We start from the raw sequence: 107,977 nt of genomic DNA, 5'->3' as shown, positions 1-107,977 counted from the left end.
CGAGCAGCAAGAGCTGTCTGTCCATCTGCATGGCCCAGCCTGGAGCCTCTCTGCCCGACCCAGTGCCTCTGGTGGAACCTGCTGCAGCCCTGCACCACCGGCTCTGGCAGTTGTCGCTCTGAACACCAGCTTTCCAGCCGGTTTGTTGAGACTCCAGAATACTGGCTTTGGTACTGTGTGCAAGACTAGCCATCAGACATGGCCCTGAGCACTGCTGGATCCATCACAGAGGATGCTGGAGCCTTTACTCAGCAAAACCTGTGGCACAGGATTGGAGCGTGCTTGCAGCCCTGTGTGGCAGCACCAGCCTGGTGCTGCACCAGAAGCCCCCACCATTGCCACGTCCTGGGAGACCACAGAGCTGCTCCCACAGGGCTTGCAGCTGTGGAACTTCGCCAGTAACCACAAACACCTCTCACAGGAAAGCCACCACCTCCTGCCACCAAAAGCTGTTCTGGTTTTGGTTGGGGACCAAGCAGCCTCAGAGGAAGTGGTAGCCTATTCAACACTCTCTAGGAAGGAAGTTTTACTTCTACCTGCAAGCTCAGGGCAAGCAAAGCAGCTGATAAGAGAAAGGGTCTCTGTCCCACACACACTAGCAGACTTTGTTCTCCCACTGATACCGAGCCACCTGACCCCAGCTTCAGGGAATTGTTTCTCTTTCCCCAGGAGGGAAAGTGAGCTAAGCACTGCTGATCCAGGTATCATGACTTGTCTGAGGAGCATTTGCCACATCAGTGCTGCAGGCTGTGACTGCATCTCCTGGGTCTGTAATGCCTTTAGTGCCCCAGGAACAAGAGCTGTATCACAAGGTAGCCAGGAAACCACTGTCTGCCCTTGCTGTGCTTACCCAGACTCTGCCTCAGGCTCCCTTGCAGGGAAGGGTGTATCATGCTCAGCCCCACTCTTCCCACAGCCACAGGCTGGGCATCCACACTCCCCACAGCCTGAGGGGACAGTAAGCAGCATCTGACTGGAGAGAGGAGTGGCAGAAGCCACCTGTGCTGCTGGGCAGGGAGACCACAGAGGGAGCCAGGCCTTCCAGCCACTCCTACCCCCCAGCTGCAGTATAGGGACAAAGGGCCAGAGCTGGAGTTTGTGCAACAGTGGCAGGCAGCAAGGCATACAGCATGAGAAAATTCATTGGGAACTGCATCAGAAGCAGTTAAAAGTCTCTCCACACCAAGCCTGTTGAGCACATTCCTGCAGTTCCTGCAGCCAACCAGCATGACATGCAGTTGCATTTGAATTCTCACCCTCAAAGGTCAGGTGCCCATGAGGAGTACAGCCACAGGATCCAACTTCTGCACCAGGGAAAAATGAGGCAGACCCCATCCAACAGACAAACCACCTTACCTGCAGGGAGGAGAGTGTGCCCACAGTTCCTGCAGCAGCAACAGAAGCAGCCTGTGCAGTAATGCAGAGGGAGAGCTTGGCTCAACAGGAAGCTGTAACCTGGGCTAATTCGAGCCACAGCTTTGCAGTCTGGAGCATCTCCAGGAAGGAGACAGCAAGGCTCTTCCCAAGCCAACCCAGCCACCCCCCATCCACACCATCAGTGATCTGTAACTGCAGTGGTTTGAGCTGGGTTTATTTACTGTTGGCACTGCCAGCTTCCCCCAGGAAAGCATGATGGCATGCATGGATGTGAAACTCACTAATCAATGCACAACACAACACACGGTGGTGCCGGTCCTGCTCTCCCTGGACCTACCCCTCTCAGCTCACAGCAGGTCTGCAAACAGCACCCACAAGAGATGGACAAAGGCTGCCAGCGCCCTAGTCCTGGCTGAGGAATGGTGAGTGACAGCCAGGGAGGCACCCAACAGTCCAAAGAGAACCAGCCCAGCAGGAAACATTCAGGATTCACACCTGAATTCAAGCCCTTTTCCCCTCTGAACGCAAATGTCTCTGTAGCAGCATTTCAGTGGCTCTGTTCAGGACAGGCAGCCATTCTCACAGGAAGCAGGCCAGAGGCCACACTGAGCCCCACATATTGTACACAGTCATTCACCTTCTAGACACCATCACCTTGTGATGCTGCCCACCACTGGACCCACCCTGGCCCAGCTCTGCAAGCCCAGTGCAGGTCAGGCCAGCACATCACACAGGTCCACACGGTTACTGCCTTCATGAGCCCCCACCACGTGCTGCCCATCAAGAGCTTGCTCTAGAGGTCATCTTTGGTGCCAGCTCCAGCCTCAGCTGTGGGGCAGGCGAAGCGCAGGCCAGGCAGGATTTCCCCTGGCAGGACCCTTGCAGGGCAGGCTGGAAAGCCACCCCACAGTCTCTCAGTCTCTCATGGTGTGGCTGAATGGCGGGTGGGGATGTGCTCCATCTCCTTTGGGTCAGAAGTGCCATCTCCAGCGGGTGTGGCGGTGGAGGGGCCTCACTCGGGCTGGCAGATGAACCAGATCTCGTTGCGGCGCTGAGGGATGCTGGGGTTTTCGTAGGAAGCCACGATGTAGGTTCCCCGCAGCACCGCCTCCCTGGGGCCCAGGAGCTCCCAGAAGACATTGATCTCCCTCAGAATCGTCTCCTCAGTGGTCATCCCATAGAAAACCCTGCAACAGCAGCAAAGGGAACAGTGTAAACAACAAAGCCAGCACATTGGCACAGCCAGAGCTCCCATCCCTCTGCCTAACGAACCACAGCAGCCATGCAGGGAGTTTGTACATCTCTGCTGAGCTGAGAAAACACCTCTGATGCTGGGGTCACCTGGTTATAACCCGGAGCGGTGCCCTCTCGGTGATGTGGATGTCGGGGTCCGTGGGAACAGGGGGGTTTTGCTGGAACTCTCCTGGGAGATAATAGGCAGTTAGGACCTCACGCTCCAGCTCGGTGCCCTCTTTGGTCAGGTGGATTTCGTTGAGTACTGGGACTGTCATGCCCAGATGGCAACCTGGAAAGAGGTAGGCAGGCAGTGAGACAGGTGTGTTGTTAGCAGCAGCAGCAGCCCTCCTCCCCACTCCAGATGGACAATGGCAAAGCCCTTCCCTCTGTGCACTCTGCCAGCCCCTCCAGCCCCTGCCTGCACACACCTACAGAGTTCTCCTTGCAGATGTAGCGCATGAGCTTCATGAAGCTCAGGGAGATGCTCTGCTCATACATGGGCTCCCCCATGGTGACACAGGCCCACTTCCCCGCTGGGTACCGCCGCTCCTCGTAGGCCGCCTCTTCGCACTGCAACAGGCCACAGACAAGCCAGGTCAGGGTGGAGCACGCTGACAACACTGCAGCAGCTGGCTGGGAAACCAACACTGACAGGCAAGAAGCGGGGAAACACGAGCCTGCCAAAAGGGGAACCCCTGCTAGGCAGTGGTTGGCAGAGCAGGACAAAGAAGGTGAGGGGAGCTGGCATCACACGCGCCTCAGACAAGGGTACTTATGGGCACTGGGCAAAGGTCAGCAGAAGTCAGCAAAAGGGAAGGCACAGACAAGGGACAGGGTGCAAGGGGGTCTGGAGGCTCCTGGCATGCACAAGGAATGCAGCACATCCTCAGCAAGGGGCACAGGTCTTTCAGTTCCTCTTCGGTCCGGCCTACTCACAAGGATGTTCCTGATTCCAGGCACCCAAAGGCCTCCAGTAAGGCTGATGGTGTTCTCAGGCCTTTTCCCTGGAACACTGCATGCACAGAGGATAACAGAAACATCCCTACCCAGTAGAAGGGAAAATCTGGCAGAAGAGCTCTAGCATCCAGAAGAGTTATGAAGACTGGAATAAAACTCCTCAGATCCTTCTCCCATACTAAGAAGTGACAGGAGGAAGAAGAGACATGAACCCAATTCCAGCTGTGGAATTTTGTGGCATGAATCAAAACCTCTATTGTCCAGTACTCTGAACAAACCTGACACAGAAGGGGGGCAATGGGAAATTGCATCTGGGTATGTTCATAGTTCAGCTCCTGGCATGTCTGTGGCCACAGGTAACATAAACAGGCACTGGGAAGTTGTAGCCAGCACCTCTCTTCCTACTCTCAGCTTGTTCTTCATCCAGATCAAAGTGGTCATGAAACAACCTTGTTCCACGGAGCTCAAGGCATCTTCCCAAACTTCTTGCTTCCATAGCTGTGATGGCAGTGATGGAGACAGGAAGCTGTGACAAGACCCAGCACTGGGTGCAGCCTCCCTGTGCCTCCACCCAAATCAGGTGTCTACCCTGAAAGCCAAAGCAAAGTCAGAAGGAAGGCAGCAGGCCTGCTTGTGTGCATCAGTGGGATGCCAGTAAGAAGAGCACCCCAAAATACTGTGGGCATTCCCCCTCTAGCTGGGGCCACGCCTGCCATTGTCCCACCAAGCAAAGCAGAGCAGAGCAAGAGCGTTTTCCAAGCAAGGAAATCACCAATCCCTCTACTTCATCTGCCATACCACCTGCAATAAACTAATCAACCCAGGGAAGTCACAGCACCTGGTTGTGCCACAGCCTGATCCTTCCACTAAGCACCACCACTCTGGATGACACTTGTCCAAAAGAAATAAGGAAGATGCTTCATGCAGACACAGCAGCAACAGGTCCCTGCAATGTGAGCTGGGGAACTGAGCCCTGACTGAGCTGGGGGCTGAGTGCTGACAGGGCACAATGATGTAGGTGGCATAATAATTCACTTGCCTCCAAGAGGATGAGGGCTTGTAGCACTGATAGGAAAAGCAACTGAATCCTACTGATCTGCCTGAGCCTGGCAAACGTGTCCCTAAGAGCCCCAGCTCCAAAGTCCCCTCAGTGCTGATGTCAGGCAGTGGTTCTTCTCACTCAGCCTCACACGCCAAAAATCCTCCTCAGGCACAGATAGGATGCCAACAACAACAGAAGCTCTTCAGTTCCCACAAAGTCTTGGGGCCCCATTCCTGCCTGGGACTGGCACAGGCGGAGAAAAGGCCAGATTAAATCCCTGGGACCCAGAACACGGAAAGAGGGAGTGTGGTGAAGCCCCAGTTCCAAGCTGCACAAGCCACATGCTCAGACATGTTTTACAGGGCGTGCTGGATCTCAGCCCAGAAGAAATTGGTTAACCACTACTCATATAGAGGACAATTGACAGATGTCTTCTTGGTAGAAAGCCCAGCTAGGCCTGCAGAGACACAAGAACCAGTCTGACAAGCAGTTATTTCTCAAAGCACAGAAGCACCCTTATGTGCAAGAGATGAAAGTAAGTGTGCAACATAGCCAGCACAAAGAGAAATCTTCAGGCAGAAGACACCATGTTTGGATTGGTGGTTGAGATAAATAACTACATACGCTCTCATCTGACAGCCAGGGTCACAGGCCCTGTGTTCCCCACAGACACATCTTTATCTTGTGCCAGCTGAATTCTCCAGCTCAGCCAGCCAACATAACCAGCACAAACACAAAGCCAGCAGGACTTCGAGCTATGCAACAAGGTGTGTGGAGAACGGCAGGGAGCAGGCTCTGAACTGAAAGTTCACTTTCTTAGATGTGCCCACCCCAGCAAGAGGACAGGCTGGTAAAGGAGGCAGACGGAAGTCAGAGGACCAGAGAAAGCAGCACGACTTGTCCAATTTTACAATAAAGGCCGGGAAGCTGAGCATTGCCATTACTCTACGCTGGAGGAGGTGCAGAAATGCCGGAATACTGCACCGATCCAGAGGTGCCATCCCGGCCGCGGTGCTGCAGAAGCCCCGGCGAGGCTGGTGCGCGCCCGCCGACACGAGGCCCTTTCCCGCCGGGGAGAGGCTCCTCCATGGCCCCGGGCCGGCGGCAGCCCCGAGGCGGCCCCACCGCGGGCGGGCAGCGCTGTGCGGAGAGGGTCGGGCCTCACCTTCCCGTGCTGCGATAGGGACACGTACGGCACGGGCTCGCGAGCGTGCCTGTGCCGGGCCATCTGGGCGATCGGGCCTGCCATGTCTGCAAGGCAAAGCACACGAGAGACGAGGCTCGCCCCGGCCGCGGCGCAGAAGGGGTCCCGGTCCGTGCCGTGACAGCCCCGGCAGGCCCGGCGCTCACCTCGGGGCAGGCTCACTCTGTGCGTGCTGGCCACGGCCTCCCAGTGGGCGAACAGCCGTCCCTCCCCCTCCGCGCCGTCCTCGTTGTCGCTGCCGTCTCCGTCGGGCTCCTCGCCCAGCCGCTCCAGGTCCTCCAGCGTGATCCGCGCCATCGCGTCCGCCGGGAACGGGCCGGGGACCGCCCCGGGGCGGCACAGCGCGGCCCGGCGCGGCGGAGAGCGCCCCCTGGCGCTCCGGCGGACCGAGTCCGCGCTGTCCCCCCGGCAGGCGGCGCACGCCCCCGCCCCGCCCGCCCCGTCCCCCTCAGGCCGAGCCGCGGTCGCTTCTAGGGTCGGTTTTATTTAATAAAATAAAGTACAGCGATCATCCGGCGGGGAACCGGCGTGCCGGGGGCATGGGGCACTCCCGCCGCTGCCCCGGCCTGGGGGGTAGCCCCGGGCTGGCGATTCTACCTGGTGAGCGTGTGTGTGACCGGTACCGAGCATGCGGCCACCAGAGCTGCGGCCCCGGTGAGCAGCAGAGGAGCATGCGGGCGGGCTGCGGTGCCCGAACTAGCTAGGGACCCCCGGGGAGGCCGGGCTGGGCAGGCAGACGGTGGCACGAGAACCGGTGATGGGGAGAACAGAGTAAGGTGGTGTGGGGAGGTGCCGGGCGCTGCCCCGTGCAGCGCGAAGCCAGGGTGCCCAGCGGCGGAGCAGCCAGCTCAGTTGGAGGAGAGCAGGGAGCTGCGGGAGGACAGGTCCATGCTGCTGGCGCTCAGGCCTCTGCTCTCCGCACGGAAGCCTTGGGTGCCCTGGAAAAAACACAGTGCCCATGAGGTACCTGCAATCCAGCCCCATGCCCCAAAGCTGCCACTCCAACTCCTGTGCCCCTTGCCCTGCAAGCCAGGCCGGCCCTGCTGCTGCTGTCACACACACGTGGCTGCTGCCTGTGCTCCCAGTCTATGGCTGAGCTTTGTGGGGAGGAAGGTGGGTCCTTGGAAGCAACACCTTCAGATTTGGAGCTCTGACCTCAGACGAGGGGTGACAAGCTCAGGGGTTCTCAGCACTGCACCTGGGGCTCACTAATACGCCCCTCAGCCCCTGCACCGCTGGCCACACAGCCCCCAGCCCCACATGCAGTCCTGCACCAGCCCCACCACTCACACTGTGCTTACCTCAAACGAAGCATCACTAGACTTGTGCAGGTAATTTAAGGATGCAGCTCGTTTCATGCTATAAGAAAGCAGAGGAGAGCAGATGTGACTGTGCTGTGAGTGGGCAGACCCAGACACACAAGGTGGCAGGGCCCTGTACACAGCCTGACCCTCACACGTACCTGGTGTTCCTGGGCTCCAGGGGACCATTGCCCTGCAGTTTCTTGACCAACATCTCACTGCTCCTCCGTATCACATCCCGGATTTTTCCCAGGGAGCTGCTGCGCTGGAGAGTGCCACTGCCATCCTGGACACAGAGACACAAGCCAGGGTGATGGCTGAGTGGCACTGATCAGGCTTTGGCATGATGCTGATGAGTGGCTGGAACTGGCTCCAAACATCCTCTTGCCCACTTGCACTGAGGGTTTAGCCCTGGCCCAAATCAGGCTTACTGCTCACTACATGGCTTCCCTCACCCAATTCTCCACAGGACATGGTAACTGTGGAGTCAGCTGCTATTGTCTGGCTCATCCAGCCTGATACTCCTTCCTGCCCAGGGCAAGCTCAACACCCACGCAGGCTCCTGGCTTGCCCCCAGCACAAATGGCACTGGCATCTGCACAGTCCTGCTCGAAGAGGACACAGCTCCATCACCTGCAACAGCTCAGGAAGAAACTACCAAGGAGGTCTCAGTGGCCAAAGAGGCAATAAGCCATGTTGGGAGTCCCAAGATTAGGGATACTTTTGTCAGGCCAGGACAGGCTGCTGGAGCTTTCATTTCAAGGACTCTCTCCTCATTTGCTGCTGGCTGGAGACCATCCTCATCCTCTCCCTCCCCTTTTCTCCACCACACCATCAGCATTCCTCCTCTCTGTCCAGCACTCATACAGATGCACACCTGGTCCTGCAGGCTCACTCACATCACACAAGACCATTTCACACTGCACACACAGCCTTGTCCCATCCCTAACACCTCCAAGACAATTAGCTTTGAGCCTTTGGAGCAATTCAGGCAGCTCCACTGGGGATGGATTCATTTGGCTGCACCAGCACTGTGCTGCCAAGCAGGCACCATCACTCCTAGGCCCCCCAGCTTTAGCTGCATGCAGTTACACTAGCTGCCCCAGGGGGTGGCACTTTGCAGAGGGCTTTTTGTGTCTATCTGCTTTTTCTGAAGACCAAAACCAGCCTGAAATCTTGTTCCTGAGCCTGTTTCCTCCCACATGCCTCCAAAAGTCCCCAGTACTCAGTGAGGCACTCTCAGGCCTTGACAGGCTCCAGTCCTCCTGCACCTCCTCCTCCACCTCCTGCACTCTGCTCCACATGCATCCACAGGTTGCCAGCATGGCACCATACCATGCCACCATGTCATCATGCCACCAAGCTCTTCCCCTGTGGCCTGGCCTGCTTGTTACATAAGGTTGTGACACCACTGCTGATGTGGAATTACTTTTGCTCTGATGGCTGGATAACAGCAGTCTTCCCTGCTCCTGCTGTGAATGGCCCCTGGAACACTGGGGCAGGAGAAAAGGAGGTGAAGTGATGGCAAAAGCCCTTTTACTCCTTAGGAAGATGTGAGGGAGCCCCTTTGAAGCACTCCAAATGACCCAAATGCCTTGTGGCTCAGGCTAGCAGCAGCAATTACCTCAGCACTGCCCAAGCAGCTCTGCAGGTGGGCAGGGTCTCTGCCTTAGGCCAGTCACCCCCTTGTGCTGGCCATTACAGATTGTGGCCCTTGGGGAAGGCTTTTCCAGCCCTCCTCTGCTCTGATTACCAAAGCTGAGCCAGCCCTAGACTGTTCTCTAACAGCTCACCAGGACTTCTCCTACCAGCAAACCTTTTTCTCCTGGTATTCCTCTCATCCCTTCTTGGATAAAACAAGTGAATTGAACCTCTTCACATTCTCATTGGGCTGAGGGTTTTCCAAGTTGAGAGCCATGTGTTGCTGCTGCAAAGGGACCCAGTCACCAGAAATGCAGAGAGCACCCAAAGCAGCAAAGTAAACAATTCAATTCCTGCACGAGGCAACCCGGGCAGGTTTTGGATGAGCTGAATATCAGTGTGCAGCATTAACAAAGATGGGGAGGTGTCTTTTGCCTACCCACCAGACTTACACTGGGTCACCATTCTCCCTGCAGGGTACTGCTATGCCAGGCACTGTTGCTCTTCCCAGGGCACGCAAGCCAGGGGTGGAAGAGGGAACACAGCTGGGACAGGGGAGCAGGACCATGGTACAAGGGCAGCAGGATCAGGTCAGAAGTATGCTCTTGTATCAGAGCTGGAGGATGGAGCCACATTTCCCCAGCTGCAGCGATGCAGACTGACTGCAGACCAACACCAGAACCAAATGCTGCTGCATGCTGGGTTAAAAATAGCCTCTCTTCTCCCCCCACTCCCTTTTCTGACGGGTTATTTTTAACCCAGAACATTTATGGGTTTGGTTTGCCGCAGAGCCCCCACCCCATTGCACCCACCAGGATGAGAGCATTCAAAAAAAATAAGCAGCTCCACCACTGAGCTCCTCTCCCCACTGCATGCTCCAACCCTGCCTAATGCATGGAGGCAGAGGACTTGGGCAGGATTTGGCAGCACGTAGAGCTCAGCACTGAGGGACACAATGGGGTATTTCTTTGGCTAAATAGAAATGCCTGTAGGGGAAGGTCCAAGCTCAGATGGCCCAGGGCAGCCCTGCCACACATGGTTACAGAGCTGAGTTTAGCAGCAATTCCAATTTGGAGGACAGGGAAAAGGCACAGTGGAGCTGGGTCCTTCATCTCCAATGCTCAGCCTGGGAGGGGAGCCCTGGGGGCAGGACATGCCCCTGTACAGACAGACAGACACCAAGCACCCCCAGACCTGCTCCAGCAGCATTTGCACCCACCACCCCAGGGCTGACCGACGCTGGCCTACAGAGCATGGAAAGAAGCACAGGGCAGCAATTTGGGTCAGTCTACCTTTAATTAGAGGTATGGTCGTTACAGCACCAGGTCCAGGACATGGCAAAGCACAGGGGCAGATGGCCCTGAGGTCCAAACACACCCTGCACTGGGAACTCCCCACTCTCCAGAAGCATGGAGCAGCACTGGGACAGAGAGGACAGCCCTGCAGCACTCAGCCCTGGGCTCCACAGCCCATGTCCTGAGGACAAGCTTCCTTTCAGTAAGCACAAACTCCAGGGGAGCAGCATGCATGCACCCCAAGGCCTCTGCACCACCACAGGAAAGCCAGGCCCAGACAGACACAAGCACATTTAGTATCACAACCTGCCAGATGACTAGCATAAAAAAGGGATCTAGCTAAATAAATAAGGAGTCCTGTGCTGGCCCCTGGGCTCTATCCTGCTGCCTACAGCCTCCCCAGCTTTCTTCCCAGATAGGAGAGCCAGGGAGGTTCCCTTCCTATAGGAGGTGGGATGACAGTGTACACTCAAGGATGTGAGACCCAAAACAGTGGAGGTCTGGCCCTGGAACACATTCTATACCCCAGTAATGACTAACAGCAGCAGACCCTGTGAAGGTCTGAAGCCATCACAGACACTTGGCCACCCCCACACCCCCTCAGGGTCAGCATGGTGACCCTACTGGTAACAGGGTTAAACATTTCCCACCCCTTGGCTAGGGACAGCCAGACTGCATTCAGCCCCACAGACCTGTGAGCAATCCAGCCCCGACCCCTGCAACAACCTCCCTCCAGCCATCCCATCTGCTCCCACCTGCTCAGAGCACCTCCAGCCCTAGCCCTCTCCTTCCTCACATCCATCTTTGCACCTTCTTTTTCTCCCAACCACTCTGCTCCAACCCAGGCCATTCCCCATCTCAGCCACCTCTAAAGGTCTGGGGTCTACCCCTTGCAAAAAAACCTCTCCTTTCCTCCTACCCCTCCTCTGCTTTCAAGGAACAGCAAACAACTTCACCCCCACTTCTCCCACCAGCCACACCTGAGAACCCTGTAGCAATGGGGGGTTGATTCAGCCCTTAATGCCAGATGAGGAACCTGGCTATAGCATCCAGTCAGGAAGTTACAACCAAACATGCTTGTGCTGGCCAGTTCCTGCACATAGTCCTTGGCTGTTGCCTCCCACCTCATCTTGGATGCACAGTAGCTCTATGGGCTGCCCTGCAGAGAGACCCACACACTGCTCCTGGTTACAGAGCTCAGCAGGGAGAAGAGCAGCAAGATGGGGACTGCCCTGTGCTGCAGGGAGAGCCCATCTCACTGGGAACCAGCACAGGTTTGCTACAAGGCACTAATATCAGCTAAGCCTACAGGGAGGAAAGCACATGGGCACATGACAGCCCTGCCTAGGCCAGGCCTCAGTGTCCCCATAACAGCCCCTCCATCTTCGAGCCTCCGTAGAGATGGAGGCAACAAGCCAGGAGGGCTGAGCATGTCTAGTGACAATGGAGTGAAGCCTGGAGTGAAGACAACGCCCCGCAGGCCTGGGCCCCAGGGACGTGCGAGGGCAGGCCAGGGGTGGGGACACGCGAGGGGACGGTGGTGGCCCGTCACCCTGGCCTGGGGGAGCTGGCAGCTCCTCGCAGCTTCTTCCTGCTCTTGCTGGCCCCGGGGCTGGAGCTGGGCCACGGGGCCGGGCGCTCCTCGGCAGGCGTCGCGGTGCCCTCGCGCGCCAGGAGGGTTGGGGGAGCGGCGTGGAGCTCTCGCCGAGGAAGGAGGGATGGTGTGGAGGAAAAGTCGGAAGATACAACACAAACATCCAGGTGACTGCGGTGGAGGGGAAAGAGGGAGTCTCGGGAGGCATTTAAGCCTAGTGCACAGAGAGGAGAGAGACACAATTTACAAGGCTGTGAGGTTGTAGGTCACCTAGGGAGCAGGTGGGACAAGGCCCAGGCTGCATGCAGAGACCACAGGCCGCATCTGGGCAGGGAGAGTCTTGGGAGGCTGAAACTGCAGCCTCACTTCTTTGCCAGTGGGCTTACTGGGTTGGCAGGAACAGCTGAGCTCAGGGAGGAACAGCCTGGGTCTCCTGCTCCGAGGGCTCCTGCTCCTGGGCCTTGGGTACCTGCCAAGGCCTCTGCAGCACGGAGCTGGTGCCATCCCCCTGCTCTCACATCCCAGTTACCTGGGCAGCAAGCAGCTGACCCGGGCCCTGGGATGCTTCCAGAGCTGCCTAGGGGCACAGGGCACCCTGGAGGCTCCCACAGCCCTGCCTGCAGCACATCTGAGGGCTCTGGACCAACACAGAAAACAACAGGCCGTGACAGACAGGAGCAGCAGGAGCTGCCTCAGCCTCCTTTTGCAGGGAGCTTCAGTACAGTGCAGGGCTGCTGGTTCAGAAGAGACGACTGGCTATGTGTGCAGCAGGCTGGGAAAGGAATCATGTGGCAGCAGCTGTGTCCCCCAGGGTGCTGGGCTAGCCCTCCAATCCTATATTTACAGCTGTCTGGGTCAGGGAAGCTCTGCTAAGACCCCTAGGGAAGGGTCATATGAGCAGGGACTATTTCATGGGACTGGCTGTGGCACAGAGTGGCACTGCCTACTTGCCTTAGGATGATCAGCTCAGAGGCTGTCAGGAAGGTCTCCCAGACCAGTGCAAAGAGATCACCCAACACCAAGCACAGCCAGGAGGAGCTGCAGAAAGACACCAGCCAGCATAGGGACCAGGTGATTCTAATCCAAACCTGCAGCCCTCCCTCTGTGCTTGTCTAGCCCCCTTACTAATGGTGAGTGCAGGGGCCTAGAGTTGGTGCCTTGCCAGAGCTAAGACCCTCTCTGGTCCTGATGCCAAGACCTGGGGCAAAGGACAGCCTTGCATCTGGTAAAGCTGCTGGGTCCACTTGAAGGTCTGTTTTCCAGATCCCCCTTCAGCCACCTCCTGTGTACAATCCACAATCAAGAGAGCCAGCAGGCTCCAGGCTTTGGGTGCTGAAGGGCTGTCATGGCAACAGGGAAGAAGAAAAAGAGGAAGGGAGGGATCTCATGCAGGTGGGGATAGAGCAGAGCCAGGTGGGGAAGGGTTAGTGACAGCAGATGTGAGGGGGCAGCAAAGGACTCTGTGTGCTCAGTGCTTTCCCTACGCCAGGATGCAACAAGCCCAGCTACTCTGTGCTCTCAGAGTTTGCAGAAGGAACATAAGCACTAACAGCTCTAGCAGCCCTTGAACCAAGCACCCACCAGCACCATGCTCACTTGTTGCCTCTTCTCCACCCTCCTGCTTGCAGGAGACAAAAGGCATCTGTCCCAGCCTTGGATCACTACCTTTCTCCAAACTCAGTGCTAGTGACCAAAGTCACCTACAGCCTCAGAGCGAGCCTAGAGAGGTTCAGGTTCACCTGTCTGTGCCTCAGCTAACATCAGTCTCCACTGGTCAGCTCAGCTTGCCATCCTGGCAAAGACCTGCCTTTTATCCCCTCTGCTCGGCCAGAACCTGCCTAGGGCACGAGACCAGGAGAGGGGGACAGCAAAGATGCTGGCTACAGACTATTCCTGTGCCCTGCAGTCAGTCAGTCAGTCAGTCAGTCACAGACACACCAGGCATATCACACACACACAACCCTACCCAGGCTCAGCATCGTCAGTGGCACAGTGCAGGACAGACAGCCAAATGGCTCTCACAGGCTGGGTGAGCCCGAGATAGGGCTGATGCTCTCAGCCAGGGCCTCCAGAGGGGAGCAGCAGGGAGAGATGTTAATAAGGTTACAAGCCTAAGATTAAGGGCAGACCAGGGCCAGTTCATGCTGTGCACTGCCAGGGCCTGGCAGCTCCCTGGAAGCAGGAGCCCTCAGCTGGCATTATCTGTTCTGTACACCAGAAGCCAGACCCAGACACGCACCTTTGCGGGCCGGCTGGCTCATGCCAAGAGAGGGGAAGGAAATGTGCAGGGGATGAATGGAGGCAGACAAGGATGCCACGACAGGCCACGCGGGGACAGCCCTCAGCCAGGCTGTCCCTTCCCTCTGGCAGCCGGCTGAGGCCATTCTTGATGGTGTCTTGTACTTACCCCGCTCCATTCCACGCCCATACTCACTTCCTCGCTACCGTCTGTGGCATTCTCGTACTTGACACTGCCCCCCAGGCTCCGGTGTCTCTCTGTGCCATCCCCCTCCTTCAGGATCTCCACCACCTTCGTCTGGTTGATTGGGTCAATGCCCTGCAAGGAGGAAAGGTTAAGGAAGAACCGTGTTTTGTCTTTACATGTTCCTTCCCTCTGGAGATCCACTGTGCTTGGTTCCTGTTCCCTCTCTTGGCCATTGCCCCATCCCAGCCAAAACTGCCCAGCACAACCAGGAGGGAGCCAAATGCCATTCTACACTTAGTCTCTGTTCAAACTCCCAGCTCGGTGAGTCCTCACAAGGCCATAACCAACCCTGTGGAACGAGAGCTTGCTACCCCAAAGCTGACAGCTTCTTTCCTTCGCATTTTGAAGTGTGAAGGATTCAACTGTCCTTCAGTCTTTTGTGCAAGGTGCTTACAGCTCCTGCTTTTTTATTTGAGGATTGAGAAGAGTTTAAGGCAAGAGGTACTCTAAGAAATTCTAGGTATTTTTTGCCTCTGGACAAAAAAAAATAGTATGAAGAAAACATCCTAGTAAGTGCAGCTCTCCCCAGTAGCTGACAAAGCCCAGGAACCTGCCTTAACCCCACTGCAGTATTTCTGCACTCAGTGAGCCATGCCTTCCCCACACATGGACATCTGCTCCATCCACGCACACATGCACCACCCCACACACGTGGATCTCTGCATCCCCAACCACCGAGGCCCTCTGGTGTCACGGCAACGCAAACCAAGAACATCAGAGAGGCCCAGGAGAGTCCCTCACCACACCCCACCCCAGGCAGTGCCATAAGGTGCCACCCCAAGCCCTGCAATGCCCCCACAGCAGGGAAGGTCCCCCTGGGGTTACCTGTCGCCGGGAGCGAACCGCGCACTCCTCCAAGGTCTCGGCTGCCTCCAGCTTGCCCTGGCGCCGGTACAGCGCACCCAGGTTCCTCAGGGTGGTGTTCACAGTTGGGCTGTGGTAACACAGGGGAGGTGAGCAGGAGCCCAGGGTCACCCCCCCAGAGTCCACAGCTGCCCACAAACCAGCTCTTACCTGCTAACCTTACAGGCCTTGTACCAGCCACCATACTCAGCATAGGGAGCGCTGTCTCTGTGCTTGCTCTGCAGGGTGAGGAGAGAAGAGAGCTGTTAGTCCCACACCTACTGCCCTTCTCTGGCCTGTGCTCTGCCACTAAATGCCAGGCTCAGACCCCAGGCTGCACCCCTGCACCAGCCCAGCCTTTGGAAACACACTATGCAAATGCAGTAATGAAGCCCAGCAGCTTCCATGTAGGAAAGTTAAAAACATGTTTGATGCAACAGATTTGGGCCACAAGCAAAAGAGATATCCTAGTTTCAGGAAGGAGCATAATCCCATCTCCTTATCCCCTCCCATGGTACCAAAGGCAGCAGGGACAGCACAGCCTATTCTCTAAAGGGTGTCTGAACCTAACAGGCAAGGTGTCAAATCCTCTGGGGCAGATAAAGCCAGCTGTGCCCAAGGCCCCAGTGATGGCATGAACTGGCCTCCCTCTGCTGCCAGGGAAGAGGGGCAAGGGACAAAAGTAGCCAAGCTCTGTCAGAAGAATTTCATACATTTTAACAGAAGATATGGAAACAGCACAAAACACAGCACATCAGCCCCAGCTCCTGGGCCAGGAGTACAAGCAGGTCTGTGACTACTGCTGCTGCCTGGACAGGAGTGCCAACCCTGCTTTGCCATGGGGCACAGACACAGCTGCCTTGGGGAGAGGAGCCCCAGAGTCAGGGAAAGAGGTTTAGCCCTTGCCTAAGATTCACATGTAAAATGAACCTCTTACTCCAACTGTGACTCCCTCAGCCTCCTCTCCTGCCCCATGGCAGAGCTTGCATTATCAGGAGCACAGCTTCATACTACAGCTACCTACATTTGACCCCTAAATTCTCCAAAGATACCACCAGAAGAGTCTCAGTCCCAGAGGGGGCAGTGGGAACCCGGGCTCTACTCCAGCCTGGATTTCTCCAGGATGGTGCTGCAGCAAGTGCAGATTCTTTGCAGCAAAGCCTTTGCAGTACAGCAAGCAGAGCAGTGTAAAGCTGAGCAGTGCCCTGCACTGGGAGCCATGCAGGGTGGCTCAATGGGAAGGCACAGGATGCTGTGGGAAGCACATGCCAGCGCCCTGCTTCTAGGGCTGACAGGATGGGACTCATCAGTCACTAAGTCAAGCCTGCCAGACTGCTGCCTGAACCCTGGAGGGCTGGGGCCTGCTCTGAGGGCAAAAAAAGGAGAGTCCCACTGCAGGTAGAGGACTAGATCAGAACCCCTCCTTCTGCTGCTTCACCTGCCTGCCAAAAAACAGATGGGGCCTTGCACTTGGCAAAAGCAAAGACAAAACTGCTGCATTTATTGACCACAGAGCAGGGCCTGGGCTGTAGGAGCAACAGCAGCTCTGCCTTTCAGCCTAGCCCAAGGCAAGCACAGTCCATTTCTATCCCCTTTCAGAGGCCAGCTAGGACCCACTCTGTGCAGAGACCCTTTTCAGCTACGGCTCCATTTCCTAAGGAAGATGACAGCAACAGTTTCTTCATGACCTCCATTTTTATCCTAGACAGCCTCAGAGCTGCTTTATAAGCCAGTTATGCTCTGGGTACTGGCAGCTCTTTGGAACAGAGTGCCAAGGCCTTGCAGCACAACCCTCTGCCATCTGCCATCTTCCATCATCTGCATGCCCAAGAGGGATCAATCACTAAAGCAGAGAGAGCATGCAGCCATGGCTGAGAGACTGAACAGCCCTGCCCAAGGAAAAACACCCTGCTCTCTGAGGGACCTTCTCTCCCTGCTGGCCCAGGGAGCAGCAGTGCTGTATCCCCCTTCTCCAGATGCCTCCTGGCCTTGATAGCTCTTCAGACTGCAGCTTCTCCAGGAAGGAGGAGATAAGAGATAGGCTGTGGTAAGAGATCAAACCCCCTGAGATCAGACTCACCTTGCTCATCTCCTCTCTTTCCTCTGCATGCATCCAGATTGGCTTGTGCTCATCTGTGTGGGGAGAATGCAAAACAGGTCCACTCACCACCCCACGCTGTTGTTTGCCTCCTGTACAGCCCAGCACTCTGTCCCCAGAGCTAGCACCTCATCAGAGGGAAGTGACACTCCAGATCCTCCCCCCAGTCCCTGGCCCAGAGTCCCAAGAGGACTCTCCTTGAACTCCTTCCCTTGAACTTCTCTCTTGGCCCAGAGTCCCAAGAAAGACAACAAACACTGCAAAGGCAGAATAAGGGAAGGAAAGAAGAAGTCCTCCCAGCAGAAGTACATGTGCCAGGTGCACAGGAGAAACTTCAGCCTATGCTTGAGCATGATTGTGCCATTTACGATACCCAACCCTGTAAAAAGACTGGGTTGAGACTCCTGAGAGAAGAGGGGGAACAGCATAACACACTAGAACAGCAGCATCTTAAGGGATGCCCAAAGCAGGGGCCCTGCAAGGCATCCCATCCCTCAGTCTGGGCAACACCAGAACCAGACAAGTCTAGGCTGAGAGCCAGGAGACCCTTCCCCTGCCCCAAGAGCTTCTGCTGTACAAACCATCCACAGAGCCAAACTCCTTCACGTGAGCACGGGTAAGGATCTCCTTATACAGCACCTCTGCATCTTTGTATTTGCCTTGCTTCAGATAACAGGAAGCCTGCAACCAAAACAAAACAGCTCCAGCCCCACTGGGAAACAGATTAACTCTGCCCACCTCTTGCAGCTATTGCTCTGTCTCTAAGCACCCCTCCCCAATATCACATCACCTCTCCCCAGTGCCTCACCAGGTTGTTCTTGGTCTTGGCCACATTGGGGTCGTCAGGACCCAGGCAGCTCTCGTAGATCTCCAGGGCCCTGCAGTAATAGTACTCCACCTCATCGTACTTGCCCTGGTTCTGGCACAACAGGGCTAGGTTGTTCAGCTGCTTGGCCACATCAGGATGGTCTTTGCCTAGAACCTGGGTGAACAAGAGAAGAGAAGACACAAAGATTGGAGAGGACTCCTGGAGTCAATAGATGCTGGAGTCCCCCCAGCACATGCCTATGTCAGACAAAAGCCAAGGTCTGGAGAGGAGGAGAAATTCCAGCTTCCACCTCCTGGCAGGCCTCCCTAGGGCTTCAAACACTGGAGAGACAGGAAAGGTGGTAGCAGAATCAGCAGCTGAACAGCCTAGATAGGCCCTGGATCTCCCACATGCCTTGAGGTAATGGGAGAAAGCCCACAGAGAGAGCTGAAAGGAGAAAGAGCACGGAAGAGCTCGTACCTTCTCACGGATCTCCAGGGCTCGCTTGCACAGTGGCTCTGCTTCTTTGTACTTCCCTCTCTTGCCATACAGAACAGCCAAATTGTTCAAAGTCGCTGCCACCTGCAGAGACAGAAACTTCTCCATGAAACAAAGCAAATTCCAGCCAGACCATACAAGGGGCACAAGCAACAGTAACAGTGACTGTCACATTTCCTCCATGCCTGCAGTACTGCTGCTTCTCAAGAGAAGAAGGTCCAGAGACAGAAGCCTGCCCTGCCTATATCACAAGATCCAAGAGAAGCCAACTCCTTACAGGCTGTACTGAACCAGCCAGCAGGAAATACTGAAGCAGTAAAACACTGCTGGAACAGTGCCCCAGCAGCACCCAAAGGTGAAGAAGTGGCTGGAAGAGGCTAGAGACACTCACCGCTGGGTGGTCTTTGCCTAGAGTCTTCTCACGGATGGAAAGAGCATCATTCAAGAGGTGTGCTGCTTCTTTGTATTTGTTCTGATCCCTGCAGTGCAAAGTCAACCAGTTATTTGGGATTTGGACATTACAGCCCAGAGCAGGCAGAGCTATGAACAGTGCTCCTTCCACACAGACCCAGCCTTCAGAGTCCTTTGTTTCCCCACTCCTCCCTGCTTTAGTCAGTCCCTAGTTATATCTGTGAGTTTGGCAAACCAAATACCATCTAGGCCAAAACCTTTCTGAAAGCCAAACCCCTGGAAGCTTGGGGAGCCCCAGGATGCGCTGTAAAGGGAAACAGGAGATGCAGAAAGCTGTCCTGGCCCAATCCTGCCCTTCCCACCATGCTCACCTGTACACTAGTGCTAGAATGTTGAGCATGGTAGCCACATCAGGGTGATCATGGCCTGATGTCTTCTCCAGGTCCTCCAGTGCCTGCTTGCAGAGAGGCACAGCCACCTCATAGCGTCCCTGGGAGGCGTACTGGATGACAAGGTTGTGCAGGGTGCGCAGGCGTGCAGGAATCTCATACCCTCCCTGCTGGGCAGCTGCCACAGCACTGCTGTGCTGGTGGGGCACTGTGGGCACAGAAATAGACAGGGCATAGTTGGCCCAGCAGGCTCCAACAGAGACAGGCAGCACCCATGCATGAGCAAACACTTACATCCAGGACCATGCTCCTCCTCCTCATTGGGGAATAGGTCATCCAGAGAGTCCTTGGTGGAGTCACCCTCCTTCTCCTCCTGAGAGGATGAGAATCACAAATACTGTTGGTTCTCAGCAGAGATAGCAGCAGCCGGGGCTGAGTCAGTTGCCAAACTCTCGCCATTCTGCAGCCCACCAACACACTCAATTTTCCTGCTGTCTCTGCCACCATCTCCCCCCACAATACAAAATCCAGAGACTCTGCCCCATGTAGGCCCCCTTTAGCTACAGGCATTGCTGTGCATGGGAAGGGGCAAAATCCAGGGCAAGGTTATCACATGATAACATGTGATAACATGTAAGCAGTTCTCCCAGACCCACAAAAGCAGCTGCTCAAAAGGACTGGGGCATACCGAAGGTGAGACATCCTCATCATACTTCTTCAGCTGGTTCATGAACTCAAGGTGTTTCTTCTCCTCCTCCAGCTGAGCCACGGTCTGCTCGCTCCGCTGCAGCTTCTGCTGGGTGTTGGCAAGCTCATCACGCAGCCACTGGTTCTCCTGGCACAGCCTCCGCACCTGAGCGCGCAACTTCTGCTTCTCTGACTCCACGGCGTTCAGATGGTTGGACAATGCCATCATCACCTTGTTAAGAGTCTCAGTCAGTAACAACCACAGCCTTGTCTCTCCCTCACATGCATGTTTAGGGTCCATCCATGCTAGCCTTCTACACTTAGCCCCTTCCCACCCCTGCAGTTTATGGGAAATGGCCACATGCCTACCCTTCCTCTGTCAATCCCAGATAACACCTCAGGGATCACCCCCCACTCTCACCTGAGCTTCTCCAAGCCCCAGTTCTATCATCTCCACTGACTTGCGGAGCAGGTTGGATTTCTCATGCACGAGATTGGCTTCTTCATCCTTCTTCAGGCACTTGATGGTCTCCAGCAAGCTGTGCAGGATGGAGTTGTGTTCATTCTTGAGTGCTTCCAGCCCTTGCATTACCAGCTTGGTATTGGAAATTATCTCCTCTTGGCTCAGCTTGTCCAGTTTCTCCTCCCTTGGGTACACCATGGTGGACATAGTCCTACTCCTGCAGCCCTGCACAGAGACCAAGACAAAACCTGAGTGTCCCAGCGCTGCTTCAGAGAGCCACCAGCAGACACAAGCACCACAACCTCCTTCAGAGACAGCATTTAACAGATTGCCTACTCTAAACCCTTCTCCTTCATCTTCCCCTCTCCCTCTGGCAGCAGGCAGCTGTCAGGGCATGTGCTTCTGCTTTTGTGGCCGGGAGTGCTGGCAACCAGCGCAGGTGGCCTGCGTGGACAGGAGACAAAAAGGCGACAACCAGTGACCTCCAACACCCCCACGCTCCCAGCAGGGGGAAGACTAATTTAGCTTCCTTTTAAGAGCAGAGATTTGTGGTTGGCAGCTGGGGTTGCAATCTATACACCTTCTGCCCACAGACCACTGATGCAGAGAGGCTGTCAGAGCTCAGCACCTCTTCTGACTGCAGAAGAAAGGGAACACAAAGTGGAGGGATGCCAGCTCAAAGCTTTCTGCTTCCTCAAAGGGAAATCTCCTAGAGGAGCATCTCAGACAGGAGGGCATCAGTGGTATTGCTGTGCCAAAATATTGCCAGATATTGTGCCAAAATAATGTACCGAAATATGACCAGAAGAGTACATCTTGAGGATTGCAGCCTCAGCACAGAACTGCCACTGTGGCACTGAGGGACATGCCACCAGCAGGACACACCACAGCCTGACTGGGGAAGCTCACATCCACCAACAGCTACAGTCACACTAACATAATCCTTGTGCAGGTGTTGACTTGGAACACCAACAGCTTTTCCATCTTCATTCACCCTGCTGCCACCCCAAGCACCCCCCAGGATGGCCTAAGAACTCTGTGCTCCTTCCCTGTCCTGTTTCCCCTAGACATACAATGGCAAAGTACCCAGCTACTGCCTTTGCACAGTGACACCAAGTGCTACAACCTACAATGTTAGTGTGGCTGCAAGATCCCTGCACACAAAGCCCAGGAGCTAGGGAAACACAACAGGCCAGAGGCTGAGAGACACAACAGGCAGGCAAGACCCCCAGGACAAAGACCCTGGCTGCTCCAGGACTCACTCCTTTAGCACAGTCCCAGCCTCTCCCACCAGCTGGGCCACCCCAGCAGCCTCCTCACATTACTCAACAGGAAAGCCACCTCCCACCTTGCTATCAGGTCACTCCAAAACCAGCCTCCTGCAATGCCCTGCGCAGGCAGCACCTGCCCAGCAGCACCTCCTTGCTACCTGGAGCTGGCAGAGGCCTCTGCAACCTGAGTGCCCAGGGCCCTGCTGCCAGGAGGCTGGGCAAACTGCCCAGCAGCTACACAGGAGGAGGTGAGGGAACTGCTGCCAGCAGATCTGCCTTTGACCTCCTGCTGGACCCACCTCTGCATGGTGTGAGCTCTTTGTTCAGCAGCTGCCTTGTGCTTGCTTTACTGAGAGAGCAGAAATACTGTCCCAGCTACAGGAACAGAGCAAGCACAGCTCCCCTTTCTGGCAGGCTCCTCTTCTCCTCACCTGTGCACTGTCCAAGTGCCAGGGAGATATTGGGGAATGGGCCCTGAGCAATAGAGAGGCCCAGCTTCCTCCTCACTGCAGCACTTAAAGTGAAGATGACAAACAGCACTGGGACAGTTGTTTTAAGTACACACATTTCATTATTAAACCCACTCATCTCCTCCTCTTTAGCCACACTCTTCCTCCAGTTGTTTTATAGGCGTGAACTCTCCTCTCAATTCTTCTTTGGTTTCTGTTCCCATGGTGTACATCCATCCCTCAGGAAGGGGGGGCAAACCCTCAACACACCGAGGAGACCTTACTGAACCCCTCAGCAGGGCAGAAACACCTCGTGTCTCTTGAAGACTGGGCTTCTGTTCACACCTCTGAACAAGAACTGAGTCATCCTCCCCCAAAGTCACAATGCTGACTTCATATTCACTTCATGATCTAGCATCAGCACCAATTCTGAGTCATCCTTCACGGTATCTTTCACTTTTGGGTATCTGTCATGCTCCACACGCAGTTAACCCTGCACATTTTATACCAAAACAGTCTCATCTGGACCATGACTTATGCCAGTTTCCTTTGCAGAAGATTCTATGACAAGAATAGCATGAAAAACCTCATTAAGGTCAAGATAGAGGACACAGCTGCTGTTTCAAAAGGAAAAATAGGCTTGCTGAGAGTTGGTTGCCACTCCTACCCCATCTTCCAAACTTGTTCTCCAGAAACTGGCAGGTAAGAATTCTGGACAACAGTTCCTCTGGTTATTCTTTTTCCCACCTTTCCAACACACCTGGAGTGTGATCAAGTGCTAAAGCAATAAGGAAATCCTTGCTTAATGCAGACTTCTTCAGGTGAGCACAACTCAGGAAGAAATGTGCAACTCCCAGCCCTGGAGAGAAGAGGCTGGCAGCCCAGTGGCCACGAACTCTGGTGCTCTGAAATAGGTCCAGACAGCTTCCCAGGAAGGTTCAGCAGGCACTCACCTCTTCCACAGAACCCAAGGTAGTAACTGCTAAAGGGTTAAATGGCCCCATCACTGCTTCCAGCTTGAAAGGAAACACACCCTGACTCACTTGCAAACAGGGAAACAGGTCTCTGGACCATAGGCAATGCTTGGGACACAAGAAGATAGCCAGGAACGGCCTCATACCCAAAAAACTACAACTCTGCTCTAAAACTCTCACAGCTGAGCAGCACAAGTCCCTGTGGGTACAGGGCCAGCTGTATGAAATGAAATACTGACAATTTCTGTGGCAGCACCACTTATGTCCATACAGAGATCTTGCTGCCATCTTTAAAAAGTGCAATACAAACACATTGGGAAGAGGAACATGTTACAGGATAAAAAGCCACCAGACCTCACACCTTGCTAGGTAACAGAGTCAGGCAGACAAGACCCAGATCCATAGAAATCAGCCTCATTAATTCCACAGTACACAGAACTACTCCTCAACTGTGAAACTGCTGTTTGTTAAACCATCAGCATCTCTATACAGCAACATTATTTCTTCAGCCCTTCTAGCAGAAAATGTTCACGCCTTTCACAGTCCTCACAATCAATTTGTTTTTTGAAGCTGCAAAGATTTCAATCTGAGAAGGAAAAATAAATCGAAACATCCTGATCCACAGCATATAAGACTCATCCTACCCTGCAACTACATCCTCAGATCCTTCAAGGGGCTTTTCTTCTCTCACAGGCTGTGCAAATATCTGTAACAACCTCAGCCTTTCTCCCCTGGGGTGACATCCTGGAAGCACAGCTCTGCTAGGTACCAACATGTTTCCATGCTCAGGAGTGGACAGAGGATTGTCCAGGCTGGACACAGGGTGCAAAACCTAAGAGCAACACACAGCTGCTCAACAAAAAAAAAAACAAAGAGGAGACTGCTGAGAAGCCTTTGACTGCTGCTACCTCTTATTTAGCAAAGAAAAGCAACCAACACCAGCAGGAGCTGACTTCACTTTCCAAAGCAGGAATTTCCCCACAAAGAGCTCATTTCTAGTTCTCCCCAGTGCTGGCAGGTCTAGTCTCAGTGCTCAGCCCTCCAAAGAGGAAACCCTTGCTATGGCAGCCAGTGCCAAGGTCAGGCAGGGTGAGGCTGCTGTGTATGCGCTCTTCCTCCTCCTTTCCATTCAGCAAGGGGCCCTGAGCGTCCTTTACTCAGGCAGAAAACACTCAGAGGTTTTCTGCAGAGAGGAGGGGACACATCATGGTTTGCCTTCAGCAGGGTGGGGCTCAGACTGGAACAGGAAGAATGCTTTTCCACTGAACTCCTTGAAAGATGCAGAGTCCTGCTCCCAGTTTCTCCTGCCGCAGTCCTCACGGACCTGCAGGTGTCCCAGCGCAGGTCTCCACCCGCCCCTTTCCGCTCTAGTTGGCACATCTTCCCTATTTACAGTGAGCTGCAGGAACAGCCTGCCTTCCCGACAGCACCCAGCTCATCTCCCCTCTTCTGCTCCCTTTGGAGGACAGGGCAGGAATGAGCAGCCACTGAGCTTTGTGGCAGCTGCAGCAATCAGCCAGGGATCCATCAGCAAGGACATCCTGCCAGGCAAAATCCTTCCTCCTGCATTCAAGTGCACAACCGCGGAATCGCTAAGCATCAGCAATTCCAGCAGCTCCTTCTTCTGCCTCTCCAAACTGCTCCCACGTGCGAGACCTTTGAGAGGAAAGAGCTGGAAGCTTCAGTGCTCCTATATTCAACCCACAACATCTACAAGGATGCCAGATTAAATGGGTCCAAGTCAATCTTAAAGCTTAGGTTTTGATGCCTAATGCTAGAAAAGACTATGGGAGTGGGGGAGGAGAAACACCGGGGAAATCAGGAGTCAGCTACAACAGGACAGAGATCTCAGGTCTACAAACAACTCAACTGATGCAGTTCACTGCCTCCCTGCATGCACAAGGCAATAACTGCAGCATCCTTCAAACTGCAGATGGTCTGCCAGCACTTTCTGTGAAGAAGTGAAACAGATTTTCAGCAAAATTTTCAGCAGCAAGTTCTTCCGTAGGAGAAGGTGATCCAAGGATATAAGTGATGTAAGGTAGTTGCAGAAAGACAGCTGAGTTCTGGAAAAAAGCTTCCTGTGGAAAAGAGTAAGTCTGACCCACAGCAAGAACAAGTGATCACATTTGGGACATAGATAGCAATGGTTTCCATTTAGAAATGCTTTGTCTTGCTTCATCATAATTGTCCCAGTCTCCTCCTGGGAGACATGATTTGCTACCTGGAGAAACAGCAAGGTTATACATTTGGGAAGCAAAACTACTTGATAAAAGCAGAGAGGGTTTTTGGTTTGTTTGTCTTTCCTTGGACCTCTGCCAGCTCATTACTGTTGAGCAACAAAGGGTCTCTGGAATGACTGGGTGACCCTCCAATGAAGCTAGAAGTGAGACTGCAAATGAGAGCAAGTCTTCACTCCTAAGGGACACTGCAACAAAACCTAGACCTAATATTTTGGATGCTGCAAAATAAAATAAAAGCAGTAAAAAGCAAACAGAGTGACAAAGTTGCAGCCATCACAGAGGCTGTGTGATGAGCACAAATTTTCTTATTTGGATACCAGTGTCAGAAAGCAAACAGATTGCAGGAGATTACAGTCAGCTGTGCAGGGCCTCAGAGGCTTCCACTGCACAGCCAGGACACAGTGGCACTGCCAGGAACACTGCACACTGACACACCACTGCTAGAAGAGCCACTGTGCTCAGGGTCACCGCCCCAGGCCACCTGGAGCAGAACCACAGAAAAGGGACAAACCAGTGCTGCTGAGCTCCACATCCAAGCTGGTATTTCCAGAGCTGCTCTAATCCTGGCAAAACAGGAAATGCTGGGGTTCACATGAGGCACAGAGCAGGAATGGTGCTCTGTGATGCTTGTTACTGTTGCCAGAAATGCCTAGATGCTCCCTTAGAGCCACTAAGAAGACACAAAGAGGACATCAGTCAGGAGTCAGCATCCTGGGAGGTCACACCCACCCTATCTCTGAGCTGCAATTGTAAAGTAAAAAGATGTCACTCAAATTCTAATGTCCATAATATTCACTGCCAACAGTGGTCCCATAAGTTTCTACATCCTACTGCCAAAAAAGGGGACACCTAGAGTCCCATCTTCCACCCAAAGTCCTTTCCCAAGGCCAGGCTCCAGCTCAGACCTTTCCTGCACTGCAGACAGTCCAGAGTTAAACCAACACACTGATGACTTCAAGTGCTATAGAGGGACTCTTGTGTTGTAACTTTTCCCTCAGTAAGGGTCTGGCTTGAGTATTACTTGAGGAGTATTACTTGGAATGAATGCTTAGAGGTCTTTGGTCCATTCCCTCACCCAAAGCAGGTATCTGTGTCTAACTAAAGGAGCATCTCCCAAAACAGAGATCCCACAAACTCTTCAGAGCCCTGTATCACAACTTAACCATCCTCTTGTGGGAGAAAAAAAGTAAGAAAAAAAATTCTTCATCTGAATTCCTGAGATAAACTCAAATGCATTTGCCTTTAGTGAACACCTCTTCAGGACAAAGGAGCGAGGCACCACAGCACTAGAAACTGATCCAAGGCTCAGAGAAAGGGAATGCAGTGCCTGCTTCCTTCCAACAAGGTCCCACAGGGATTTTTGGATTCCCAAAGCAATCCACTCACAGCAGGCAGTGAAGGCAAGAAGTGGTCTTATTTTTTACATTCTCCTATGCCCCAAAACCAGGACTCTCCTTGGCACCCAGACATCTCCCCACATGGCTTTGAAGCCAGTCTCCAAGCCCAGAAAGACTTCACCCAACCAGTTTCCCCAACCCTCAGAGTCAGGTATAACACAGTACAAGGTGACTGTGCTGTTGATATGCCTCGATCCCTGTTTGTCCAGGGATCATGGCCAGGACTGCTTCTTCCAGCAGCTGACACAAGCCAGCTCTGGGGATTTTCCCTAGATATTGGAAGACTTGTGCTGGGAATGTCTGTGCTAACCAGCAGGCTGCAAGAGGCCCAGGGGATGAGGACTAAGGAACCAGATTTGCAGCTCAAGTCAAAAGGAGACAGGAGCTGAAGGGAAGCCTCCCAACACCCCTCTCTGTCCCAGAAGCTTCAGCTCCCTACCACCCACAATCTCTAATAAAACACACAACGTCACATAACCTTCCTGAAACCCAGGGCAAGGTGGTGATAAGGTGACTTTACAAGGACTTGGCTGCAGTGACTCATGTTCACACCACTAAGAAAGAACACGGGAGCTTCCCATAGCCTTCCCACCTTCCAGGCCACATCTGGAAATGGACAAGACAAAGGGTACTGGTCTTTGTTCTGATCGACCAGAGCAAGCAATTCCTGTATTATCGAAGCATCATCAAGTCCAGAATGGATATGTACTCTGAGGAAGACAGAACGGGTAGCCTGGTTGGCTTTGTATCAGATCATTCCTTCCTTTCAAGACCAGAAAGGTTTCACTCCATTTGTTACTACCAAAGAATACAGATATTGGAAACCATCAAGGGTTAAAAAACCCCAACAAAACAAACAACAGCAAAACCAACCAACCAAACAAATAAAAGAAAAATAGCCCCAATTTTTGCCATTAGCAGAAAACTATTTTGCTCTGGTTGTACATCATATTTTTTACAACCCCAGCTGGCTGGGAAAACCTGCCCCTTCCAGCAGGCCATTGGAATGAGAGCAGCAGTCATCACCACTCCCACCAGCAAGCTTATGCTGGCACCTCCAGATCAGCTGATAAGACCTTGTTTTTAAACTTGTTCATGTCTGCAGCAGCTCACCAAATCCATTCTGCATCTGCTGCGCCTGGGACTACAGCGAAACACCATTAAAACACATTTCCAGGCTAGTGGAGAGACAAGAGCTAAGCAGCTGGAACAGAGCCAGGGCAAGCATCTCTTCCCAGCTTCAGAATCTGATTGGGAGTCTCGCACTATAAAAAACACAGCCAGAGCCATTACCTTGCCCTGACAGCATGAAGCAGTATTAAAGCAGGCAGAGCAATTCCCAGGAGCCAGTGCCTTTGCAGGCATCTGTCTAATGTGAGGGCTCTGCACTGGATGTGCCTGAGCCGGGTACAGGAGATAACCAAGATGCAGATGGGACCAGCAGGGGCTCTGGGGCCACTCTGTGTGCCCTGGAGGGCTCTGGTGTGCCTGCACTCCCTCCACGGTGTACCTGGGGCACCTGTAAAGAGCAGCTGACTGCAGGCTGCAAGACTGCGCTACTTTTCCCAGAAGCAAACAGCTTTTGTACAGCACAGCAAGGCAGGCAAAGTCACAGGGACAAACCTCTACCTGCAAAACAAGCAGAGGATCTGTTCTATCTCTGGCTCGAGCTCTTTGAGGAGCTATGTGGCTCTTTCCTAGCAAATTAAACATTTACCCAACAACTCTGCCAAGGTCAGTATCTTGCCTGTGTCCTTTGTGCCCCAAGAGCCATTTTGGTATTTGGGGTTAATGCTGTTGTTTCAACCTGGACATTCCTCCAAAACAGCAGATGAGAGAACACATGCTTCCTGCTCCTTCTGCCAATTACAGCAAAGCACAGCCATGTTTATTTACCCTGTGTCTAAGCTGGCCAGATCTTTGACCTGAACACCACCCTCTTTCCCCACAAGCACAGGCAGCTGTGAGTGTTTTCCACATCTCCAAGGCGGCACGGCAGAGAGGAGACCAAGGGCACTAGAGGAGAGTCGAGCATGGAACTGCAGCAGAGTGCCAGATGCCAGCTATGCAAGACGCAGGGAAGCCTGCTGTTCCTGGTAATGTGCTGCTGCTGCCTCCCACCATTGTGCAGATTTCTCCCGGCTGCCTGGCCAGAGCATTCTACCGCAGCACCATCCCCCAGCTCTTCTTCAGACACCTCCTCCCAGGCGCATCCTCTCCTTCGGAGAAGCTTACCCGCGATTCCCCCAGCCCACCACCTTTCGATGGGTTCACCTCCACTTCGGAAAAGCTTAGGAAGCAGTTAATTAATGAAAATACAGTTTGGGGCGAAACAAGGCTCTTTGAGAGCTGCTGCTGTATGACCTGCCTCCGTCATCGTTTCTCCGGCTTTGTCTGGCAGCAGGAGGCACGCCCGCTGCGTATCCTTGAAACAAACAAGCCAGAGAAACCCCTTCACCCCTCAGAACCACCACAGAGAAATCCTGCGCCCACCTGGCTACGTAAAACCTTCACAAGGCAAAAAAAAAGTTTTCATCAGCTCTGCCCGAAACTGCGCATCAAAGCGGTCCTTTGTTCCAGGACGGCTGGGCACCCTGCCCGTCTCAGTCACCGCACGGGAATGTCCCCCGCCCCACGGCGCACAGGAGCGGTACCTGGCTGCCTGCAGCGGCTTGTCCAGCGCCGGTGCTGGCGGAGGAGCGGCGGAGGAGCGGCGGAGGAGCGGCGGCCGCGGCGCTGCGCGGCTCCGTGTGCCGCGCTGCCCCGGGAGCGAGCGGCGGCGCAGGCACCCGGCGCTCGGCAGCCAACCACACTGCGGCAGGGGGAGGGGAGCGATGCGGACAGGCTCCGCGAACAGGACGCTCGGACGCTCTCCTGGGAGCGCAGAAAGCGCCACGCACGCCAAGCTCACGGCTCCTTCCTCAGGGATGCACCGGAGAGCCCAGGAGCACGGCCGAGCCCCCGCGGTGCCGCCAAATGCTGCCCGAGCAGCACCGGCCACCACCGGGCTCCTGCTCAGCCCGCCAAAGCCCTGCTCCATCCCACCCTCCATCCTGTGGCGGAAGGTTTTACATCCTCTTTGGTACCACCCTCGTCCGCGTTCCCACTGCTGACCCCACGCCAGCCCCCAAAGCCAAGCTGGGGTAGCTGCAGAGAGCCCTCCATCTGCGTGGCTGCCATCGCCATGGCCACAGCAATGGCCACATTCAGGAGATCTGGGAAGGCTGGAGCCCGCAGTGTGGGGCTGGGCCGGGTACTGTCGGGAAGCGCTCGTTCAGTCTCTGTTACACTTGTTACAGCCATCCCATGCACGGTAAAACGCAATTGTCACGGTGCTCCCTACCATGTCCCCAGCTACCTACACCTGCCTGAACCAGCACTGCACTGGTGTTCCTGTCCCTCCCCACGGATTCCCTCAGAAGGGAAAGGGCTTCAGGTGTCCCAGGAGGAACACAGCCCAGCCCAGCGCTGCTGACACGCAGGTTCTCTCTTGCCTCATCTCACAACACATACGTCTTTCCTCAAGCACTTTACTGTCCTCCATTCCCTAGCTCTGGAGGGCAAATCTGGCTGGCTGTGTGGGTACATACAGCCATGGCACGCTTACATATCATATAAGTTACACAGCAGAAGTGCAAACATACATTATTTGTGTTACAGTGAAAGCCATTTCTGGCAATGAAGACACAGACTAATTATAGAGCAGTGAATCCCGCAGTCTGTGCCCACAGCACCCTGGAAACAGCCGTGGCCGGATCTTAGGGCTGACCCAAAGTTGCCATGCACACACTCCGCTCTTCCCTCGGGGGCTCCCGGCCTCCGCCGGCCGTCCCTGCGTGGCACTCGGCCCTGCCCGCGGGGAGGCCGGGCGCACCGAGCCTGCGTACCGGGAGCTGCCCGAGCACAGCGGGCACCGGCACGGCTCCGGAGCCAGCGGCTCCCCCGGTGCTGAAGGGGTTGATCCCGCAGGGCGCGCCTCGCCGGCTCCAAAGTCCGCAGAGCCGGCAGCGCCCTTAGCGCCGACCCGCAGCGTTACGGCGGGCACGGCCCGAACGCTGCCCTCGCCCCCGCTCGTTCCGCTGCCCCAACGGCCAGGGCTCGCTGGGACGGTCCCCGAGCCACGCCAGCCCCAGCCCCAGCCCCAGCCCCATCTCAGGGGCCTCCCCAGCGCCCCGCGAGGGTCCCACCGCCCCCCGCGGCTGGCGGGGGAGCGTCGCCCCGGGAAGGCCGCCCCCGCTCCGGCCTGCGCCGCCGGGCTCCGTGTGTACTCCCCACGCCAGGGCCGCCGAGAAGAGCGACCGAGCCCTCGTAACCCCGCCAGTCCAACCTGCTGGGCGCAAGACCTCGATGGCGGCCCCGGTCGCTGTCCCGGTCCCGGCGGGGGCGGGGCGAGACCCGCAGCCGGCACCACCCGCCCTCTCAGCGGCGCAGCCCCTTTAAATCCAAAATGGCCGCCGCCTCGGCCCCGTCGGCGGCAGCGCGCCACCTGCCGGCGGCCCCAGCCCGGGCCCGCGGCGGCCCCGCCCCGTCCGGCGGCGCCTTCCCGCGGCCATGGCGGCGCTGGGGCTCTGCCGCGCCTTCGGTGCTCTCCTGCTGTCGGCGGGCCCCCGCCGGGCCCGGCCCCCGGCGCTGCCGCCCGGCCCCCAGCCCTGGCTGCCGGAGCCGCTGTCGGCGCCTGCCGCCTGCCGCGGGCTGAGCGGCTCGGCGCCGCGCTGCACCACCGACCCGCTGTGGAAGTGCCGGACCAAGTACACCGTGCGGCCCGTGGGCATGAAGAAGACGGGCGGCCGCGACCACACAGGTGGGCGGGCGGGAAGGTGGGCGCAGGCGGGCTGCCGGGGCCGGCTGGGCGCGGGGGGTCCCGCCTGCAGCCGCTCCCGTGTCCCGCAGGCCGCGTCCGCGTGCGGGGAATCGGTGGGGGACACAAGCGGCGCTACCGCATGATCGACTTCCAGCGCCTGCGCTACGAGGAGGGGGCCCCGCCGGAGCCCTTCACCGAGAAGGTCATCAGCGTCCGATACGACCCTTGCAGGCGAGTGCGGGGTGCGGGCTCGGCCCCGGGCCCGGGCAGTCGCGCCGGCCGTGGCCTCCCGCTCAGCCGCCGCGGGTTCTCCGTGCAGGTCGGCTGACATCGCCCTGGTGGCCGGCGGCAACCGCAAGCGCTGGATCATTGCCACGGAGAACATGCAGCCAGGGAACAACATCACGAACTCGCCACACATTAGCAGGATGGCAGGTGCACGCCAGGGCCAGGGGCGGCTGTGCCGGTCTTGCCAAGGGCTCGTCGGCTGCTCCTTGTCCAACTTGTCAGCTTCTGTCTTCCAGTGTCAGCCAGTGAAGGGGACGCATACCCACTGGGGGCTCTGCCTGTAGGCACACTGATCTGCAACCTGGAGAGCCACCCTGGGAAGGGAGCGCAGTACATCCGGGCAGCTGGTATGTCCCCACACTGGGAACCAGCTCTTTGGTTTGGAGTTTGGCTGAGCACAGATGGAGAGGAGGACAGGGGGCACTGCTCTGGGTGGCCAGTGACAGGGAGTTGCCATCTTCTTCTCATGTTAGAGTGTGACACATCCCTCCAGAAAAACAGGGGCAGCTCTGCCCTGTTAATTCCTCAAGGCTCTGTCTTCAGCGAGAAGTGCCACATTTAGTACAACAGTGCTTTGGGGATTTACCAGCGTGGCAATGTGCTTGTCACAGGATGGGATACTTTGTCCTGCTGCTCAATGCAGCTGCCTCCTCTCTTGCCTTCCGCAGGTACTTGTGGGGTGCTGCTGCGGAAGGTGAACGGGACAGCCATCGTGCAGCTGCCATCCAAAAGGCACATGCAGGTAAAGGAGCTGTGCTGTCCCTGGCGCGACTGCCTGGGCACGCAACCGTGTGCCCCCAGGGAGGGCTGCAGCTCTTCTCTGTCCCCCAGGTGCTGGAGACCTGCGTGGCCACGGTGGGCCGCGTGTCCAACGTGGATCACAACAAGCGGGTGATCGGGAAGGCGGGCCGGAACCGCTGGCTGGGCAAGCGCCCACACACGGGCTTGTGGCACCGCAAGGGTGGCTGGGCCGGCCGCAAGATCAAGCCTCTCCCTCCCATGAAAAGCTACGTCAACCTGCCACGGGTCAAAGCAGTGGAGTGATGCCCGGGGCAAATAAAGCGTTTTTCATGCTACCGCTGTCGCATTACTGATGTCTTTTATGCACAGGGCCTTTTCTCACTTTTGGACGGGTCAAGTTCTGCTGTGTTCAGTCTTTGGCAGGAGTGGGGTTGGTGGAAGAGATGAGTTTGGGGCTGTGGACTGCCTTGGCTAGAGTTTGAAGTTGGTGGGTGACCCGGTGCGGTCAATTGGCACAATCGTGTCAAACCTAGCTGTAGGACATCCGAGCTCTTCTCTTACCCTCAGCTTGTGGAGGAATTAAGGCAAGCGGATGGGAAGGTGGCTTCCAGCCAAGGTGACTGGGAAGCTGCGAATCACGGACACCAGCTCCTCCCAGCCCCGGTAGTGCCTCACTGCTCCCTTGCCCGCTGCTGCCTCCTTCCCTCGCCGCCCTCCCTGTCCCACCCTGCCCCGTCCCTCATGAAAAGCGCTCCAAGTGCCGCTCTGTGCCCCCTGTGCCTCATGGAGTCCCCGCCGCTGCCCCCGATCGGTCCCGCCGCCCCCGTCTGAGCTCCCCGCTGCCGCCCGCCCAGGCCCGGCCCTCACGGCCGCCGTCGGGCGGGCTCTGCGCAGGCGCCCGCGGCCGGAGCGGCGCGGGAGCGGTGCCGGAGGTAACGCGGCGGCCCCGGCGCGGCCCCGCGGCGGAGGGAGGGCGGCGGGCCGGGCACGGCCGGGCGTGGCCGGCGAGCGCCCCGAGCGGAGCCGACCCGGGACGGGCCCGGGCCGTTTAGGGGAGGTCTCGGTCGCGGCCTCGGGCCGGCCGGGCAAGGGGTGCGGCAGCCGAACCGGGCCGGGTCCGGTGCTCGGTGCCCGGAGAGCTCTCGCTTTGCCCGCGCCTGGAAGGAGCTTCGATGCTGCCGCTGGCGCGGCCGGCCCGTACGAGCCCTCTCCACGGGGATGGCAGTGCCGTGCCGCCCGCCTTTAGCATGTGTGCCCCGGGCACGGGCCTGTCCCTCGGCGTGTCCCGGTCCCGGCCCGGTGATGTGCACGGAGCCCTCCAGCGCAGACTTGCACTGGCCTCCTGATCCAGCGCGGGCAGCTCGCTCCATCAGCACACAGCCACGTGTTACAGCTGAGCTTCCTGGGGAAAGCTGCCCTGCCTGAGCGCTGCTGTCCGTATTCCTGCGGTGCCCACAGTCTGTATGGCAGTCCAGAAGTCACTGTGTTTTGCCCTATTACCTTGTAACTCCATACATGTGGCTTTCCAAGGAGTAAGTGAGCCATATCTCATACTTGCTATGTTAGGGTTGTACAGCACTGTTCTTGAGTACAGCCGGTACAAAAGCACATATTAATGGCTGCATTGCCATATCACCAGCGCTGTGACACACGGGAACACAGATCTCTAGCCACAGCATGCCTCAGCCACCTCTCCCCAGCTCCTGCTTCCCCTCTGTCTCTGCAGACACAGCTGCTGCCATGGTGAACGAGCAGCACACTGGCACCCTGCTGGTGCAGCTGGGGCCCAAGCTGCAGGCCCACCCGGAGAAGCTGCTGCGGCAGCGGCGAGGCCACGATGAGCGGCCGGAATACCTGGTCCAGTGGAGTGTTGTTAGCTCAGAAGAGAGAGCAGCGGGAGGCAGCGGTGCCTCCTCTGGAGACACCAAGGCAGAGAACATCTCCCTGTGGATGTCTGCGGAAGAGGTCTGCGCCAGCTGCCCGGCGCTGCTGGGCCAGACGAGGCCGTTGTCCGCGGACAAAGTGGCGCCGGACAAAGCGCCGCTGGACGAGGCCTCGCTGCTGGAGATGAAGGCCGACGTCAGGAGCCTGGTGCAGCGAGCCGGGCGCCAGGTGGCCGAGGCCGGGACCCCCGAGTGCTCCATCCTGAGCACGGTGCACGTGCTGGGCGCCTACGCCAGCATCGGCTCCCTGGCGGGCGCCTTCAGGGAGGCGGGAGCCCTGGAGCTACTGACGGCCATGCTGTGCCACAGGGAGCGGCGGATCCGCCGCGGCGCCGGCGAGATGTTGCGAGCTCTGGGGGCTCACGATGCAGGTGGGGGCTGCTCCTGCTCAGTGCCGCTGAGGAGGGCTGGCTGGGCAGCTGGGGGTGCCAGCCTTCGGGAGGGGTGAGGTGCCTGGGAAGCGGGCGTGTCTCGGGGCTTCTTGGCAAAAGGGGAAGAATCAGTTGGGATCTTTTGGACTTCCGTGGTTGCAGTTGTCTGGACTGCTCTTGGAGTTAGAAACTCTTTCCCATGCCAGGTTTCTGAGCTGGGATGCTGATTAACTGTTAGGAGTGTGAAGGAATGTAAAGGCTGGCTGTCTTCTCTAGCAACCCCAGCACCTATCCTGCTCCACTGCTGGAGCCCAGCCTGGGGAATCTGGAGTTTCTCAAGCTGAGGGATGCAGCTGCCACTTTCCCATTTGCAGGTTCATCCAGTAGCAAAGCTGATTGCCCATCCTGGAGCACAGACACGGGCAGGGCTCTGACAGCACACACTTACAGCACACACATAAACACAAGCCAGCCATGTCCCCTCCTGCTCTTTGTCTGGCAGAGACAGAAGGTCACTCCTGCCAGCACACACTGCATTTCCCAGGTTCACAAGTACACACACATTCATGGATCCCTTGGGTACCAGCATGCACCTGTGCCTGGATCCAAGCCCTTCTACTGGTCTCAGGGATCCCCCTGCTCATCAGTTTGTTAAGCCTGATGCTTGCTAGTAAACCTGTAGCACTTTTGTTCCACAGTCCACATTCACACATCCCTTGGGACTTCCAGCACCAGCCCCCACCCACCTCATACCCTGGTCTGGACCCAGGACCTCCTCCTTGCTATTCCAACATGAAGTGTTGCTAAGGAGTTACATGCACAGCAGGGTTGGGAAAGATGCAGACACTCACCCTTTCCCACTGACCCCAGGCACTGCAGTCCTGCTTCAGCTGCTGAACTCCTCACTTTTCTCCCTTCCAGCAGCTGTTCTTCAGAACACACACTGTTCTCTCCCCAGTGGCTGATGACCGAGGTTCCTGCCAACTCCAGGCACCAGCACTGGAGAGACCTTTGCACTTGCCCCAGTAGCTGGCACGGCAGGCCAGGGACTCCTACAGCCCTGGCAGAACTGAGTCATTTGATCTGGGTCAGCTGTACACCAGTCTTCCTGATAACTGGCATTACAAGCTCAAATGTGTGATTTGATCCAGAGAGTGATGGCACCTCCGACTGTCACTCAGTCCCCTGGCTGACTCCACAGGGCTCCCACAACCCCAATAAGGCTCCAGTTCGTGGTACCAAGTGCCACTCGTGCAGGTCTCACCAGCAGCTGGCACTTGGTCTTTGCAGCACACACAACAGGGTAGAGACAGACTTAGTAAAGATTCAATAAGAAAGTAGGACAAACACTGTCAATCAGGTACAGGACTGTCAGACAAACACACCGACCAGCTGTGCTTTAAACATGGCTGGCACCTTTTATAACCCTTTCTCTGCGCCCCCTTTTGTGTTCCTTGCCAATTCCAATTAATCAGATAATCTTACTGAAAAATAATCATTCTTACATGCCAGATGTCCTTACTAATTGTTGTCCAGATGTCCTTACTAATTGTTGTGACTGACCAGATTTGTTTCTCCTCACTGCATCCATTAGCATTTGTCAGTCAGGTTTGTGATTCTTTATGTTCTTGTTTATGGCTTCCTTCTTACTTTGACTTTTTACAGTGAAAAGGTCCTTGGCTGGATACACTTAGAGGATCAGACAATCTCCTTCCACATAGCCTTGCAATGAAGACCAGTGCCAAAGGGCTTGACACAACCCTGGTGGGGAGAGGCTGGTCCTCACCCAGTTCTCTCATTTAGGAGGAGCTGCCATGGCTTGGAAGTTCCTGATGAGGCTTGGGTGCAGCTGGAAGGTTGCTGGTTGTGGTGTATCCCACAGGAGATCCAGTTTTCCCTGTCCTAGTGCCTGAGTTCATGCAGCTCTGAAGTGGGGCAGATGAGGGGCTGATTCAGGTTAAAACTTGACTTCTTCCCTGGGACCCTGTTCTGGAATCAGTTATTTGGGGTTTGTGAGAATCTTTCAGCGTTAGGGGTAGAAAAAATAGACCATGGAGCAAAATGTTGCCACTGCAGAGGAAGGGACAGAGCGTGGATCAGGTGACAGGGAGCAGCAAAGCTGTTCCTTCCCTGCAGCTCTGTCTCTGGCAGGGAGGGTGGGGTGAGGGTTGTCTTTCTGGGGCCTGAAGAGTTTTTGTTGTTGTTGCAGGAATCTGGGCCCATGTCCTGCTGTCCCTGAGCCAGCAGGATGGCATTGAGCAGCACATGGACTTTGAGAGTCGCTGCACCTTGCTGGAGCTGTTTGCTGAGATCACATCCTCTGCAGAGCCCTGCATGTCCTTTGAGGGGATTCACCTCCCGCAGGTGGTGACAGAGCCGCCAGCAGCCCTGGGCCTGCGGGGCGTGAGGGGCCAGGAGGGGTGGGAGCGGGGGCCAGGACTGGCACCCTTATGTGGGACAAGAGGGGATTGAAGGTGGGCAGGGAAGCAGGACTGGCTGTAGGGAGAGCTGGGACAGGGCCTGGGGCCGGTGCAGAGGCACCTGGAGAGCCTGGTCTGCCAGCAGGGAGGGGAGGGTGGCTGAGAGGTCTCTGCTGCTGCCAGCTGGTCCGGAGCTCTCACGGGAGCCTGCCTGGGAATGAGCTGGTGGCTCAGGGAGAGCTGGGGGCTGGAGGTGTTCTGCAGGCTGAGCGTGAGCTGTGCTTGTTGCAGATCCCTGGGAAGCAGCTGTTTGTCCTGGTGAAGCGCTACCTGTGTGTGACTTCTCTCCTGGACAAGCTGAGCAGTGGCGTGGAGCAGGGAGAGGAGCAGCAGGGCTGTGCTGTGCCCAGCCCTGTCCCTGAGGAGAGGAGCCGTGTGAAGCAGGAGTTTGAGTTCAGCATGGCCATGGCCAACCTCATCTCGGAGCTGGTGCACGCCATGGGCTGGAGCCACAGGCACAGGCGGGACCTGCAGCCTCGCCCTGCCCGCTCCATCTTCCAGCACAAGCCCCCGGCCAGCACTGCTGCCCGAGCAGCCCCCACGTGCCCAGCAAAGGAGCCCGTGGCCTTCAGGACGCGCTCGGCGTTCCCGAGCCGCAGCAGCTACGTGGAGTACGTGCAGGCCACGCTGGTGAGCGGCATGAGGGTGCGCATGCTCGAGGACTACGAGGCGGTCAGCGCCGGCGACGAGGGCGACTTCCGCCGCAGCAACGACGGCGTGCCCCCGGTGCAGGTACTGCTCCAAGGGGCTTCTCTGCTCTCCTGTGCAGCCTTGCATGGGGACAGTGGGGTTGGGTTTGCCTTCTGCCAGCTGGGTGTGTGCTGGGTTTTCTTCTCCAGGTGTACTGGCAAGCTCTGGGCTATACCTACTGGGTTCACTGGCACATGGTCGAGATCATTGGCCCTTCAGAGCAAAAGGAGCTGGAGGGCCAGCAGAAGGTGAACACCCTGACACGAAACCACAGATTGAGAGCAGGTGAGCAGCCCCATCGGTCTCCTTCGAGCATGTTCCAACTCTCCCACTGCCCTCCTGTCACCTTCCTTTCTCCCAGCAAGCTATGGTATGGCGGGGACCTTTTCTGTCCAACATGAGGAATGAGGAGCATGCAGCAGAGGATGGGGGAGTTGGCAGAGCTGACAGTGCCCTTCCTTGCTCTGCTCCCCTGCAGTTCCACAGGCATTCCTGTGCAAGCCCTTGGGGGGGCTGTACTCCCTGCCTTACCTGGGGCAGCGGCTGCCCAAGGCTGCAGACACCCTGAGCCGTGCCGAGTGGTGGGAGCTGCTCTTCTTTGTGAGGAAGCTGGAAGCACAGGAGCAGAAAGAGATCACCTGTCTCATCCAGCAGCACCTGGGAGAGCAGGTAGGGACCAGTGCCTGCAGCAGGGAAATGGGAGGGAGGAGCAAAGGGAACGTGAGGGAAGGGAGCAGGCCCAGAGGAGATGGCAAGTGTGAGGTGTGCAGGGCCAGCCTGAGCGGGGCAGAAATGGGAGGGTGAGTTGGGCTGCAGAAAGCTTGGAGAGCTTGGCCCAGCAGAGCAGTGATGGAGATGAGAGGAAAGGCAGTGTCCCCTGACTGACTGAAGAGTGACTGTCCAGCAAGGTCTGGGCAGGCGAGGCAAGGCCGTGGGGTCACTCTGCCAGTTGCAGTGGGGTGCCGAGCACGGGTGGGAGCTGTGGGCTGGTGGGAGTCGGGCTGGGGACAGGCAGGGGAGGGTGGCAGTGGAGAGCGGCCCTGGGCACCTCTGGCGGTGCAGCCTTTCTGTCCGTGGTGCCAGTGGCCGCCACCAGGGGCGTGGGGTGCGTGGCGAGCCCGAGATTAACTTGTCCCCATGGGTGTGGCTGTCGGAGGTGGATGAAGAAGCCCTGGTGCAGCTGTCGGCACCTGCGGAGCTGGCCCAGAAGGTGCTGCAGGTCCTGGAGGAGCGGTGCCAGGGCAGCTCTCTGCGGGACCTGCGTGGCTCCCGTGCCTACGCCAGACACTTCCTCGGGAGGGGAGCGGAGCAGGATGGTGGAGGGAGCCCCGCAGTGTCCTCAGAGGGTGACAGGAGCAGCGGCCCTGAAGGCACGATGGCCAAGGCAGCGGAGGGAGACCTTTGTGCAGCCCCAGGGCCGCCCCAGGGCCGCGGTGAGGCAGCGAAGTCGGATTCCCAGCTGTTCAGCGAGCTCTTGGAGAGGGAAGGGCTGTTCTTGCCGGAGGTGACGGAGGAGCAGAGCCAAGGTAATGTCCTGCCACATGCTGGGGCACAGGCGCGGTGCTGGCAGCGGCACTGCTGCCTCCAGAGGGGAAGGCTCTGGGCAGGCACGGGGGCCATGCAGCCAGGGCTGCCTGAGGTGGGGGTGCCTGTGGGTGCTGGGTGTGTGGCTGTGTGGCACCCTGGGAGCTGCTGGAGGGGTCAGCGCTGCCCTGATGGCTCCGTCCCTCCGGCCAGCGCTGGGCAGCTCCAAGGGGCTGAGTGAGAGCGGCTCGCTGGCCAAGGTTGCGGCTGTGGTGGAGGTGATCCAGAGCAGCAGCTCAGCGGTGGGGCTGCGCTTAGCCGGGCTCAAGCACATCCTGGAGATGCTGGAGGAAGAGCCCAAGTCGGAGCAGCAAGCTGGCACAGCCCAGGGCGGGCTGGGCATCGGGAGTGCCGGGTGAGTGCTGGGGTGCTGCAGAGCCCTCCTGCTGCTGCCTGGGGAGGGCCCTGTGGGCAGGGTGGGGGCCGGTGCTGAGCTGGAGGAGCGGGAGGCGGCGGCGGGAGTTGGAGGGTGGTATGTGCGAGAGGAAAGGCGGATTTTGTGTCCCTTTGTCCCAGGCAGGCTGGTTGGCAGGGCTGTCCCAGCTGCAGCGCGGGCAGGAAGGAGGCGGCTGTCAGGGCCCGAGGAGGCCGTGCCTGAGGTGTGCTGTGCCGTGCAGGGAGAAGCTGGTGCAGGTGTCGGTGGAGCTGCTGAGCGCGGAGGCGGCGGAGAAGGCGCTGGTGGCAGTGACGCTGCGGCTGCTGGCCGTGCTGCTGGCCCGCTACGAGTGGCGCGTGCCCTTTGCCACGGAGGGCGGCGTGCGGGCCGTGCTGGCCCGCATGCAGCAGCACGGCTGCTCGGCCCTGGTGCAGCAGGCCGGGCTGGCGGTGAGTGAGCGCCCGGGGCACGCCGGGCCGGGCAGGGCAGCGCGGGCTGCCGGGCGGGGTGGAGGGGCCGCTGCCCCCTGCGCCGCTCTCGTCCTCGCAGGCCCTGAAGGTGCTGGTGGGAGCTGCGGACGCTGAGCCGGGAGGCGGCGGCGGGAAGGGCCTGCCCTGGAACCACGGCGACGCGCAGATGCTGCGGGAGATCTTCGCCAGCATCGGCTCTGCCTCCAGCAAGGGCTCTGCCAGCCTGCTGAGCAGCATCCCTGCTGCCCTGAGCACCATGCAGAGGGTCCCAGGGTAGGGGCAGCGCGTGGAGAGCGCTGAGGTCGGGGGGAATCTGCAGGGGGAAGGACGGGCAGGACGGGCAGGTGGCTTGTGGGCACAGGGGAGGCTCTGTGCCTGGGGCAGGAGAGTGGCACGGCTTTGTCCCTGCAGGGGCTCCTCAGGGGTGCAGAACGGGCTGCTGGTGGTGAACATGCTGATGGATGGGCACCGGGGCCTGGCGGAGCAGCTGGCGAGCTGCGATCTGCTGGCGGCGCTGCAGAGCTGCTGGAGGGCCGGGCAGAGCAGCGGCTGCCCCCAGGCAGTGCTGGCCCTCAGCGCCATCAATCGCCTGGCGGAGCACGGGCTGCCCCTGGGCCCGGAGGCAGCAGGTACCGCGCTGCCCACCCTGCCCGTGCCGCGGCCCCGCGGGTGCCACGGGCAGGGCTGCCTGGCCCCGCAGGGCAGAGCACCCTGAGGGGCTGCTGGCGCTCCGTGAGCGCCTGGGCTGGGCTCACGCGTCCCTGTCACGGCAGGCACGGAGCTCCTGCTGGACCCCAAGGGCGTGCAGATGCTGCTGGGTGGCCTGGACGATGGCAGCCTGTCCAAGGAGGTGGTGGTGGCCCTGGAGCGGCAGCTGTGCGGCCAAGGCCCTGTTCCCTCTGGCCAGGTGGCCCAGCTGCTGCAGGACCACAGCTGCTTCAGGCTGCTGCTGCGCAGCTTGGAGCTGCTGGGGACAGAGAAGGCCATGAGCCTGAGCATCCTCAGGTGGGTGCAGGGTGACTGAGGGGGGTCTGGGACCCCCTCATGAGGTGTGTGAGTGCTGGGGGTCATGGTGGGGAGAGCCAGTGCATGTTTGTGGGTCCTGGTGGGGCTGTTCTTCACTGGGGGCAGGCTCACCCCAGCACGTGGGCAGGTGCTGATTGGTGTGTCCTGGGGCACGGGGCCACGTGGGGCCACAGCAGCTGTGCCTGGTGCTGGTGGGGACATGCAGGGGCAGCAGAGGACATGCCTGGGTGCTGGTGGGGTGTGCAAGGTGCCAGGGAGCCTCAGTTCCCAGTCCCTGAGAGGTGCCTTCCAGGTGGGGCAGGGAAGCAGGGCTGCCTGTAGCACTGCTGTCCCTGTGCCCACACTGAGCAGGCCCCCTCTGTCACCCAGGATCCTGAACAAGTTCCTGGACAGTTACCAGGAGGATGTGCTGCCCTGGCACGAGTGTGTGGAGCCCTGTGTGTCCTTCCTGATCACCCACAGCAGCAGCTGGGAGGTGAGGGGGCCCTGGGGCTCGTGGCAGGCAGGGTGGCTGTGCTGGCTGTGCCTCAGCCGGGCTGGGCAAGCAGGGCCCCGCTGGTGGCCCCAGCCTGGCCTTGTGTCCGAGGCACTGGGAGAGGTGGGGAGGGGCTGTCCTGGCCGTGGCCGTGTCCTGGTGGCCCCGTGCCCAGTCTGGCTGTGCCTGGCCAGGCTCTGGTGGGTGCTGCTGGGTTGGGATGAGGGGAATGGAGCTGCAGCTCTGGCTGCTGGGGGCCCTGGGAGCTGCCAGCAGTGCCCCGTCTGCTGACGGCTGTGTCTCAGTAGGTGCTGCAGGAGGTCGTTGGCTTCCTGCACCGCCTGGGCAGTGCCAGCAGGGACTGTGTGGTGGTGATGTGCCACGTGGGCACCCACGAGGCTCTGTCCAAGGCCCTGGAAAAGCACAGCACGGTCCCGCCGTTGGCGCCGGCCCTGCTGGAGCTGGTGGCGGAGTGTGAGAAGTTCGCCAGGCTCTACAAGAAGCTGACGAGCAGCATCTTGGCTGGCTGCATCCAGGTGGGCTGGAGGCACAGCTGCCTGGGGATTTGGGTCTGGGGGCACCAGGGTGTCCCTGCTGCTGAGGGACGGCCTTGTGCTCTGTGCCTGGCACAGCCCTGCGGGGGCTGAGGGCAGGAGGACCCGGGCCCCTGGTAAGAGCCTTGCCCCGTCCCACAGCTGGTGCTGGGACAGATTGAGGAGCACCGCCGGAGCCAGCAGCCCATCAGCATCCCCTTCTTTGATGTCTTCCTGCACAACCTGTGCCAAGGTGAGTGCGGGCAGGGGGAGCTGACCCCAGGCTTGGTGGCTGGAAGCTCCATGTGCTCTGCCCACAGGCTCCAGCATGGAGGTGAAGGAGGACAAGTGTTGGGAGAAGGTGCAGGTCTCTTCCAACTCGCACCAGGCCAGCAAGCTCACGGACAGGAACCCCAAGACCTACTGGGAGTCGAACGGCAGCACCGGCTCCCACTTCATCACTGTGCACATGCAGTGTGGAGTGGTGATCAGGTGGGGCTGGGCTGGCAGGGCCGTGTGCAGGAGAGGGCTTTGGGGATCTGTGCCAGCCCTGCCCCAGTGGCTCTGTCCTGGGCCCAGCGGGCTGTGGCTGGCAGGGCGTGGTGCCGCCAGGGCTGGGGCAGGCAGGCGGAGATGGCTGGGCAGCCCCGTGGTGTTTGTGTGTGCAGGGAGCTGAGCATGCTGGTGGCCAGCGAGGACTCCAGCTACATGCCATCGAGGGTGGTGGTGCTGGGCGGGGACAGCGCTGCCACCATCAGGACGGAGCTGAACGCGGTGAGTGCCCGTGGGAGGGGCGGGGGCTGCTCCTTGCTGTGCCCCGAGCAGGTGTGGCTGTGGTGGGAGGCCCGGGGAGGTGGGAATGGCAGGGGCTGCGCTGTGGGAGCCTCCTTGGGCTGCCTGTCACGCTGAGGGCTCGGTGCCTCCCTGCAGGTGACCATCCTGCCCTCGGACAGCAGAGTGATCCTGCTGGAGAACATGACCCGCTTCTGGCCCGTCATCCAGATCCGGGTGAAGCGGTGCCAGCAGGTAGGGGGGAGCAGGGGCAGGGCCTGGGGCGGGCCCTGAGGGGCGTCGGGGCCGCAGGAACTGAGGGTCCCGCTGTCCCCTAGGGTGGCATTGACACACGTGTGCGTGGCATCGAGGTGCTGGGTCCCAAGCCCAGCTTCTGGCCCATCTTCAGGGAGCAGCTGTGCCGGCGGACGTTCCTCTCCTGCACTGCTCGGGCTCATGCCTGGAGCCAGGAGATCTGCCGAGACCGGGGGCAGCTTCTGCAGCTCTTTGGCAGGTGAGTCGTGTCCTGGCTGTTCCATTGCATCCCTGGTGTCCCAGGGCTCGAGGGGGACGTGGCTGGCAGCCTGGGAGGGGACTGCAGGGCTGGGAAAGGAGCAGCTGGTTGGGAGGGGCCCTTGCTCCTTCCTGGCCACCAGGAAGGCTAACCCCCCCTCTGGCTAACCCCCCAGAGCAGGATGCTGGTCCCCGCAGAGGCTGGCACATCCTGGCAGAGGTTGGCCGGGCACAGCAGGATCTCGTGGCCACAGGCACTGCACAGGCCCCATTTGGCGGGGGCTGTGAGGCCCCAAGGGCCCCTGGGGGCAGGCCCTGGGGACAGCAAGGGGCCCTCCCTGGCTGCTGGGGTCAGTGGGGCCAGGGAGCCATGGTGCCTTGGCAAAGGGCAGAGCATGGAGCCAGCACTGTGCTCTGCTTTGCCACGGGAGTTCTCCAGCCCTTGGCACCGAGCGCTGCCCGCTCGCTGTTGCAGACTGAACCGGGCGCTGCAGCACGAGCAGGGCTTTGCCAACCGCTTCCTTCCTGACGAGGAGGCAGCCCGGGCACTGGGCAGGACCTTCTGGGAGGCCCTGGTGACCCCCTTGGTGCAGAGCATCACCAGCCCAGGTAGCCTGCGCTCTCCGGGACCCGGCCGTGCCGCGCCCCGGGCAGAGGCGCCCGGCTCTGAGTCTGGTTGGTCTCGCAGGCCCTGATGGTGTCAGTGCCCTGGCCTGGCTGCTGAGTGAGTACCTGGAGAGCGTGGAGCTGCCCCGCCGTGCCCCGGGACGCAGGGCTGCCTTTGGTTCCTGCGTGCGGCGCCTGACCCAGCTCCTGGTGCACGTGGACCCCGGCGGCCCCGAGCCAGAGGAGACCAGAGCAGCTGGTGAGCCAGGGGCTGCCCTGCCCTGGGGCTGCTCCAGAGGGCCAGGCTGTGGCCATCGGGCTCCTCTGGGGAGCATCCCATGGCACGGAGGCTCCTGAGCCGGGGAAGGCTTGTGGTCATGCCCCAGCAGCGGCCGTGCCTCCCCAGCACCCCCTCAGCCCTGCTGTGGCGGGTCAGTGTGCGGGGCCTGCCCATGGAGCCACACTGAGCCTGAGGTTGACCCTTGGCAGGTGGGAAGGAGGGGAAGAACAAGGAGGTGTCGGCCAGGACTGCAAAGGTGGTGGTGGAGAAGTCGAGAGGCCTGTGGGGAATCTCGCAGTGCTGGCGTGGCGTGGTGCAGCAGCAGGTAGAGCTTGGAGGGCTGACTGGGAGGGCTGTGGGACCTTCCCTGGGTGCTTGGAGCAGGGAGTGGGGTCTGGAAGTGCCCATGGGGAAGGCACAGAGCTGTACCTGGCCCCCACAGAGCCTGGAGCAATGTGGGGACAGCTCTGCTGTGCTGCCACCCTGGCACGGCTCGAGTGTCAGCCAGGCCAGGAGACAGGTCCGGTGTTGGGCTGTAATTCCTGCTGGGCGCTGCTGCGTCTCCGTAGTGCCCCCAGAGCCCCTGGCTGCCCTTGGAGCTGCGCTCCCACCTTGGCAGCCCCGCAGCAGCAGCAGCAGCAGCAGCAGGGCCCCGAGTCCCGGGCAGCCAGCAGGCAGCTGGCGTGGGCAGGGCAGGGCTGGGCTGTTGCAGGGGCACATCCCGCTGGGCTCAGCCCATGCACTGCTCCCGCAGGTGCAGCGGTTCCTGGAGGCGGCGGGGCAGGCGCCGGACCTTGCGGAGCGCTACTGCCGGCTGTACCAGTGCCTGCGCGGGGCCACCGAGGAGCTCTTTGGGCAGCAGGCCGCCTTCGTGCTGGCCCTGGGCCAGGGCTTTGCCGAGGCTTTGCTGCAGCTCTCCTTCCTCACTGCCCTGCACGTGAGTCGGGGGAGCGCGGCCCCGGGGCCGTGCCCTGGGCAGGGGCTGGGGAGCTGCCCTGGCCCGCGGCCCTGGGGCAGGCTCTGGGTGGGTGGTGTCCTGTTCCCCCCTGAGCCACAGAGCCCTGCCCTGGCACCCCGGTGGTGCCCGGCTCAGGTGCGTGGCGCTGATCCCAGCGTGGGCCCGGCCCTGGCACACTCCGGCCTTGGGCTGGTGCTGGGCACCCTCGGGCCCTGCCCGGCAGTGCCAGAGTTTCCCGGCTGCTCCCTGCAGGGACATTCCCCCAGCCCAGCCCTGTGGGCACCTGGTGAGCCCTGTCTGCAGCCTGCCCTGTCCCTTGCAGGTGAGTGAGCAGTTTGCCCGCTACCTTGATGTGCAGATCCAGGAGCTCCGCAGGGCTGCGGGCAGCACGGGGCCTCTGGAGCGGCTGCAGCAGTTCCTGGAGCCCTTTGTGGTCTTCAGTGGCCTGGAGTTTGCCCACACCTTTGAACACTTCTACAGGTGAGGCTGCTGTGTCTGCCCAGAGCCAGGGGCCTGCTGCAGCGTGGCCTGGTGTGCTGGGGGAGCTTGGCCTGCTGTGGCAGCGGTGCTCCTGCTTTGCTTTTATGGGATCATGGAGCGTGGAGGGCCCGTGGGAGCTGCCAGTGTGTGGAATCACATTCCCTGCTGGGGACAGGGAGGGGACACGTGTGTGCTGCCAGGCCCATGTGCCGTGGGGTGAGGCCGGGCTCGGACCTGTGGCTGTCTCCTGGTGGGTGGCTGATGGGCACAGGGCTTGGGCCCAGCCTGACTGGAGCTGGTGGCCGTGGCAGGCACTACCTGGGGGACCGGCTCCTGACACAAGGGCCATCGTGGCTGGAAGGAGGCATCGTGGAGCAGATCGGGCTGTGCTTCCCCAGCCGCTTTCCCCAGGACATGCTGAGCAACTTGGCCGAGTCGGAGGAGCTGCAGCGGCAGTTCTGCCTCTTCCAGCTGCAGGAGCAGGATAAGCGGCTGCTGGAGCTGGACACGGGCCTGGACGAGGTGAGAGGGCTCGGGGCTGGGGAGCCCGGGGGCCGCTGGCTTTCCTGGTGGGATCCCGGAGCCTGACTGGAGCTGCCCTCGTGCCCCTGTGGCCAGGTGCTGGGAACAGCCACGGTGGTGGCAGACGTGCCAGAGGTGAAGGTGCTGGCCCTGTCCCCGCGCTGCTGGCCCGTTTCCCCGCTCTGTTACATGGAGAACCCTGGGAGGTTTTTCCCGGCGGTGCTGAGCTCCCCCCTGGATGAGTTTGCTGACTTCTGCCGGCAGAGTGAGTGCTGTGGCTGGGGGTGTGCCCAGAGCCTGGAGGGCAGCTCAGGCACAAGTGGCGGTGGGCTGGGAGTGCCTGGCAGGGCTGGTCCCCGTCCCTGACGCTGTCCCTGGCAGGCCAGAGCCAGCTGGGCTGGGAGTGCAGCAAGCCCCGTCGGCTGCAGTGGACGTGGCTGGGCCACGCCGAGCTGCAGTTTGGAGACTGCGTTCTGCACGTGTCCACGCTGCAGATGTACATCCTGCTGTGCTTCAACAGCGCCCAGGTAGGGCTGGAGCCACGGGGGGGGCTGGAGCAGGGCAGAGCCACGTTCTCCCTTCCCTTCTGGTGGGGGCTCCAGCGGTGTTTGGGGCACAGGCCCCCGTTGTTAGGCAGGGGCTGTGGCCAGTGAGCCTTGGCCATTGCCCTCGCCCCCCGTGCTGCAGGAGGTGGCTGTGGAGGCCCTGCTGCAGGCCACAGGGCTCCCTGCTGACCTGGTGCACCACGCGCTGACACCGCTGACCCAGGGCCAGGGTGTCCTGGTGGGGAGCTGCACTCCAGGGGGTGAGTGTGGGGCTGGGGCACCCAGGGGAGAGGGGCTGGGCTTAGGGGTGCAGGAGCTCATAGGGCTGGTGAGGGGGCTGGGTCCATGTGTTGGTGTTTGGGGCACAGGTGTGTCTCAGGGTGGGGCCTGAGGCCAGTGTGGGGCTGGGGGTGATGGGTGGGGCAGGGCTTGGGGCCATACATGGGGCCTGGGTCAGCGTGGATGGGTGGGTGGGGAGGTCTCGGTGTGTGTGTGTGGGCTTGGGCCAGGCCAGGGGCCATGTGTGTCATTGGGGCCACACGTGGGGCACAGGGCTGGGGTGGCCAGCGGTGCAGGCAGCCTCAGGAGGCCCAGCTTGGGTCCCCCAGGCACACGTGTGCCCTGGGGCTCCTTCAGGGCCCAGCTCAAGCTCGGCTGAGCCTGGCTCGGGTGCTGGCTGCAGGTGCCCTGCGGCTGAACCAGGCAGCCCTGGCGCAGAGCTGCGGCCGCCAGCTGAGGCTGCTGCCCCAGCAGAGGTACCTGCGGACAGAGAGGGCCGAGGTGAGCGCCCTGGAGAGGAAGAGGAACGTCCTGTGCTGCCTCATCACCCGCATCCTCAAGGGGGAGAAGCAGCTGCACATCGACAACCTGGTGTTCAGGGTACGGGCTGCAGGGGCACGGGGGGCACAGGGGCTGCCTGGGGGCTGCAGCCACTGCACTGGGGCTCCCTTGCTGCCACAGGTGATCGACGCCTGTCAGAAGGGAGAGCTGGGCCCAGGGGTGCAGTTCCTGAGCTTCTGCTGCCACAGCGTGGACGTGCTGTCCTGCATCCTGCACCTGCTGAACCAGGGCTACCTGCGGCGCCAGGAGGGGAGGCCTCACGTCTTGGAATACATCTCTGCTGAATCCACAACGCTCCCCACTTCTCAGGTCCAGCCACAGATTGCCTTCCATACTGTAGAGATCAAGACAGCAGCAAGCCTGGCCTCTGCTGAAAGGAGACAGACTTTTTCCACGTTCAGATAGACAAGGGCCTGGCTGGGTGAACTCAGGTTGAATCCAGTCTATCTCTTCCTAAACACGTGTGAGTTTTATTTAAATAAATGAGCCAAGCTCCATCCAGTCCCATCGTGTAGTCTGTTGGGGAGCTCAGCTGGTCCATGGCTGGGAGTGTGGCCAGGCCATACCCCTGTGGGCTCAAGCATCCCTGGCAGTTGTGCTTGCTGAGTAGCTGCAGTTGTGCTTGCTGGAGTAGCTGCTGTGCTTGGTGGTGGTAGCTGCACCCTGCCTGAATTTGTTCTCTCCCAGCTCTGAGTCATGCCCTCAGACAGGAGGGCACACACACACAAATACCCTGCCATAATGGTAACAGCATTAATTTATTAAAATTAATCCCGAAAAGTAACCATACAATAAATTTAAAAAAAATAGAATCTTGTAAAAAAAAAACTCAGGTGCCCTCACCCCACACCTCCAGCTGGCAGCACCCTGGGGTAGGGCTGGTTGGGAAGGGATGGGGAGATGAAGAGGACAGCCTCAGCAGCTGTAGGGGGACTGGAAAAGCTGCTGAGGCCGTGCTGCAGAGGGCAGGGCCAGCACAGCAGTGCAAGGCTGGCAGTGGGGCTGGCAAGGGTGGTACAGGGGTGGTGGGCCCTGCTCAGCACCTGCCCCTGCACAGAGCAGTCTGGCTGGCTGCAGCACTGGGGAACCTGCCTGGGTCCAGCCCAGCTGGGACCCTGGCTGGCTACAGGGCTGGCCTGGCAGGTGCATCTGTGGAGAGCAGGGCCCAGAGCCCATCCTGGGGCCCTGCTGGCTGGTGCCAACCCTTGTCCCAGGCTGCTGTTGGGGGACATGGGAGGCAGATGGCATGGTGTCCTGGCTGGTGTTGGAGGGTGCATGGACCCGGTCTCACTGGCCTCACCTTCACGGGTCTTGGCCCACAGGGTGCAGGTGCTGTATCCCCCCCCACTGAGCAGGCAGGGACTGGTCTGCAGGAGATGGGGACAAGAGCACATCCATCTCCCTGTCTCCTGCAACCCACTGCAGCTCCATTCCAGGGATGCCCCAATGTCTCACACACTCTTCGAGTAGCCGAAGATGCCCACAGGGAGGTACTTGACGTGTGTTGGCCACTGTGCTGCCAGCTGGAAAAACTTCACATCGTTCCACTCCACCCCATCTATGGAGACTGAGAGGAGAGGGTGCAGTGAGGCACAGCCCTGCCACAGCCAGCCTGTGCTGCCTGGTCTGCCCCACTACAGCCCCAAGGGGCTGGTACCTGCCCCTCACCTCGCAACATGGTGTTCTGGTGCTTGGCTGTGCAGATGAGGCGTGTGATCCCTTCGATGACTTGGCTTTTGGGTTCCAAGTCTTTTTCTTTTGGTTTCTTGCTCAGGAACATCACTGGGGACCAAGACCAGACAGGACCAATGTTAGGATGTCCCCACCTGGCCCTAAGTGGGAGCCCCTGCTGGGCCACATCTCAGCCCTGCCCTCCTGCAGGCTCCCCCCAGCCTCCCCACAAAGCACTGTGGCCCCACAGGCAGAGAGCACCCCAGAGTGGGCTTGGTTACCTTTCTTGTTTTTCTCCTTGGTGACCACGGTCATGGCCATGGTGCTGGGGGACACCAGCTCCCCTGTGCTGGGGATGCGGCTGACCTGGAGTGAGCGGAAGTTGCTCTTGAGGGTGTTCTTGATACCCGTCTCCCGCTTGTCACCCTCCTTCTTCCTGTCCGGCCCTTGTGTTGTCCAGTAGTCCACCTGCAGGCCCATTACCTCCACACCAGGGCTCGGAGACCTGGGCAACAGGGGCAGCACATGGAGCACACAGGTGGTGCCCCTGCTCCTCTGCCCCCACTGCCTCGGGCTGAGGGGGCCTCGTTTCCTTACCCAGCTCCCGAGAGGCTGCTGCAGACGGACGGAGAGGGAGGTGGGGTGCAGATGGTCTCCTTGCCATAGGAAACAGCTATACTGGAGGCTGGTGCTGAGCTCAGCAGGGAGGGGGTGCAGACTGTGGCATCATCCGAGTCCACTGGGGAGGAAAAATGTGGGTTTGAGGGTTTGGGGGACACCAAGAGCCTCCCGCCTGTGGAAAAGAGAGCTGAGCATTCCCAGGGACTCACCGGAGGCACTGAAAGACTGCTCCACCAGGCCCACCTTCACCACCTGCAAGGAGAAACCAGAGGATACCCAGCATCAGCAGGATTGTGCACTGCACCTCTCCCCTCAGCCCCTGCTGGCCCCTCAACTCACTCACCCCCACAAAGGGGACAAACTTCTGGCAGGAGTCCTCGTCGGGGCTGCAGAAGGAAGAGAGCCTGGTCAGGGTCTGGGTGTGCTGAGCAGCGATTGCTGTGTGACTGCTGACCTTGTGCCCAGGCAGCCCTGCACTTGCAGGGGTCACTGCTGGCTCACACCCACTAGGACCATCTCCTCTGCCCTCCCTCCCATGAGACCCCCTGTCCCCAACATGGCAGCACAGGGCACACTACACAAGGAGGCAAGGAGTTGTCCCCTCCAGTGCTGGGAAAGGGCTTGCATGCGGGAGGGCAGCCCTGCCCCTCTGTGGGGTCAGGGCTCCTCTGCACAGCAAGAGGAACGGATGGACGCACATGGGGAAAGGCAGGGAGGGGCCAGGCAGCGGCACAGCAAGCACAAGCCAATACCTGATATAAAAATCAAAATAGAGACTTCTCTTCCTTGGGTGCCAGAAACCAAGAGAAGGGAGAGGTGAGAGTGCAGCTGGAACACGAGCATCAACCCCCGGACAGCACAGTACCAGCTTGCAGCCCCACCCAGCCCATCCCAGCTGGCCCCCACCACTGGGGCTGTCACAGTCACAGCGACTGGAGGGGCCAAGCACACCAGGAGGTGGCAGGGAATGGTGCTGCAGGCCTCTCACTGTGGGACCCCAGCTCCCCTCAGCACCACGCTGCTCGTCACTGGAACGCAGGGCCTCACTCACTTGTCCCGTGTCCCTCATTCCTGTCCTGGGCACGTCCCAGAGCGGGGCTGCATGAGGGAGGACAGGCACCCTGGGGCCACACTCACCTCTTCTGCTTGTAGGTCAGCATGGCCTCGGAGATGGGCAGCTGGTGAGAGAGGCTGGCTCCAGCGATGAACTGGGCAACACGGCCTGCTATGTCCACAGTGTCTGCGGGCACAAAGAGCCGTGAGGACCTCGATGGCAGCTGGGCTGTCCCTCAGGGCACTGCTGCTGCCAGCCTGGTGCCAGCCTGCCCCACTCCTCACCTGCAGTGGGAGGCTCAGCCCTGCTGAACAGCTCCCGCCACGCTGTGTCCAGGAAGAGAGTGCTGTATTTGTTATCCACCGAGGCCAGGTACTTGGCCAGAGGGTGAGAGCCTGCAGGGGAGAAGGGCAGTGTTGGCTTCAGGCAGGGGAGTCTGGGGAGATGGGAGAGGACAGCCCTGGGGCTGGGCTCCTCATGGCTCTCACCCAGTGGTACGAGCAGGAAGCGAAGGTAGTTGAGCCAGTCGGGTGTCTTGCTGGCCAGCTGCTCCACAAAGAAACGGAGGACAACACTCAGGTAGCTCTGGTCCCCTGCCACCACCACCTTCACCGGGGGAGGCATATGGGAGTTACAGTTACAGCTGCCAAAGGGAGAGGAAAAGGAGACCCTGAGGGATGTGCAGTGGCTCAGCAGGTGGGCCAGGGGACACAGTCTGCCAGGCCAGCTGACAAAAACCCACTGCTGAGAATATCCAGCTTGGTGTGCACTGCCACAGGCAAAAGCAGTACTGGGACCCCCCACTCTCCCCAGGGTGTACACCTGTCAACAACCCCCAATGAGCCCTGGGGAGCAAGGGCCATGCCCAGCCCTTCTCTGAAGCCACCCAGTGCCACCAGACTGAGCCCAAGCTGTACTCACAATCGCTGGATGCGGGAGACAGTGGTGTTGAAGGCTGCCTGGATGTCTGCCACGGAGCAGGTGGATACAACCAACTGCTTGTGCGCCTGGAGCTGCTCACTCACGTACTGCCAATGCAGAGAGCTCAGGTTAAGGCACCCTGGAACATGGCTGTGCTGGCCAGCACCAGCCCATGCCTGCCCTGAGCCCTATACCCCCCGGGTTACAGCAGAGATGCCTGTCCCCACCTGTGCCATGCAGGGAGGCTGAAACCACCAGGTGACTCACAGCTGCATCCTGAGCATCCCTGCTCCTCCCAGCTCTGCTCTAGGGACCAGTCAGCCCCTTGCCCTTATCTTCGAGCACAGCAGCCACCACCCTTGCCATGGCAAGGGCAAAACTGTCCCAAGAACCAGGCTGTGTTCCTTGAAATAAACAGTTTGGTCCAGGGACCCTCTGATTTAAGTTCTGCCATCCCACAGAAGGGCCCTGATCTAGGCTCACTCTGCCTCTGTTCATTCCCTCTTCTTGCTCTCTCCCACTGTGGCACTCCAAAATCCTTCTGTCTCTTCAGGTGTCTGCATGCAGTTCAACAGTGGTAAAATAAGCAGCCAAGATGGACAAAGGGGCTGGTTTTTGGAGTGGGCACTGACCCTTTTTTCCCTATCCAGGACAAGTGGAACAAGCCAAGAATGCATGGCCTGACTCAAGACTTCATCACCTCTCACTAAGCCCTTTCTTCTGTCTCAAAATTTTCCAGCACCCTTTCTGGATGCCAGATGTAGCTGCAGCATCCTGAAGGGGTCTCACAGGTGCTTTATCTAACTGCATGCTTGCACACATGTACATTTCCTTGCTCACCTTTGGCTTTAGAGCTCCAGGTATAGGGGAGGCAAGTGTTTGTTTGTCAGGGACTGGGCCTGTCCTCACACCCCACCCTGCTCTGATGATGGAGTTCATGCTCCCTGGGAGGTGACACTCTTCCATTTCTCAGTGGGAAATATCTCTGCTGCTTCCCAGGACCTCATGCCCACAGAGGAAGGGAGCTCTTTCTCATGGAATCCAACAAAGCTCTGACCCATGGGGTTCCTGGGAGCCAGGACCAAACAGTGAGGGTCTAAGGTACAGTCTGCTAGCCAGTCTTTCTGGGACTGATCACATTTTGAGGATCCAGTGATGCTGTGTGATGGAGAAGACACACCTGACTCTTGTGTGTTTGACTCAGCACTCTGTAAACGCATTGTCTCCCTGAAGGAAGGGCCACAATGGGGAAGAGGAGGGCACAGCTTGTGCCAGTTTCCCTGGGAGAGTCCACCCTGCTTAGAGCTGCCTGCATGCATCCAGCTCCCATCACACCTACTCACCTGCCCCTGCCACTCAGCAACATTCACCAGCACGATGCTCTCAGGGAGCTGCTCGTCTGAGACCAGGATCTGGTTCAGCTGATCGTAAACAGACTTTCGAGGCACCTGGGACAGCATCACCACAAAGGTTAACTAACCCCAGCCAGCCACCCTGGACACCACCCAGGGCTGAAGACCTGGCAGCTCTTGGATGAGAAACCTCCAAGTGGGCTCACCTGGGTGTTATGCCATGAGTCTGGAGAGCTCTCACTGTCCAGGCTGCTGGCACGGCCACCTTGTACCTTTGAGCTCTGCCTGTCCTTCACGGAGGTGCTGCGGGGACGCCACAGCTGCTTGCTCTCTGCCTTGCTGTGAAGGAGAAGCAGGAGAGGCAAAACTGTTGAGGAAATCTCATCTCCACCAACCCCATCACAGCTCAGGGAGCCAGTGTGAGCTTGCTCAGCCCTGGGAGGGGGCACACAGCTGCCTTACCTGGGGGACACGGCACTGGGGAGCTCGGTTTTGCTCCCAGAGCCCAGCTGGGCCAGTCTGTCCATGCTGCCCTCCCTCATGGCAGCCTCTGTGGGGGTCAGCCGGGAAAGGGACTCCTCTGATGTCAGCTCCTGAGGGCCACACAGAGTCACTTCACACACACTGCTCTCCTAACTCCAACAAGGAGCAACCCTGCACCCATGGGTGCCCATCATCAAGAGAGGCCTGGTGGCTCTCCCAGAGGGCCAAGGCTGCAGGGTCTTGAGAGGGCTGGGCCGCGTGTCCTGCAGACCCTTACACTCCTTCTACTTTTGCTGCTCTGCAGCACAATCTACTTGTCTTCCTAGCCCTGCTCCCAGCCTGGTGGGCACCCCTGGTACTCCAGAAAGCAAGCTGGGCTTTGAAAGAGCTCCACATCCCACAGCCTGGACTCACCACTGCAGGGACCTCCGTTCCTTGCTCTTCCTGTGGTCGCTGTGCTCCCGGCTTCCGCTTGTCTGCCTCGCCCTGGGGGACAGGGAGTGGGGTCAGAGCAGGACGGAGCACCCTGTGCAGGGCAGCTGCCAGTGACCTGTGCCTGGCCTCACAGAACACAAGCTCCCACAGGGGAGTCACAGGGCATCTCTGGGAGCGGCCCCAGAGGATGTCCCCCCTCGCTACCTGCCTGCCTGTGCTGGGAAGAAGAGGAGGAAAGAAGGAAAGGAGCAGCCCCAGGCAGGCGCTGCCAGGAGCTGTGGTCTCAGAGCGTGGGCGCTGTGGGGGTGCTGGGCTGGCTGGGGAGGGACAGGGGCAGGAGGTGGTGGTGGAGGTGGAGGTGTAACTCACAGGGCTGCCCGACTCTTGATCCTGCCCTTTCTGGCTGTGCAGACTGCCGATCTCAGTCTGGGAACCAGAATGAGAGACTCCCTCAAAGAAACGCCTGCAGAGAAACAGACAGACGAACGGACGGACAGACAGACAGACGGGAGAGAAAAAGGCAGGAATAAGAGAGGAACAAAGTCACCATGATCCCAGCACACCCCCACCGGCCTGTCCCAAGCACAGAGCTCTGTGGAGAGGTCCTCAGCGGGACACGGGGCCTGACAGCCAAGTGTGTGGGTGATGCACAGCTGAGGAGCAGAGCTGTCAGCAGTGCCCCTGTGACCTCAGGGAGCTGAGGCTAGGGGCTCCTGGTGCCTTCTGCCTCAGGTGATCCCCTACCCCTGAGTGCAGGTGAGGAGCTGCCACTCTGCCCCAGCTCACTGCTATACAGTCTCTGTCAACACCTCAATTTCAGAGTGCCCCTAAACCTCTCTGCTTTCTCTGCACCATCAGAGCTTCCACAGACTTCTGCTGCCTTCCCTTCTGCTCCCCCTTTTCCAGGGATTGCTCCTTGCCTCTGCCTGCTGCTGCTGCACACTTCCAACTGCAGCATCCTCCTTCCCTTTCCTAAGGCTCTGAGGATCTCAGTACTGCACACAGAACCACACCTCAGGTAGCACAGTACTTAAATTTGCCAAGTTTTTGGTTTCTGGGCTGACATTTTGGTAGAGTTGCATAGTGCAGCTCCTAGTCCTGTTTCCAAGTCACCATAGCTCACACAGGAACTCTGCTGGGGAAGCCAGGACAGTCTCTGTCACTACAGTGCAAGCTTCCACCTTTGCTTACCCTTTTCCCACACATTATTTTTTTGCCAAGGACCTCTTTCACAGCCTGTGGGCTGCTCAAAGACCACTCTTTAGGAAACAAGTGGAGTCTATCACTGGGATCTCACTTGCCAGTTTTCCCAGAACCTTTACAGCAACCAGAATCCACCTGCAATGTGTGACTTTGCTGCAGGAGATCAGAGCTAGATTCCCTCTAAGCTTTGTGTATGTGCTCATTAACTCCCAGGAAATGCTTCTCCTGATGTGCCTAGGGTACAGGTAGGGCCATGAGGTTGCAGGTTTCCAGGGATGGTCACTGAGGCATAAGATATAGAGAAGTTCTTCTGTTACCACTCTATCAGTGTCTTTCCATTGTTTTCTACTTTTCTCATCAGGATTTACCTGCAGTTTCCTGCAGGATATCTCCTCTGAACATCCTACCTGCTCATTTTATTTTCCTTCTAGCATGCTTCCTCATTGGTATACAGCACACTGTACCAGGCACAACAGTGTGTGTCAGGCTTTACTGCTCTTGAAAGGACATTCCACCTCTGTAAATAAATGATGGCTCCCGCACAGAGCAGCTCTTCAGCAGCAGTGTTTACACACACTGGTTGGGAAAAGTCAAGGCTTGATTTTCCCCTCACTGGCTCTGTGACCAGGTTGCTTCAGGTTTAAAGTCACAATAGCACCCTTGTGGGACATTTTCTCCAGGCCACACACTGGTATAAATTACATCTCCTTTTACCAACATATTTCCTCTCTCTCTTCCCCTCCATCCTCTGCTACAAAATCTCAGGCATTGTCACCACTCTGTAGAGTCATTACTCTACACTTGCCTTTCCCAGCCAGAAATTCAACCCATAGAGGTTACATTAGTAACTTAAGAGTCAAACCAGAAAAACATGTAGGTTTTCTAATAGATCATCCCTCAATCAGCATCTCTTCCATACTCCTCTATACTGTCCCAAGTGATCCCACCAGAATGTGACATACCCTTTGTGCCACTGGCATCACAAAGAGTATCTTCATTCCCTCCTTTTTCTTAGACACTGGATGTGTCTGGATTATATTATACTTCCTCTGGCTTTCAACACTCCATTTAAATCAGGCTGTCTCCCCCTTCCCCATGAAAGCTGTGTTTGTTTGTGCCCTGTCTCACTTGCAATTCAGAAGCTTTCATCCCTCAAGGACATCACATTAAGCACAGAGCCCTTTTGCAATTTCCTGCTCTGCAGTTTAAGGCTCTCCTCCTACAGGCATGATTGAGATTTAGGTGAAGTCCTTCTGCACAGCCTCCTTCTGTTCTAAATTAATTTAGCCCCCCTTGTCCCATCCATTTTCCCAGTCATCTATGAAGATATCTGCTCATTCACCTTTGACTTTCAACCAACAGGTCTGACTTGAGGTCCTGTACCAGTCTCAGTTCCAGCTCCAATTTTGCCTCAGTGCAGGAGCAAACTGGAGCTGTGTGATCCCTGGCTGACCAAAAGGATCAGCTCTCAGCACCACTGGCCCAGCCCAGGGCATCAGCCCCTTCCCACTGCTGAGGACTGCACACCATTAGTGCCCTTGCTAAACACAGATGTTTACAGTGTCCAACAAGGCTGTCTATGACAAGAAATCCAACCTGAGGATCACCTCAAATTTACAGGCTGGGCTGTAATTTACCCCCTGAGAAGGCTGCATAGCACTTGGGAACCATGAAGTCTACATGAAACACCTTGGCAGGCAGCTTCCACATCTCCTTAGAAAAAATACAGTCCCAGAATTTTGTGAAGTATTCCCTTGTGAATTCAAGGGATACACATTCAGCACTGCCAGAAACTGAGGCACCAGAGACCAAACCAAGCCAGGGACACTTTAGGATGTCCTTCCAGAAATAGCACCAAACACTCCAGGAAGACTGTGATGGTGGGCACCAGCACAAACCAGCATTCACTCTGGAATGCTGTTCCAGTGATCACATGTTTGCAAGTAGGCACTTGCAGAACCAGGGTAGAGGTCTGTCTTTACATTTAAATACTCTCAATAGACTTTTCTCACAGTTTCACACAGTCTATATACATAAACCACTATCTGACCACAGAAAGACTTTCCTTTTTCTCCCACAGCACCTTTGTCTCCTTTGAGACAAGCAGATCATTTAAGCAGCTTGCCCATGTGCCTGCTGTCTCCTTCACAATAACTTGTGGGCTTGTGGAAAACACAACTTCTATCATGCTCCTGTTTTTTCCCCAAGTGGCCTATGTGCTCCAGAATCCAGCAGATTTCATTTCAGTTTGCCTGTGGCAAATCATGCCTGCTATTCCTGCTAAGTACCTTCAGTGGGGATACCAACCAAATAATATTCTTAATCTATATATATTATATATATATATATATATATATATGTGTGTGTGTGTGTGAGAGGGTATTTTTGGTTTTTTTTTTACATGGCAGGAGGCTTGGCACTAGATGATCTTTCAGGTCCCTTCCAACCCAGGCCATTCTATGATCCTATAATCTATATATAAAACCATAGAAACAACAATGCCAAGTAAGCTTGGCTTGACTACAAGAAACCCAGTGCACTATGATGCAGCCAAGTAGAAAGACAACAAAAGACAACTTTTTCACAAAAAGACAGCACAAAAGCACAAGAGCCATGAGCAGAGAGGCCAGGTGAGCACAGATCACGTTGGAGCAAAGCCTGGTTTCCCTGCACAATCCAGGAGACCCCTGTGCTAAGTCAGCAGCTCTTGGCAGAGCAAGTCACCAGTGCCTGGGGAATGGGGTGAGGAGCAGCACTGCTGGTTGCTAATCACATCTCCACACAGGGTGGGAACACAGCATGCACATCTCACAAGGACTGATCCAAGCAGTCACAAAGGACTCAAAAGACAGGCATGCTTCAGTGTGGAGAGCCCAGAGAACACCAGGATTGTTGGCAGAAAGAGATGAGAGCTGGGAGCAGCTGGGGTTTAGATCAAATAGGGCTCTACCAGCAGATCAGTGTCAGATGCTGGGCTGGCAGAAAAGTGAGACAAATGTGAAGGAAATCAGATTTAATGGGCAGTTTTTAAGTGAGGAGCCAGAGGCAACAATAGCAGATGGCAGTGGGAGTGGAGACAAGACAATGCCTGCATTAGCTCAAGCAACAGAAAGGTGTTGGAGACCATTTCTCCAGGTCCCACAGGCTGTGCTGCTGGCCAGGGACTCCCTGCAACCCTTACCTCAGGGTGGGCTTGGGTGTGCTGTGCACACTCTCATTGTCCTCCATCTCTGGGCCACTGTCACTGTTGTTGCACTCTTCCAGGCTGTCATAGAGCAAGCCCAGGTCTTCTTCCACCTCCTGGGTCTGGTCTACAGGGTCAGAGTCCAGGACCTGTGGGACCAAGCCCAGAGAGCAGTGAAGAGACGTGGAGTTCCCTGCATGCCACAAGAGGCATAGACAAGCTGCCTGTCAGTCATGAGGCACATCATGGCACTGTTCCCACCTCAGGGAAGCAAATCCAGCCTGTGGAAGAATCCAGAGACATTGTCATTGGGCCAAAGGAGGGTGCCATGACATCCAAGGGAGTCTCAGACACCCATCACACTTGCTGGCAGTTAGGACACCTGGGAGGAGCTTCAGTGGCTGTGCTGCACACTTAGCCTGGGCTGTCAGCCAAGAGAAGCCATCCATAGGCTGATGGTAGCCTGCAGTCAGTCTAACTGGACAGGACTGCCCCTGCAATGCCAGCTCCTGGTGCAGAGTCAGTCTGTGACAGCACTCTTCTTCCCTGGGCACCTTTCCCCACCAGGAAGGTGCTTTTTGAAATGAGCACAAGGCCCAGAGCTGCTTTCTTGAGGCAGAAGGCTTTGGAAAAGCCATGTCCTAGTCTCTGCCACGTCTCACACCACATTTGGCACATCCCTGAGCCCACAAGCCTTGTGCTCCCACTGAGTGGGAACCTGCACTCTGACACCTACACATCTGCAGGAGACATTGCCAGATGGGGGCAGCTTTCCTATTTCTTACCTCTTCTGTCACTCTGAACCTCCTCAGCAAAGCCACAAATTTCTGCTTGAAGTTTGGTTGCTAAAACAAAAGAAAGGAAGGAAAAAAGATCAGCAAAACTATCAAACCACATTCCAAGCTAACATACAGGCCATGGTTATTCTCTCTAACATGCTGTCCAGAGGTTCAAGGTCAGCTGTGATTGCTCTCTCTCTAAATTTGCTGTAGGACTTGGAACTCCACAAGAAGCCACAGTCTGGGCATGAGGGAGGATGCAAGGATTCATACTTTCTCTGCTACAGGCTGAATTAGCACTTCATTTAAATCCTGTTTCTCCCCAGACCACCTGGTTGAACAATACTGCCTTCAAGCAAGACAAGATGGGGAACAAACTCAGGAAGAAGGTGCCCAGGGATCTGCAGGGCTGAAGTCAACAGGGATGAGAAGTTTGGAGAGCAAGGTCTGGCAGAGCAGCTCCTCCCTTCTGCAGACATGCAGAGGAGCTGCTAATAGCTCAGCTTTCCTTGTGTCCACCCTCCCCTTCCTCAAGAGAGGAAGGAGACCATGTGACACAGCAGCAAGTCCAAACTCTGTTGCACACAGATCACCACTGATACAAAGCCAGGCTGAACACAGCACAGACCATGAACTGGCATACAGCTCTGAGCAACAAGCTAGCTCATTAATGGCAAGAGTTTTGCTCCTTCTCAGAGCCAAGGGCTCTCTCCACTGCTCTGCACCAGTGCCAGCATCTCCCCTTCCCAACACCCCTCACTGCCTTCAGAGAGGGGAGAAAGTGAATCCCTTCCATCCCTTTGATCATGCTGTAAATGCTGATGTTACTCTGCCAATTGATGTGGTTCGGCTCATTTTCCTCCTGGCCTTCTTGGTTTTCCTCAAGTCATCCTCTTCATCAAACAGATCCTGCAGGCAAAAAGTCACAGTACATTAGAACAACTATGTTCATGGAGAAGCACCTCCTAAAATTCTCCTGATCCACATTTGGCCTCCATTTTGAAAAGCTTTGATCCACTCTGCTCCCAAAATCTTGTCTTCTTCTGCTACCTCTTTCTATGGAGCTCCTTCTCTCTCCTTAGCACTGTTCCCCTTCAGAACTTCTTCCCCAGCATTTCTGTCCCCAGGCCTCTCCAGAGAAGAATGTATCAGCAAGATAAGAGGAGACACAGCCTCCTCAGGACCCATGTGTTGTTCTCCTGCTCTCCCCTCTCCAGAGTTAGCTCAGAGAGCACATGAATCACAAAGAAACATTTTTTCCAGGGATTAGCTTTAACAATATGCATAACTCCCAGGGACATGGGCTCCTGCTGTATTAACCCAGCATGATGGGACAGGTAATCTGGAGGACCCTTGTAAGAGACTGAAATGATAATGGTGATAATGGTTAATGACTTGAACAAATGACCATTTGCAAAAGCAGCAGGTGAGCTTTGCTGAGGCCCAGCAAACCGAAGGGGAGAAGAATTTTTGGATGTGTGGTGGAGAAGCCTCTGATCTGCATAAGAACAGCCTAGGTGCAGAGGGGCGAGTACCCATCACCAGAGATTGACCATGACAAACCAACTTCAGTTTAGCAACAAGCTGGGTTTTGAGCCAGATAAAGGAAGAGGCCACAAGAAGCAGATCCTGCTGGATGGGATAATGCTTTTCATCAGACCAATATCCTCCCTTACACAACTGGCTCAGGTATAAAACTTCCTCCCCCATCTCCCCCTCCCTTAGGCCTGAAGGTATTCATCCCTTCTGATGTGGCATAACTGGCTCAACTACACTGAAGTGAGAGAGAACTCTCAAGTCTTAGAAGGTGCCAAACTATCAAAGATCACCCCCCACCCCACCCCAAGCAGCCCCAGACTCATTCCTGAGGCCTTTCACCTGAGGACTGCACCTAATCCACAGTGTTACATCAGACAGTGTAAAAGTTCCCACTCCAGTGGAGGTACCTGGGCATTCCCACCTAAACCTGAATGCACATTAAGCACTAAACTCTCTGCTTCAGGCTTCCCCCATCAAGAATATGACCATCACTTCAACCCAGCAATAATCAAACCTGAATCCACAGCTGGTGATGTCTTCTCTCTCCACTATCTACTCTTATTGTTTCTTTACCTCTCTTTCTTTTTCTGTTATATTTTCTGAAGTGGTATCTTTATACTTTTATACTGTTGTATTACTATGGGTAATAATAACCAAAATGGCCACATAGCTCCTTTCCATTGCAACCAAGTTGTTCTGAAATAAACCTGCCAAATAGATATATATTTGTAAACACTGGTCATCCAGTGCTGTTTCACTCTGATCTGCCCCAACAACCTCAGTTACCCTCAAACCACAACAACCATGAAGAGGGGTTTGTCCCTGTGCTTTATCAGCACACCACCACAAGGCTTTCCATGGCCTTGAGCACAGGCACCACAACAAGGGCACAGCAAACAGCAGTGACACATCTCATCACAGGGCTGGGATGGCTCTGCCACCTCTGACCATTTTCAGAACTACTTCTACCTAAAATCCCTGTTCTCTCTCAGACAGTAAGGAGTCTCTGACCTGGCGTCACAGGGAGAAGGGAGAAAATCATGGTGCAAGATGGAGAGAGCTCAGCAGGGGTTTTCTGCTGCAGACCAGACAGCTCCAGAGACAGACAGATGAGATCTATAGTTCTCCAAAGTCCCTTGCCTCACAATGGACTTGACAGCAGCCCACTGCTGTCAAAGTTCTTTTTGCTGTGAGGTATTACAGCTCTCAGCCCTCTGGAACAATGGCAATGTTTACAAGGAGATGAGAGGGCTCAGGGTGCTCAAGAACCTCAATGCCTGACTCTTGCCCCAGAAACAGGAACAGGACATAAAGCATCTTGCCAGGCCTCCCTTACCTGACCCTGTACAGCATCATCACTGGCTTCCTGCTCTGAGGAGAAGCTGTCATCCTCTTCTTCAGAGTAGTTATCAATGTCTGGGGAGCGATCTGAAAGCAGACAGTGCAAATGCCCCAGCTAAGCATGGTGCCTGTCATGGCTCCAGTGAAAGGACTGGCAGTGCTGGGGACACACTCTGTTACCCAAATGTGTCCCAAATGTCTGCCTGCAGCTCTGAGCACTAAACACACCTGAAGCTTTGATTTTAGGACCCGAGGGGACGTTCCCATCCTCATGGTCGATGGGCTGACTGGACAGAGAGTAGATGCTGATTTCAGCCACTCGAATGTTCACATCCTTCATGTTGCTGTGGAGGCCCAGGAGCTGCCCGCCATCCGTCGGGTGCTGCATGACCTAGACAGACAGATAGACAAGCTCCCTGATAGGGTGACACAATGGCAGTTGGCAGCCCACCCTCTCTATATTACAGCCAGCCAACAAGCCAAAACTCTCACAGCAATGAGACCTTGCCTGCCAGCCCAGGCACAGGAGGCCATGTGGGACTCCCCCCTGCTCCCAGCACGCTGTACCTCAGCCATGTTAATGATTCCCACTGCCAGGGTCTTGTAGCCCAGGATGGTGCGGTTCTTGTATCTCTTCCTCCGCTGCAGCATGATCTGCAGCTTGTTGCCATCCCTCTTGAGGAAGTGTGGGTACTGGGCAAGGGAAGCACACAGAAAATGGCAGCATGAGGGCAAGGCTCAGCACGACACACAGGTGGAAAACTCTTCTTCAATGCTGATGTACAGCAGGATCTGACCTGCTGAGCTTTGAGGTGCCCCTCAAAGGCCACCTGCACCTATATCCATCATCCTCCAAACCCCAATGCCCAGCAAACAATCCCTGGAGCAACGGAGCAGCTGGCCAACTACAGCAGGCTCCTCCACAGAGGCTGTGCCTTTCACACTTAGCTCTAAAGCTGTGCTTGATGAAAAATGCCAGGTAAGGGAGCCCAGGGGAGCAGGTACCTGCAGTGAGAAGGTCAGCTCCAGCTCGGTCTCCATCAGGCCCCCAGGTGGGAGGATGTATTCATTTGACCTCAGGACTCGCTTTGAACCCTATAATGAGATTGACAGACACACACACTGAGCTCAACCACAGACTCACAGTCCACAAGGAAAGAGAGAATGCCTTGACTCTGTTCTGTCCAACTTGCAGAGCCACCTTTCCCATGCCTATCAACACTCTGCAAAAGCCTGCAGTACCCCCTGAGCTGCCAGAGGCCCCTTCTCCTTGCCCACCTGCCAAGGAGCACCTGCTCTTCACAAGCCTGCTCTGCTCAATCTGGCACCTGGAGGGACACTCCCATGTGTCACAGGCATCTTCTATGAAAAATCCTCCTGAGAAGCTGAGAGGCCTCAGGAACAAAATGTAAACAAGGATTATCTGCTGCTGTGGAATGCAACAGGTGGATCTGTGATTGGCCCATGTTGGTGGTTCCTAATTAATGGCCAATCACAGTCAGCTGGCTCGGACTCTCTGTCCGAGACAGAACCTTTGTTATTCATTCCTTCTTTTTCTATTCTTAGCTGGCCTTCTGATGAAATCCTTTCTTCTATTCTTTTAGTATAGTTTTAATATATATCATAAAATAATAAATCAGCCTTCTGAAACGTGGAGTCACATCCCTGAATCTTCCCTCATCCTGGGACCCCTGTGAACACGGTCACACCCGTGCTGTGAGGGACAATCCTGGAGCCAGAGGGAGCCAGGCAGAGCAAAGGAAAGGGTCCCAATATGCTGCCTGGCCAGGTCCTGGAGACATCCCTCCCGCAAGCAGACAGGCCCAGTGCAGATCCCTGTCTAAGCAAAGCTGGCAGGATGGCTCTGCTTGGATCAAGTCAGGATGTCCAGGAGAACAGGGGTGCCCCTGCTTGCTCAGCTTGTGATCAGAAAACTCTATCCTAGTCTTTTCCTCAGCCAACAGTCTTTATCTCTCTACATATAGAAATGGTTTTTACCAGAAGGGCAGGAACAGAGGCACTCTAATCATGTTCCCACTCCAACTCTTTCCTTTACCTCTGCCCTATCTCTACTATCTCTATGTCTTGGTTTCTGATAGAGACACTGAATGACTTGGGGGCAGAAAAATGCTGTCTGCATGCACCAGGTCCTCTTGGCTGCAGGGTGGCACAACCCACAGATCCTCCTAAAAGCTGTCTGCAATGCTGTTCCCAGAGGCTGTGCCAGGAGCAAGGCTTTCCTGCACAAGGTCTTCCTAAAACGGAAGAGAGGAGGTGGAGCTCATCCCCTTCACCATCTGTGAGCCTTCCTGGCCAAGAACAAACTGACCCTTCCTGAACTCTCCTCTGATAACAGATGATAGGCAGTCACAATGACAGTGACCATTTACTTCAGCACATTCACCATTTGCTCTTTGTTGCAGAGAAATTATCCACCAAAGATTTACTCTTTCATCAAAACACAAGTAGAAGTGCAATTACTCTTCCTGAAGATGCTATTTCTGGGGAAGGACTTATGGCAAAGAAAAGGTGAGGATATCCTGAGTGGTGTGTTCAGGAAATGATGGTTTGTTTCATAAACATTGCTGTCCTGTGCCTCTTTGTCATTTACCACTAAGGAAGTGACATACCCAGCCTCAATCCTAGGTGAATCCAATCCCTCAGTGAAATGCCAGTGCACACACACGTGGAATTGCAAGGACTGGGACAAAGGCTACTTCATTATCACAGTACAAGGACAATAAGAAATACTGAGGATTCTTCATCCTTTGAGAAATTCAAACCTCAACTGGACATGGCACTGAACACTTGATGTAGCTCAGCTGTTCTGTAAGTTGAGTAATGTCAGGTAAAACCAATTTCTCTGTAGAACAGTTGAGTATCCCTATGAATACTACAGAAAAACTTAGTATCAGACTGTTACAGTGAAAATCATGGATGACAGAGAGTGTCAAGGAAGGGAAAAGCATAAGGGACAAGTGGTGGTCACAGGTTTTAACTGCCTAAGAACTGAAAACACACAGGAGCTTTCACTACAATACACAGGTATGTGATGCCCAGGTCTGGTTTGCAAGGTACAACCCCAAAATTCAGGTGTAAATCTGTCCTGGTTGGTCTGGTTTATAAGAGGGTTGAAGCTAGAGCAGCATACCACATCTGGAAAATGAGAGAGAACTAATACAAGTACTGGACTAGGCAGACAGCAAAACCCCAAAATTCAAGTTGAACGTGCATTTTGGGAGAGAACAGCCCATTAATATAATAAACAAATTTAGGGTTTAGCTAGGATTGCTCAGGCAGGAGTGAAAAATACTACAAGTGGTTACAAAGAGATAAGAAACAAAGCATGAGTGAGGCATAAACAGAAAACTGCATAGTAAGAAAGACCAAAAAAGCCCAAGCTCCTTCAGGGAGCATGGCTGGGGCAGCGGGCAGGCCCGGCAGAGGCAAACAACCTTTTTAGCCTGGCCTAGATCATAGCAAACACTCTTGTCTCCTACACAGTGACTGCCAATATCATCTCTCTACAGCACCAAGGCTTGAACCTGAGTCACCAGCTACATCCTGCAGGCAGATGCAGGAAGCCCTGCATCCACTGCACCTGTCACAGGAGCTGAAAGTTCTGGGAGTGCTGGGGCTTGTTTTCTTCTTTTCCTTTGACTGTTTCCTCTATTCATGGCTCAAGACAGGGTGTTTGTGAACCTCAGTCTCTCTGCTGAGAGGGAACACTGTTTCCCTTCATGCCATAATCAGCTGCAATACCAAGGCAGGTATCTGCAGCTGTATGGAGCTGAGCCAGCACATCCAAATCTCTTAGTGCCACGCTGAACAACACACAGAAGGAAATGCTCTATGATGGCTCCAGTCTGTTAAAACAAGTAACAAGGGACAAAGGTTTAAAACCACCCAAGTGAATGAGAGCAAATCCCCTCTTTTACAGTAGTACAGGCTTTATCTCACTCAAATCCATGGAACATTATATATTCAAATCACCTCTGGGAAATGGGTAAGTTCTGTAGACATAGAAAGTTCCCCTTGACAGTGGTATTTCCAGATGAAGGAGCAGGTAGCAGCACATGGCACCCTTGGAGGCTGTCTTTTAAGACAAGAAGGGAACTGTGAGAAGATCAGGAGTTCTGGACAGGACAGGCTTTACACTGTCCTTTGGGTCATGCACATTTTTTAAGCAGACTGTCTCCAGCACTGGAGCTATTGCCTGGGTGGCAGCGCCATTTCCATGCAGTCTGCCCTTCAGAGCAGCAACTTCCTGACCCTAACAGAACTACTACTGAAGCAAGAGAAATATAGCCTCCCTTTCCTTTAGTCCCCAGCTTCCCCCTTGGGAATTTGCAGGGCCTTTATAAATTCTGTGCATCAGCTGTTTCCATCCAAAAGATGGAATGCTCACTGGAAAGCCTTCAAACAGTTTCTTACTAGTGTGACTCATCTGTTACCTAGGAGAGGAGCAGGAGGGATGGATCCATCTGAGGCCACTCTGTAGGCACGCTGTGCTGGAGCTGCCTACAGCCTCCATCTGCCTTCCAGCAGTCCCAAACCCTGCCAAGGCAGCTGGCCAGGCAGGTGGAAAGCAGCCTAGGGAGGCACACAAGCTCAGCCCACTCCCACAAGGAATGCTGAGCCATGGGGCAATGTGGGTAAAAGCATTCTCCTTGTTCTCTTCAGCTTTGCAGGAAGCCTACACCAGCATGCAGCCACAGCTACACGGCCATGCAGAGAGGAGGTGACCATGTTTAAATTCAATCCCTGGATGCAGCCTCCACTCCCTAACAGGAAAAGAAGCCCTGCAGCAAGAAGGCTTTGTGGCTTCACACTGCTGAGCACTATTAATTTCTTTTGCCATCAAGGTGTAAGATTGGCCTGTGGCAGGGATGGGGTTGGTCTGTTTGAGAGAGCTGGAGTCCCACTGTGCAGTCTCTTCCCCAGTCCCACATTTGCAGCCTGTGAGGGCTGTAGCTGAGGACATGCACACTCAGCACATGTCAGCCCCAGCACAAGTGGGCTGCACAAGAACCCAAGGCTCCCCAGTGCAGAGAAGCACATTTAGCTCGGACTGACTGTGCAGGAGAGAAGCACAGGTCTCAGGGGTTCCAGGGCTTTCAGCTCTCCTGAACGACACCAGACAGATAGCGATGGGAATGCCACAAAGTGGGACACTGACCAATAATGTGTGAACCACAGCCTCTCCTACTGTCCTCACTCCCTGCCCCAGGCTTCACAAATTTGCTTTCAGTTTCTTCCGTGACAGTGAATCAGGTCTGTCATGAAGGCAACTCCAGCTCCCAGAGCTCCACTAATACTGCAGCTTCCAGAATTAATCCAGGATTTAGATTCTAATATGTGCAGCACAAAGAGCTCTGTGGGAGCACAAAGCTGCTGAGCTGCCGACCCACGGTGCTTTCAACGGGATCAGCTGCTGTCGTGCCAGCTGACAAGAACGAAGGAAGGACACCAGCACCCTAGCTGGGTCAGGGAAGCTGTGGCCAGGACAGCATGCTCAAGATGCATTTTGTTTCCATGCTGTCCTTTGGCAGGTGGAAAGGATGTGCCTGCACCCCCAGGAACACATCTCTCCACCACAAGCAGCAGAGAGGGTGGAGGGATCGCACATATCAGGATGGTGGCAAATTCCTGTCCCCTCGGTGACAAAGATCCTCTTCCCTCCCTTCTGCCTGGTTCACAGTAGAGGCACCAGGCATAGCAGGGATGCACAGGGAAAGGGAAGGGATATTAGAGATCAGACAGGGTACAAATACCAGCAGAACATCATGCACAGAGATGCTGATCCCTTGCACCCTTCCCTTCCCACCCTCCATTCCCCAGGGAGTGATCTGGATGGGAGGCACTGCTGGAAACCATCCAGCACTGACCCTCTCTTAAAGGGTAGGGAACAGTGGGATGGCAAACTCCAAACAGCAATTTGAGAGGAGGGCCTTGGCAGAGGCAGGCAGGGAGGCATGACAGATTCTGTCCCAGTGTCTAACCAAATTAATTCCCAATACAAGCAAGCACCAGGTATCTCACCGCTGTCCCTGGGGCATCATTCCCACCTGCCTGAGAGCCAAAATCTCCCTGAGCATGCTAACTGAGACAGAGGGGCTGGTGGCACTAGACAAGGGACATGCAGACCAGCACTTCACAGAGGGCACAAGGATGGGCTTGGCTCGCTGCCATCAGGCAGCAGCAAGCAGAGGAGCCTACCTGAATCTTCACAGCGATAAGCACGGAGCTCAGCTCTTTGTCCAGCTCTTTCAGCACTGTGAGTTTCTTCAGGCGCAGACTGCAGAGCCTGTAAGACAGAGAGAATGGGACACATTCAGGCACCACCATCCCTGGGGCCCTGCCACATGGTACCCAGTGCTCAGAAGGCAGCTTGGATGCTTGGCCCAGTCGCAGGCACAGGCCTGGCCTAGGAACGCCGGCATTCACGCGCCACGGAGACAGCCCATCGGGGAAAAAAGGAAAGAAGGAAAATTAACAGAGCTAAAGCAGGCTTAAGGGATTAGCATGCAACAGGAAGTCCAACAGCAGGCCATGTGGTAAAGAGATCCCTTCCCAAGCAGGGCTGTTGCCAGCTCTGTTTAAATCTACCTTGGCCACAGCACTGTTTATTTATAAACCAAAGCACTTAAATCCACCCTTGTCCTGGACTTAGTTAAGGCAAATGTTCCCATGCAGACATCACAACTCAGCTCTCCTCTTGCACGGTACCACACAGAGCTGACTTGGGAAGCAGCCCCACAGGAGGTTTCATACAGCTTCAGCCACCCTGACAAGCTCAAATCCTGGAGACTCAGCATGGTAAGTGGCACTTCCAGGAAAAAGCTAGGAAGGATCCTGAGGCTAAGTGAGAAGAGCTACTTTCACTGCTCAAAGGAACAGCCAGCCACTCTGATCTCCTGCCTAGGAGCCTGCAGCAGGACTCCCATAGACGCTACTTGCAAGGAACCCTGTGTCAGGGAGCAAAGCCAGACATCATCAGGCTCTAGCAGCAGTAAGAGCACGCTGATGTTTTACAAGTCACCCTCTGTGCTCCATGGCTGCGTTGCTGCAGACTCTGGTTCCCAGGACTTCTGTGGATATCAGCATGCTGGACCTGAGAGTCAGGCCACCCTCCCTGGAGAACAGATTTAGCTGCTACCAAATACCTTTCTGTCTGACACACTGTGCTCTCTGAATACCTGCTTTATTTATTTTTAAAGGAAAAAACCTGCTCTTGCTATGGTGATGTACAGCAGCAGTGTAGAACAATCCCAGAGATGGAATGACAGTAAAAAGGGAAGGACAGAGCCAAACTGCAGGACAGGTTTAGGGCTTAGCAAGCACTCACCTCCTATCATGTCCCTGTCCTCCCTTCTAAAATAATTTTAGCTTGTGCAGAAGGTTTCCTGGACTGTGATTGCAACCCTGCTGCTCTGCCCTTCATGTTCTGGTCCCTCCTGGTAAAGACCAGAAGTCAGGAAGCTGGGTGTGCAGGGGAGTTCTGCACACTCCTTTGCCAGATGGCTGCATTATTTCAGCCAAAACCCAGAGCACAGACCCTAAGCTCTTGTACTCTGTGCACTCCAGCACTACAACAAGTGGTCCCTGTCCACCCTTCCCCTCTGAGCATCTGCTTGTAGGAAGGAAGAAACCTCATTACCTGAGGCAGGTTTTTTCCTCCCCAGAAATACTTAGGCATGGTTAGGGGTGAACTGTGGGGAGCAAGGCCAAAGACAGAAGCACCTCTCAGGGAGGGATGGGGGACTGAATTCTCACCAGAAAAAGGGGTACAGCCACTCCACCAGATGTACTGAAGGAAAGCTTGCAAAGAGGCTAAGCTTAGCTAACAACCACCACAAACCAGTGCTGATTGTGACTGCTGCTAGACAAGCCATGGAGAGAAATGAGGCTTGAACATGTGAGACAAGGACAGCACATCTACTCAAACCTTCCTTGCAGCACTAATTTAGTCACTTAGTTACCTGCATGGAAAAGTTATCTCTTAAAGACTAAAACTTACATAAGGATATTCAGTCTTAATTGGAGGATGTGGAAAGGTTATAATTTTACCTGGCAGTTGTTCTCACTGTAAAAACACACTTCTTATCAAAAACTAATTCACTCATTAGCTCTTCATGCTCCTCTCTGAGGCAGTACCTGGTCTTTTTTCCAGGGGAAGAATGAATGCCTACTGGTCAGCTCTGCCCACTTGGGCAGCTCTTTCATCTCTGATAAGGCACTCTTCTCTTTCTATCTCTCTCCAGCTTCCAAGATCTATTTTACACAGTGAGAGATGCTGTAACCTGCCCCACATCCTTTCCATTTTATGTGCCAAAAGGTAATTCCCCCCTTCCACTCTGTGCTCTCTCTCCCTGCAGCACTCAAAGACATAAGGTAGTCAAAGGTACAGCTTGCACCCTGCAGCTCCAACCCTTCTGCAAACAGTGCTTTCTAAAACACCACCACCCTTCCCACAAGGATTAACATGCATGTTCTAGAGTCTGAATGTACTTGCAGCACAAGAGCACACAATTTTTAAGCAGCTTGGTTGTCCCTGATGATCCTCTTTTGATCTGTTACTTAACCAATCCCTGCATCACCCAGATTTACATCAGTGCTGAGTGTCCAGTGCCAGTACAGGGCAGCAGAGGGTCCCACACTAATCTCTGCAGATATCCACAGGACAGGATTGATCCACAGTGATCAGATGCTGCTCTAAACATTTCAGCCAAATTCCACAGCAACTACCCCGTGGTTTTGTCCAGAACTGTTCACAGTGTGATCCCTGAAAATCACTTTTTGGTAGACAAATTATAAATCTGGATTCACTTACTCCTATAATTAAACAGAACAAGTAGCAACTGTTCTTGAGCTATGGAACTGCTGCAGGGACCTCTGCTATACTGAGTCGTGGTAAATATGTCTGTGTAACATTCTGATAATAACAAGAACTGATAGCTACAAGGAAAATGAGCTCCAACAGGGCAGTCTGAAAGCCTCCTGGAACCTCAGTACTCCTACACTCCTCTACTGGTCATTTACTGGGGAGAGGTACTCACTGTTCCCTGGTATTATCTTAAAAAACGCTGCCTTCTTTTCCTCACTAAATGACAAATTTGGAGCTTTTGCTCTGAAGTTTGATTGAAACACTTCTGCTTTCACCAAGCTGGCCTGTAGTTATCTTGAAAAGGAAAGCTCTTATAAACATGCATTTTGTGAAATTCACTGCCAGCAGCAAAGCACTGCCTCCAGCGGTTGTTTGCAAAAGCATCCATTCAAGAGGTCACAGAGGACACACACTGGCTTATTTTTGTTAAGGAAGCTTTCCTGCCTGACCATCCAGGACCACAGGTAACTATACTAATTCTAACAAATTGAATATTTCTTCTCCAAGGGATGGATACTCTGTTCTGCTGATGTGAAGAATCCCCATTCTTTCCATAAAATTCCTGCTGCCTGACACACCCCAAAACCACATTGGGAGTCCATAGAGATGTTAACTCATTTCTCCTCTTCCCAGGACGCTGCATGTGCCAAGGCTACTAATCCTGCTCCCTGTGCACTTATCCTTGCTAAGAGTGGCTCTGTTTCTATTGCTTTACCTGGCTCACCACAGTGTCCTTGCAGGTAGGAGGACAAAACACCGGCAGAAAGAACTAGATTTGAGTAATAGAAGAGAATGACAGTTAAATCAGTCTGTGGTTTACTTGAAATGTGCATCATACAGGTGATATTCTCCATCAGAGAACCACAAAATTGTTAAGGTTGGAAAAGACCTCTAAGATCATCAAACCATTAACAAAGCCTGACCACGTTCACCACTAACTTTGTAACCCATGTACACACAAGTGCCTCATCCACCTGTTTTCTGAATATTTCCAGGGATGCTGATTCCAACACTTGATTCCACCACTTCTCCACCCTTTCAGTGAAGAACTTTTTCCTACTATCCAACCTAAACCTACACTGGTGCAACTTGAGGCCGTTTCCTCTTGTTCTGTCACTTGTTACCTGGGAAAACAGAGCAACCCCCAGCTGAGTACAACTTCCTTTCAGGGAGCTGTAGAGAGCAATAAGGTCACTCTGAGTCTCTTTTTCTCCAAGCCAAACAGCCCTAGGTCCCCCAAGCACTCCTCATAAACTTAATTCCCTAAACCCTTCACCAACTCCAGACATGCTCCAGCACCTCAGTGTCTTTTGTGTAGTGGGGGGCCCAAAACTGAACACAATATTCAAAGTGGAGCTTCAAATCATCAGGCAGAGGTGTGAGACCTGCTGAATTCAAGGTGTCACATCCTTTTAAGACGATGCTATCTGCCATTGGGAGGATCAGCTCACAGCTGTGTGTGTACATGACTCACTGTGGCAACAGAGCTTGGGTCACACACTGTCTCTACAGTTCTCCCACTGCACATGGAACAAGGATTGTTATGGGATGTCCCAGGACAAAGAGCAGCTTTCTCCAATATTGTTGCTGCTGCTGACAGTGATTTACTACAGGCTGGTCTTCCCAATGCAACTGAATTAAGTTTAGTGGAATAATAAGTGACTGGTTTGTGGCGCAGTCACAATTTCTGCATTATCACTCCACTATCTTTACTTCATGTGCATACAGATTGGAGGGATTTGTATAATCTGGGAGCCCAAGAGAAGGAGCAGACACCATTTTATTGCTTTAGTACAACAAGTTCTGTGTTTTCATTATTGGTTGCCTCTGTCAGAGGCTTAGTCAATTCCCCTAACCCAGGAAACCACAGCTGATGAAATCCCACAACTCTGAAAAATCCTCATATCTGCTTTTTTGTAAGCACACATGGGAGCTTAATTATGGTCTCTATTCTTCCTGGGTCTATTGCTCACCATCCCTTCCACAAAATAAATCCTAAACATTTTAACTTTGATACAGCTGAAGTCTGGCCAGAGCTGCACTGTGTCCCCATTTTTTGGCAGAGCAATACACAGATGTATAGGGTCTATTTTACAAGCATTCTTATACCAAATCATGTACGTATTATCCAAGAACAATTCACTCAATATTTTTATTGCACTGCAGTAAAAGTGTCAAAATTCTCTGCAGATTCAATGGACCTAATTCTCTACCTCCTATATACCACAGCAAGAGGACATGAAAGCATTTTCTTATCTACTTTTTTTGCTTTTCAAACAACAAAAGGTAGTTTTTTGCTTTCCTTTTCACTGAAGGGCAATATAAAGCATTATGCAACAATTTCCTGCTTGAGCAGTACTCTGTGCATAGCTTCCTCCTTGAAAAAAATGAAAGCACTCCCCAAGTTAAAAAACTAATATTGTTTTGAAAAAGCAAGAAGGTTTTCTGCTGCTCTGACTGTGCCACTAAACTGGGTCACAGGTGATGCCCTCCATGTATGAACAGAACTAATAAAATAGAACTAATAAGAACTAATAGAACTAATAAAAATAAGAGCAACAACAACAGTCCTCATTCTGGAGAAGTCTTCAAATATTATTTGCATGTTTACCACCCTCTTACCTGTATAAAAAATATAAAAACATGCTTTAAGATTTTTTTCAGAAGTATGTATAAACACTATTATAAGCAAATTCTACTCCAAAGAAAATCTCATCCAAATAACAAAACAGTGTTCCAACTGATGTGCAACATCTGGAGAATCTGCTCTTGGCATGGTGCCCACTGCAGCTGGAAGAAGCCAGGGGAAAAGCCCAGAGTGCATCCAGAGTGTCACTGCCCAGCCCTGCTCTGTGCCCCAGCCTCAGAGCCAGTCCTTACCCACGAGTTAAGAGTCAAGCCCATGAAATGCTCTCTTTTTCTGCTGATATCCTGGGCTATTCAGTGCTTGGCTTACCAACCACTCCTGAGTGGCAGCTCATTCTCTGGACAAGACTGTTTCCCTGGATATTTGCACTGATTTCTCCAAGTGGAAGCAGCCAGGGACCTTGGGTCCTCCTGTAGTTTCCATGCCGCCTACAAATGTTAGAACACATCCACCTTCCCCACCACGGGCCCTCTGTCATCCTTGTCAGCACCACCACCTTTATTAGATTCACAGACATGGACTAAGTCTTTAATAGTGTCAGTTTAGCTGCTCTTCAATATTTTTCCTGATTCTCACAGCTCAGGTTTCCCTTCAAGGTGATACTAAACTCTGAGACTGGGCTTCTGGAAAGATGCCAGAATTTCCATGGGGCTCCCAAGGCACGGAATGCTCCCGATGCTCCTGTACCCTGCCAACCGCTGGAGCAGCACCTATTCCCAAACATGTTCCCGCTAGAGGGCAGAAGGCAGCCGGCCTGGACACAAACCCGGGACACCGGGATGCTCTGCAGACTGGCCGGTCGCATGGAGCAGCTTTCAAAAGCAGATGTGATCATAGGGGTGTCCATCCCCAGAGCTCAGCTCGGATAGTGGCCAGGTGAAGCCACTATCGAGGTGTCAAGGGAAGTGCACACAAAACACATTTCGAAATGTGCCACAGCTTCCTGAAAGCAAGATCCTCCCCGAGCCCCGGGTGGTGTTTGCATGAGACACCACGGATGCACACAGAGGGGAGGAGAGACCTACTCCACTTTCAGAAACCAAGTCCCCGTTGCCAGCAAACAGAGCAATGAACTGGGACAGCAGCAGGTTCATCAGGCTCTGCAGATCAGGCATCAGCACAGGTAGGTGCACCAGTTACAAATGGATTGGGAGGAAAGCATCAGCCTGCTCTGAGAGCTTCCCCAAGGGAGAGAGAGGCAGAGCACTCAGGGCTTGCCAGCACACTCCTGCCACTCTGCCCTCAAGCTACTGCAACTGCTGCAGCCTGAGATGGGCAAGCAAAGCAAGCTGCACCAAAGAGTGTAAACACAGTAAGAGGCAAAGGCCAAAAAATATGACAGCACCCTCCTGGGTCAGCAAGGAAGGAGCTAGGGCAGAGCCACCAAATACCTGCTGTGTCTCAGGTCCCTCAGCCAAGATACACAAGGTGGTGTGCAGCACAACAGCCCTGCTGCCGACCAGCATTCCTCTCCTTGCCATAAGACAGACATTTTGGCTCATCTGCATCCTGGCTGACAGCAGCTTGCTACCAGTAGCACACATCTACCCTGCTGCTGGATCCAGAGCATGCTTCTGTTACTGCAAATTGCAGTAGGTTTGATTTATCCCAATTCCCAAGTGACATTCACAAAGGAAATCCTAAAGCACAAAGCACAGAAAACAAAACCTCCCCAGGTTATGTCCCTTCCTTTCTATGAAGCATTTCACAGTTTACAGCTCTGCCTGCCTGCCAAGAAATCCAGCCTGTTTTCCCACTGGCTATTCTTCCCATCTCCTTCTATGTGCCCCTAGACAGACCAAACCCAAAGCCAATGCTCAGATATCCCAGAGGACCAGATGACACCCTCCTTCCTTTTGTCTTTGAGGGTGCAGCAAAGGAAGGGGTTTCTTATCCTCACAGCAGCAACTTGGCTGCACTACAGGGGAGGAGGATAGGCAAAGTCATGCTGGGGAGGGCAAAAAATAGCAGGATCAGTAGATATACATTACCAAGAGCAAGGTATCATCAAGCAATTCATCCTCAGTCAGGAGGCAAATGGGAAGAAAACAGTGTCCTGCAAGCAGATACATCTACCTTTCCTTGTCTTCCTGGCTGGCTTCTTGCTACTGCCTAGAGTTTTCCTCACAGCCTTGTGTCCTGGTTAGCATTCCCCCCCTGGAATGGCCATTCAAGATAGACTGCAGTCACTGAAAAGAGGCCAGTGCAGTGCATTAAATGGGACCTCAGCACCACCGTGCTGAATTGGAGCACCTCATTTTTTTCATTTTCCTATCCCCATAGAAGGGAAAATTCACACCATCAGCCCCTGCTGTTCTCATCTGCAGGGACCACACAGCTCTGCCCAGGGGCTCTGAGTGCCACCCAGAAGCCTCCCAGGCATCTTCTCTTCCATCACAAGCCTGGAGCATTCCTCTGTGCTCAGAGATGGATTTCATAGCACCGCAACACCACTGAGACAGCACACAGCCACACTCAACAGAGGCAGAGAACAGGGCAGGTCATGTCCCAGAGAGACACAACAGCCAGGACAAGGCATGGCAGACATTCCAGGCTGGGCCAGGTGCACCAGTGAGATAAGGAGGTTCAGAGAAAGGATAAGGGCATCAACACTGTGCATGACTCAGCCAGCAGCAGTAGCTACTACTGATCACCAGCAACAGCCATCAGAGCTGCTTGCTACCAGAATGAAAGCAGCCAGGTGAGGGGAGGAAAGTGCAGACAGGTACTGGATTCACTGATTTTTGTCTGGAAGAGCCAAGACTCAGTCAGGATTACAGAAGAGATTTGCTGGATTTATCTAAGAGAATATAAAAGCGTTTCTAAATACCGAACAAGATGTACAAATTCATCCTTTTCCTCAGGGTTTCCAAAACTGCTATCTGACATGTGTAGCCAAACTGCAGCCAAAACTGTTCCTGCACCAGCCACTGTTTCCTTCACTGGAAGGTCAGAACAGGTTTTGCTTTAGAACATGCTTGCTAAAGGAGGTCAGCCAACATGCATCACCAGTGTACACCAGCCCCATGCCCAGGGAGCCACACCAGGAGTGGCAGATGGACCACCAGCAGTGCTGTGCTTGGGGTGCAGAGCACTCCTCTTTCCTAAAAGCTTTATCTACTACAGGCTTTCAGCTGTTTTTGTGCTGCCAAAATGCTACCATGCTAGCAAGGCACACTGAAGACTTGAACTACTCATAACACTGCATTTCCAATGAAAGAATGGCTACTCAGGACAGGAGCTAACACCCAGATCCCTCTGCTTGTTTGCTGTCCACGGCATAGTGAGGCTGTTCCCAGCAGGAGGGACAATGCAGAGGTCATGAGATCCCAAACCAGGACAGAGCAAGCCTGGCTGCAATAGAAAAACTCCCACAAATGATTGGCCAAGACCATCAATACAAAAGCATTCCCTTTTCCCCAGTACCCCCACAAAGCACAGACAGCAGTGACACTCTCAGACCAGCAAAGATCTCTGGGATTCCCTCTGGTTAGGGCTGCAGCCAACAGCTCCAGAGTGTATGTGCTCTCCTTCTCAAGCCTGCTAAACCATCCTCTGATGTTTGGATGTGCCTCCTCACATGGACACGTGTGTGCCAGCATCTCTGCAAGCAAACAGTTTCTAAACAAGACAAATGGTGCTTTCTCAAACACCATAGGGAAGCCAGTCAAAGATAAGCCTATATTATGAAATGCTCCCTCCCTGTTCCCAGGCAGTTTTCTTTAAGCACAACTGTCCTTTACAGGCTCCATAGCTCCAGAGTTTCAGACTCAGTAACACAGGCAGCCTCAAAAAGAAGTGCACCACTCTGGCCTAGTACTTGTTTGTGTTGTGGATTTGTGTTGAGGAAAAGCATGGCACACTGCAGGCAGCAGACATGGCCAACATCAATATAGAACCTAAATGCCACCTCCTGACTTGAGGACTGCTTCCTCCTGATCCTCCCTGCAGACTGGGAGCTCCCACGAGTTTTGCCAGCCTGGAGAGCAGATTACACACAAGATACACATCCTTCCTACCCTGATCTCAGGGGACATTCCTGCTAATGTGGTTAGTCCCACTGTAGGAGGAAAGAGCAGCTGCCACTGGGATGCCAAACCTCCCCAGAACCTCAAACTGCCAAACAGGATGAGCGTGGCCTGTCAGCACTGGCAGGGCTATTCCAGCCTCTCCTTCCTAGCAGGTCTCCTCTCTCCAGACACAATTCAACACAGAGCTCTGCCCAGCAGTTGTTTCCCAACAGGTTTATAAACCTCTCTGTTGCACAGGTCTCTTAAGCCACTGATCTTGACCAGTGAGGCCACTGTGCAGACCACACACAAGAAACCCTTGTCAGAAAAGTGGGAAAGCTATGAAAGGGCAGTTGTTAAAACCATGGAAGAGCCATCAGTCTGTGCCGTCAGTGACAAAAACAAGATCAGAGGATGGAGTGAAAAACCTGAGATCTGCCTAGAAAGACACTTGGCTACTCCAACCTGTCACTGGCACAGACATGCCAGAGCTATCCCACACTCCAGAGCAAGGAGCTGCAGCTTACCTGGTGCTACAGAGCAGCTTTCCTTTCAGCACAGAGGTCCCTGCAAACACTCCAGTGTGCACTGCTTCTCCCCACCAGTGAGCTTCAAAAACAGCCCCTCCTGGCAGAGACATCCATCTTGGAACACTACTGCAATACCAAGCTTCTGGGCTGTTTCTACCCAACTGTGCATGCTTTTCTGAGGCAGGGATGCCACACAATCCATGCAGCTGGAGTGGAAGTGACAAGGCAGCACACATTACTATGGCTCACACTAAATTCCCTAGCTCAGGAATACCATGGTACTTGCCAAAACATCCCAGCAAGAGAATACTGCTTTTTGTCCAGGTCCTCTGACCCTGTAACATCAGGCTCTCTGGGAGCAGGCATCAAAAAGCATGAACCAGCTATGCTGCAAAAATAAATGTGTCCAGGGAACAGTCTGAGCTCCAGTGGAGCAAGCAGAGGCAATTTCCCCTCAGAGCACCCTCCAGGCAAAGCATGCAGGCAGCTGCTGTCCACAGCCATTCCTGCTCACTGGCACCACAGGATTTCCCAGCAGGCTGCCAGGCTGTCCAGCAGACTGTCCCTACTCTCCAAGGTGCTGCAGCTTGGGCTCAGCAGTGTCACACAGTCACTGACAGGCTGGCAGGGCCCTTGGGGGCCCCAGCAAGCAGCACCCAGACTGAACAGATGACACTGCATGCACCTGCAACTGCTCGCTTCCAGACACTGTCCCAGTGGAACAGGACATTCTTTCCAAGGATCACTGTGCCTATTCACCTTCTCAGCAAGCTGCAAGCAGAGCCAGAAGCTATCATAGCACACACTTCACCTAGCAAAAGGGTCCATAAATAACTTGGTGTGCCTCCTCACCACATCCTGTATTACAGCCACACCGGGCACAGGCAGCCATCCAAACACACCCTGACTAAGAAAATTTAAATTTGTAACACACTTCAGAAGTTCAACACCCTACCAACCACTTTGTCTCTTTAAAGCACAGTTTTGTAGTGCTCACTGAAGCACCAGAATGCCTATTGAAGAACTCAGGAAATGGAGGGACAGGTGATTTATCATGCAACCCTTCCCACCAACCCACAGGAATCTGTGGCTGTAGTGAAGGATTTCCTACACAATAGGTGCACACAAAACTACTTGGTGCAGCAGAGGCACTCCTTTATGTCCATTATCTGGGCATATGCTGTCCAGTATATGTTCAGATGCAGGATCCTTCTTTTCTAAGTACTCTGAATTTTAGACAGGAGGTCATTAAGCATTTCTGAAATGAGTTGTCCTCAGCTCTTGCACACAGGCTTCCAGAAAAACATTTGCCAGTGCACATACTACCTTAACACTGGCCCACAGGAAGCTGTGCACCAGCCAACTGAAGCAGAAGAGACAAAAACATGGCTTTTCTGGTTCACTGATCAAACTGTAAAAAAAGCCTATAAAAGAAATAAAAGCTAGTTCCAGTCCAGAATAATACTGAAAAGTTTTTAAAACAGCCATGAGGGGACACCTTTGAATCTGACTCTATATAACAGTGGTTAGTAAGGGCAAAAAATAAGACTGCAAGTGACTATAAAATTGTAGCCAGTTACAGTTTTTAAGAGGACAAAAGTCAGGGGAAAGCAACATCAGAGAAGGAAACGTAAATGAAGGCCCAGGATCTGGACATATGAAAATGGTACCACTGAAAGCAAAAACTTAGTTCAGGAATATATGACAGTTCCTTAATAGAAATGCTGCTTGCAGCTATAAACAGTTCAAAGGAGAGGTGAATGCACTCCTCAGGATCATCACATATGGAGAAAAGGCAGAGGAAGCTGTTCCCCAGGGAAGGCAGATACCAAAGCACTGGGTCTTTTGTTAGCACAATTCCTTGGATGCAATCACCCTAGTCCTCCCCCACATGAAAGATCAATCAGAGATTGTCAAGAGTGTTCAAAAGAGCCTATTAAGCTTGCACTGGGTGCCCACAAAAAAGAAGCCTGTGCATCCAGGGAATCCCTTTACTGTGCTCACTGCAGCTCCCTATCATGTTCAGCAGGGAGAAGGAAAAGGCAAGCGGGGAGAAGGAAAAGGCAAGCAGGGAGAAGGAAAAGGCAAGCAGGGAGAAGGCAAAGGCAAGCAGGGAGAAGGAAAAGGCAGGGAGCAGTGAGGAATACTAGGCAAGTGCCTTGCTATCCCAAACTCATGGAGCTGGGAGCTTTCTAGAGGAGCTAACACAGCACTGGTTTGTTACTGCAGAAAGGGCAGACACAAGGTGCAGACACAGCAAGAGAGCCTCCAGGAACAACATGTTTCCAAGGTGGGGTGGGAGATACAACTTCATTGTTCCAAGTCAGGATTTGGGTTTACTTGGTGGGATAGCAACAGCTAGCTCTCAAAGCAAAGCAAAATTGCATCAAAAGCTGACTTCCAACTACCCCCATAGTGCTAACAGGAATAAGAGACAGGGCAACAATTACCATTTCCCAGACTCTCCTCAGTCTGACGGTGAGCAAACAAATCAACATGCAAATAACTATTGCAGGAGAGGACAACATCTATGGAGGACAGTGACTGCATGGAAGCCACCAGCCAGCCCCAGCACTGTAAGGCAGCCTCCCCACCCCAGCAGACACTGGTCCATACTTCCCACTCAGAATCTGCCACCAAGCCACTGAGCACACAAGTGCTGGCCTTCAGTGTCCCTTGCACCCTGTTCCAGCTCCATGCTCAGGAAGGAGGTGGACAGCAACATTCACATGGCCCTGACAGGCTGATTCCAGCTGCAGGAGGGCACCACCACAGCTGGATTAGGGTAGTGCCACCAGCAGGATTTCAGCATGTGTCAGGCAGAAAGGGAGAACAGACTGCTGACACAAGTCACCCACATGCAGGATATTTGTTCATACAAGCCAATTGCAGGAAGAGTTGAGAAAGTTATTACCATTATTTCTACATTTGCCTGCTTAATCTTGTTGTCCTAGTTACCACAGCCCTGGTGACTAAGGCAACCAGTCTTGGCAAGTAAGACACAGAATGCAACGAGATGTAATACAAATATTTAAGATTACTCTCAAAGAGCAAAAGCAGAAACAAGTAAAAGCAATTCTGTACCCCCAGCATTACCCCCAGTCTCTTTCATCTACTACATTTCTCATCACCTCCACAGCAGTTTGAGCATGGATACTCAGGTGTGTTTGTGGTACCCAGGAGACCCAAGGGGGGCTGCAAACCCAAATCAAGAGTGCCAGAGCTCCCCACACACTCCCTCTTCACAGTGAGTTAACTGTACAGACACTAACATGTACAGCCCTGTGCCCAGACTGAAGATCAGAACTTGTGTTACCATTCAATAAACAGCCCCTCTTTATCCATGTATGGTCTCTGCAGCATGCAGGCTGCAGGTTCATAATACCCTGGAGCATTTCACACAGGCATTTCAAGGCATCTCCATCTAGGAACTGAGGAACATAACACTCCTGTGGTTTCTGAGATCGCTATCAGCTCTGCAACAATCCCAGTCCTGAGCACATATTTACTTCTCTGTTCTTTTTATCAGAGACTTAAAATACCCAGAACATCTCAGGCTCAAGGCTGTGAAAAGTTAAGTCAAAAGTTACTTTAAGTGAACCACGTGACATGGACAATATAAAGGCATTTCTGCTGTCCAAAGTCCAGAACCTCCAACTCTAAACTCTTATGATCATGATCCAAGCACATATCAAGCCCAAAATATAAGCAACTCTTGCTGTCATGGAACTCCAAGTAGCATTTCACTAAGCTTATCTTTTTCTCTCCACTTGCTACTAAACTTCACATAAATGGGAAAAAACTACATTATTTATATTTTAATCAAGATATCAGTTATGCAGAACCTGTAAGAGTGAAAATAAAAATTGGAACAGCTTTTGATAGACACTTCGTGTTTAGCTTGCCCTGAACACTAAGTATGCAGCAGTGCTGGACATCTCACAAGAAACAGGAAAACAAAACCATTATGCTGGGATGGGTGATCAGATCCTGAGAAGAAAGAAGATGAGAAAATTTCAATCAAGATATGCATATAATAACCCATGATGCATCATAATAAAAAGATGTCTTTAAAATATTATTTTAAAGGAAAAAAAAGATAGTTTTATCCCTCTTCAATCCTTAATTATCCTATATTAGAGCTCTGTATAGCATTTAATTAATTAGGCTGCTTACCTGTTAAAAGCTAGCCACATAAAATAGGAAGTTTCATTTTCTCCCTTTCACATTTTCACACCCAAAGAGACAATCACCCAGGACCTTGTAGGCATCCTCATGAGAAGGTGTGGAGCTTCAAGAAGAAAATTTGCAAGAATGTGGAGCCAACAGTGCTGCACACTGAGCTCACAGGAGTGAAAGGGACAGTTCTGCACAGGCTGCATGTTCCAGGGTGTGGGATGGACTTCCAACTAGGAAGCATCAGGCCCTAAGTTACCCCAAAAGCTTGGAAAATTCTGCCTTCCAAGGGTTTCACTCAAGGCCTTTTTTGAACTATGTTCCACACCAATGAACTTCAGAGGAATGAGCTCTCTTGAAGCAAGCACTGCTTTAGAGAAATGTTTCTGCTTAAGTTATCAATATTTTTTCACTTAAAATGAAAACAGCATAGGATTTTCAAATCAGTCGGACCTAATGCAATGGGGCCAGGACACAACAACTTTTAACTACTTTTGAACTACAACTGCAGCAGGAATAAGCAAGCAAGTGCAACAGGGAGGCTGCAGAAAGGCAGAGGCTCTCGTTTGTGTGCCCAGCTGGAGGGAAGGTAGGCAGGCATCACACTGCTGCCATCAGCTCTCTGCCTCCCCCTCTTCAGAGGCTGCTTTGCTTCTCCAGCAGGCAAACTGCCCCAAGGCCCAGCCCATAGTGCCCCTTCTCCAAAGTGGGGTGAATAACAAAGCTAATTTGGAAACCAGAAACCAGGCAGGGGCTTGAGGAAACCTATGCAGGTTGCCACAGCAACTCCACAAATCCATGTCACCGGAGACCACCATACTCAGAGCACTCTGACAGCAAAGCCCTTTTAGCACCTGGATGACAGCCAGCTGCCCAGTTTTCTGGCAACAGGACTGCAAGCCTAAGTAAGATCAGCCCAGCTCAATCTTAAGAATGGAAGATGTCCAAGGGACACCAGAACAGCTGGCACATCCAGTGCAGGCTCAGCATCCAGCAAAGCCAAGCTGGGAAGGTACTGGAAGGCAGATCATTGAGCTGCCATTGTGACTGATTCTCCAAATTTTTCCATTTGAGGGAATGACACACTGGAGATCTACACTTGTGAGCAGCAGAGCAGCACACATGGGGTGTGCAGCACAGATTTTTCTGTTAAAAAGTAGCCTGTGTTGCTTCAGCACAACAGGCAACAAAAACATAAGGCTAGACCTACCTGAGTGATTAATCCTCAGAACTACTTTATAAATGTTAACAATAATTTGAAGCACCATCCAGCATCTTCCAAAATCAAAGAAATAAAACTGGGTGTTTTCCATTTCTTCTTGTTTATATCCTCTCTCAAAACCTGAACTCAAGTACATATTAAACAAGTGGCTTAAGCCTCAGTCAGACAGTACCACAATCTCTCTGGCTCACAGCATTAGCAAGGGTTAAGTAGGCTTAATGCAATTGCTCTTGTCAGCCCCTCTGACTGCTTGTAACCACCACAGAGAAAGATCAAATTACTCCAACAGTTGTAGAGATAACCTGAAACCAGAGATTAATCTACCACTCACATTTCTGTCAGTGGGGCTTTTGCCTCCCTCTGGAATATCTTGATTTGACAGCAAGCCCAGCCTCATCTTTGGTGATGCTGTAGGATGCCAAAACTCTGAAACTGAATACAGGTGAAACATAATAAACCCCAAATGTGCACAGACAAAACCTAAGATCTATGGTTTAACTCTTCCTGCAAGAAAAGAGATTTAACCCAGCAATGTGAACAGCTATGAAATATGAAGGAAAAATCCAGAAGATACAGGTGACAACCAAACTCTCAGGATAGAGATGGAGCACATGACTATGAGCAGCTCCTGCATCTGTTACAGACACCTTGGATGTTGGATGTCTACATAAAGCACAGGGCACCTGTCCCTGGGTCTCCATGAACAGGCTCTGTGGGCACACCTGTGCATGAACCAGCCCTCCACCTCCCCAGATTAATGCTGCTTACTCCTCAGAAGGCAGGCTGAGCCAGTCTCCCACACACTTGTATTATCTGCTCCAGGAACAGCTGCTCACAGACACTGAAGCACTGGGTTTCAGACTCAAGGTCAGTTACCCCCCCACTGTAAAAGGAAAGGCTTAAAGGGAAGACTTCAATCGTAGAACAAAGGCTGTGGAGGTATTTGTTAGCTGCTTGTGGCACTTGTTTCTTCAGTTTGCACTGTTTTTGATAAAGCTGGTATCTGAGCACTACTGATAATTTATCCAGCACACACCCCTGACTGAGGGCTGCACTCCTGGTGAAATTGTTTCTAGCAAAAGATTGCAAAGCTCTGTGAATAGCCCTGCCATCCACACTTGCTGAATGATGTTTACTTGAAGACCCAGATACAACACAGCAATTTGGGCTTAAAACGTCTCTGTGCACAAGAAACTCTCTAACAGCTTCAAACACAATGAGAAAGGATGATTTCTCACATATGCACACACTAGCAATGTCCTTGGGAATCCCTATACTTCAGGGCAACTTCACTGAGCTTTGGTGCTTTTGGAAGATTTTTTTTTTTCAGTTGGAGACATATTTCTATCTCTGCAGAGAATTTTCTTCAAGGAGTCACCTGGAAAAATGTGCCAGGGAAGAGAACATCTGATAACATCCCCATTAGAACTAGCACTCAGTGAGAAATACCTAATTCTACTCAGTTATCCATGGAAATGGATAATTGAAACCAGCACAAAACAACAAAATGTAAGGAGTGTTACCTACCCACATTAAGCAAAGAAAAAAAAAATTTGTGAAGAAATAAAGAGGAAGGTTTAATCTGTTTACACTAGCACTAAGTCAGAATGACCTTTCCTTATACCACTGCCTTTCTCCCAGAGATAAAACAGCATGGCTCCATTTTATGCCCATCAGAGAGCACACAAAGGGCAGCATGGAGCAGACAGATACCTGGGGTGAGGAACACTTACTGCCCACAACCAGGCTCCCCCAGGAGTCCCACAGGAGCCTGGACAATTCCCCACCAGGCTCATTTTCAGGCCCTTGTCAGAGATGCTCACAGAAAACAAGTAAAACCCCACTGCTTTGGAAACACTGACAATTCCTCTCAGAAGGTGCAGGCAGGGAAGCTGGAGAACCAATTCCCACTCCCAGAACCCAATGCTGTATCCTGTGGCATTCACATTCTCTGAAAAATCCCTTCGCCCAGGATTTTTCTCCTGGGAAGCTGAGAAGCCTCAGAGAAAAAAGAAAACAAATTCTTATCTCATTTGCTTCTCCTGTGTTTTACTCCTTTGGAATGTGTTTGGAGTTTGTTTACCCACAGGTGATTGTTCCATTGGATTCTGCTGTGAGTTGTTTTCTGTCTTTGGCCAATTGGGGCCAAGCTGTGTTGGGACTCTGGAAAGAGTCACGAGTTTTCATTACTATCTTTTTAGCCTTCTGTAAGTATCCTTTCTGTATTCTTTAGTATAGTATAGCATAATAATAAATAAAATAAATTAAAAATAAAATTAAATAAAAATAAAATAAATTTTAAAATAAAATTAAAAATTAAAATAAAAAAATTAAAAATTTAAAAATGTAAAAATTTTAAAAATAAAAAAATTTAAAATAAAATAAAAATAAACATTAAAAATAAAATAAAAATTTTAAAATTAAATAAAAATAAAATAAAAACATTTTAAAAATTAAAAATAAAAGAAAAAATTTTAATATTTAAAAAAACCCCAAATAAAAAACCCAAATTTTAAAAAAAATTTTAAAAAAAACCAAATTAAAAAAAAACAAATTAAAAAAAACCCCCAGAAATAATAAAAGAAAAAAAAAAATTAAAAAATAAAAAAACCCCAAAATATAATATAAACCTTCTAAAAACATCAAGTCACATTCATCATTCTTTCCTTTGTCAAGACACCCTGCAAATACAATAGTATCCTTCACTCCCTGTGATTCCCAAGCACCACTGTGTGTTTGAGCATGTGACACATTGACTCAGCCTGTTCATCCAGCAAAGAATGAGCCTAAAAAACAATGAGTTGTTTCCATCCAGGCCAGCAACTGAGCCAGCTTGTCACATAATCAGGCATGTGCTGGAACTGGTGCCAGTCCAGAGCTGTGAGGCTGAACTGCCAATTTGTGCCATTCCAGGTGTCCCTGCTGAGTCCAAGTAGAGAGGATCTGGAACTGGGCCTGAGAAAGGAACAAAGCTCTCCCACCTTCCTTTGAAACAACCCAATCAAGGCATGAATCACCCCCAGGAAGCACTCGTAATGCCAACCATACCTATCACCCAGCACCCCAGCAGAAAGGCATGCAAGGCTTCCAGTTAAGATAAGACAACAGCTATTAGCTACTTAGGGGTGCCTATCACCTTTCTCTCCCTCAACACACCTCAGTTCCTGAAGTATTGTTGGCTTTATTGGAGTACTTTTATTTCACCTGTTTTGTCCTGTGTTGAATCCTGCACCCTGCTGCACAGATTTCTGTTGACAAGGCTGGCTGTGCTGTGTTGAGAGCTCACACAACAGCTTTGGGTCATGCATCCCAGCTACCTGCACTACAGCCCATGAAAGGTGCCATGCAAATCATACTCTTTGGGAGGAAAAGAAAAAAAAAAAACAACAAAAAAACCAGCAAGTTGATATTTCAAAAGATACTTATGAGAGAACCATTCATCTTACATCTAACATGCAAGCCTCTAAACTTCAGCATGTAAGACTTCCCATTGGGGTTTTTTTCCATTCTTTTTGTAAGATTAGGAGGGCCCTAAGTCTTTTAGGTCTGTCTGCCCTGACCTCCTGTAGAGCACAGACAAACAACATATTTGCTCAGGCAAAAAAAGAAATGGCAACACACCAAAAACTGTTGTTATCTTATTGCTGAGGTTCCATACTGCTGTCTCCTTATCACAGAAGTTCCAGACCTCCTTGGTGTTGTGCATGGGCAGCTCCTCAGAGCACTGACTCTTTCTTCTCACAAAGCAGCCAACTGACTCCAGTGCCCTTCTCACCCAGCCACCCCAGCCACTCTTTTACAGCATCTTCTTCTCACTGCTTACAGCTGTGGCCTGGTAAAGTCAGGCCTGCTCCCAGTCTTTGATCATTGGCCCAGCTGCAACTCCTTAGGGCTGAGATTGCTTTCTATACTATCTTTATTTTCTTCTATTCTATCCCCCTACAAAAAAAAAAAAAAAAAAAAACAAACCTGAGGAATGGTCCATCTTTTATCAGCAAGCAACAAAACTTGGGCTGGTGTCAAGTCATCTCTGAAATTTACCCCATTTTGTGATGTATGTCCACAGAATAAAAAAGGCAACAGCTGAAAAGCACCTCAGATATTAGATGCAACCTCTTGTAACAGACAGACAAAGCAGCAGCCTGATGTCCTGTATTCATTCATGGAAGCCAAATTCAACACTGAAGCTCAACAACTTCAAAGTCATTGTTGCATTAAGCAGCACCAAATTTTTTACACCTACAAACAGTTATAACTTTTTGGAAAGCTCTGATTCCCATCCTGAACTGACATACAGCCAGGGAGCGACAAGATGTTCTTCAGACATGGAGACAATTATCACAGAATCACAGACTGGTTTGGGTTGGAAGAGACCTGAAAGATCATCTTGTTCCCACTCCCCTGCCATGAGCAGGCACAGCTGCTCAAAGCCTCATCCAGCCTGGCCTTGAGCACTTCCAGGGACAGGGGATCCACAACTTCTCTGGGCAACCTGTGCCAGGGCCTATTCACCCTCACAGTGAACAATTTTGAGTTTTGACAAGTTTGGGAATTTTAGGTTGTCCTATATGGAGTTGGACTTGATGATCCTCATGGATCCCTTGCAGCTCAGGGGATTCTGTGATATTTGAACTGTAAATATCTCAACTCCCCTAGCACCTGTAGAACATCTGTAGGATTTGCTCCACACCAGAGTCAGCCAAATGTTCAGGCAACTTCCAGAAAGGGTGCAGATAGCTTTTCTTTTTTCCATATTCCCAGGGAAGAAGCAACTGAGAGGAAGTGGCTTCGGAAATCTTGGTTTTCCTTTTCTAAGAAATAACATTTATAATTACCTAGTTCTCCAAAAGCCTCTCCAGTCAGAGATTGTTACTTTAGTAGATCCTTCCCATCTCTTCTGGAAAAAAAAGGAAGGAGGACAGACCCCTGGAAGATATGTCCTGACAGGGAGGAGTAAAGATGAGGGGTGGTCATGCCCAGCACCACTGCCTGGAAAGTTGGCATTTCTGCCCACCTATCCACTGACTGACAGCTGCATTAGAAAATACTGGAAAGCTGGCAGATTGTCTCCTCTCTACCAAACCACACAAAACCAGATCCATGGAAGAGAAGATGGAAGTCAGCTACCATGGCTGAAGACATGAAAAGCATAGCATCCTTCCAGTAGCTATGTTTGGATTTTCATCACACCCTCTTTTTGCCCTCTGGCCACTGCTACCTCTAGAGAGTCCCAAAAAGGCAGTGCTCTGCTACAAAGGGGCAGCTTCTCAGCATTCATGCCACATTACTCCATTCTCCTTTGGATTGATGAGAAAATTCACTCAAAAGAGAGAAAACAACTACTACGAACTTATCCCCTGCTAGAGATGTCAGCTGCTGGGAGTTAGTGGTGGATTTGCACTCAAATTCATACTAACCAGTAAGCCCAAAAGCCATTTCCAGGCAGATTTTCCATCTGAACTCCCAGGGCACAGCAGAATATTTCACACAAGGCAACCACACCACCTCATGCTTGCTGTAATTCTCGTGTGTTACTAAACTACTCACACTGCAGATGATTGAGCAAGGCAGCAAGAGGCTGGAAGTCTGCCAACAGCCATTGAGAAACAGCCTGAAATGCATCTGAAAGGACAGGGGGGAAAACTCAACCACACACCTCACAGTTCAGCTCTCTCAGTTCTGTTATGATGTGGACCTGTGGCCTCCAGAATTGTCTGGAGTTAGGAGCAGGATTTTACACCCAGTTTTATCACTGGATGTAGCCCAGTAATCCACAACACACAGATGCTTTAGGAGCCTCTCATCCATTTCATCTAGTAGCTACAGCCACAAAGAAATACACAGTTTGTCCTGACTGAAAATTCCTTATTTTATTAGACATCTTCCTTCAGTGCAAAATCTGCATACATCTTCAAAATTAGATCTTTATTCTTAAGAAGAAGAAAGCTGCTAGCCTTGCTATTCAGAGCATGACAATCCTCCAAAGTACAACCTCTGCAGGCAAAGTAAAAAGAAAACAAAGCCTGCCTTTAATAATCACAAAGCTTTACAAGAAACCTCCTACTATCACTGCAACAGAAAGCACATGCCAAATTCTGCAAGGGCAGGGAAGACAGGCAGGCAAGGAAGAAATACTGCTGTGGGTCCTAGGGAACTCTAAACACTTTTGTTCTCAGGGATATCCATATGGAAGAACAGGATTTTTCCTAGTTCCTAATATCTCAAGGCCTTCCATTAGAGAAGAAAAAATAAATCATATTTATGGCCTATTTGTTGTATATCCACATACATACTGCAAGAGAGCTTATCAGGTTCACTTCCCAAGGCAAAGCTGGTGTAAATCAGAGCAAAGGAAGCATTCAGTTAGGTGAATTTGCTCTAAGTTTATCTTCCATTGGGGCAATCTAATGACAGTGAAATATTGTGGTGAAACTCAGCACAAGCAACAAATCAATGTGTTTCAGTCAGTAAATCTTAAGACAACATGTCAAAACCAAACTCAGGGGATCTCAGACTGGCAATGGCTGCACTTTGGCAACGTCAACTGCAACACAGTACAAGACTGAAAAGCTCTTTTGAATCAGTTGTATGAAACCTCATACAAATTCCCAAGCCCAAAAAATCTCTCTGTTATCTTGTTTCACTGGACTGGACATTTTACTACCAGGCAGTTGCCACCCCAAACCATCTGTCATTAGCAGATCTAGTCCATGAGCAGTTTGTTCAGGAGCTGCTTCTCCTCCCAAACATTGCAGGCTGTCCATGCACAAAACCAATGTCACCAAGCATAGAACAGACTCCTTCCCTCAACACCCCTTTTATTTAATCCTAAACATTAAGGCTTAATCCTTACAAGTATTTCTATCCTAGCTGAAAAATGGGAAATCTCAAGGTAATACAAAGCCTGAAAATAGGAAAGGAAGAAAATCGGCAAGCACAAAACATGGCTGGCTTTCACTCTCTGGCTTTCACTCTCTGAACTCTCTGTTCACCCAGCCTCTCCTGTCCTTTTTACAAAACCTAGATGTTTTAAGATATAGTAAAAACTTAAGAACTGGGAGAACCAGGGAAATAATAAGCAAATGGCACAGGCTTGAGTTTCTACAGTGCTGACAGCTGTCACACAGTTATACAATTAATGACACAGTTGCAAAATGTCTTTCAGTTCAATAGGATAGAAGAGAAGTTTTCCTCCATTTTTGTCCCCTCTCCCTGGACCTGCACCAGAGACACAGACAACACCAACTTGCAACTTGTTTACTTCATATGGATTTATTGCTTTTCTAAAAGGTTGAGCACCTCTGTCCCAGGAGAAGGGGGGATAATGAGCAAAAGGCAGAGCCCAGGTATAATGAAGGTATAATCTCCAGGACAAGCATGGTGGTGGAGACAGGTATTCTGCACAGACATGTGCTCTTCTTCAAACACTCTCAATCACCTCCCCTTCACCAGGTACCATTCAGAAGCAGCAACTGCCCCTTGCAATCCCAAGAGCATCCTACAGGCTGCACACAGAGCTGGCACTCCAATAAGAGTCCAGAGATACAGGGAGAAGCAGGAAGGACTAACAGTCACAGCAGCACAGCTCAAATCCATAGGCCCTTTTGCAGTGTGTGCATTTCCAAAGGGTCCTTGACAAGGGTGCTAACTTGTCACTGAGGTCCAGTTTTTGTCTTTCAGGTGGGCAGTGGGGAGGGTGTGCATGTGCCCATGCATTTCAGTTACATGTCCAAAGAGCAACAGATGCTCTACAGAACATATAACACTTATTTTGTAGGGACGTTTCCTACCACAAAAATAAGGGAAGAAGAAGTTGTTCAAAAGTCTTCTTTGATGCAGCCTGAGATTATCTCTCTCAGGCCCAGAAAGAACCAAGTTATTTTCCCTTCAATGGCTTCATTTCCCATAGTCAACAAGTAAGAACCAGGACACTCAAAAGATACATCTAGAAATCCTCACACTGCCACCAACCAATCTCTTTTCCTTTTTTAATCTCTTCTATTCTCTTTTATTCTCTTCTCTCTTTTTTTCTCTTCCTTCCTTCTTTCTAGGAGATTCCCTTTTTTAGCATTTGTTGTTCTACCTGCTGCTTCTGAGGAAGTTCCCCCATGTTGCTGTCTGCCCTTAGACAGAGAAACTGTGACACATATGAATTCACCTGCACTGTCAACAACTCAGGGATCCTTCCAGAGAGCCATCAGCAACAAATGGTTATTCTGGATAACAGGAACTGAATTCTGAAACTTCACCTGTTTTATTTATACAGTAAAATGTATAATTAGTGCTGGCAAAACACCATGTAACTCTACACTTCCTCTTCATAATCTCCTTTGGAGCGCTGTGATGTCACAAGGAAGATGTTCTGTAACCTGGATAGCTGAGGCTGTAACCACCCTGGGACAGATTTACACTGAACACTGCTAACCTCAATGGAAACTTTGTCTGGCCTGAAAACACACCTACTCTAAAGGCAGAGACCAGGGAGCTTCTCTCACACAAATTTTGCCTGGATTTTAAACCTTGATCTATTTAATTTTGCCTTTTTCCCAAAGAGAGTTCCAATATCGTGCACATCTCACAGTCAGGTCTCCTTGAAAAGTCATTTACTCTCATAGTATTAGAAAAAAATTGGGCTGTAATTAAGCAGAATTATAAATCTTTGGTCACTTGGGACCTGAAACCTATTCATATTCATGTCAACAGGAGTGTTTGTTGCTACAATCAGGACTGCACACAAGACAAGTGCCTCATCATTTCTCAGAAAAGAAAGTAATCCTCCGGGGGCCAATACCTATTCTGCCTTCTGTTCACAGCTGTGTTTAGCTGGGATGTTGACCACCTCTGCCAGTCCACCACCCACCATTTTGCTTTTTGGCATGTCATCCCAAGAACACCATTTCCCTTGTCACAGGCACAAGCTGCCACAGCCTACAGCCTGGTTTCCTCCCTAATCTCACAGCTCTGCCAGCTACCCAGAGGAGAAATAACCATGGCTGCAATGGCAGAAGTGGTCTTTGGAAAATGCTTTTCCAAATTTCTCTTCCCAAGAGTGCACAACTATCAGGATCTGCTAAAAGCTTCAAACTTCCCCCAAAAGACACTTAGATCTACAAAGGTAGTCATTCCCTATCTAGACAGATAGACAGGACTCAAATTTTGGGCCCAACTGTTCTCATGCTCTTTCAACAAACTCCAAGTGCTCACTGTGGAGCCTCATCACAGTTTCTTCAGGCCAAGGCAAGGGGAGGTTTGATGATTTTCTTTACAGACACCATATCCCTGCCTGCAAGGGTATGAAACCAAGATTTCTCTGCTCTGAGCGGGATCCAACAGTGTCAGGATTAAAGTATTGCTGTAACTGGATTGCTTCCTGTAGTCACATACAATAATCAGGTTAAGAGATTTCCTTTCCCTCCTCTTGGCTGGGCTGTGAGTAGGCAGAAGTTACAAGGCAAGTGGGTGGCTGTTAAACTGTTCCTACTCCAATTGTTTGAGAGGGGTGTTTAGGGTTGTTAATTTTGCCTCCTACTCGTTGATTTAAAGGTACATTTACCTATGCAGGGAGCAAGTGCACCTTGCTGCACAAACCATGAATGAAACAGACTCTTGGAAACCAATCTCTCCACTCTGCATCCTTTCACACCACAAACCCACACAGATGCATCACTGGAGAGAACACAGCTGAATCAGCTTAGCCTGAAAATGCACCGTTCTCTCCCACCCCCTTTCCTGCACTCATATCAGCTTTTTCCAGGCTGCCTTCTCTCCTCCTTTCCCCCCACCAGATTCTCAATACCATCCCACTAGAAAAAGACAGCAAACCCTGAGGATGGTTGAGTTACCTCCACAGCACACCCAGCCAGCAAAAAAAAATAGGGGATTGGAAGACAGCCGAGTTCTCCACCACAGGGGACCCAACAGGACCTCCAAGCTCCCTTTAACCACAGATTTCTATGAAATATGGTTCTTGGGGGCAGTTGTCCTTGCCAAGACAGTACAAAACTGGGCAAATAGATCAGAAGTTGAGAGAGCTGGACAGGCATTGTGTAATTTCCTAGCAGATTCCTGTGTGAGGCCACAACTCACTGGCTGTGTTGTTCACAATACCCAGATATTTGGGAAGAAGTGATAAAAAATAAAAAGGAAAATTAACTGAGGACAAACCAAGCAAACTGTTGCCCCACTGTGTGAACAGGAGACTTGCAGTGACATAACTACATTTCCTAGGCCCTGCTACAGCAAGACTTAATAGCTCTTAGAGTGATGCAATTTAGAGTTAAGATCTGGATTCAGGCAGAGACATAAGATTTAATCTGTCACTGCCACTTTTTAACTGTTGGATGAATCCTTCACCTCTGCTTCCCCTTCACCCATGTTCATCCAAAGCACAGAGTAAAACCCCCACAAAACAAGCAACATTTCACTGTAGCACATCATGCAGCATCTTCCACAACAGGATGTGAGACTCTGCCATAGCCTCCTGGCATGTCCTGTCACACAAGCTGGATTCCAGATAATAAGGACACTGTCAAGAAGCATCTCCTGAGGATGCATTAGGATCTGCCCAAGCAGCCTGAACCCTGGCCCAGCATGCACAGCATTCTACCCAGTCACACAGCCATCAGCCTCTCTCATGTTCCACTGCAACACGTGCAGATACTCACTGCCTCGACCAGGAGATATTTCTTTTCTCAGCACAAAGAGCCCTTAAAATCTCAGCAGAAAATCCAAATAACTTCTACACTCTGCTCCCCAAATCTCAATCTAGGTTCCACCAGCTCCCAGGGGAGTCCCATCTGGCAGACTGGGCAGCAAAGCAAACCCTGCTAGTGCTCTCACTCTCAGGTGGTTTTTCTCCCTATCACGTGCAAGAAAAAGGCAACACTGTGGCATGGAAACAGCTGTGAACAAAGTAGGGAGAACAGGAACGTGAGTCACAGCTGTGGCTTCGGGGAGGGAAAGGGCTACCTCAACTAGAAGAGCAAGCAGCTTCAGGATCGGAATCTAAGCCTCACTTCAGTGTCCAAACCACAAGGTCATCTTTCTGCTTTACTTTCAAACAATATTTTCAAACTTTTACTTGTTTAACAAAGAGCACATGACCAAATTAATTGCTGATGCATAACAGCCTCCCCAGAAACCTTAAAAAGAGCTTACTAACCAATCCACAGGGCAGTGGTAACACACTGAACTTTTAAAATTATCTTTTCTAGGCAACAGAAGGGGTACACTAGGTGGGACACACCCCATCTTTACCTGGTCACTGCTTTAAAATCACTGTATTAAAACTTCCAGCTGTTCACTGGGGTTCTACCCAAAAGCCATCTCAGGACAGACAAGAAATAGTGGAAGTCTGCAGCAGCACCCTGATCTTCTCTAGAGCATTTTAGCCATGCTGAAATGAGGCATCAGCAATAGCATGGCCAATGTCGTGGAACTTTCTTCACAAATGTAATAGATTTTGAAATTTTCTGTCTCCATATGCAGCAGAATTGCCGCACCAGCTGTCCCCAAATCCGAGGCTGCTTTAACAAAAGATGCTGCAGTACCAGTTCAGCGGAGAGCAGCAGTCAAGGTGCAAATGCACACCACACCTGCTCCGAGCCTCCACAGCCAGAGCAGCCTGTCAGGTCCCTGTTGCTAAACAGCTCGCTCACAGTCTCCAGGCTAAAATAAAATGTGTTAATGAAGTAACCACCACAAAGCGGTGATTACAAAAACACCACTTGCAGCCTTTTCTGCAGAAAGGAAAGCACAAGTGCTTAAGACACAGGTGACAAGTACCTTTGAACCAAGTGAGAAAGTGCTAATGGGGATGCAGAACAGACCCCATTCTCACACTCATCACCTGGCAGAGTTTACAGGGATACACCTCCAAGAGTGCTGTGCCAACGCAGCTAAGCTGGGAAGAGTGGTGAAACGAGGTCAGCGTTAGGTCACTGATACACACCAACTCCTTCCATCATCCAGAGTGTCCTGGTGAAGATCTACACACACACTGGCAAAAAGCAATCATGTGCCACGCAGCAGCCTCCCTAAAGTGTAGTTAACGCTTTTCCTACTAATGCTTAATGTAGAGTTCACATTTCATTACAGCTCGCTGCTCCTGAAGTAGCACGGACACGAGACTGTCATCCCTTCCGCTTCCTCTGCTTTTATCTCGAGCTGGCAAGCACCTTAGAGCTGAATCCCTGCAGGCTCAGGAACATTGCACCGTGTTAAGTTACACCTGCGACAACAGACTGAAGTAATACAAGCCCATGAAAGAGTGTCAAACCAGCACGGACATCCGTTTTTGAGGCTTCTTCAAAAAACTAAGAAAAAAAAATTACATTTAAAAAAGTTTAATTCTAAAGAGTTCCACAGTTAAGATTCTTCACCCAAAAGAGTGATTCTTACCAAAGCTGGCACATTTGTTCTTAGGCTTTTCATCAACAAAAGCTGTTAATAACCAGTGCCTGTACAATGCAGTTTTCTGCTCAGATCCTTGTGGGTGGAGCAAGAGCCTGAAACAAGGCTGACTTGTCCATACTTTCATAAATCAGTACAGTGACAGATAAAATCACCTCCTAATAATATTAACATTTCAGCAACACACAGATGAGATGAACACAGTGTAAATGCAGAGCAATGGGAACGTTGTCCTTTTGTCTGACTGGAAGTTAAGGAACATAAGAGGCAGGCGAAGAAAAGCTTGAAATGCCAAGGGACTTGACAAACATCAAGGAGAAATTTAATAAATTATTCATACACACAGGAGGTGAAATCCAAACAGGACATTCAGATTCTGCTTCTGACAAAGGAGCACACAGAAAAGAAAGGAATATCTGGAACAAGCAGCCTTGAGCACAAGGTATGAGAGAACTGAAAGAAATGTTCACTTATGGGCCTTATTTCAGGGATGCACATAAAAGAAAGTTCAGAAAGTCTAGAAGAAGAAAAAAGCTGATATTCATTAACACTGAAGAAATGTAAAAGCCATTAAAAAACAACCCAAGCAGATCAAGAACATAGTTCAGCTGAACACAGGCCATACAAGAACAAGATGTAGTCGTTACAGCTTCACAAGGAATCGTCTTTAAATTATGAGGAAAAAATCAAACTACTTTGAGAAGAGAAAAATTAAGACTTGGATTGAAAGATTGCTCAATTACAGGTATGCAAGTAAAACCAGAAACAAGGAAAAAAATCGTGAGAACAGTGTCAAAAGTATCACAGGCACGGGCAGGGTTTTTGAGGGAAAGGAGCAATGAGAAAAAAGTGAATGCATTGATAAGGCAGAAAATAGACTAGAAGAGGAAGCTGAAGGAACATGGAGGGAAATCCTAAATACACAGGAGCTCTTCTAAAAGTATATTAATAATGTAAATCTAAATTACACTTATCTAAATGATATGGATTCAGAGACACTACTTGAACTGTTACTGAAAATGAAACAGCAGAAGAATCAATGAGAAGCTTTGCATGAACAGGATCTTCCCTCCTGGTAGAGAAAGCTATTAAAGAAAAGTGTAGCAGAACCCTTTACCAGGGAGTTGCTCTTATTCTAACCCTGCTACCATTGCAACAGTCCAACACCTAATTGTTAACAGTTTTCAGTTTTGGAAAATGGAACTAAAGACATGAGTTCTGCTGTCATCCTGAACTGCCTATACTGATAAGAATTTATTTATCACATATGCAGAAAACCAGTAAATACATACATAAAAATACATAGCTGGGTGTGGAACCTGGACATTTTTTGTCCAGGAAATGGTCCCACATGCCCTGGCTTTGGATCTTATGCTACTTAAAATATGCTCACACTGAAGAATAAGAAACATGATAAGAAATGGAAGTTTAAAAACCAGCACGAGTAGGTAAATAAGGAAAACACAGAACAAACATAGAACAGGAGCTCTAATTTACTAACCAGAACCCCTCACGGAGTTAGACCACAGCACACAAAAACAGGGCATGAGAGATGGCAGTGGGCAGCACTAGAAAGGACAGGGCATTGCAACAGGCCAGCAGAAAACGTCAGCCTAATTCTGGGCTGTGTGCACTGAGGCTGAATCACACTGCAGAGCAGGGAGTGGTCTCTGTAACCACAGTTGCAATGTGTTCAGGCACCTGAAATATTGCAGCTCTCCTCCCAGCACGCTGCAATGAATGTATTGAAGTATCCAAACAAAGCCTCATTTAGCTAAGAGACTTCCAGCTACAAGAGCAGTATCACTTGAGCTGTCTGCTTCCCCAGAGGCAGAGACAAGTTCCTGCTGCCACATCCCACACGCAGGAGTAAGACACTCTCACTTCTTGTTTCCCAAAACAGTATTCACCAGCTTTGATGTAGTTAAAAAAAAAAAAACCCAAAACAAACCAAAACAGAAGCACAGCTTCCCCATCAGCTGGGATGCTGAAAGCTTGGACAAGATAACACCACAAGGTATTTGGAAAATAGCTCTGGCCATATGCTCACCTGGCATGCTATAAAATGCAGTATGTTTTTTACCTCTGGCTCTCTTTTAGAAACAACTTTTAACGTTGACAGGAGACACAGCTTTCAATCTAGAATCATTCCACGTTCAAACAAGTACACAAAAGCATCAGCACAGACTTAAACCACAGAATGGATCCCTAAGGGAACCCTGTAAGCTGCTGGTGCTCAGTAACTCTTCTTTTGACAGAGTAAAGCTCTGGGGATTGTGATGCCAGAGAAGGGTGGACTGTACACCAACAACATGGCTGCTAAAGATCAGCCACAAGTGACTGAGGATGCCAGAAGAAGTGGAATGTGCACTCGTGCTGTCCTAGCACAGTAAGAACAATGCAACATTTTTGATAAATCATCAGAGACCTGTTGCAACACATTAGCCTGGCTAATGAATGAAGAGCTGGAAAACAAGGCTAGGATGGAGCGTGAGAGGTCCTTCAAATAAAATTAAACCCTCAGGGAAGTCACTATGAACATTTTGAAAGGAGCACACCCCCCATCAATCACATTAGGAGAGCACACTTATCCCAAGTTCTGCTCAATTATTGTATGCTCAGAAGGAAAACAAAACACTGCCAGAGAAGAAATCCCAAATGTGTTCTACTGCCACAGAGAGCTACAGATAGTGGACAACATATGAGACATATTATCCTGCAGGCCTGTAGCCAAGCCCATGATATTAAGAATAATAAGCAATCTGATGGCTGTTTAGAACATTTTGTTTTCTACATAGGACTGCAAGGAAATCATAATTCAAACAGGGCATATCACCAGTTATAAGAGACTGTTTCCCTACAAGAAACTGTGGCCTCTCCCAAGCACCCTGGGTCTGAAGCTACATGGGTTTGTCAAGGAATCATAGTGTCTTCTGAAGGAGCAATCTGGAATCATTTAACATTCCCAGAGGTGCAACTCTGTAGCTTATCCAAACAGAACAGATTTTGCTGAGGTTGGAAGTTTACTATGAAAATGTCTGATTTACCCAGGAAACCACTCAAGAACATCTCAGGCAGATAAATACATATTCTTCCAGCTGGAATAAGCATTTCTTAAAGGAACACCCAGTTCAGGGGCTCTTCATTGCCATTAAACTCTTAAGGAGGTGTAGAAAAGACAGGGAATGCTCTGTGCTGAGAGTAGAGACCCCTGAGCCCACAGCAGCCCCTTCATGTAGCTGTGCCAGAGGAGAGCATGTTCCTTCACACCACAGGGCAGGAACTGCCACTGAAAGGATTCCTCAGGCAATGGAAAGCATGCAACCACACCTGCACAAATAAAGTGTTAACTTACTCTCCACCAGTTGTCAGGTAATGGACACTGGCTGCCCAAACAGGAAAACTGGCTTGCAGAGACAAGAGCATTCACCTCATGGAACTTCAGAGGATCACCCTAGCTGGCACTTTTGGGATGCTTCCAGTTGTACTTGCAATAACTGCTCTCATTCCAAGAAGACATTCATTAGGCTGTAACTCTTCCAAAACAAAAGTTTGCAATTTATAATGATAGAGAATCCAGAGCACCTGCTGGAATGTAATATCCTGAAGGTACACGCACACAGTGTCACAAAGTGAGCCCAGAACGTGCATTTCCATCAATCAATGCTTTTCTAACAACCATACACAGAAGACACTGTGTTCGAGCACACTGTGTGGGTGGCAGCAAGACTTGGAATGTTTCCTCATGCATTGTACTGAGATACAAGGCATTGTGGATGAAATGCAGTGTATTTGAATCCTTGCAGTGCCATTCGGAGCAGCATAAGCTGCACAGGTAGAATCTGCCTTTGCAGCCTGACCTCAGCAATACTGAGACAGCAACCAAAACACAACTTGAATCTCTCACCTTTAACTAGAAATATGATTACTTATCACTGAAACAACATCCACATAACACTGAACACAGTAGCTGTGTCATGGAAAAAGTGAACACAATCACACAATCTTATCTTGTTTCCTAATTAAGAACTCACATTTATGGACGCTCAGATGTTAAAAGAAAAAAATAAAAAGAGCAGTGCTATTAAAAGAGGTGGAAAATACCACTATGTGGAAATAACAAGACCTCAAGCATGTTTGCACCAAGTCCTTTGACACATTTTTTCCCAGTGTACTGCCTGACCAAGACACAAAACAATGAGAACACAGTAAGACATTACCTTGATGCAGACGGACATTTTACCTTGGCAATGCTCTGGTTCACTGCTGGCCATCTCTGCACAGTGAAAATCTGCTACTACCCCTAAGGGGACCTATATGCAAGGCATCTCAATAAAGACACTCCCACCTCAGAATCCTGCTATAAAGACTTCTACTAAGAAAACTGTGAGTGGAAGTTAAGGCTGATTGATGGAGTATTTTAGCCAAAGCATGCTTCACATCCTGCATTGTGAATTAAGCAGGTTTGCTTTCCCTCTAAGGCACTGTGATGGGAAGCCAATCATTTTGAGCCAATGGGTAGCCCCACTGAAGATGCAAAGAGCATTTTGTATCGTTTCCACGTGTTTACTTCCTTCTGCCTTTCTGCATAATAGCCAACTGCCCATAAAATTCAGCTCTGCCTCCCCTGGCAGCCACTTAAGCCAAAGGCAGCAGGGTCTAGGCTATGCTCAGTGCTATGCTCAGTTAGTTCATGGAAGGGTCATCAAGAGGTCACAGATCTCTCTCAACCTGGCCCTGAAAAGAGAAAGACCCCAGCAGGAGAGATGATACCTCCATCCAGAGAGCAAGGCAATTTCCAAAAATAAACGTGGACTTCGTTCAGTGGCACAGGCCCGATTCAGCCAGAAGAAAACCTCCATTATAGGCAACAGCTGAGCTTAGAAAGCCAAGATCCTCCTGCAAGGCATCCAAAGTCCTGCAGTCATACTACTGAACCCTTCCATGCACTGGGGCTTATACTTCCCACTGACCATTTTTATTGGCCCAGACTCTCTCTGGTAGCTTGAAGGCCTGGACAACCTGTCTTGCATTAACAGCCGAGCACAAAGCACCCCCACAAAGGCTGATCCAGCCCAGCCCCACTCCTGCAGCAGCCAGAGCTGCACCTGCAGGAAATCAAACACCTAAGAAGGAGCTCAGGGACAGCCAAGACTTGCAACAGAGACTCCAGAAAAAGAAATCATCTTCTATAGCATTAAAACCAGTGCAAAGTTCTTCTTTCTTCAGATATGCATAAGTATGAAAAAATGCAGACTACACATGCATAAGGGACAGAGAAGCCCAAGGACATTATTGCCCATGGGTGGAAATTATTTTGCCGCCACTACCACTCCCAAAGCAGAGTGAGAGCAGGGAGCACCTGTGCTGGCCACTGGGACCGTACAGCAGAGCTCCTGCCTTGAAGAACACATCAAGGCTACACCATCTACCTGCAGATCACTAGAGGGAGAACACAGGCAAGCAATAAGGAAGCACAGTGCACAGAAACACCATGAACAGCTCAGCTTTGGGGCTTGAGCTCCCTTCAGCTTCAGCGAACTGAAACACTTGCCTGACACATGCCTGCTCACCCAGGAAAGCTTGGGCTAACTGAAGGCTGGAAAACACAGAAGCACCACAGTCCCACACTGGTCACTGTGCACTGTGGCCACTGGCAGGACTTCTCCAGACCTGCTGACGTGACAGCACATCATGTCAGAGCCACGGCCTCTGAAGGAAGAATCAGCTTCCATTAGCTTCCTCCCATCTTAGCAGATGCTGTGTTTGAAGATATTCCAGAGACGGTATTTCAGATGAATTTCACAGAAATTCCCTGCAAGCAGCTGTGTCAGATGGCTGCCCCCTGGGCTGTCAGCACACAAAGAAGCTCGTGCATTAGAACAAGCATCTACACAATGCTAATGGAAACTGTCCTTGTGACGAGACACAGGATTCACTGGGCCAAAAACCAGTTCTACAAACAACTTTCAGACTGATCACACATCACTTCTCACCCGCTGGCATCCTGCCACCTGTGTAACCCACTTCTACACTCAGACTCACTATTCTCAGTCATGCTGTCCATGGTTTGCCCAAAGCAGTTCTCCTCTCCCTAGCTCCTGGAACACTTCCATTTATGAAACATGCACATCCTTCACCATCACTAAGCTCTGTGTTTGCATATGCAAATTTTTTCTACAGGAAGTCAACCTGATAATTCTGTCCTGCTCTCCAAATTCCAGCCTGCGAGTAAGCTGCCCACAAATGAACAACACCTCAAGTCACTTTAAAGCTATGAAATGATCACTTGCTTCCTGCTCCGCACAACAGCCTCAGCATGTGTCATCAAAAGGTGAACAGGCTTTTAGCAGACACATGTTGCAAACTCCTTCACATCTGCTGCCTGCCGAGCCCAGCACTCCCTTGGGCACCACAATCACAGAGGCTTTCTCTAGTAGCTTGGAGTATTTTGGAACGTTTCTACTCCAGCCCATCTGGCCACACAGTCACTGAGTTTCCCTGTACACACATACTCATCTAGCAAAGCCCTTTCACAAAGGCTGCTATCCTGCTGCCCTACAGGAACGGGTTTTTTTGCTCACCCTCTTGAATTTTACACCTCTAATTTTTGTGAAACACTTGAATACATCATTGCAGACAACACACCACAGCCCAGAGACACGAGGAATCACGGTGACTTCCTGAACCTGCCCTGTAACTCTCATGAGAGGACCTGATCGGAGTCTGCTAAGATGAGTGAGCCAAAAGACACCCACCCACCTCGTTAACACACCAGGCACCTTCTGGCTCCAAAACAGGTGTTCACAAGCACATCTAGCCGTACTGGCAGTGATGACATCCACACCACTCAGCTTGACTCCCAGCTCTACCAGAGACACAACTCTGAGTTCAGCTGGCAGCAGTGAATCCTTCCTGCTGCTCCCTAAGGTCTGGAGCGCAGATGACAGAGGCCCACGGATGCGGGTGGCCGCTGCCTGGCTTCACGGAAGCGGCTGTAGGGCTATCACCGTTCACTTCGTGGGGACAGAGGGAGCTTTCCCAAGCACGGCCACGACGATACAGCCCCTTCTGAGCCCCACGGCCATCGCGGCAGGCACTCGCCAGGGGCTGCAACATGGAGGCAACGCAGCCGCGCTCCGGCGCTGTGCCCCCTGCCCGCCGCCGCCCGGGGCCGCTCCCGCTGGAAGCGCAGCGGGGCCAGCGCCGGGGCTCGCCGCGCATCAGCCGCTGCCTGGGCCGGGCCTCCGCGCCACCGAGGAGCGGGGATGCTGCGGGGGCCGCCTCCTCCTGCCCGGCCCCCCTCTTGTCCGGGCTCCGCACGGCCCCGGCGGCGGGGCGGCTCACCTGGGCACGCAGCTCGGCGCCGACCGATCGATCTCCCACGTGGCGAAGAGGTTCATGGGCACTGGGACCGGCACCGGGCTGGCCATCGCCATCGCGGTCGCTGTCGCCGTCGCCCCGCCGGCTGCCGCCGGAGGCCCCGCGGCGGGGCCCGGGCCCAGCACGCCGCTCGCCGCCGCCGTCGCCATCGCCGCCATCCCGCCGCCGCCGCCGCCGTTGGCGCTGGGGGGCGGCGCGAGCCCCTCGCCTCAGCGACGGCCTCCACCCCGGCGCGCGCGCGCGCGCGCGCCCCCGCTCCCTTGCGGCCCGTGGCCAATCAGAGCGCGGCCAGGGCGCGGGCACGAGCCAACCGGAGCCGGGAGAAAGGGCGAGGACCGCGACTGATGGCAAACAGCCAATCGGAGCCGAGCGAGAGGCGAGGCCGGGGCGGCCGCCGTCCAATCGGAGAGGTCGGCGGGGCGGGGCCAGCCAATGGGAGCGGCGCAGTTGCCCCGGCTTGGCGGGGGTAGGAGGGCGCGGCGTCGCTCCCTTTAAAGCGCATCGGCCGCCGCCCCCGGGAGCGCGCCCAGGGGCGCGGTCGGGCGCACGTCCCGCCGCTCGGCTGGTCTGTCCGTCTGTCCCCGCACCCGCGCGGCGGCGGAGAATCCCCGGGGCTGGCCAAGGCCTCGGCCCTGTATGAGCTGCTGTGGCGGTAATGGCGAGCCGTGGAGCGCCGCGGGGAGAGGGTGCCCGCAGGGGGGAACAGCAGGGCCGGCCGGCGGGTGGGCCTGAGGAGGAACGGAGCAGCTGGAGCCGTGGGCACGGCGGGTTGAAAGCAAAAGGAAGCCGAGACCTCTGACTGACTCTTTCCTCGAAACACTTGGGAACTCCGAGCACGCTGCAGGGAGAAAAGCAGAAATCCCCTTCAGTCCCACTAAAGGTCTCCAGGGAAATGCAGCAAAAGGAGGAACCTCGTCGGCCAGAAGCTGCAAGTGATGGCTGTCATGGGCAAAAGCCATTTGTGACCCGGAGACCATACCCAGAGCTTCAACAGCTCCGAAGGCATTGCAGATTATAAAGCATGTGCAGGGCAGAGCATCCCTAGGGACAGAGGTGAGGGCAAGCCTGTGACACTGCAGCTGGACAAGTGCACTCTGTTCTGGTAGAAAGCATATAAGTGTCCTCCTGTACCTTGCCTCCATCTGTCTGAAATGCCTCTGCCTCTTGAAAAAATGGGATGTCAGAGAAATCAAATAATCATAATAGGGTGGTACTGGTTGAGGGCTCCTGAAAGGAAGCAGAGATGGTCCAAGAGCTGCTTTGAAAACTGTGTGAAAGAAACAGCCAAGTCAATAGTGGTCAAACCAGAAAACAAAGAAAAGCCAGCAGCTTCTGCAGGGACCTGTGCTTCTCAATGCATTTAGCAGTGACAGAGTTTTTAACATGGATGCAGTGTTAATTCCAGGCAGATTGTAAAATGTGGCTCATGCCAGTGGAGGAATTAGGCTCAGAAAAGTGGCAGCAGTATAAGCTTGCAAAGCAGCCTAAAACATCCATGGTTTCTACTGTCAATCTTGAGTACTGTGTTTGCAAAACATTACCAGGAAATGGTTTCAGGGGCACCTTCCTGAATACTGATGTATAATTTGTAGTCTGCCCCTTGCACCTCTTCTTTTTACTTGCATTTGTCAGGTCTACATTTGCCCTGCTGCTGAGGTTTCAGGTTGGTCAGTAACATGCTGGGAATTCACATCAGATTCCAGTTTGACTAGATGGACAATCTGAACCATCATCAGACTTTTACTTCTTGTTCCCTGCCCACCTTCCCAGCCCATTTCTGCATCTGATAAATGGCATGGATCACAGCTGAGTTGCCCAGATCTCCTGACTTGCTCACAAAACAGCTTGATTACTGCTTTAATGCATTTGCTTTCCTTGAAGTGGGTCATTAATGCACAAGAGAACCTCTGCTTTCCCCCTTGACAGCCTTGGTTCTCTAAGAGCATTTTCTAGGGGATCTTAGCAGAGGCCTTTGTGTAAGACCAGCTGGACCAAGGATGAGCTGCAGTTTCATAGCATTCTGCCAATTGATGTGGAAACCTTGGCTTTGCAGCCAGAGGGAGTCACACAATGGTCATGGCCTTTTTCACAGCATTTTCACCCATCATTGTTTGACCTCAGCTGGGTATCACCACTGCCTTTCCCCAACAGCAGCTGCCTGCTCCAGAGGAGCTTGCTAGTTCTAGGGTCTTGATTTACCCTGAGAAAACCCATTACAGTCCCTCCCCAGCTGTCTGCTTTCATCCATTTGCTTTCTAGTCTGAGTCACCATTCCTGGCTATTTGTGGGTACTTTAATAGCATTGAGTGCTCCAGGTTTTCAGTTCCAGGAGACCAGAGGCACCTCCCTGCTGAGCCCAGGGCAGCCTGCTGAGGTGACTGCCTTCCAGGCACTTGCCAAGGGCTGGCAGTCCTGCTGCTCCCCCTTTCCCCCACCTTCCTGAAGGATGCCCATCACTTCCAGCCACCTCTGCTCTGCCCTGGGGCTGTGTCATGGTTTACAATCCGTGATTCTTTCTCAGAGCTGTTGGAGCTCAGGGCATGGACCCCAGGTCATAAATGGTCTTTAGCTGTCACAGCCACCACTTGCAGTTTCTGGCTGATGAGGTTCCTCTTTTCTGCTGTGTTTCCCCTGGAAGGATGTTCAGTGGGACTGAGGTGCATTTCTCTGCCTCTTTCCCTCCAGCCAGTTCCCTTCAAGTACTTCTTGCAGATCACTTGGGGGTTTTTTTGGCCTTCTGGCTTTTTTACAGATGAATTTATACATTTGTTCTCAGGCTGTTTCAATGTGCTTTATTTATTTGGGGGCTCGTCTGCACAGCCCACTCTTCATTTTTTTCCTGTCTTCATGTTATATTGACTTTGTGCCTACAGCATGACCTACTCACAGCTGTGCTCTTCCACACATGGTGGCTTTTCCCACTCTCTGAGGTCAAAAATTATCCTGTGTTTTTCACTGCAAGTCCCAAAGCCTGGTTATCTTCCAGCTTAAACAGAGGCTGGTAGAGTTGTCATCACATTCAGCTGCCTTCCCAGCTCCTCTTATGCTGAGACCTTTCTGTGTGCCAGCCACCTGCTGAGGTTTGCTTCCTTGTGGATATGATCCTCGAGGACATCAGGGAAATGCTCTTCAGCAACCCATTTGAAATGTGCCTTCAGAAAAGCTTATTTTTACCTATTTTCTTTTATGTGTCACAGTTGAAGCTCTCAGCACAGTCCCCAGGCCACTGCCTGCCTTTCTCCGTTACAGCCACTGCTTGCTGTTCCTTGCTGACAAACTTCCTCTGCTTCCCACAGCTCCTCTTTGAGGATGTTAACACGACTGATGGATTTCCCCATCTCTCTCCCAACAGCCTTTGAGTGCATTGCTGTCACTGCAAAAGGACTTTTCGGTGCCAATGATGGCACTTATGAAAAATGCCAATCACTTGTTTTTAAAATTTTAAAAATTTAATAGTAATAAAAGGGTTATAAAAATAGTAATACAATTAGAGTAATAATAATTTGAACAATTTGAATTAATAGAGACAAAGAGTTATGGACAGTCCAGGTACCTTTTTCTGGGCAGCATGAGCCTGAAAAAGGACCCACGTTAACAGAGGATTAACCCTTAAAAGCAGCAGCCTGTTGCATATTCATACACCTCATACATGATGCATAAATTCCATTCAAATACAGGATTCTGTCTGGTCATCAGTCAACTTCTTCCTCTGAATCCTAACAGCGCCTTCGAGGCAGGAAGAAGTTGGTTTCTTCTGAAAAGAGGGCAATAAATTATTTTTCTCTGAAAGATGCAGGTGTCCTGTGACTGCTATCTCGCTGCGAGTCTTCTTTAAAAAAAGTATCCTACATAGCACAGTTTCTGTTTTAACATTTTTTTATAACCTAAAACTATATTTAACACACTAATTAAGAGAATACAGCATTACTTTCTAACACAACACATATAATATTCATTTTAATATTTGCAAAAAGCCAATCATAAAATACACATTTTTCACAGCACCAAAAGTGCAGATTTCATGGGCTAAGCTGAAGATGCTTCTCCACCCAGGTGTGGAGCTGGCAGCAGCCAGAGAGCAGCTGGGAACCCTGGTGTACCCTCTCTGGTTCCCTTCCATTTTATCCATCATACAGATGCATCCACACACCAACTCTGGCACCCCAGCTCCA

At 52.8% G+C, this 107,977-nt stretch overlaps 5 protein-coding genes across 11 annotated transcripts; 2 read left to right on the top strand and 3 right to left on the bottom strand.

Moving 5' to 3' along the window:
• Nucleotides 1-1,575: 1,575 nt before the first annotated feature.
• Nucleotides 1,576-6,260, bottom strand: LOC139587276 (heme-binding protein 1-like). Its single transcript, XM_071421379.1, has 5 exons — nucleotides 5,963-6,260; nucleotides 5,778-5,863; nucleotides 3,042-3,183; nucleotides 2,719-2,902; nucleotides 1,576-2,564 (listed from the first exon to the last, which is right to left on the bottom strand). The coding sequence occupies exons 1-5, from the start codon at nucleotides 6,111-6,113 to the stop codon at nucleotides 2,390-2,392; spliced, it is 738 nt and encodes a 245-aa protein (XP_071277480.1). The 5' UTR covers nucleotides 6,114-6,260; the 3' UTR covers nucleotides 1,576-2,389.
• Nucleotides 6,261-6,280: 20 nt separating this feature from the next.
• Nucleotides 6,281-31,147, bottom strand: KLC4 (kinesin light chain 4). Of its 5 annotated transcripts, none has more exons than XM_071421330.1 (16): nucleotides 30,991-31,147; nucleotides 20,288-20,554; nucleotides 19,868-20,098; nucleotides 19,474-19,552; nucleotides 19,162-19,387; nucleotides 18,771-18,858; nucleotides 18,362-18,463; nucleotides 17,882-18,055; nucleotides 17,655-17,754; nucleotides 17,056-17,108; nucleotides 15,147-15,214; nucleotides 14,958-15,066; nucleotides 14,082-14,204; nucleotides 7,279-7,403; nucleotides 7,118-7,175; nucleotides 6,281-6,754 (listed from the first exon to the last, which is right to left on the bottom strand). In XM_071421330.1, the coding sequence occupies exons 2-16, from the start codon at nucleotides 20,534-20,536 to the stop codon at nucleotides 6,665-6,667; spliced, it is 1,875 nt and encodes a 624-aa protein (XP_071277431.1). In that variant the 5' UTR covers nucleotides 20,537-20,554; nucleotides 30,991-31,147; the 3' UTR covers nucleotides 6,281-6,664. The 5 variants fall into 5 exon arrangements, with proteins under 5 accessions (XP_071277431.1, XP_071277422.1, XP_071277457.1 ...); XM_071421321.1 differs by having other exon boundaries at nucleotides 14,055-14,204; nucleotides 30,991-31,146; XM_071421356.1 differs by lacking the exon at nucleotides 30,991-31,147 and adding an exon at nucleotides 29,318-29,481 and having other exon boundaries at nucleotides 14,055-14,204.
• A 30-nt stretch (nucleotides 31,148-31,177) lies between these two features.
• Nucleotides 31,178-32,828, top strand: MRPL2 (mitochondrial ribosomal protein L2). Its single transcript, XM_071421368.1, has 6 exons — nucleotides 31,178-31,464; nucleotides 31,554-31,695; nucleotides 31,784-31,899; nucleotides 31,989-32,099; nucleotides 32,421-32,494; nucleotides 32,584-32,828. The coding sequence occupies exons 1-6, from the start codon at nucleotides 31,215-31,217 to the stop codon at nucleotides 32,794-32,796; spliced, it is 906 nt and encodes a 301-aa protein (XP_071277469.1). The 5' UTR covers nucleotides 31,178-31,214; the 3' UTR covers nucleotides 32,797-32,828.
• A 548-nt stretch (nucleotides 32,829-33,376) lies between these two features.
• On the top strand, nucleotides 33,377-48,453 carry LOC139587127 (cullin-9-like). Of its 2 annotated transcripts, none has more exons than XM_071421143.1 (30): nucleotides 33,377-33,425; nucleotides 34,220-34,807; nucleotides 37,017-37,171; nucleotides 37,519-38,019; nucleotides 38,127-38,262; nucleotides 38,456-38,646; nucleotides 39,134-39,503; nucleotides 39,715-39,916; nucleotides 40,179-40,386; nucleotides 40,487-40,680; nucleotides 40,819-41,036; nucleotides 41,181-41,412; nucleotides 41,803-41,908; nucleotides 42,217-42,444; nucleotides 42,604-42,694; nucleotides 42,762-42,933; nucleotides 43,110-43,215; nucleotides 43,372-43,467; nucleotides 43,551-43,726; nucleotides 44,201-44,334; nucleotides 44,414-44,590; nucleotides 44,821-44,936; nucleotides 45,366-45,548; nucleotides 45,892-46,049; nucleotides 46,361-46,571; nucleotides 46,668-46,836; nucleotides 46,953-47,098; nucleotides 47,259-47,376; nucleotides 47,870-47,995; nucleotides 48,077-48,453. In XM_071421143.1, the coding sequence occupies exons 2-30, from the start codon at nucleotides 34,234-34,236 to the stop codon at nucleotides 48,238-48,240; spliced, it is 5,658 nt and encodes a 1,885-aa protein (XP_071277244.1). In that variant the 5' UTR covers nucleotides 33,377-33,425; nucleotides 34,220-34,233; the 3' UTR covers nucleotides 48,241-48,453. The 2 variants fall into 2 exon arrangements, with proteins under 2 accessions (XP_071277244.1, XP_071277178.1); XM_071421077.1 differs by having other exon boundaries at nucleotides 47,799-47,995.
• Nucleotides 48,454-49,260: 807 nt separating this feature from the next.
• On the bottom strand, nucleotides 49,261-104,102 carry LOC139587203 (phosphofurin acidic cluster sorting protein 1-like). 2 transcript variants are annotated; one of them, XM_071421260.1, is made up of 25 exons: nucleotides 103,770-104,102; nucleotides 68,759-68,846; nucleotides 63,545-63,634; nucleotides 63,107-63,232; nucleotides 62,768-62,930; nucleotides 62,535-62,626; nucleotides 60,488-60,568; nucleotides 59,666-59,725; nucleotides 58,878-59,029; nucleotides 54,863-54,956; nucleotides 54,473-54,544; nucleotides 54,038-54,168; nucleotides 53,782-53,914; nucleotides 53,567-53,671; nucleotides 52,224-52,330; nucleotides 51,791-51,945; nucleotides 51,587-51,697; nucleotides 51,386-51,488; nucleotides 51,001-51,033; nucleotides 50,592-50,634; nucleotides 50,458-50,500; nucleotides 50,225-50,366; nucleotides 49,909-50,132; nucleotides 49,625-49,738; nucleotides 49,261-49,523 (listed from the first exon to the last, which is right to left on the bottom strand). In XM_071421260.1, exons 1-25 carry the CDS (start codon nucleotides 103,961-103,963, stop codon nucleotides 49,408-49,410), a joined length of 2,772 nt encoding a protein of 923 aa, XP_071277361.1. In that variant the 5' UTR covers nucleotides 103,964-104,102; the 3' UTR covers nucleotides 49,261-49,407. The 2 variants fall into 2 exon arrangements, with proteins under 2 accessions (XP_071277361.1, XP_071277413.1); XM_071421312.1 differs by lacking the exon at nucleotides 51,001-51,033 and having other exon boundaries at nucleotides 103,770-104,101.
• Nucleotides 104,103-107,977: the final 3,875 nt, after the last annotated feature.

The sequence above is a fragment of the Agelaius tricolor genome, unplaced genomic scaffold (genome assembly GCF_023055355.1).
Source record: "Agelaius tricolor isolate 1412-34295 unplaced genomic scaffold, bAgeTri1.0.p SCAF_1, whole genome shotgun sequence".
Lineage (NCBI taxonomy): Eukaryota > Metazoa > Chordata > Aves > Passeriformes > Icteridae > Agelaius > Agelaius tricolor.
Note: the sequence above shows the minus strand (reverse complement) of the source record. Positions and strands in the feature narration are given on the sequence as shown.

Bases quoted from the DNA above. Each gene is read 5' to 3' on its own strand.
- LOC139587276 (XM_071421379.1), bottom strand. From the start codon at position 6,113: ATGGCGCGGATCACGCTGGAGGACCTGGAGCGGCTGGGCGAGGAGCCC. The intron at 5,864-5,962 runs GTGAGCGCCGGG...TTTGCCTTGCAG, and splicing joins CAGAGTGAGCCTGCCCCGAG to ACATGGCAGGCCCGATCGCC. The intron at 3,184-5,777 runs GTGAGGCCCGAC...GGCCTGTTGCAG, and splicing joins CCCTATCGCAGCACGGGAAG to TGCGAAGAGGCGGCCTACGA.
- MRPL2 (XM_071421368.1), top strand. From the start codon at position 31,215: ATGGCGGCGCTGGGGCTCTGCCGCGCCTTCGGTGCTCTCCTGCTGTCG. The intron at 31,465-31,553 runs GTGGGCGGGCGG...CGTGTCCCGCAG, and splicing joins GGGCGGCCGCGACCACACAG to GCCGCGTCCGCGTGCGGGGA. The intron at 32,495-32,583 runs GTAAAGGAGCTG...TCTGTCCCCCAG, and splicing joins CATCCAAAAGGCACATGCAG to GTGCTGGAGACCTGCGTGGC.
- KLC4 (XM_071421321.1), bottom strand. From the start codon at position 20,536: ATGTCCACCATGGTGTACCCAAGGGAGGAGAAACTGGACAAGCTGAGC. The intron at 19,553-19,867 runs GTATGCCCCAGT...TCATCCTCTCAG, and splicing joins ATGAGGATGTCTCACCTTCG to GAGGAGAAGGAGGGTGACTC. The intron at 17,755-17,881 runs GTGAGGCACTGG...TTTTGGTTGCAG, and splicing joins CCAAGACCAAGAACAACCTG to GCTTCCTGTTATCTGAAGCA.
- LOC139587203 (XM_071421260.1), bottom strand. From the start codon at position 103,963: ATGGCGGCGATGGCGACGGCGGCGGCGAGCGGCGTGCTGGGCCCGGGC. The intron at 59,030-59,665 runs GTAAGAAATAGG...TTGGTCCCACAG, and splicing joins GGTTCAGAGTGACAGAAGAG to GTCCTGGACTCTGACCCTGT. The intron at 49,739-49,908 runs GTAACCAAGCCC...CTTGGTCCCCAG, and splicing joins CAAGGAGAAAAACAAGAAAG to TGATGTTCCTGAGCAAGAAA.
- LOC139587127 (XM_071421077.1), top strand. From the start codon at position 34,234: ATGGTGAACGAGCAGCACACTGGCACCCTGCTGGTGCAGCTGGGGCCC. The intron at 44,937-45,365 runs GTAGAGCTTGGA...CTGCTCCCGCAG, and splicing joins GTGGCGTGGTGCAGCAGCAG to GTGCAGCGGTTCCTGGAGGC. The intron at 46,837-46,952 runs GTGAGTGCTGTG...TGTCCCTGGCAG, and splicing joins TGCTGACTTCTGCCGGCAGA to GCCAGAGCCAGCTGGGCTGG.